At 47.2% G+C, this 144,179-nt stretch overlaps 1 protein-coding gene and 2 long non-coding RNA genes across 3 annotated transcripts; 1 reads left to right on the top strand and 2 right to left on the bottom strand.

The window, feature by feature from the left end:
• Positions 1 to 2,143: 2,143 nt before the first annotated feature.
• Positions 2,144 to 7,841, bottom strand: LOC104669885. Its single transcript, XR_749054.1, has 2 exons — positions 7,761 to 7,841; positions 2,144 to 2,756 (listed from the first exon to the last, which is right to left on the bottom strand). It is a non-coding gene; the product is annotated as an uncharacterized LOC104669885 (long non-coding RNA).
• A 20,401-nt stretch (positions 7,842 to 28,242) lies between these two features.
• On the bottom strand, positions 28,243 to 124,856 carry LOC115899281. Its single transcript, XR_004059026.1, has 5 exons — positions 124,798 to 124,856; positions 99,685 to 99,808; positions 47,156 to 47,339; positions 41,958 to 42,040; positions 28,243 to 28,397 (listed from the first exon to the last, which is right to left on the bottom strand). It is a non-coding gene; the product is annotated as an uncharacterized LOC115899281 (long non-coding RNA).
• Positions 124,857 to 125,925: 1,069 nt separating this feature from the next.
• On the top strand, positions 125,926 to 128,480 carry HES1 (hes family bHLH transcription factor 1). The gene is made up of 4 exons (XM_010373000.2): positions 125,926 to 126,353; positions 126,489 to 126,584; positions 126,832 to 126,919; positions 127,553 to 128,480. Exons 1-4 carry the CDS (start codon positions 126,246 to 126,248, stop codon positions 128,101 to 128,103), a joined length of 843 nt encoding a protein of 280 aa, XP_010371302.1. The 5' UTR covers positions 125,926 to 126,245; the 3' UTR covers positions 128,104 to 128,480.
• The last annotated feature ends 15,699 nt before the right edge of the window (positions 128,481 to 144,179 follow it).

The following is a 144,179-nucleotide window of genomic DNA, read 5'->3' as shown; positions in this document are numbered from 1 at the left end:
GCCACAGACTGAAGGTTACGCTGTCGGCTTCCCTACTTTGAGGTTTTGGGACTCAGACTGGCTTTCTTGCTCCTCAGCTGGCAGAGGGCCTATCGTGGGACTTCTTCTGACTGTACGAGCCAATTCTCCTTCCTATCGACATCCGTCCTATTAGTCCTGTCCCTTTAGAGAAGCCTAATCCACCTTCTCATCCACTGTGACCCAAGGAACTCCAGAGCTCAGCTAAGAGCCAGTAGCCCATCAGTCATGCCCCCTGTAGCAGGTTGAATGATGCCCCCCAAAAAGAGATGTCCACATCTTAACCCCCAAATCATGAATGTGACTTAATTTGGAAAGGGAACCTTGCAGATATCATTAAGATTCTCCATATGAAATCATCTTGGATTACCAGGATGTGCCCTGGATCCAAGGACAGGTGTCCTTCTCAGAGATGAAGAGAAGACAGAGGAGATGGAAGCGATGTCCTTACAAACGGAAGAACCCTAGGACCGCTGGGAGCTTATAGACTCAACGGAGGCTTCTTCCCTAGAGCCTTTGAAGACAGCCTGCTGGCCGGGCGCGGTGGCTCACGCCTGTAATCCCAGCACTTTGGAGGCCCAGGCAGGCGGATCACCTGAGGTTGGGAGTTTGAGACCAGCCTAACCAACAAGGAGAAACCCCGTCTCTTGAACAATGAGATCACTTGGACACAGGAAGGGGGAACATCACACACCGGGGCCTGTCGTGGGGTGGGGGAAGGGGGAGGGATAGCATTAGCATTAGGAGACATATCTAATGTAAATGACGAGTTAATGGGTGCAGCACACCAACATGGCACATGTATACATATGTAACAAACCTGCACGTTGTGCACATGTACCCCAGAACATAAAGTATAATACAAAATAACAGTAAAATTAAAAAAAAAGAAACCCCGTCTCTACTAAAAATACAAAAATTAGCCGGGCGTGGTGGTGCATGCCTCTAATTCCAGCTACTAGGGAGGCTGAGGCAGGAGAATCACTTGAACCTGGGAGGCCAAGGTTGTGGTGAGCCGAGATCGTGCCATTGCACTCCAGCCTGGGCAATAAGAGTGAAACTCTGTCTAAAAAAGAGAGAGAGAGAGAGAGAGGCTGCGGCCCTGCTAACACCCTGATTTTAGACTTCTGGCCTCCAGACCTCTGAGAGAATAAATTCTGCTGTTTTAAGCCACCCAATGTGTGGTGATTTGTTACAGCGACCATATAAAACTAATAATTTCACTTTTGCAAAATAACTCTTCTTCATTTGTTCCTCTCTTTGATATACTTCTTAAAGGTAAGAGCTACAAACCAGTATACTAATGGACTGGGGGAAAAGCCTACCTTTCTCTCTGTCCAGTCCCCAGGGCAGGGCCTCAATTCCGTTGAAAGGGAGGGAGAAGGCAGCTCCCAAAACCTGACTGCTGCACTTCCTCTCCAGGGCAGACACCAGCGGTGAGAGGCTGAATCCGTGATTACGGACTATGCAAAAAGTGAGTCTCAAAATAAACAGCTCCTGGAGTCAAAACTCAGGGGACGATACATAGAATTTTAGAGTCTTCAGGACAGAGAGACAGCATGTAGTTCAACTTCTTCAGGCAGTTTTTAGAGGTACAAGAGGGCAAGGAATTTTGTATATTCGCATATGCTTTTCTGTTATTGAGGACCCTGAGGGCTGGAGAGCAGAGAAATCTGTCCAGGTCACAAACTAGGGGCTGATAGCAATTTGACCACCCAGTGCAGGAGGACTCTTCCTTCACCTCTGGGGTCCCACCTCTGTGGTACTGCCCCCAGAATGGGGGCTTTTTATATGCAACAGGTCTCACTCACTTAGGTCTTTCATAAGCCCTCAGCTCTCCTGGTCTGGGGACCCCACTCCATGTCATGTTAAGCATCTTAAAATGCATGCTTATCTCATATCAGATGTAATTTTTTCTCTTTAAAAATCTCGTAGTTCTTTTATAATTTTTACTTCGGAAAGTAATTGCCTATAAACAACTTGCTCGATTTTAGATTTTCCACAGTTTTCAGTAATCATCACACAAACCCAGGGAAATCCAGCCATAGATTATTTTCAGAAGCAATGAAATTTTCATGAATGCTACATTTCGTAATTAACAAGATTGGCATTATGCTTTCTGCTGTACAGATTTAACTGACATTTTATTAATTTCGGGTTTGCCTTTTAGTGCTTTGATTGGGAAGTGTTTGGGGAAGCCTTCACATGAAGGATGTCAACAGGTGTTAGCAGGTAAGGTAGACAGAACTGGGTGGCAATGCCTGAAATGTCCAGCAAACATCTCGGCTTGTGGGGCTGAGTGTAGGTCAGGGAAATAGCAGAAGACAGGATTCTAAGCACGGAGCCAGGCACTACCATATCCATAATCTCCTCTGAGACTTGAAAACCAAGCTGGGGCCAGGTTACAAATGACTTCACATACCATTCTCCCCACTGCCTGCCACTTGTACCCTGGGCAGCCACTGGGGACATTCCTGGTTCTGGATTCCTGCCTCTGAGCAGCTCTCTAAACATGGGTAGGAGGCCTGTGCTTCCCCACACCCGTTTCCATCTGTTTGTATGGCCCAGAGCCACTTGAGATAGGGCCTTCCTAGGAATAGAAGATAACACCGGCATCATTCCAGAGCCACAGTGGATGGGCTTTCCCTGCCCAGGAAATGACTGCTGCATTGATCTCTGTGACACTCAGGACGGGGCACCCTTGTGGGGAGGATTCCAGTCTGCATTGCATCAAATACCTAGGAGAGGGAAAAGCCGTTTAAGCCAAGCATATGTTTATTTGATTGAAACGAACAACTCTCACAGGCCACAAACGAGACAGGCAGACAGATGTTTCAAGCGGCACCTCATCAACTGATTTGAGCCATCATGCAATATCAGTGCACAGAATAATTCTGGAAAGATTCTAGGAAGGGAAGTTGGCTATCTTAAAATCTCCCTCTTTAGGATGAATTTCACAGCAACTGCTTCAGATGGTAGTAGGGACTGATTATCCCCATTTTAAACCTTAGAACAGAAAAACCACTCCCCCAGTGATACCCACCTAGGAATGGAAGAAGCCAAGATGACCACAACCCAGGTCTTTAACCTCTGAGATCTCTTTTCATTGAGCTTGGCAGAACTGCCACTCCAAAGACTCACAGCCTCTCAAAGAATGGTGGGAGCATGTCAAAAAGACAGAGAAACTGGCTTGAAAGGGCACCTGCTGGTCAAACCTGGGACAATTTATTTATCGAAATAAATAATAATGATAATAGTTGTAACATTTGAGTAAAATAGAAATCTGTAAGTCCACACTGATACAAACAAATACACAGAAAGAGGAGAGAGCTTTCTTTACAGTAAAATGACAACTGGTAAAAGTAGACATAATGGAATTAGAATCACCATTTAGCAACAATCATAGTGATACTCAGTCAAGAAACATCAGTAGATGTTAGAACTAGTGGGTGAATGTTTAATAAGAAATGGGAAAATTTTATACTTTCAGAGTACCTCCAGCCAAATTCTTATTAACTACAGAGGGAAAAAGAGTAATTTTACAATGAATAGTCCTGACAAATACCACCTCAACTGAATAATCAAAGTGAATATTGGCCGGGCGCGGTGGCTCATGGCTGCAATTTCAGTGCTTTGGGAGGCCAAGACTTGTGGAGCACTTGAGCCCAGGAATTTGAGACCAGCCTGAGTGATATGGCAAAGCTCCGTCTCTACAGAAATACCAAAAGTTACGCAGGTGTGGTGGAGTGTACCTGTAGCCCCAGCTACTTGGGAGGCTGAGGTGGGAGGATCACCTGAGCCTGGGAGGTCAAGGCTGTAGGGAGCCGAGATCATGCCACTGCACTCTAGCCTAGGTGACAGAGTGAGACCCAGTCTCAAAAAAAAAAAAAAAAAAAAAAAAAAAAAAAAAAAAAGCAAAATCAAAAACCCCACAGTGAACATCACCAATATTAATAGGTCAGGTTGAAATCATGCCCCACCTGATCAGATGTAAATACCTTGTCAAAAATGCACCTCTCAATCTAATCCGGAGAAAACATTCAACAAACCCAAACTGAGAGACATTCTACAAAATAATCAGCACATCCAATCAAAAGTGGCAGTTAGGAAAGTCAAGGAAAGATCGAGGAACTCTTCTGACTGAAGGGCGCTAAAGAGACATGACGATTACATGCAACAGGTGTTCCAGGATTGGGTCCTTTTGCTACAACAAATACTATTTGAATAATTGTCAAAACTAAATGGCATCTGAGGATTAGATGGCAGAAATGTTTTGATTTGAATTTCTTTATTTTGATGATTGCACTAGAATTGTGTAGGAGAATGTCCTTGTTTGTAGGAATTGCACACTCAAGTGTTTAGGTTCAGGTTAAAAAGTTCTTTGTCTATTTCTGCAGCTCTCCTGTAAGTATGTAATTATTTCAAAATAAACAAAGAAAATTCCCAGTTGCGAGTGAAAGCGGGGGATATTAAACATATTTTTGTCACTTCTTCCAGGAAATAGGCTGCCTCCCTCAAGGATAGGGTAGTAACCAAGGACAAGCTCTCAGTTGAGACAGCTTGGTGTGCTTCTAGAAAGCCCTGTTTGCAACGAATGTCTGCAAATCAGTCCTACATCCCAGTAGCTTAAATTTATGAGGCTTCATTGTTTACAGTCAACCTTTAGTTAACAGCAGCTCTTTCATTTCACCTTTATATCTGACTCACTCAATGAAAAAAACCTTCTGAAAAACAAAACACTGAGGAGTTCTGAAATAGCTTCCATCCATAAGAACCTTTTAATAAATGTTTTTTTAAAAAAAAATACAAAATCTAAGTCTGTGATGTCAATGCTGGCTTCCTTAAAAGAGAGAACAACCAGAAATGAATGTGCTATCATCCACCCAGCATGTAAGATAAACAAAATCAGCACCAGCTTACCACCACACAGAGCAATATACCTTCCTGTTGTAGTCTCCTTGCTGTCTACTGCTTTTCTGCTAAATTATGAATTTCCAATGAAATGTTATACAGTGTATGACTCTTCTGTCTACCAATGACTGGCTCGCCCTCCCTCACTCCCTCTCTCCTTCCCTCCCTTCTTCATTGTCTTCATGCACGTGGGGAGATCAGAAAGTGTGTTTTTCTTACAAACCTTAGGAAAACTATAACACCTAGCGAACCTATAATTAAACTTAATATAACCTGGGAAAGGCAGAAGAAAAAGCAAATGAAGATTGTGAATCAGATGAGACAGGCAGTTAGCACGTCTCCATTTCCTTTGGGAAAGGCGAGTAAAGTCTGCAGACGTCAAGTTCTCTCCGTGTGCTGTGCCTAACTTGGATCTGTATTTCAACTCTCCTTTCTTAAAGAAATGCCATGTCCTGGGGATGCTTGGAGCACTTCCACAGCATTCCACAGGAAGCTGCAATGACCCTCCATCCTCTCCAGGTAGAACAGGCTGTCTCCAACTCACAATCTCACTATGTTCCAAAAGTTCTTTTTTCTTTTTTCTTTTCTTTTTTCTTTTTTTTCGAGACAGAGTCTTGCTCTGTCAACCAGGCTGGAGTGCAGTGGTGTGATATCGGCTCACTGCAACCTCCGCCTCCCGGGTTCAAGTGATTCTCCTGCCTCAGCCTCCCGAGTAACTGGGACCACAGGTGTGTGCCACCACGCCTGGCTAATTTTTTGTATTTTCAGTAGAGACAGGGTTTCACTGTGTTAACCAGGATGGTCTCGATCTCCTGACCTCATAATCTACCCACCTTGGCCTCTCAAAGTGCTGGGATTACAGGCGTGAGCCACCGGCCCCATCCCCAAAAGTTCTTTATTTTAAAGTATCATTTAGAGTTTGGCAATAATGTTACAAATTGTAATTAGATTTCCCAACTAGTCACAAAACTCCCCATAATTAGCCTATAATGTAACCAATACATACACAAGCTAATGTAACCAAGCGTGTGTGGGGGGGGGGGGGGCACACACACGCAGCCTTCCACATACACAAAACGAAAACAATAATAGAAAAAAATGCATAGTATATCCCCTACACCATGCATCAACAAGCGTCTACGGGCTAGCCTGGGAATCTAACCAACATTTTTACATTGATTCACTAGGAAAAAGAAAATCGAATCCAATTTAGAACTCAGGCCTTTGGATACATTCCTTTCCTATTCCATAGTTCCTTCTCCCATCACATCTCACCCTGCAACCCCACGCCACCTCATCCCTGAAGAGTAATGAATACTCTTCTCAGCTTCTCAGGCCAGAGCTACCTCTTGAAAAGGAAACTTCATTCCCCAGAGGCCTTCACTCTACCTCACTCACACACACACACACACACACACACACACAGACATACGCACACACACACAGACATACGCACACACACACAAACTGAGAATGACTAAGGTGGCATTTTCAGGTGGTGACTGTGAGACAAGCATCCATAGTTCAGAGGCTACATTAACATAAGTGATGCATGTTCACAAGCAGCCCCTTCGCTTAGAATTCTGATATGAACAAGAACATGGTGAGGGGGTCATGCTAAGCCAAGCTCTCTTTCACTCCCACAGATAGAGACCCCAGGCCTATACTCAGCTTTATGATACTGTGCTGTGATTATTGTCTTGCTGTAATTTTGTTTTCTCATTTCTGGCATAATCTGTTTCATTGAACACAGAAAATATGACATGTGGGCAGAAAATGAGGCTTAAAAAGAAATTTAGGAAAGCAAATATCATTTGACATTTTGCCACTAGATATGAATTTCATTTAGGACAGGTTTCTAGTGAGACTTGGTGAAATGCTCTTGTTTAAAACATCTGTAGAATAGTCTAATTATCCTGATGATGAGGAAAAGAATAAGAAGAGGGAGGAGAAGACCTAAATAGCCATTGGTACCAACTCGTTGCTGTAACCACACATAGCTATAAATTTATTAGATGTGACACGATTTAAGTTTCAAAAAATGAAAAGAGCATTGCCAGGATGATGTCACTGAAAGTAAAAATGTCCTTGAAATTCTTATTCTGTGACAAAAAATGAGGGCAAATCTGTCTGGTATTCTCTCTCCTTGTTCTTCTTCAAGACAAAGTTTCTAAAATAATCTCAGACGTGGTGTAACATTTGCCAGACAGCTGTTCTAGGGAATGCCAAGAAGATAATCCTTGGGTGTCTCACCGTCTTTTGTATTTTTTCTTCCTTCAGTACATTCTGGGTTCAGGCCAGCACATAGATGCCATGTTCAGAAAGTTTAGAAAGTCTCTCTAGGGAGACTTGATGTCTCTGGAGGCCTTTTATGCTGATTTTACTGGCCTCATTGAGAAGGCAATTTCTTGACTTCCTGGCAAAGGGATTGACCTTAACTCTGTTTCTAGATGGCAAATGTCTGTTGAGATGAAGCCGTGGCTGAGGCTCACACTCAGGGATGCATCTGATCTGAATCCTCTCTCTCCATCCCTGAGAACGCTCCCATGGACGGTGAGTGAAACTCTGAACCAGGAATTATAGATTTGTTCATCTTAGAACTAGAAAAAGACCCTAGAGGACATCTAGCTTAGCACTCTCCCTCCCAACCTATTGGTGATCCCCACTGTCCAACAGAAATGAGTTTTCTAGAAAACAAAATTCTTTCTCCCAATAAACATGTTCAAAATCTCATGCATATTTTAATACTTATGACTTCATATTTCATTTGAATGAGCCTGATGATTAAATTGGGGGCAGAGAGAAAAAGAATCTTGTGTGTTTACACAAACCTAGTGTAAAATCCTAAGGTCAACCCTTCCCTCAAATCTTCAAAACACAGTTCTCTGATGCTGCTGCTTCTTAAATCTTCATCATTTGTCAAAGAACAAAAAAGACTATTACTAGAAGAGGAGACAGAGGGGCATACAATATGGACATGGGACTGGAAAACAGACACTGATCTGAGGCAGAGGCAACGTGAGAAACATTCATAGCTGTCTTTCAGGTCCCGACAGATGGACCCAGGAAGCCAGATTTCTGACCGTGGGGAAATTGTTCTCTTGTCACCAGGCTTTCTCCAGTTCTACCACGAAATAGGCTAGTGTATTAGTTTGTTAGCATTGCCATAACAAAAAGCCACAGACTGGATGGCTTAAACAACAAAAATTAATTTTCTCTCAGTCCTGGACGCTGGAAGTCCAAGATCCAGGTGTCAGCAGGCTTGTTTCCTCTGAGGTCTCCAGACTTGTGACGGCCAGCTGCCTTTTTGCTGTGTCCTCACATGATCTTTCTCCCCTATGACATTTGTGGTATCTCCTTTTGTGCCCAATTTCCTCTTCTTATAAGTAAGGATGCATCCATAGTCCCAGCTGCTGGGGAGGCTGAGGCAGGAGAATCACGTGAACCTGGGAGGCAGAGGTGGCAGTGAGCCGAGATCATGCCACTGCCCTTCAGCGTGGTGACACAGCGAGACTCTGTCTCAAAAAAATAAATAAGGAAGGACACCAGTCAGATTGGATGAGGGCCCACTTAACATGGCCTCATTTTTCACTTATTCACTGCTTTCAAGGCTTTATCTCTGAATACAATCATATTTGGGACACTGTGGGTCAGGGTTTCCATACATTAATTTTTATTTTTCTAATAGCCGTGCTAAAAAGAAGTTTGAAAAACAAGTGGACTTAATTTTAAAATATACTTTAACTCAATATATTCAAAATACCATCATTTCAATATGCAATCAGCATTTAAGAACTGTGAATGAGCTATTCTACGTTCCCGTTGCCACACCATGTCTTCAGGCGCTGGTGACTATTTCATGCTTACGGCACATCTCAATACGTCTCAATATCTCAGGCTTATGGCCACATTCCTGGTGCTCAGCAGCCACATGTGGCTGTGCAGATGTAGGGAGTGGCCAGGTCTACGGTGGCCCAGGAAATCGACCTGTGTTCTGTTCCAGTCTGAAGTCTGAGGGTTTACTGAATGAGTAGGATGGGCCTGCAAGGAAAGAGATATCATGAGGTCCTCAAGAGCAGTCAGTGCCTTCTGGGATCTTTATGGAACTCCTAGAGTGGCCTAGAGACTTGTGAATGGGGCCCTGTCACCCCGTGCCTTTCAAAACTCCAGACCTTATGGGCTAACCAAGGATGTGGCTCAGGAGCAGAGCAGCCCAAGAAGGACATCGACCATCCTCATGCCTCTCAGCTCTGACTTGGCAAATAACCCAAAAAAGAATCCTTACCTCAGCCCTCCATTCTTCCACTGACTGGTCCAATTATTTAAGCCCATGCTTAAATGGGCGTAAATCATCTTTGGGAGAGCCAAGCGGATGCTCATCCACCCCCATCCCAGAGTTGTGCAACCCTGTTGCCTTTTGCCCATTTTACACTGGGAGAAACATCACGTATCCAACACCCTCCCTTTACTGATGGAGAAAGTGATACTCAAGAACTTACCACACAGCAAGTTATTGACAGAGCTAATTCTAGGACCTTGACCCCCCAGTTTTGAGTCTGGTGCTTGTGCAGTCTGCCATGTGCTGCATTTTGGAAGCTATGAGTGATGGGTTCCAGCATCCCTACCTTGAAAAAGCTCACAACAGACAGGGGAAGATATTGGTAACACAGATACAGAAGCACCAGGATGCCTTCCACCTTCGGGTTCTGGTTCATGGTTCCATCACCCTCTTGGTTACACTTGGTGTCCGCCTTCCTCAAGTCCCTCCTCCAGTAAGGAGGTCACTACCCTTTTCATCCTCAGCAAGTTTCTGTGCTTCAATTTCCTCATCCAGAGGATGGAGATAATAACAGAACTTATTCCTGGGGTACATATGGGAATTAAATAAGTTAATATTTCTAAAGCAACTAAAATAGTGCCTGGCACAGAGTGAGCATAATATTCAGTGTTTTGTTAAAATGCTGGATTAGTAAACAGCCTCCTAGTTTTGTTCGCCTCCTCTAATATCAAACATTCTTGCTAAGATACAAGGCTTCTACCACCTGCCAAGCTCACATTGCCTGTAGTAGTAGTTCTCAAATGTTAGTTCGCACAAGAATTTCCTGGGGTGCTTGCAAACAATGCAAATGTATGAGCCATTCCCTGAATTCCGATTTAGGAGGTCTGAGGTGGAGCTCAGAAATCTATATTTTCAACATGTATCCACAAGGGATTTGGATGTAGGTGGTCTGACACCACAGTTTGAGAAAGAGAGGCCTTCTAGGTAAAGCCCACCTTTAGCATGGCATTCACCAACGCTGACCATCTGGCCGTTGTCCACCATCCCAGCCTCACTGCTCAAAACCCATGCCCTAATCCTACAGGCCAGACCTGCATCAAGAAAAATAAAAAGCCACATTGCATTTCTCCATATGTCTGCTGTGTTACATGAGAGTAGAAAAAATAACTGAGTTACACCCAGCGAAGTCTTGATGGTCATGCCCCGGGGTTGCCATGGGAACCACATCTGTGTGACTTACCCCAGAGTGAGAGGAAAAGCTGAGAGGGACACATGTACCTTGTTTCTGAGTTTCTGTTCTTTTTCTGAATCAGAAAGACCAGACCTGTGCCTGGTCTCTAGCTGGATTCCAGGCGTGTGCCACCATACCTGGCTAATTTTTGTATTTTTAGTAGAGACGGGGTTTCACCATGTTGATCAGGCTGGTCTTGAACTCCTGACCTGAAATGCTCCACCCGCCTCAGCCTCCCAAAGGGCTGAGATTACAGGCATGAGCCACCACGCCTGGCCTCTAAGAATCTTCCAATATCCTTTTTTCCCTATTTTAAAATCCAAGCACATTTAAAATTTTTTGAGTCAAACCAAAAGAAGTCCCTGTTAATTTTCAGTGAAGAAACCTTCCTTCTTGATGGATTTCAGATCAGACCCATTTTTTTTCTTGTATCTAAACCTGACTTCCTCAACCACTAGAAGAGCAAACTCCATTCTCTGCCTGTATGAAGTTGAATAGCATCATTCAACAAGCATGTCGATCCAGAATCTTACAATGTGAACTTATTTGGAAATCGGGTATTTGTAAATGTAATTAAAATAGACTTTAAGATGAAGTCATACTGGACTGAGGCGGGCCCTAAATCTAATGTCCTTAAGAAGAAGAAAAACACACAGAGAAGGAAGTGCTGTGTGAAGTCACAGACACACAAGCAAGAAGCCGTGTTGACAACGGAGGCAGAGACTGGAAAGGTGCGGGGGCAAGTCAAGGATTGCTGGCTTCCATGAGAAGCTAGGAAGAGGGAGGGAAGGATTCTTCCCTAGAGCGTTCTGAGGGAGTATGGGCTGTGGATACCTGGGTTTCTGGCCTCCAGAACCATAAGAGTACACATGTCTGCTGTGTTTTCTTTCTTTCTTTCTTTCTTTCTTTCTTTCTTTCTTTCTTTCTTTCTTTCTTTCTTTCTTTCTTTCTTTCTTTCTTTCTTTCTTTCTTTCTTCTTTCTTTCTTTCTTCCTTCCTTCCTTCCTTCCTTCCTTCCTTCCTTCCTTCCTTCCTTCCTTCCTTCCTTCCTTCCTTCCTTTCCTTTCTTTCTTTCTCTCTCTCTCCCCCACCCTTTCTTTCTTTCTTCTTTTTTGAAGAAATAAATCCAGCCCGGATTTCTCTCTCTCTCTCTCTCTCTTTCTCTTTCTTTCTTCTTTTTTGAGACGGAGTCTCTCTCTGTCATCAGGCTGGAGTGCACTGGCACGACCTCAGCTCACTGCAACCTTTGACTCCTCGGTTCAAGGGATTCTCCTGCCTCAGCCTCCCAAGTAGCTGGGACTACAGGTGCCCGCCACCACACTCACCTAATTTTTGTATTTTTAGTAGAGATGAGGTTTCACCATGTTGGCCAGATGATCTCGATCTCTTGACCTCTTGATCCGCCCCCCTCGGCCTCCCAAAGTACTGGGATTACAGACATGAGCCACCACTCCCAGCTGCATGTCTGCTATTTTAAGCCACCTTGTTTGTGGTCATTTGTCACAGCAGGCCCAGGAACAAAGCAGCCCAATGGGCCCCTTCCCTGAGGACAAAGCGTGCATATTCTGCAGGCTCTCAGGTTGATCACTGGACAATCGTCAGGTCAGTTAAGCATGAAAATATCACTAGAATGGCTCAGATCATAGAATACTGTGAAAAGCAGCTTTACTTGTGAATCACAGAATTTCTTTAAGCAAAGCCATTTTGGGCTGGAGTTAGAGTACCCTGCTGGAACTAAGTCCTTTTGATAACAGCATTCCAGTTTGTTCTAGGGGACTTCTCTCTCCTTATTGTGTGTAGTTTCAGTGGGGTTGTCCCTTGATATCCCCTACCCAAGGAGCTGCCATATGACCTAAGCTTTGCTGCCTCGACTTCTTCTGGGATTTTGTCTTGGACAGAGTGAGACCAGAAGGAAGAGCTGCAGGCCATCCATCAGCTGCTAAGCCCTCAAGGGACTGTCCACCAGGACCTGCTGCAGGATGCTGGGTGTTAACCAACGTTAACATGGTTAAAACCATGTAGGAGAACAATGGTTCTCCTACTCCATCCTCTGAAAGGCTTCCCCTTCTGCTTGAGTTGGCCAGACACAGTTTTTATTGCCTGCAACCAAAAACTGTAATGAAGACACTTGCCTGCCTGCACCCAACCCACCCTAAACCCCCTCATCCTCAAAGGCAGAGGGAGGATAGAAGAGAATTCCTGAGAGTGAAGAAATGTCACAATTGCCCCCCCACCCACATCCTACACACACACGAACACACACACACATACACACACACACACACAGTGACATCTGTTGCAAAAGTGCTGCGAAAAATCTAGTCATTGTGTTTTTTCCGTGTGCTTTGAATTTAGGTCTTTAATATAAATTTATTTCAGAAATCAATACAGTGCTAGACAAGTTTCTCATGTCTTTCTACCAGAAAAAACGCATGATGTAACTTGGTGGGTTTTCCTTCTCTCCATACGCGTCTTTTGCTGTAGGTTTAGTGTTAAAGCTTCCGCTCCATCATAGTGGCTATATTCGTTACCACTTGAAGTCCATTTTCCCCTCTCTTTTTCTGTTGTTTCGATCTTTGGTTTTCACTGAAAACATTTGTTACAAGATCCCTAACATCTCTTGTAGAAATAGATTCGATGTAAATTATAAATAAATAAATAAATAAATAAATAGGCATTCATAGAGAGATCAAGTGATCTCCACAAACCTTACCAAGTGAGATCCATAAGTGATAGAAATTTAGCTTCCAGAAGCATTTCATTTATTCCATGGACAAAGTTGAATTGGCATCAGGAAGAACATGTATCACCAAAATACAGGTACAGGAATACACCCCACCCTGTCTTCTTGAATGTTTCTGGCATTTTCATGCTACCCCCAAACTCTGACACCATTACCTTCAAAGACCTGCCTTAGACCCCTGAAATAGGTCCTGCAAGTGTCCAGCAGCATACGCAAAATAAAACAGAAAAATTCCTAAGCTGACAGTCAGAGATCCCGGGGGCAAAAAGCCATGCCACACCCTCGCCTCTCACCAGGAACACGTGAAAAGCACAGGTCACACTGGTCTTTTTCTGTTTTGTTCTCATATCGTTGAACTGAATTGATGTGTTCACCAGGAAGAGCCGGCCCATCGGGAAGGTACTGCTTTGGGTGACTCCATTTGGCCAGAGAAAAGTGATCTTTGTTTTCCAACCCTTTCTCCTGTCCCAAGGGCCTGAAAATAACACCAACACCAACTTCTCTCAAATCTGAGGAGCTATTGTACAAACTTGAATAAGTCAGTTACTCTTTCTTTGCCTTAGGGAGGAGGAAAAAAAAGAAACAAAACAAAACACAGGCAGGACTCTTGGCATAAACCAGACCAGGGACCTGAAAAGATTAATATTTTCCAAGGTCAGATGAAAGATGGTGCATAAATGCAAAATGGCTCACTGTACATTATTACATTTCTATTACACTTGAATTATTTATAGAGTGACATTTTGACTGTTTCCTCTGTGTAATTCTCATAACTCCACCTGTCTGGCATTTCCTTCCTCTCTCAGGTACACATAGAACAGGTCCCACTTTGTAGGAGAGAGGTCACCCTGCAGAATTTCAAAACACACACCAGGGGAGGCCGTTGCTGAGGCACATGCGGGAAGTTTCAAACAGATATCAAGAGGTTAATCACCCCCAAGGCTTGATCATTGAAGAACTACCCATGGAAGAACAGAGAAAGTTCTTCATAAAAAAAGAAAAAGAATTCCAAATCCTTTCACCTCCTTATAGCCCTCGGGAACAAAAACTCATTGAATAACCAAGTAGACACGTCCCTCCTGATTTGAGTGGCCACTGGGAGAAAAAGCACAACAATTAAAAGCTTAGCACTCCTTGTCCAGAAGAAATGCAGAGAACAGAAAGTGTACTGGTAAGGGCGAGAAGGGTGCCAAGAATGGAGGCGGCTCAAGCCTGTAATCCCAGCACTTTGGGAGGCCAAGACGGGTGGATCACGAGGTCAGGAGATCGAGACCATCCTGGCTAACACCGTGAAACTCCATCTCTACTAAAAAATACAAAAAACTAGCCGGGCGAGGTGGCGGGCGCCTATAGTCCCAGCTACTCGGGAGGCTGAGGCAGGAGAATGGCGTAAACCCGGGAGGCAGAGCTTGCAGTGAGCTGAGATCCAGCCACTGCACTCCAGCCTGGGCGATAGAGCAAGACTCCGTCTCAAAAAAAAAAAAAGAAAAGAGAGACAAAGAAAAAAAAGGCAATGACCTCAAACAAACATAACCTTTACTGCACAGAAGCTAGTGACAGGCAGGATGTGGAGGAGGTGCCCAGGCCCCATCCCCACCCTTCACTCGGGTCACCGCCAAAGGTTCAGAGGGCATGTGTTTGACACTGGGCAGACTCTAGCACTTACCGCACTGTAAAAGAACTAGCTGAAGCACACCAAATGCAGATGCTTCTGTCTTGGATAGATCCAAGGGCCATTATTACCTGCCCAGAGTCCCTGAGGATCTTATTATTATGTGGTGAAAGGAGGAGGGACCTCGCCCCCTAACCTGGAGCTATGGTATTGTAGTGTCATAAAAGAGTGGTGTTAGCAGCCAGCCCTGAAGCTCAGTCATCAGCAGCTCTGCCCACGGGAGCCAGTGGTTTTTGTTTTCCCGTAAAGTACCCCAAGTGGCAGAGAAAAATGAAATCAGACCCCCAGATACATGCCAGAAAGGGTCCTGCATATTCTATACACTCATCCCAGCCTCCCTCTTGCTTACCCCCAAACTCAAATATTACCTAAAGCCTAATGTTGAGCTTAAAAATGCATGCAGAGGCCAGGCGCAGTGGCTCACGCCTGTAATCCAGGCACTTTGGGAGGTCAAGGTGGGTGGATCACCTGAGGTCAGGAGTTCGAGACCAGCCTGACCAACATGGTAAAACCCGGTCTCTACTAAAAATACAAAATATTAGCCGGGTGTGGTGGTGCACACCTGTAGTCTCAGCTACTCAAGAGGCTGAGACATGAGAGTCGCTTGTACCTGGGAGGCAGAGGTTGCAGTAAGCCAAGATTGTACCACTGCACTCCAGCCTGGGCAACAAAGTGAGACACTGTCTCAAAAAAAAAAAAAGCATGCAGAATTTACATCCTGCAACTTTATAATGTATCTTTGTATCCTCGTTTTACTATCTAAATATTTCAAATTACTTACCACTAAGTAAACATATCCCATAAAGATATGACAAGTTTATCCTGTGGTTTAATGTACTTCCCTGGGCCACGACTCCAAAAGGGAACCATGTACCCCAGTTTGAAGAGCCTGGTTTTGAACAATCACTTCTCTGGAAGAAGCAAAGATCTGGCAATCAGTCTGTAGACGCATCTGAGCAGCTGCCCTATTTGTGTGTGTGTGTGTCTGTGTGTATGTGTACGTGTGTGTATGTGTGTATGCGTGTGTGTATATGCGAATGTGTGTATGTGTGTGTACGTGTGTGTGTATGTGTGTGCATATGTGTGTATGCGTGTGTATGTGTATATGTGCATGCATGTGTGTGTATGTGTGTGTGTATGTGCATCTATGTATCTGTGTGTATGTGTTTGTGTATGTGTGTATGTGTGTGTTTGTGTGTATGTGTATGTGTGTGTGTATATGCGTGTGTTTGTGTGTGATGTGTGTTTGCGTATATGTATATGTGTGCATGTGTGTGCATGTGTGTGTATATGCGTGTGTGTGTGTGTATTTAACAATAAAGGTTGACAGATGAGCAACATTCCTATCACTCGGTGCAAAAGTTGAAGCTTCTTCAGTGCTCATGTTTAATCCTCCCCAATTTTAAAATGGCCTCCACAATTCTGCATCATCTGGCCCCTCCCCAACTCTCCAACCTCATCTCACATCGCCATCGTCCCCTAGAGAGCTGTGTTCTCACTCTGCTTCCACCCTCATCCTAAAAGTAGTGCCTGCCTTGCTGCAGATTCTTCTACTTCAGTAAGAAGTAAATGGCTCCACTCTTGGTCCAGGTGAGTCTTAGACCCTTCTCTAATAACCTGCCTAGGATCCCTGTCTAGGACTTGCTCTCTCAGGGGCCTTCATGCCACCAGTCCTTCCTCCTGCCACCCTCACTCTGCAAGATCCTATGGTTGCCCTCCCCAAGACCCACCCCCTCTTTGCCCTCCTTCAGAGCAGCTATGCCAGTCTCATACAATTGATCCCATCCTAACTCCAAGATTTAAAGTAATCATTTGGATTAATGCGTAATCCATTTCCTCTTTCTACAGTTCAAAGGTAGGCACATGACTTCAGATCATGCAGTCAGACAAAAGCCCAGGACTTTTGTTTGATGGTTAGAGGAGGGACAATCAGCTCTCCTTCTTTCTCAGCACATGGAACAGCAAAGCAGGTAACCTGGAGAGTCTTAGCAGACAACGTGTAACCGAAGTAGGAGCCTGTCTTAGGGTAAAGCTGACACACAGAAGCTGGAGCAGAGAGAGCAAAGGAAACTGGGTCATTGGTTACATCCCCAAGCCACTGAATTAAAACAATGTTAAGACTTACTCTCTAAAATATTTATTTCTAAGAGTCAGCACACATCATCCTTATTTAAGGCACTTTTATTTGGAATACAATAATAGATAGATTTCCTGCCCATATAAAGTTTACAGTTCAGTCAGGGAGAGAGAAAGTACATGATACCATGAACTGGAGGGAATATTTTGGATACTAAACGGCATACAGCTGGACCACTTAATCCAAACTCGGAATCTAAATGTGGAAGAACTGACCAAGATTTGATGGGTGGAAGGCAGGCAAGATGATGGGAGGAAGAAAAATAAGAGAAAGGGTATGGAGTTTCACAGTTTCACACAGAGAGAACACTATGTGCAAAGCCTTGAAGTAAGAGAGAACACGGTGCATTCATGTGACTAAAAATCATCTCATGATTTGGTCCTTCTTAGAAAGCAGCTTGGTTATCCTGGATCCTGCCAGTCTCCATCACTTTTAAATTAATTGCAACCTCATGGCCAGACCCTGGTGCCATCTTCAGCCAGAGATGTTCTTGCATGAGCAGTACTAGCAGAGGCAGCAGGCACTGACCCACTGGGAGCCACACACAGGTATCTATATTCCACCCCATTCTCCTAGTATTAGCCTAAGACTTGTGGCAATCCACCTGCTCCCAATCCTCCTTACCAGCCAGGATCTGCATATGAAGACATCAGGTCAGAGAATTCCAGTGGTACTCAGTGATAGTCTATCTTCATCATTCGTGGATTCCATATTTGCAAATCCACCTATTTGTAGTCCCGAAGTCCACACTCATGGTGATGCAGGACAGGCAAGCCCCAAAATAGAGGCTTATCCCAGGAGGGTTCTTGGCTTCATCCAGGAAGAATTCAAGGGTGAACCGGCAGTGTTAAACAGCAACTTTGAAGCAGCAGTGTACAGTAGCAGCAGAGATACTGCTTTTTGCAGAACAAGAATACCCTATATGCTGTGTGCCCAGAGTACCAGCTCAGAGGCAGTTCTGCACTCATATTTATACACACTTTTAACTATATGCAAATGAAGGGATGGTTTATGTAGAAAATTCTAGAATGAGAGTGGCAACTCCTGGGTTGCCATGCTAAGGGGCAGTAACTTTTGGGTGTCGTCATGGCAATGGTAAACTGACAGGGCACACTGGCCGGTATGTCTCATGGGGAGATGCTTCTGCCCCTGACCTGTTTTAGCTAGTCCTCAATTTGCTCCAGTGTCCAAGCCCCACCTCCAGAGTCAAGTTCCGTCTCCTACCTCCATGGCTCTTTCAAGGTAATTCCTGGACCTGCACAAACAGGTGAAATACTTGAGGCCCACGATGCATGCATTCCCGGCTGAGGTCAAGCAAGGTGGTGCTCCGCCTTCTTATTTTGTCTATCATACTGTAAACAAGTGTCCTTTTTGCAGTCCATTTCATGCCATGTTTTTTGCGTGTTTATGCTTTTCTTGGTGATTTAACTGTCTAAAATGGTCCCCAAGCAGATTGGTGATGTGTTATCTAGTGTTTTAAGTGCAAGAAGGCTGTGATGTGCCTTAGGGAGGAAATCATATGTGTGTTAGATAAGTTTCATTCAGGCAGAGTTATAATGCTGTTGGCTATGAGTTCATTGTTAATGAACCAACAGTGTATTTAAATATGGTGCCTTTAAGAAGAAACACCCACAAAACAAGTTTGTATATTGATCGTTCACAAAAATGTTTTGACTAGTGGCTCACAGAAACTGAAGCCTGTATTTCCTCTAGAAGCAAGGGCTCAGTTTTGCTAATTCAATGCTTATAGCCATTTTATATAATAGAATATAATTACTGCGAATAATTAGAATCGAGCAGGGTGCAGTGGCTCACGCCTGTAATCCTAGCACTTTGGGAGGCTGAGGTGGGTGGATCACTTGAGGTCAGGAGTTCAAGACTAGCCTGGCCAACATAGTGAAACCCCATCTCTACTAAAAATACAAAAATTAGTCAGATGTGGTGGCAGGTGCCTGTAATCCCAGCTACTTGGGAGGCTGAGGCAGGAGAATCACTTGAACCTGGGAGTCAGGTGTTAGTGAGCCAAGATCATGCCACTGCACTTCAGCCTGGGCAACAGTGTGAGACTCCTTCTCAAAAAAAAAAATAGAAGAGACTCTATAGACTTATACAGGACATGGATTAGGGGCTGTCTCTCTAGCTCAAAGAAAGTTGTGATCCTATATGAATTAGTATAAGTCCACTGCTATAGCAAATGGACCCCAAAATTCATAACAATCCAATGAATGTTTACTTCTTAGTCTTATATAATTTTTGAGCTGGTGAATGAGCCAGCCCAGGGGCTCTCCCCCACTCAGCTCCCCAGGAATCAAGGCTGGATGAACAGTGTCATTATAACACATGGCTTTTAAGGGTAGCCTGTGCATTATCCTTATTTGTCTAAGACAGTAAAGAACACAAAGGAGTGAACCTGAGATGTTTTAATGAACCAGGCCTGGAGGTGGTGTCCATCACTCTTACTCATGTTCCATTGGCTACAACTCAGTCACATGACCATGCCTAGCTGCAAGGGAGTATGGGAAATATATTTTGTATGGATGACAAGGAAGATGAGAACAAGATGGCCTTGGCTGCTAGTAGTCTCTGCCATAGTTTGTTTTAAGGACTCATATTGAGTTAGGTTCAGACCGAGACCTACAATTGCCCCAGGAAGATCCATAATTTGCTCCCTTCCCTTCAGTTCTTCTTGAAATCTTTGTTCAGTGCTTATTTTGAGGTGAAACTGAGATCTGTGGGGGGATTGGGAGGAAGAGAGTTGCCCCTTGACCTGTGGAAATACCGTTCAAACCCTTACTCTGATTCTCGAGCCATCTTCAAAGGTGATGAAGATGTCTAGCCCCTCCCTAAGGCTACCTCAAAGTGTAGCATTTTCCTAATCCTCACGTAAATCAACACCTACAGGTGCAACATAGCTCAAAGCCAGAGGGAGACTCCATAGACCCCTCTGAAGAGTTAGCTCTGGGACCACGTATCTCCCATGGGAAATACTCAGGTCTATAAGCCCAAGGCTTCACTGTGAGAACACTTGGCTCTGGGCAGGGCATTCTGGGACCTCGAGGCTTTGCCTGGCCAGATCTAACTTTAGATGTCTGGGCCGCTTCCCACACTATGAGGCCAGCTGTGAGGGACCTGTGTGAGAGGGAACCTTGGTAAAAATGGCCTGAGCAAGAGCAGGGAATGGCAGACCTCATCTCCAGCCCACATCCTGAGAAGGAAGAAGCCTCTGTGCTTTGGAAGCATTTATAAGACTTCGTGTAACCAAGGGTCACCCTTGAGGTGTCCTTGCCTTATTGCTCCCATGTACCCTACTGAAGAAGAAGGAACAAAGACAGGTGATGGCCCACGAAATGGAGCTGCAGAATCTGTCCTCCCCCTCTTGTGTCTCTCCTGGCTGCCAACAAAAAGACTCCTGTTCTATAAACTAGCAGCTTCGTGAGGTCTGAAAATAATCCCTGAAAGAAAAAAAAGTGAGAATAATAACAATTTTATGTTGAATGCTAGGCACTATGATTAATACGTGATATATGTTGTTGTACTGAGTTCTCACCTTGACCTGGGAGTTAGGTACTTTAATCTCCACCCAGTTAACAAGGAAACTAAGGCTCAAAGGAGTTAAATAACCTTGTCCATGTTCACACTGCCAGAAAGTGGTTGAGTCAGTACCTCCCGTCTGACTGCAAAGCCTGTATTCTTAATCTCTGAGGTCTGTGACCCTGAGCACATGGGTCACTTGCTGGGTGGGGCAGAGGAAGCCCTAGCTGCCTATACCTTCTTGTACCTGCAGCCCTTCCCCTCCACAGCTGGGACCTGTCTCATGCTGACAACCTGCCAGAGGGACCCATCACCTCTACGTATTCGCCACACTCTTTCTGAACCTTTTCTGTCCAGTCAGCTTCCAAGCCGCTCTTGGGCATGAGTGTCATCCCAGTGCACCTGATAAGTCCCAGGTGCTCTGCCTGAGCCTGCCCACCAGCTGCCTGAGCTCCATCATTGAAAAGAGGTGTCTCCAGGATGTTAAAGGGAGCCTCAGGTGGCAGAGCTCTCTCCTCCTCGTGCACTTCACTTCAGGTGACTCTTGGAGAGACTTGGAACTGTATTACATCTCGGGACTGGTGGCTTCTGCTCATCTCCCCACTGGAGCTCAAAAGGTAATATGCTCCATCAACCACAGACGTGCATTACTAGCCCAGTATCAAGCCAAGGGTCTGGCCAAGGCTTTCACCTGGCAGGCTGCCATCAGAGGCTGCTTAGGCAACACAGACATGCAGCCTTGATCTTCACCTGTGCAAACAGCCTACGTGGCACAGCTGAGCCCCAGACAGGAGGGATGAACCGGGAGTTTCTCTTTTTTTTTTTTTTTTTTTTTTTTTTTGAGACAGAGTCTCACTTTGTCACCCAAGCTGGAACGCAGTGGCGCAATCTTGGCTCACTGCAACCTCTGCCTCCCTGGCTCTAACGATTCTCCTGCCTCCTAAGTAGCCGGGATTACAGGCACCCACCACCATGCCCAGCTAATTTTGTATTTTTAGTAGAGACGGGGGTTTCGCCATGTTGGCCAGGCTGGTCTCGAACTCCTGACCTCAAGTGATCCATCTGCCTCGGCCTCTCAGAGTGCTGGGATTACAGGTGTGAGCCACCATACCCGGGCGGAGTTTCTCTTACCCCACCCACACCTCCCTGCTGCTTGGCCCAAGACAACAGCCTCCCTACTCTGAATCTACATTTTCCCACTTTTATTAAGGAAAAGAATAGTCCTTAGGGGTGTGCCATGCTAAACTTTTCTGGAGGAAATAAGGAACGTAGTAACATGTTAAACTGTGGGTTCTGTGAGTTTCTACGGGCAGCCTACTTGTTGCCATTGGCAATTGTTTCTTGGCTCATTCTCTCCTGGGTCAGTCACCATGTCTGGCCTCATAACAATCCTTTCCTACTTTTTTTTTTTCCTGAAAACCCATCCTATGAATTGCTGTGGGAAGGAACCAGGGAAAATCTTCTTGTGAAGGCTCACCATTTAGGATGTTTTCTTTTTAGAGTCCTCCTATTTGGGGGCTTTCTTGGGTAGGGGGAGTAGGGTATGCACCAGCCAAGCCTCTATCAGGGTGTTGCCAAGCCGTCTCAAACTCTCCCCAGTCAGTTCTTTCCCAGCTGTGGGGGTTTTGGCAGAGAAGGGCCAGAGGGTGCCATAGCTGGCTTCCCAGGAGCCATGCGTCCTGCCTGGCTTCCCAGCTGGGTTGGATTGAGGGACATCGTGGTTAACAGACTTGCACAGAGCTGGGGCTGGCTCTCCAGAGGTCAGGGATATTAAGAGCAAGCCAAAGGGCACAGAGTCCTGTTGCAAGACTGGAAGCAGCCAGGGACCCAAAGAAAGTGCCTGGGCCTGAGCATTGGAGAGCTCATCCCGGCCGCTCTCCACTCCCTGGAGGACGGTGAACCCATCACCACACCTCCCAGGACCTTGGTCTCTTTGTCTGTAAAGCCAGCAGGTTGGGTCATCTGAATGGAATAGACAACTAAATTAATCTAAGGTCCCTTCCAACGTTGTGATTCTCTGACTACTGTACAATTTGGGGGTTTGAAAACACCCTTCTACCTTTTCCCATCTGCACAGTGTGCTGGGGCCACATCAAACCCAACCTCAGGTGCAGCACCGGGTCCCACCTCGTTTGTGCCTGTTCTTCCTCACGTGACCCTTTGCCCCCGCCTCATCTGTGCCAGGGCAGATGGAATTCAGACTGTTCTGATTCATTGACCTCAAAGGCAACCAAACAAATGCCCTTGCAAAGGGGATCTGATGCCTCCAAAGCCGTGACAAGCCTTCCAGGTGGGTGGCTGTTGAAACTGCTCTCCCTCCATGGGACCACAAAGCTTTATTTGACCAACATTCGAGCTCAAAAACTTTATTTGCCTGGAGCAACCCCAGGAGACTTAACCTTGGAAAACTGCCTTCTCCCAGGCTTCACCAGACACCTCCCAGGGTGGGAGTGTGGGGTGAAAACACATCACACCCACGGCCGTGTGACATTCTCATCTTCCCAGCAGGGAGAACCGGTCCCTGCCAGTGTCAAGAAGCCAAAACAAAGCTCCTTTTCCATGTGCTTTTTCTTCCTCAATGGCTTAGACTGTAAAGTCATCAGGAAGCATGGTCTAGTGCTCCAAGCTCCAGACAGACGCTTGACCTCTGTCCTGGCGCCCTGGGCTGGCCTGGACCAGACACCGCACCCCCAGGACTGTTTTCCCATCTGCAAAACAACTCGGGCCTCTCTAAGCCAACATCAGCTCCCACTGCAAAACACAGCCCCCTCCCTCCTCCAGGTACAGCTGGCCTTAGAAACCAGCTCATCTTTAGGGGAAGAAATCCTTACGGGGCAGGCGGCAGAAAAGCACAGCACAGACAAGCAAAGAGTTAATTTTGCGCTGGGGGGTTGGGGGCGTTGGGAGGTTGAGGGAGGAGGATGGTTTGGGCGAGCACCTTTTCCACTCTCCTGGATCTGAGGTGGAAGGTCTCTGCTCTGGTCTCTGATTTCTAGGGAAACGGGATGGTGTGATGTGCAGATAAACAGAGAAGCCTGTTGTAGATGGCTATTGGATGTCTCCAGGGATCAGTAACACCTTCATCACAGAGAATGCTTCTGCAGACATTCTATTTCTCTTCCCCACCCCCACCCCTTAAATAAGCAACTATTTCCTCTGCCCCTATCCCTGGCCCCTCACCGCTACTGGATCATCCTGCCTACCCCGGGCTGCAGACTGACTTATGAAGTTTCAGAACTTAACTTCCCTGGATGCACCTCCGTCTTCTGCTACTTTACAAGGTCTCTTTTTACATCTGCCCTTTACATAAGACCCTGCCTGACCCAACCTTGACAGAAAACCCATCCCCTACCCGTGCTGGTGTTTGGAGCTCAGAAGTAGCCCTCCCAGTGACCCTCTGCCAGGCCTCTGGTGAGCACTTTCATCTGATCCTTAATCCGCCTCCTGCCACCCTGGCCAAACACACGCAACCAGGCTGCCTGTGATAGGCTCACAATATCCCTGGCTCTTATGCTATCAGATAAGGAAACTTCACGTGCCCCAGCATCACCGAGAACAGGTCTGAGGTTTTCTTCTTGGGAGGAGGAAAGATTAAGAGATGCTGAGGCAAAGAAGTTCAAGTATTTGAAGAGACAGACATCCTTGCTCTCCAAAGTAAACCATTGTACACAATTGCATGACCCTTAGATAAGACCTGAGAGAGTGGTTCTCACCCCTGGCTGCAAGTTACAATCCAGGCTGCTCCCCAGACAGATTACACGGGAATCCCCAGGGTTGACATCTAGGCATTGGCTCGGTTTGAGAGCCACTGAGCTAAAACAATGCCCCATTTCGCAGTTTGGGAAAGAGAGACCAAGAGGGGAGAAGTGATTTGCCCCAGATTAAATGGTCATTTGGGACAGAGCCCTAAGCAGAATCTGTCTCCTAACTTTAAATTCTTATCTCTTCCCATGGTGATTTTCCCTCTGGTTGCTTTAGAAGAGAGGGTCTTAATCTCTGAGGCACATTAAACCTGTCCAAGGGAACTTTTGAAATACAATGACAGGCCTCCTGAAATTCCGGTCTGATTGCTCCGGCGTGTAGCCTGGGTATAAGTATTCAGAGTTCCTTGAGTGATTCTCATGTGTAGTCACAGTTGAACGAAGCCCTGCTTATTAAAGGCTAAACCCCTCCAGAGAGAGAGAAAGAGTGAGTTAGAGAGAGCGAGATGCAAAACATAATACTGTGGAGGCTGGAGGGAGGAAAATTGTTCTTGTAAGATGAATCTTGGGATCCATCAAAACAAATGATGCTTGAGCTGCCACTTCGAAGTGGCAAACAGCTTTCCAGGAGAGGGAACAGTGTGAGCAGTGTCCCATAGGAAGGGACAGGGAGGTGGGACCGTTGGGAATTGGACAGAACAGGCAAATTGGGACCAGCCTGCGGGAAGCTTTCAATTCACATGGGAGTGTGGGCGGAACTGTCCAGCCCAGTGACTTCCAAGCTCTCACACACATCAGACTCACCTAAAGGGCTTGAACACAGGCTGCCGGGCCCACCCTCAGAGTCCCAGATTCCGTGGGTCTGCGTGGGACCTGGGAATGTGCATTTCTCACAAGTTCCCAAGTGATCATGATGCTTCTGGCCTTCCCAAGACACTTTAAGAACCACTGTGCTAGGCAGAAGGAAATCCCAGGAAGTTTCAGATTTGAATCACTTGGTGAAATATACAGAGAGAGAGAGAGAGTGGGGAGGAACTTCAGTAGGACAGGAAGATTGATCTGGCATAGAGAAAGAAAATCACAGTCCAGAAGCGCATGCAGGCGCTGCCACTACACTACGGAAGAAGAAAGGAAGGAGAAGAATGTAGGTAGCCCTCAAATAGCATATTTATGAAAATTCCACTGCCGGGGCAGTGGGACTGGGGAGGAAGGCGGGATTAGAGCATGTTCAGTGGACACGTGCACAGAACATGGTGACTGACTGGATTTGGAAGGAAGTAGGGCAGAGTCCAGCGGGGAGTGATTTTTGGAAGCCGAACAGCCAAGGGGGTGCAATTCACTGAGCTAAACAGGCAAGAGGAGGGGCAGGTGTGGGAGCAGTGCCAGGGGCTTGGCTGGAACATGAACCCGAACCCTGTTCTCAGGTGCCTGGCAAGAACGAGACCTCTGACTAGGGCCTAGAGTGTGCCAGAACTGAAGACGTGGCCCTGCTCCCTAACAGTTGCTGTTTCTGCCCTAAAACGATCCTCCCAGGGGTGTTGGGTGGCAGGTGGGGGGAGAGCTGAGCCAGGGTGGTGACCCATCGTGAGGTGCTTTGGGCCTGCGTCCCCTCCAGTGGATAGGCGCAGGAGCCCAGCAGAGGTCTGTCTCTTCAAGTCCAATCAGGGAGGCAAAGGAATCAAGCATTGCCATGCACTCACACTGAAACCCACGTTGCTCCAAGACCTCTATCTGCGTTCCGTTTACAGGAGGTGCTCCCTGAAGCAGTAGTTTCCAATCTTGGCTGCACGTTAGAATCGCCTGGGGAGCTTTAAAAATGCCTGCTACCTGGGCTGCACCCCACACCAATTAAAACAGCATTTCTGGGATAGGACCAAGGCATCCATATATTATAAACCTCCACAAGTGATTTCCAAGTGCAGCCAGGGTTGAGAACTGCACCTCGAAGGGTGTATATAGGTAGCCCTCAAATAGCATATTTATGAAAATTACATTTCCTCCCTAAGGAAATGGTTTGAACGTGTCTAACACCGCCCTACCCCACCCCACTGCCCTCCTCCCACACAAGTGACCTGATCAAGGGACAGGCCTGGCCTTCTGAGTCACAGGCCTGCCTTGCAGGCTGGCAGGAGCTGTTGCCCATAGTCAGAGTTTATGGAAGCAGAGGCCACATCCTGCAAGGAGGAGACTTGAAAGCCCAAAGTCCAAGGAACTTCATTCAAGGAGGCTGAACCCGAGGCAGAGAGGGTAGAGAGTGTATGGGAGGGATGGGTTGTTGTTCAGACCCAAAACCAAGAGGGAGGTTTTAAGGACCAGAGAGACCCTGTGGGAAGAACAGGGATGTGGGTGATGGGAGGTGATATGCATGAGATTTGGCAACACCAGGCAACTCCTCACAGCTGTTCTTCAGGCATCCCAGGAGTGTGGAGAAACCAGGAGAGGACAGAGTGTGCCGGGGCCTCCTCTCCTGGTCCTCCTCCCCGACTCAGGGGCAGATACGAAGGGCAAAGAGAGAAAAGGGCTGGGAAACCAACAGCACGAGGAAGCTGATGAGGGCAGGGGATGGGGGCATTCACTCCAGGGGCATATCAGGATTGAGGGGGCCCTGAAGCTTGCACAGTTGGGAGGGCTGTCTTTAAGAAAAAGAACATGACATGACAAATACAACTTGAGGTCCTGGGCCTGGGAAGGAGCCTGAAGTGAGGGGTTCTGGCGTGAACTTGCTCTGGCCAACAGGTTAATAATCTGGGCTCAGAATCTTGCTAAAACATGCCCCACTTTCGAGGGTCTTGCCTTGTCTGGGCTACCCCATCAGACTAGGAGGCCAGTTGTCCATTTTATTTCTGGGAAACGAAGGAGTAAAGGAGTCTCTGTGGTCAGTCACCCAACACACGTTGGTGGCCGTGCCACAAAGAGGTCCTCCGTGCAGCGCTGCAGGCCATTCACTCCCTCCACAGCTTCACATTAGGACCTAGGATGTGTCAGGGCGGGGCTACGTGACAAGCATCACAAGGACTCAGACAGTGCCCAGCTCTCATAAATGACAAGTTCTCTGCCTAGGAGGCATGCAGGCCTCTGTGAAGGCAGGACAGAGAGAGGGAGGTAATTGCCTCAGGCAGTTAGGGTGGGCTTCCTGGAGGCCGCAACCAGAGAAGGGAGCCTGAGAGAACCTGCCTAAGTTCACCAGATCAGGGAGAGCTGATCTTGCAGAGGGAACAGCCACAACAATATTTATTAAGCACCTACTATGTACCAGGCTTAGATCTGTTATATGAAGTCAATGAGTCTGTTCAACACCACCACAAACTGGGTCCTAGTATTATCCCCATTTTACAGATAAGAAAGCTGAGACACAGTGATGCTAAGGATCTTATTCTCAGTCTCACAGCTACTTAAGTGGTGGGTATCAATTTTAAACCCAGGTAGTCTGGCTCTAGAATCCATGTGTGCACAAAGCTATGATGAGACATCTTGGAGCACTTTGGGAACTGCAAGATACTCAGTGTCCCACTCAAAGGAAGCACTGGGAAGGCAGGCAAGGAAGGGGGCCAAGAGGGCAGGAAGGATCCTGGAGGGCCTAGAAGAACAGGTAAAGAGGTTTGGGTAAGGAACGGTACCCAAAAGAGGCAGGGCAGCTACTGAAGGTTTTTAAGCAAGAGCATGGGGTGATCAGATCTAGGCTTTAGAAAGGTTACTGTGGGCTGGGCGCAGTGACTCACGCCTATAATCCCAGCACCTTGGGAGGCCGAGGCAGGCAGATCTCTTGAGGTCATGAGTTTGAGACCAGACTGGCCAACATGGTGAAACCCCTTCTTTACTAAAAATACAAAATAGCTGGGCGTGGTGGCAGGCGCCTGTAATGCCAACTATTCGGGAGGCTGAGGCAGAGGAATCACTTGAATCCAGGAGGCGGAGGTTGTGGTGGTGAGCCGAGATCGCACGACTGCACTCCAGCCTGGGTGATAGAGCGAGACTCTGTCAAAAAAAAAAAAAAAAAAAAAAAAGTTACTCTGTGTAGAAGATGGATTAGAAAGGATGGATTAGAAGCCATCAGATGGGAGCAGGGGATCTCTAGAGATGCTATTGCAGAGTCCTGGCAATTGTGAATGGAGCATCAATTGAGGCCAAGGCACCAGCTTGAAGTTCCTCTGGTTCCAAAGACCACCTTTAACAGCCTGTGGGTGGAATAGACAGAAGAGGGTCAATCTTATCTTGGAGGTCTCTTGGAGCCCAGAGACCTGAGTGCAGTACCCTCCTTCCCCACTGGCCACCTTCATGGACTAAGTCAAACCCCTTCACCTCTCTGGGCCACAGTTTGCTCATCTGGAAAGTGAACATAATAATTCGTGCTCTGTCTGACTCATGCAATTTTTGTGAAATTCAAACAACATCATGGATGCAAAAAGTGGCCCATGACTATTATTGACAATGCAATGGAAGCTTGAAATGTCTGCACAATTAACTGATAGCCTAGAAGCCAAGAGTCTTCTGTTCTTGGGCTCAAGTGGTATCCTTTGCCTTGGCAATAAACTGACAGCTGGGGCGGGTCCCTCTTTCCCACCTCCACATGACCCACCCAAGTCCTTCCCTTTCTTCAAAGCACAGCCCAAATACCACCTCTTCTAGGAAGCCTTTCCAGAGTCATTCTTCGAGCCCCCGACTGGAAATGACCTGTCCTTCCCCTGAAGAATGCTGCTTTCTGCTCTGCTCTTTCTATGTTCCATCTAGCTGCAGTTGTTTCTGCATTCCCTTCCCATGAGCTGCCACAGCTGCTGCCTTTTTTTTTTTTTTTTTTTTTGAGACGGAGTTTCACTCTTGTCGCCCAGGCTGGAGTGCAATGGCTCGTTCTCAGCTCACTGCAACCTCCGCCTCCTGGGTTCAAGCAATTCTCCTACCTCTGTTTCCCGAAAAGCTGGGATTACAGGCACCCCCCACCACACCTGGCTGATTTTTTGTATTTTTAGTAGAGACAGGGTTTCACCATGTTGGCCAGGCTGGTCACGAACTCCTGGCCCCAGGAGATCCTCCCGCCTCGGCCAGCCAAAGTGCTGAAATTACAGTCATGAGCCACTGCACCTGGTCGGCCTACTAATAATTTTTTAACCCATCTTTCCTGGCCCTGTTTTTATGTATTTAAAAATATCTACTTGATCTCATCATGTGGATGAAGTTTTCTGTCTTGCCATTTTCACTTAATAACACAAGTATTTGTCATGTTCTAACAACTTTGAATACAGGTATTTTAATGGCTGCATAAGAGTCCTACCATATGTTATAATTTACTTAACTTTCCCCATTGTTAGATGTTTAGGTTGTTTTCGGTTTCGATTGTTATAAATAATACTATAACTTTTAAAAATAGAATGAATCAATAATTCAAAAACAAAAACCAATTTGGGTTGTTTTAGGATATGTCCTCCTGTCCCTCTGCTCAGGTGCCTGAGAGAAGATGGGACTCAAGACAGAAGAAGGTGTGAATGCACAGGAGAAAACCCACAGCCTGTGCCTGCGAGAGGAGGGGGAAGCCGATCCCGCCTGGCTGATCCCAGACTCCTCTGCTGGCCCTGCTGACATTTGATAAATGCTTCCTGTGAAGATGTTTACCCAGGAGGAAATTCATCATGCTTCCCCTTCCTACCACGAGGGTGGGGAGAGGGGCTGCACTGGCCCCATAAATTCCAGCCACCGTCTGAGCTCACCACCTCACCTCCCTGGGTGTCCCCGAAAAGGTGCAAGACAAAGGCGTCAGACACCAAAAAGCCTGTGCCCGGATGCAGAGAAGCAGCCAAGGGGGCATGTCTATAGATGTCCAAGTCTACTTGTCACTTTCATCCTCCTATTTTCTTTTTCCTCCATTTAAATTAAGTTGCTGATTGTCCTTGTTTTATCCAGGAAGTCCTAAAGGACCCACTGGGAGCTGGCCCCTTTTTGTTTTTTCCTCCCTTACTGGACAAGGAGACGGGGAGCCAATGTAGTGGCTGGATCTTCAATCATGGAAGCAGAGGTGTCTGTGGCCCTGGAAACACCATTTGTTTCTCAGCAATTGGACCTCTTGGTTCCACTTTCAGTTGAGCTGCTGTCTTATCTAGAGAGGCAGCTGGGGCCAAGCACAGTGGCTCACCTGTGTAATCCCAGCATTTTGGGAGAGCGAGGTGGGTGGATCACCTGAGGTCAGGAGCTCGAGACCAGCCTCACCAACATGGTGGAACCCCGTCTCTACTAAATACAAAAAATTAGCTGGGCATGGTGGTGCATGCCTGTAATCCCAGCTACTTGGGAGGCTGAGGCAGGAGAATCATTTGAACCCAGGAGGCTGAGGTTGCAGTGAGCCAAGATCGCGCCGTTGCACTAGCCTGGACAACAAGAGTGAAACTCTGCCTCAAAAAAAAAAAAAAAAAAAAAGAGAGAGAGAGAAAGGCAGTGGAAGTATTGAAAGCTGTGATATCAAGGGCCACCACAGCCAGTTCAGTGTCAGCTCTTGCTCAGTCTAACCTCCAGCAGGTGCCAGAATTACTCAGAGCCAAGGCTTCCTCGCCTGTGAAACAGGCAGCAGTACCAACTGCAGCAGTTTCCTGGGACGGCCACATAACAGAATGCATAGACAAATGCTTTGAAATAGCAAAATAATGTGCAGGTGTTGGTTTTATTTAAGCCAAGGAAGTTGGCCAAGTACCCCATCTATAAAATGAGTATATTATAAGAATCTCTGCCTCCCACTACTTGAATGTCAGAAAGACAGAAGACATAATATTTGCAAAAGTGTCCAAGATATTGAGTCGGTTTTCCATTTCACCAACATCCAAACAATCAGAAAATATAACACACCCTAGAACTTGTTTCAGTTCTAAACGATGACCACCTCAGCCACCAATAATACCCTGAAGCAAAGCACCGAAGACTAAATTACTTTTTTTTCTTTTTTTGAAACAGAGTTTCACCCTGTTGCCCAGGCTGGAGTGCAGTGGTGCCATCTCTGCTCACTGCAACCTCCGCCTCCTGGGGCCAGGTGATTCTCCTGCCTGAGCCTCCCAAGTAGCTGAGATTACAGGCATACGCCATGACGCCCAGCTGATTTTTGTATTTTTAGTAGAGACAGTGTTTTGCCACATTGGTTAGGCTGGTCTTGAACTCCTGACCTCAAGTAATCAGCCTGCCTCAGCCTTCCAAAGTGCTGGGATTACAGGCAGAAGCCACCACACCCAGCCACTGAATTCCTTTTTAAATATCACATTCTCATTCTCTAAAAGTTCCAGAAAATATGACTCTCAGAAATGTGTATCCGAAGCAACTCAGTGGTTTCTCTAAAAATCCAGATTCTTACACTGTACTGAATTGGAAACCCTGCGACATAGAACAAAGGACACTGCGTTTTAACAAGCTTTTTCAGGGACTGTTTTGCACACTAAAGTGAGAGTCACAAATTTAGAAGCCCCACATCATGCTGCAGAAGGCACAGTAACCATCTCTCTCTATGCCCTTTAGCAGCCAATCCCTGAACCCTCCAAAGAGAAGATTTGCATACAGAGTATCCACTGGAGCCCAAATCCTATATGATCCCAGTCTCCAAGGCCCCACAGTCCACAGCTCTGATTCTGGCAAAGGCAGATGGAAGAGGCTGGGTCCAGCCCCCTAGGCAGCCCGTGTCGATTTGAGTCCAGATCACAGCAGAAGTTAGCACAGGAAAACAGAGAACACAGAGCTGGTACATGATACTAAAGTAATACATAGGGAGACTGTGTTCCAAAGGAGGGCGGTGGACCTCAGGGGACATCAGAGTCCAGGTCACAGTAGCAACAATAAAGGGAGGCAGAGGGAGGGGACACACGAGCCATCACAGATTCCAGGAATATGAGTTCTCTAAATGACTCTGATAGCTCATTTTAATCAATATATAATTTCCCCTAAGTTTCTGGGGACAAATCTCCATCATGGAGCCCTCAGAAGCAGTGGACCATTGTCAGGGGCCAGCAGACCTGGGGTCAGTCTACCACGTGACAGCACTCTATACGTGACTGTCTCCACATGGCATGACAGCTGCGTGTGGAGATATCGAATTTCCCATGAGGGTGAGCTCCCACTTATTCTTCAGGATGAGCTGAGCTGTATCCCATGAGGATTGTTCGCTGTGGGTTCCAGTCATCCTGTAGGAACGTGGGAGCATCTGCAGATGAATGAACGTTTTAATTTCCTTATGTCTGGATGGCCACCAGAACGCTTGTGAGTGACACAAGTGGGCTCTCATCTCCATCTTTTAGGTGAACAAACTGAGGCTCAGGGAGGTTAGATTCATTTCCTAAGCCACACAGGTTTAACGTTCATAGACAGGACTGCAGTCTTCTGGTTCAAATTTCCTTCCTCCCCAACTTTCTTTTTACGTCTCAGAAACTCGGCTTTTGAGATATGTCTAGAAGCTGTTTTCTCAGCACCTTGAAAATCTATGGGAGATCTTCCTTCTTGTTTTCTAGTTAAAAACAACATTCTCATTTAATACTTTGGCATACGGTTAGGGTGACCGACCTCCTGATTTCCCCAAGATTGTCCTGATTTTAGCATGCAAGCCCTGCCTCCCAGGAAGCCCCTCCATCCCAGGCAACTAGACCGCTGGTCACCTTACTGTGTGTTCAGACTGTCTCATCCTCTCAGGGAGGCCCCAGCTGCAGGCCTCTGACTTCCCATCTGAGCTCTGACTCACTCACCTCCACTTCTGCCTCCCCGAGAGTTCAGACTCTTCAGAGCAAATACAACACTGAGAAATCATTCTCCGCTCAGCTAAGTACTTTCAGTGAGCTTCTGATCACAACGGACATCTTAGCGATGTAAGAGAATGTACACAGAAATATTAGATTTATTAGCACCGATGTCCAAATGGCTGTATATCAAAAATTTGCTTTATTGAACAGTGGTGCTGGAAATGAAAATATAATTTGGGACCCACGCACTATATTCTATAGTCAAACTAGAAAAAAAGTGAGTGTTATTTGTATTCATCATGTCCAATGCAGCAGACAATCTGGTTAAATTCTGGCTCTGCCGCTTAACAGCTGTGTGGCCTTAGGTGAGTTGCCTATGTCTCTCTGTACCTCAGTTTCCTCATATGTAAAATGGGAATGATGACAGAATCTACTTTATAGCGTTATGATGAGAATTAATACATATAAGTCACTAGAGAGTGCCTGCAGTCAATGATGTTAGCTATTGTTCATTGCCCCATAACCTACACACAGCAAGGCCAATGCCAGTATCTAAACATCATGTGCCACACAAACCAAGCAGAGGATGAGAGGGGATTCACTTGTTTCCCAATAACTGAGGAAAGGAAAAGGGAGACTGGAAAACTGTTTTAGACTGAATCTATTCTTCTTTCTTCTTCCCTTCGAGAGTCACTGTATCCTCAAGCACTGTTGCTGATTCTATCCTCACGATCTGGGATGCCCAAAACAAGCAAGGAACAGTCCATCAGTAATATCCCTCACATTAGTACAGCACTTTATATATAGCAACTCACTTGTGCGCATGTCACTCTGCCGCCACATCTGTACAAAACCACTTCCACTACAAACCAAGCTTCTCTGACCCATGTGGCCTGCCTAGCATTGACCACTGAGCTTCTATCTACCATGTGTCTCTTGCTGAGCTGGGTGCCGTGGGAGATGGAGGATGCAACAAAGTGTAAAAAGTGGGCGGAGCTGACCCTGGACCATTTACATTTATCTGGGGAAAGAGCTCTCCAGGTTTCCAGGTGTGTAAAACGGACACATCGGGTGTCAAATGACCTTGGGATTCAGAAAAGACAGGCCAAGGCACGGCGCTGTTGGCAGAAGGGGTCCACACAGGGAAGAGGAGAAGCCCCCTGTAGTCCAGCCTTTTACACCGACCTCACTCAATCTTCTAGAACAGAGGTGATGAGCGCTGCTGACCCTCCAGCCTTAGCCTCTCAGTGTGCTTCAGAGAACTTCCAACAGGAAGACTGGCTTCTCTGGGCCTGAGGGCTTTCTCCAGGGCTGGCCCTTTCCAGAGGAGCTACACAATGAACACTGGCTGGGAAACTCACATCCTCTGCAGAGCAGCCTTCAGGGACTGAGAGGAGTTGGAGTGTCCACACCCCAGCCCCGCCCCCGGGAGGATTGTTTTTGAGGTGCGCGTTTGACACTCTTCCAACAGCTTCCCCCTTGGGATGAAGCTGCAGCTGCCCATTGTGTTGACTGGCTGACCACAGCCCCTTTACCAGTTGCTTCCCCTCCCCTTATCACCACCCACCCCTCTCCCGGGTTCTCCCTGGTTTACCTCCTCCCCACTGCCCACCCCTCTCCAGGGTTCTCCCTGGTTTACCTCCTCCCCAGTAAACTTGCACTCACATCCTTGTCTCAGGGGCTGCTTCTGACAAAACTCAAACTAAGACATCCCCCTATTTCCTGTGACTGGATTAATATTGTACCCATTTGACTCATGAGAAAACTAAGACTCAGACTAATTATCTGGTCTGAGGTCACATAGCAAGCATGTGATTGTCCTCGGGCTTGACCTCACATCCCTCTGTACCACCGCACCTGTCCTTGTAGCATACTGAGAGAATTGCACACATAAGCATGTCACTGGATTCCAGGGACACTGCTCACCTTGACTCCCACCTCCGCCCCACTCAGGAAACCCGGATTTTCTCCTGTCTCAGCCTCCCGAGTAACTGGGATTACAGGCCTGCGCCTCCACGCCCGGCTAATTTTCTCTCTCTCTTTTTTTTTTTTTTTTTTGAGACGGAGTCTCGCTCTGTCACCCAGGCTGGAGTGCAGTGGCCGGATCTCAGCTCACTGCAAGCTCCGCCTCCCGGGTTTATGCCATTCTCTTGCCTCAGCCTCCCGAGTAGCTGGGACTACAGGCGCCACCTCGCCCGGCTACTTTTTTGTATTTTTTTTTAGTAGAGACGGGGTTTCACCGTGTTAGCCAGGATGGTCTCGATCTCCTGACCTCGTGATCCGCCCGTTTCGGCCTCCCAAAGTGCTGGGATTACAGGCTTGAGCCACCGCGCCCGGCCTAATTTTCTATTTTTAGTAGAGACGGGGTTTCTCCATGTTGGTCAGGCTGTACTCAAACTCCTGACCTCAGGTGATCGGCCCGCCTCGGCCTCCCAAAGTGTTGGGATTACAGACATGAGCCACAGCACCTGGCCCCAAGTAGAAATCTTATACTCCACGTGGGCCTGAAGTGCAAGCCAAGAAATAGGAAGCTACCCTTTCTGGTACGTGGAGTTGCTGAGAAAGTGTTAGCTGTACATTGTTTATCCAGATCCATAGAAAACAGCTTTTACAAGCACAGTCCCAACTTTTGGCAATTTTTGCAAATCATTTGGATTAAGGTAACATGCAGCTATTGTGTTGGGATAAGTGTGAGTGTGTGGCTGGATGTGAAATTTTACTGACAACCAAACCATAGCTGGGAAACCTGAAAGTGTTGTCAAGACTCAGAGAGCTGTCGGTAAACCCAGGTAAAGTTTCGGCTCAGTTAAGAGGTAACTCCATCCAAGTTTTGAACAAGATGGAATTATCACAAGCAGGGGCAGATGGATGGGGTAAATCACATGAAATCAGCCTAAACTTATTAAAAACTGACCGCAAAGCTTCTTCCATTTATGTCCAGTGTTCTAGTTATCTATTGCTGCATAATAAATCACCTGAACGTGTGAGTCAGGAATTCAGGCAGGGCTTGGCTGAGAGATTCTGTTCCACAAAGCATCAACCAAGGCTATTCACAAGTATTCAGCTGGCAGATGGGCTGGTCTGAGGGGTCTGTGATGGCTTCACTCACATGTCAGGCACATTGGTGGACATGGCTAGAAGGCTGGGCTTGATGGGGACTGTTGATCAGAGAACCTATCCATACATGGTCTCTCCAGCCTGGTGGCCTCAGGGCGGTTGGACCTCTTACACAGCAGCTCAGTGCTCCAAAAATAAGTGCACAGTGAACAACCTGGAAGCCACGTGGTTTTTTATGACCTGGCTTTGAGATCACACAGAGTCACTTCTGCTGTGCTGCTTGTGAAAGTGGTCACAAGCCCAACCAGACTCAAGGGGAAGGGACTTAGATCCAACCTCTCAGTGGTAGGAGTGTGTAAAAGTACAACATCCAGATTGGGTTAGAAGCAAAGAAGGGGCCAGGCATGGTGGCTCACACCTGTCATCACAGCACGTGGGAGGCTGAGGTAGCCGGGTCACCTGCGGTCAGGAGTTCAAGACCAGCCTGGCCAACGTGGCGAAACCCCGTCTCTACTAAAAATACAAAAAATTAGCCAGGCATAGTAGCAGACATCTATAATCCCAGCTACTCTGAGGCAGGAGAATCGCTTGAGTCCAGGAGGCAGAGGTTGAAGTGAGCTGAAACTGCACCACTGAACTCCAGCCTGGGCAGCAAGAGTGAAACTCCATCTCAAAAAAAAAAAAAAAAAAGGAAGCAAAGAAGGGAAGCCAGAGCTTGCAGGCTTCCTCTGAATCTGAAGTTATAGTTGCAGTTGCTTTGTCCAAGGGAAGGAATTCTAAAGGGAGGGATCTGGTTGGGCTAAAATTGTTGGAAAGCCAAACCAAGTCCACACTGGATTCGACAGAAGATCTCTTGTCCCACTGAGCTCACAGGGACACCCAGGCACCTGCTGCAGCGCCACCCTGCTCTCTGGCCTGTGCTGCCGGCTGCCCACACGGCCTGGCTTCCTGACAGCTCTGCACTCAGCACTGGCTATCATGATGAAAGCAGCTGAGCAGTGTTTCCCTTGCTCGGGGACGCTGGTCTCCTGGAACTAAGAAAGAGGGAGGAGGCCAGTGTGGGAGAGTTTGGTTGAGTGCCTGGTGTTGCTCATCCCATTGAAGGCCTGCAACTGAGGTCAGGCTCCATGGGGCCTTCTCACCGAAGCCTGCATCTCCCAAGGTGAGGCAACTCTGTGAGCCTCAATGCTGACGGTACTGTCCAATCATGGAGAAGAGGAGAATGCCACAGTCTCACACATATATGTACCATGGCCTGGCACAGGGTATGTCCTCAGAAGAGTCAACTGAATAAACTCATTGGTTCAATTGAATATGCTTTTCATGTAATGTTTGTGCACCTTTCTTTTTTTTTTTTTTTTACATTTAACACATAAGAGATCTAGAAAAGGATGATAGTGGGGCAGGGAGTTGGTAATGAAAGGAAGAGAAAGGGCCTAATGCTTGGGGAAACAAGCCTCTGGCCTTGAACTATGGCCCAATTTAGTGACTGGAAGTGATCTGACCCTACAGAGAGCCCCTTGGCTAATGAGCTCTTTACTCAGAATGAGTTTGAAATGTTTGATACGGTCCTAATCAAACTAATTATTTCCCTCCAAACTTGCAAACTTACATAAATAATAAATGGATGGATGGAATTAACACGTATTGGGAAGGTACTATGTAGCTGACATGTCCTACGTGCTTTCATATATGCTAATTCATCAGTCCTTACAAAACTCTAAGGAATAGACGCATTTATCCTTTTTTTTTTTTTTTTTTTTTTGTCAAACATGGAAAGAAACAGAATGAATCAAATAAAAGCCCGGATTTATCTCTCTCTCTCTCTCAAATCCTGTTTTGAATCGCTGCTCTGCCTCTAGCGGATTTATCTCTCTCTCTCTCTCTCTCTCTCTCTCTCTCATCCTGTTTTGAATCGCTGCTCTGCCTCTGGGGTGACTGTACAATCACCACTCACCCCATCACATGGCCTAGAAACCTAGTAAGGTGGGCTTCACCCTGACCTCCATATCGGTCAACAAACAGGTCTCATTCTTTTTTCATCCTCAGCCTTCCTCCATCACTTGCCCTGTGTCAGGGTCCTCAGACTTTCATCCTTCATCCCTTCATCCTGGGCTATTGAGCCAGCCTCCTGACAAGTCCTCTGTTCTACCCCTGTAGTCCATCCCTCACACTGTAACCAAAGAAAGCTGAAACACAGACCTCAGCATAACAAGCCTTTTGCTCATAAAGTATCACTCACTCCCTACAACCCTACAGCCTGCAGAATAAATGACTAACCCTTAAGCCTGGTGTTCAAGGCTTTCCGTGATCTCCTCCTGACTCCTCCTGATCAACATTTCTCATCTTATCTACCACTACTCCCTTTCACGACGTTTTTGTTTGTTTGTTTGTTGTTTTGTTTTGTTTTTTGCAAACCAGAGTCTACAAAGCTCTGAGCATTGTTCTGGAAGAGGAGAGGAGTTCTACGTAATGATGTTGAAATGTTATGTTTATGTTTCAGTGATAAAGGAAAAAATAGATAAATACGACACTCACTTTCTGATCCTGCCTCATTATTTTAATCTCTGTGTTATTTATACTTGCTTTCACAATCTTTGATGTTATTAACTATTCAGGTGACGGTTTTTAACTTTTAATGCAGAGTTTCTCAAACTGTGGTGGCAGAGCCTCCAAGAGTACAGGGATAGTTGCTCACGGGTTCTCAAGTTCTTCTCTCTATTCCAGCTGTAGTACACTGTACTTGTATGTGGATCAGATCACAAATTTCATTTTAGCCATATCCCTGCTTCATCGTCTTTACTTGTGTTCTTCCTTTGGTTTCGAATGCCTTTCCACATTCTACAGACTCAGCTCCTACCCAGCCCCATTTCCAAGCTTCTTCATGCATGTCACTAGGGATAGCCCTGCTGTAGATCTCCAGATGTAAAGATTCTCTGAGTTGGAATGGGCATTGTAGCTCATAGGCTATTGTCCTCATCTTACAGTTAGAAAAACCTAGGCACAGAAAATGGAAGTAACAAACCAAGTCTAGAATCCAGGCCTCCTGACATCTTATATGGTGTTCTGTTCACATCTTGCAACATGCTGCACACTCCTCTTAAAGTTTTATCATCCATTTTTGCATTGAGTGGCTGGAAGGGCTGCATGCAGAGTAAACCCTTAGCTTCCCTCTAACCATAACTGACAGGGCCATAAAACCACAGTAATTACCTGACATGTTCACGTGTCTGAAGCACTATAATAGAATATCCCAGGAGATCTGAATGCTGGAAGCACTTTGCATTTTTGCACTGGACAATGGAGGCTGCTCCAATTAATGTCAATCAGACTTACTCACTCCAGAGAAGTCCAAAATTATATGCTGATTTATTGAACTTACCATAATGTTCCAAAATTGATTTTTTAACATTTCTGCAAACTAAGATATTATAGAGAGGCAATATAGCAATTAGTTCAGTGTTCTGAACTTAATAGATACTCAATAAAGGTGAGCTGAATGAATGGATGCCCCATAGGCTGGAAGCCAAGACACCTGAGTTCCAGTCTCATTCTTCTACTAATAGGCCATGGGGGCTTGGGAAAATTACTTTCCCTCACTAAGCTTCAGTCTACTCATCTGTAAAATGAGGTATTTGGAGCAATCCAATTTTATCTTCCTGAGATAAGTCCCTTGCAGTCCTAAAATTCTACAATTTTGTGAAAACGATAAATCCGTTTATACTATTGGTGTCAAAGCAAAAGAAAAATAATACTATAATTTATTAACTATTCTAATTTTATGCTCCATTGCTTCTTTCATGCATGATTATAGGTGTTTTCAGAACTATTACATAGTTGAGTTATCATGACTAACTTTTGAGGAAAATACTATTATATTCTGCCTCTACATTTGGGAAAACAAGTTTTATTAACTTGAGAAGACTTCAACTTCCAGTCTTGACAGAATTACTACTGTTCTCAGACACTGGGAAATAGGTAGTGCAAAACTGTAATCTGTGAGAGAATGCACCAATGAGTTGAGACCTGAAATAACCCTAGCTTTATGCTTAGAGGCAATTTCCAGTCCACGAGCACAGTCCAGTAGCTTCACTAAGTTGAGGAGACAGAGATCAGTCTACAGACCTGAGGCAGCTAGGAGTTGAGGGTCACAATTTTTGAAAGGAGGGAGATACACAGAAAAATAACACCGTAAGTCTACTCTTTTCCTGAGTCTTTGCTGAGTATTCAACTATATGTGTCTAAAGTGAAACTCTACATGACCAGGGAAGATAAATGACAGAAGAGTTGTAAGCTGAACAATCCAGAGCTCTCAAAATGTAAGGTCATAACTGTGCATCAACCAGCCAAAGTGGAGAGTCCTTGGTGATCCCTTGGGACATTCAGTGAAGAGCCCAGATAAATCACACTTGAGTAAAAAGGCTGACTTATTCCTGGAGTGAAGGTTACTCTAGACTCTCCATAGCAAAATGTAAAGCCAGGATTCAAAGATGTCAAACTGATCCACGTGTAACTTAACTGTCTGCTGAAATAAAGCCCAAACAAAGCCAAAACCAAGATTTTTTCTTTTTTTAAAAAAAGAAGACAACAAAGTCCAAATACTTAATGATAGAATATTACAATGTCTACCATCTAACAAAAAATTACTAGACATATAAAGAAGCAGAAAAATGGTGACCCATAATCAAGAGAAAAATCAGTCAATAGAAACAGACCTATAAACGACAGAGATGATGTATGAGTATTTAAGCGACTTGACAAGACCATCAGTAGGGAGCGCAAATTCAAACCCAGGTCTCCTGGCACTTTCATTTAGTGCTCTTTTCATTGCCTGTGCTCACCAGTCTCTCTGCATGTGCAGACGTTTATAGGGTTTTACCATGACAATCCCAGTGCAATTTTCCTATGCTTCTGGTCTGCACTTTGGTTACAATGGCTGAGAAGCCTGCAGAGGTAGCCACAGATATGAAACTACAAAGGCCAGTCTCTGATCAGGAACAAGCACTGACCATCCTCATAGACAAAATTTTGACAATCCTGAAACAGAACTCAATTGTGTCTCTTCCCCTTCCCCCACTATAGAACTTGCATGGGAATTACCCATGGCCATTACCACATGGCCACTCCTGGTCACATCTCTGGCCAGAAGGTCTCTCCTCCCCAAGGGCTGCAGCTTAAGGGAACATGAAAATCAGTGTGTGAACAATGGGAGCATGCACCAGGAAACCAGCCCTCAGCTTCAGCCCTGACTGGCAAAAACTTAAGCAAGGGAAAACAGAAACAGAAAGCATCACAGGAGGCTGTCAGCCTGCAGAAAGGTGCAAGTCCCACTGCCATTGCTGGGAGTATATTCATGTGTGTGCTGCCTACAAGTGTTTGTGAGAGAATGGTGACACAGAGTCACCCCCCAGGCTGGGGGTACAGTTTTCCTCCCTGCAATTTACTACACAAGTTGTGACCAAAGCAAATATCAAAGCCCTGCAATTTGCTAATTATAGGCGGGATCCTGGGCTTGTGGGCCCAATTAACCACTTGTTCCTCATTTTCGGTGTGTGACCGGCGGACTGCACCCACAATTACCCACTTGTCTTTTTAACTGCCCTGTGAGCTGGCTGACTCACCTCCAATTCACTCCACTATCCACTCCAGATGGCCTTTGGTGTCTTTTGTTTCCAAGCTCCCCCTACTTGACTATTATCTCTCTCTGCATCACAGGCCACTGTCTGGTCACCCAGGCTAAGGTTCCTACAAGAAGTCCTGATCTTACTCCTTGCCTATGCTTGGAGCCTGTAAGGCAGGAAGCAGCTCCTGTTGGTCTGGGCATTTTGCCTAGCTCCCCAAGGAAGCTCAGGAGGCTGTGGCCACATTCAGCCTCTGCTCCCAGACAGACTCCACAAGAGGAGCAAGGAAAATTACAGCTTCTCTGGAGCTGGCCCACTGCCAGGGCTCCTGCCCACGGTCTCCATCAATGTCTCCCTGGTTCCCTACCTCAGTCCGGCCAGGGCTGGATACCAGGAAACTCATCACCAGTCCTGGAAGAGGACGTCCCAATAGCTGCCAGCATTAGCTCTCTGGAAAGACACAAATCAAAAAAGGAGAAAAATCCCTCAGGATCTCCTGCTTCATTAGGCAGACTTCCCAGCAAGCAAAGAATTTCCAGCAAACTTTTTGATGGGTTACTATGTCAATGGTTCCTACCCTTTTTTGTGTCACAGACACCTTGGAAAATCTAATGAAAGTTCTGGACCCTCTCCAGTGAGAAATGCTCATATCCATTCATCCATTTATTTATGTAATCATTCAGTAAATATTTACGGAGCACCTACGTGCCAGGCACTATTGCAGGGACTCAGAAACATCAGTGGACAGAGAGAATTTCCTGCTCTCGTGGAGCTTATATTGTAACAGAGAAAAACAGGCAATAAAAAATGAATGTAATAAATAAGTAAAATACATAATTTGCTAGAAAACAAGTGCTATGGGCCAGGCATGGTGGTGCACACCTGTAATCCTAGCACTTTGGGAGGCCAAGGCGGGCAGATCACTTGAACCCAGGAGTTCGAGACCAGCCTGGACAACATGGCAAAAACCCATCTCTACAAAGAAAAAAAATACAAAGAATTAGCCAGGCATGGTAGAATGTGCCTATAGTCCCAGCCACCCGGGAAGTTGAGGTAGGAGGATCACTTGAGCCCAGGAGGTTGAGGCCGCAGTAAGCCATGATCACTCCACTATACTCCAGCCTGGGCAACAGAGTGAGACCCTGTCTCGGTAAAGAGTGCTATGGAAAAGGAGAATTACAACAGGGTAAGAGAGAGACCGGTGGGAATGATGTCACATTTTTAAAAAGGATGTGTCAGGGAATCTTCACTGAGAAGTGAATGTGAGCAAAGAACCAAAGAACAGAAGAGGTTTCATCATGTGGTTAACTGGGGAAAGAGCGTAGCAACAAGAGCGTGAACAGCCTGAGGCCACGCCCAGTGTGAATGAAGACAAGCGAAGAGAGCAGAATGGCTGGACCTTGGGAAGTGGGAGGAAGTCTGCCTCAGTGAGAGAGATGAGGTCAGAGGGGCAGAGGTCGGGAGACACACACCACATAGGAATTTTACTGAGTTAAATCTAAAACCCTGAGTGGACTTTGAGCAAAGGGGAAATACGATCTAACACTTTAGAATGTCTGTCTGAGGCTGCTACGGGGAGCAAAAGATTTAAATGTCAGAAAATGGTAGCCTGGGTCAGGTGCAGTGGCTCACACCTGTAATCCCAGCACTTTGGGAGGCTGAAGCGGGTGGATCACCAGGTCAGGAGTTCAAGACCAGCATGGCTGACATGGTGAAACCCCATCTCTACTAAGAAATACAAAAATTAGCTGGGTGTGGTGGTGTGGGCCTATAATCTCAGCTACTCGGGAGGCTGAGGCAGGAGAATCGCTTGAACTCCGGAGACAGAGGTTGCAGTGAGCCTGGATCACATCACTGCACTCCAAACCTGGCGAGAGAGAAAAAAAAGAATAGAAAATGGTGGCCTGGGCCAGAGTGTTGCAGTGGAGACCGCTGGAAGGTTGAGTCAAGAGCAGCTCTGCAATGGACGTGGCATGTGTAAGAAAGATGCACACGTAGAATTTCACTCATAACTCAGCACTTTAGCAAATCCTTCTGTCCATCCATGGATGCAGGGTCCTTTATCAAATCACAAGGAAAGTGTGGACCCTAGAAGGGAGAGGGAAGGGACTTCAGTGAGTGGACACGGGGAACCCTAGCTGTATCTACAAGTTTCACTTCTTTTAAATACATAATAAAAATACATTTAAAATGAGTATGACAAAAGAGTAACAATTGGTAGTCTAAGTGGTGGATACATGATTGTTATACCGTTTCTGTGTATTTTAAGAGATTCATCATTGAAAATGGAACTGCCTATCTCAAGATTTTCCAGATTCCTCCCGTTTGCTTTTTCAATGTATTGAGGGAGAATCAATACAATTGTCTGGTCAGTCTGTCTGCAACATCAGGTCAGGTGCCTGAGGATGGGAACATTTCATTTCTCTGACTTACTTTCCTTCCCTTTCTTCCAGTGGCTCAGAGTCAAATGTGAGAGAAGACAGGACAAACACAAAAGCCACACTGTACCAAACACAGAGGCTAGAGGAGGAAGAGAGTGACGGTAACTGGGAAGACCTGGGAAGGTCTCCTGGCAGAGGCGGCCTTTAAGCAGAGTCCAGGAGAACGGGCAAACTGGGACACGCGGGGAGAGAGACAGTGGGTTCTGCTGGAGGCTACTGCTCTAACAAAGGCACAGTGGGGAGCAAGCTAGGGCCCCAGCACCTACTCCACAATGGCCCATTTTAAGGGGAATAGGCAGGGGATTTCTTTGTCTCTGCTACTGAATCAGAGACCAGACTAGATCTGAGTTGCTTTTCAGAAGCCTGAAGTCGTCCCAGTGGGTTCAATGTGGTAGAAGAGCTTGGTTCTGGGCCTGCAGCAAGCTGTAATCTGCAGATGAGAATGACTGTGAGGCCCCCAGAGATTAGGGCTACTGAGGCAGGGCAGAGTCCCTTTGCAGACCTGAGTGAAGATCTTCTTAGGAGGCTCCCCAGCCAGCTGAGCCACCTCAGGATCTGGCCCCTAGACAGCAAATTTCTCACAATCTGAGCCTGGGGGAAGGTCCCCTGCTGCCCACATTTTGCAAAACCTTGCGCCATGTCACAGTTCTGATTAAGTGCCAAGAGAACTATTTCCCAGGCCACAGCTTTAACAAGGCCATGCTTCCTAATTACTAGTTTTCTCCTAATTAAATAAAAAAGGGGGAGAGGTAACCAGTGATTACCCCACCTTCTAATACCACCTTCCATTTATATGCGTCTCTCTTCAGAGAAGCTCAAAGTGCTTTGTATATTATTGTATATTTTCCCCTCATAACATCCTTGAGATTCCTAGGGGTGCTTATTATCATACCATTTTACAGCTGGGAAAAGAGGTGCTGGCTGAGGTTAAGCAAAGTGTCCAAGTGCCCTCACTAGCAATGATTAGTATTCTGAAGCTCTTCTAAGAAACCCCTGTATATTTAGAAATAAAGTCATCTCCCGGGAGATAAACCAGGCTAAAGCAACACATAAATAATAATTATTTATTGCAAACTTTACAATAGTAATTAACACTGTTGAATTCTCACAACAATCCTGTAAAACAGATACTATTACACTCATCGTGAAGACAATGAGATTCAGAGAGGTAAAGTTAGTTGCCTAGAGTTGCATAATAATATTAGGTTAGTGCAAAAGTCATCGCGTTTTGGCATTACTTTCAATGGCAAAAACCATGATTACTTTTGCACCAACCTAATAATAGTTGTGACAATAGTAAAAGCAGAAACTAGTATTTATTGAGCACTTGCCATGGGCCAGGCATTTTAGACTTTTTTGCTAACTCATTTAAGTTCTTACAACACCTTTGGAAGTAGGTATTAGTATTATCACCATTTTGCTGATGACAAGACTGAAGCATAGAAAAGTTAAGTAACTTGCCCAAGGTCACACAGCAAGTAAGTGGCAGAGCCATACAGGAACCCACAAAGGGTCTCACCATACCAGTTTATCTGCCTGAAGAAATATTGTACTCTGAAACTTGGCCTGGGGACACTCAGACAGTTAGGGTGATGCAGGGGTACCTCCAGGACACCCTGTGGGTGTACTTCCTTTTTTTTTTTTTTTTTTTTTTTTTTTTGTGAGACAGAGTCTCGCTCTGTTGCCAGGCTGGAGTGCAGCGGCACAATCTCAGTTCACTGCAACCTCTGCCTTTCGGGTTCAAGCGATTCTCCTGCCTCAGCCTCCCAAGTAGCTGGGACTACAGGCGTGTGCCACCAGGCCCAGCTAACTTTTGTATTTTCAGTGGAGACAGGGTTTCACCATGTTGGCCAGGATGGTCTCGATCTCTTGACCTTGTGATCCGCCCACCTCGGCTTCTCGAAAGTGCTGGGATTACAGGCGTGAGCCACAGCGCCCGGCCTGGGTGCATTTTCAGTACTCCTGCTGTGTGCTGTGTGGGTGGGTACTGAGTGGGCAGCGGGAGGGGCAAAAAGCCTTTCCTGCCTGACTCAGGCAACTGTGCTGGGTACTTTTTGCTGATATAAAATTGCACTGTAGGAGCTGTTAGCTCAAAGGTAATGGAATCCAAGAGTAAGAATTAGCCAAGGGAGACATTCAGACCAGCGGGAAGCAAACCTGGTGTGGCGCGTGTTTCGGGGAGGGCACACATCTTGCTCTTCCGTATGCCAGAGAAGGGAGCTCTCAAACCATCCTAGAACTTTGGTCTTCACTGCTCTCTCCCCAGAAGCATCCTCTAAGGACTCATTCTGTGCTCTTACCTCCATACGGGAGAACAAACTGGAAAGGGACAAATTCTGACTCCTTGACAGTCCAGCCAAACTTGTTCATCAACAAATTGGCCTGCTGGATGCAGACGTCACCATTTCAGGACAGGAGTTCCCCCAAGTGCCTGGCATACTTCCTGGGGCATCGAAGGCAAGACCTCGCCCCTGCCTCGGCCTCGGCCCTCATGCCGTGGGTCCCTCTCTTTCTCACACTTCTCTCCTCGCTCTTCAGACCGACCCTGGGAGCCAACTGCCTGCCGTCGGCATCTCCTGTCCCTGCCTGCCCTGTCCCTTTCCAACAGGCAATAGATCAGATTGCCAGGGAGCCCCTCTTGAGAATGGTGGCATGAGAATTAACAAGCTGCCAGCACGTGTCCAAAACGGGCAGCAGCTACTTAATTCCTAGTGAGTGCTGGGTGTGCTGCCTCGGGGTCCCAGCACTTTCTGACCAAAACAGAGCATTTAAGAAGGTCCTGGCTGGGCGCGATGGCTCATGCCTGTATCCCAGCACTTTGGGAGGCCGAGGCAGGCAGATCACCTAAGGTTGGGAGTTTGAGAACAGCCTGACCAACATGAAGAAACCCTGTCTCTACTAAAAATACAAAAAAAATTAGCCGAGCGTGGTGGTGCATGTCTGTAATCCCAGCTGCTGGGGAGGCTGAGGCAGGAGAATCACTTGAACCGGGGAGGCAGAGGTTGTGGTGAGCCAAGATCGCGCCACTGCACTCCAGCCTGGGCAACAAGAGCAAAACTCCATCTCAAAAAAAAAAAAAAAAAAAAAAAAAGAGAGAGAGAGAAAGAAAAAAGAAAGTCCTCACCTGCCATGTCTGACTTCCAAATTTCCCCAGCGTTTCCTTCTCCACTTTGTTGAGATTTGTTGCTTGCAATGGTTAGGAGCACTGACTCTGGAGCAAGACCGCCTAAATGTAAACCCAGCCCAACCATTTGCAAGCTGTGTGATTCTGAAGAAGTTGTTAAACCTCTCCTGGCCTTCTCTGGGGCCTGTAAAGCAGAAATAATAATTCCTATGTCATACAATTGTGATGATTAAATGAGTTATTACATTTAAGTGATTAGAACCGTGCTTAGCACAGAGGAAGCACTCAAAAGTTAGCTACTATTAGTGATGGCTAAACTTTTTTCCCCAGGGAAGGATCAATTCACTTGCCGGAGTCAAGTTCAACTTTGCACTCCAGTCCTTCAGGCAGGGAGAGGCAACTGAACCACGTGAAAACTGTTACCGCTTTGGAGGAGGGACGAACATCAGGAAGGAGATTTAGCCCTTAGAGATGTAAGGGCTTAAAGAGTCTCAGTCCCTGTTGACCACATAACATCTGCAAAAAGGAAAAAAGAAGGAAAGAGCGCTGAAGGACCCATCCCGGGAGGAGGATGAGCCACGCTCCCTCTAGCCTCCCCAGAGGTGCATTCGTTAGATTCCCGCCCCGGCCCCAGCCCCAGCATCAGCTCGGGTTCCTCTGCAGACGCTCAGCCCCTTCGGAAATGTAAAACCCGGGAAGCGAAAGCCGCGGCGACCTCCCAGAGCTTCTCAGGCACGCGGCATCTCTCCCCACCGGCAGCGCCTGGAAATACCACAGGCCTAGCCAAAGATGGAACTGTTTTGTTGGGAGCTCGGGTTTCCCCCGCCGCGAGGCTGAGCCGGTGGCGCAGCTGCTCAAAGGTCACGCCCGAGACACGTCCGCACAAGCCCCCGGGGCGGGGCGGGGCGGGCAGCGGGGAGAGAAGGTGGGTAGTGGGGACGGGGGGTGGGGGGCAGGGGGAGGGGCGCCACCTTCTCCAGGGCCCTGCGGAGCCGGCTCCCATCTTCATCTCGCAAGCATCCAACGCGGGGAGGTGGCTTTCCTCTCCCTCCTAGGATTTTATTTTTGCAAAACAAAAGGGATGCCAAAAAAGAAAAAGCTCCTAAATGAAAAGAAAATGCTTCTTTAAAAATGCTAATTGTGAGCTTTTTATTATTGTTTTGGAATTTCAACTGATGGCTGAAAGAGAAAATCTAAATTTGGCCACTGGAAACCTGCAGCCAGTTAACCTTGAGAAGTTCGTCTTCATTTTCTATTAAGTAAAATATTTGGGTTTGAATACTTAGAGCCCTCTGCTTATAAAAATAGAGGCACTGAACAGTTTAACCACCTGTGTTTTCCTTGGATCGCATATTTTCCACAGTAAACAAGAAAACACAGATTGGAAATCCATTCATTCCTTCATAAGATGAGCTTCAGTTGGGGTTTATTTGTGTTTTCAATCAATGGAAACCAAAAACAGCCTTTGCAGGGTTATGGTATTTCGTGCAAAGAAGCTCCAAGAAGCTCTTTTTATCCCCTCTGCAGCTATTTCTACATAAATCCCAAGATTTTTTATAACGCAGTTAATAATTATAATTCCGTTTAGTTTTCCAAGCACATACTACATGCTTTACCTGCTGTCATCTCATTTGTGATAACACTTGGGGAGTAGTTATTCTTAATTCTTATTTGCCAGATAAGAAGACAGGCTTAGAAAAAATAAGCAGTAGCTAATAAGAGACACAGCCTTTACATCTGAGAGCTACAAAGCTGTGCTGATAACACCACCATAAACCATTTTCACTGTTTAAATATTACTAAATAAATAGATGGTTAGATACATAGACAGGAGTTTGTTCTTTCAATTCTCAAGGTTGCTCTTTAGGGGAGAGGCACACAGTGAAAGGCACTTTCTGGCCAGAATAATACTATATAGCATTACTAAGCCTCTGAGCCTCAGTTTTCCCTCCTCCAAAATGAGACATATATTTAAGGCATATATCCAGCTCTGACATCCAGAGACTTACTCTAAATGAAAAGCTTAGGCTCAGGCCGGGCGTGGTGGCTCATGCCTGTAATCCCAGCACTCTGGAAGGCCAAGGCAGGTGGATCACCTGAGGTCAGGAATTGGAGACCAGCCTGGCCAACATGGTGAAACCCCGTTTCTACTAAAAATACAAAAATTAGCTGGGCATGGTGGCGGGCGCCTATAATCCCAGCTACTCAGGAGGCTGAGGTGGGAGAATCACTTGAACCTGGGAGGCAGAGGTTGCGGTGAGGCGAGATCGCACCATTGCACTCCAGCCTAGGTGACGAGAGCAAAAGTCCATCTAACAAAAAAAAAAAATGCTTAGCCTCTTTGGTCCGTCACTGGCATGGCATAGTATTAATCACCCCTTTCCTGACTCCCTGGTTCCATTCATCTAACTCTGTGGTTCTCAACATTAAAATCTCCTGGAGGAGCTTTTAAAAATACAGACGCCCAGGCCTCACAGCCAGAGCCTGTGCTTTAATTGGCTTGAAGGATGGCCCAGGCCTCAGTATTTTTCAAAAGCTCCCCAGGTGAATGTGTAGCCAGAGTTGAATATTGATCTAACCTAGTGAACGACTCCAATTTCATCCACCCCAGTTGTGCTTTTATAAATGTAGTTACCATAACTGGAATTCCTTTTAATAAAATCCAGTAAGACTAGTGCTACCAGAGTCAATCTCAAAACAGATGTGAGCTTTCACTTATTTAATTGTATATTTTGTTTAAATAAGTTAAGGTGTCTCACCAAAGCTTCGAAATGCTGTAAGAAAGAGCGTGGTGTGTGTGTGTGTGTGTGTGTGTGTGTGTGTGTGTGTGTGTGTGTGTGTTGTTGCTGATCCTTTCCTAAGGAACAGAGACAGAATAGTACTATAATAACCAGAAGGTTCTAGGTCAATCTGATCCAATAATTGATTGGCCAAGTGAAAGAAATCACATGACATATTTATTTAACCCAGGGGTAATACCCGTTCTTTGGAACTGGCTTGTGTTAGACCTAGCCTAAGAGACTGGTCTGAGCTGGAGGTGGTAGAAGTATGAAAGTCAGGGTAAGAGGTCAGGCCGGAGCCATTTGAATCCCCAATGGCTCTAGGCTATTTTGTGTACGACTAGTCTCTCATGTTGGCATCTATGAGAGATGTCAGACTTTCCAAGGCACTCCATCTAAATGTGATTCAGTGACATCAGTACTCAGGGAAAGCCCACTCTTATCAATCAAAAGATTTAGTTTTCCTTTATAGAAAGATCTACTGATTTCTTGATATACAGAAGAAATCTACAATTTGTTTTGTAAGTAAATGCCTATAATATTTTAAATATTCATTAAACTTAAGCTTCTGCTTTGCTAGTTTGCATGAACCTACGAGACCCATCTCCCCACTACCACATCATGCACACACACGCCCCACATACACACTGCACTGAAGTCTTGGATTTTACATATGCATGTACATGTACTCATACACACACACCCACACACACAGTGTCATGTGGTGCATAACACCATTTCAGTCAACGATGAACTTCATATATGATGACAGCCCCATAAGATTGTAACACCATATTTTTAGTGTACCTTTTCTATGTTTACATATGTTAAGATACACAAATACTTACCATTGAGTTATAAGTGTCTGTAGCATTCAGTAGATGACATGCTGTACAAGTTTGTGGCCTGGGAGCAATAGGCTATACCATATAGCCTAGCTGTGTAGTAGGCCATACCATCTAGGTAGGTGTACGTGCCCTCTACGGTGTGTTCACACAACGATGAAATCACCTAGCAACGCATTTCCCCAGGATGTATCCCCATCCTTAAGTGGTGAATGACCATGTATATAAATGGAAGCGAGTATGTAGTTTCACTCAACCTCTGGTGACATGTTTAAGGTGGATGAAACACCACCTTTGGTGTTAGTTGACACTGGTCAGAACAGTGATTTCTCCAAACATCCTTGGTATGGACTGATATTCAAACAGGTCAAGCAATGCTGGGGACCTTTGGCCTTTACCTGTTACTCATAAATAATTTCAACCATACAAAACAGACAAAAGATTCTGCTTAACGACTTAATGTAAAAATGCATGAAATTGCTTGCATGTTAAACTGCTGCATTTCCCCTTGGCCATAGAAAGATTAACATTTCTGTTTGGGGAATGGTTTTGATCTTGCCTTCCAGCCACAGTGTTTACATTCCAGTAAAGTTCATCTGGATTAGTTAATATTCACATGAATGAATATGCAGCCCCAGATCATGTTCTTAAATAAAATTAACATCCAAAGAAGGCAGGGGGACTTATTCTAATAAACTAAAGATGAAAATCACAGAAAGATGCAGAAATACTCTCTAATGTAAATGTCCATGATAAACTCTGGGCCAAAAAAAAATCATCTGAGGACTAAACCAAGACAGGAACATACTGATGAAAGTGTTCCTAAAGGAAGAAACAGGGAAACCATCTTGTCAACCCAAATACATTGCCCTGCATAGATCAAAGATGGGTCTGTGCTTTAAAAAATTAAATTAAAAAAAAAATCAGCCTAGATAAGAGAAAGGACTCTGAAGTATCAGGGAAGTTGTCATTTCTTGTGTGAAATACAGGTATCAGATCACAAATGCCGGCTTGAAAAAAGGAGCTAATGGTATCGTTTCCAGAGCAGGAAGTGTTTTCTGTCCCCACCCCCTCGCCTTTCTCTTTTCTATAATGATATGTAGTCTGAGTTTGAGGGGAAAAGTAACCTAATGAAAATGTTTTTTCTAATTTCTAAGGCATTAGAAAATTTCTGTCTAAGCCAATAAACATGTACTGAGCGCTTTCTACGTACCAGGCAGTCACTGGACTAAGCATAAAGGTTCCAAGATGGGTGAGACCCAGTCACCTTCCTCAAGAAGCCCCAGCGGGGATATAGCTTATATTGAAGATTCATCTGAGGTATTAGCGCAACCAGTTTCACAGCTGATAAATTCAGTTGCTCACAACTTGAGGCTGGGGGGTGGGAGGGAATGAGCAAGAGGTTTGGCAGTACCTTGAACATGCCACCAGCTTTGAACTCTAGCCAATTTTTATGGCTAATGTCAGAAATTAACCCGATATGATCATCATTTCAAATCCAACAAAAGGTTCCTCAGAGCCAGCCCTGGGCAAGGATTCATAGGAGGTGCTACGGAGGGTGGAGAGATGAATAAATGAAGGTCCCCCGCTACTCCAGAGTTTCCAACCAAGTTTCCAGATAAGAAGGAAACCCAATAAGTAATGTCAAGGACATCCCATTGCATATGGTAGGGAAAGATGTAATTGGTTCTCTCCAAGAGAAACTACAGTGTGGAAGAATAATAGTTTTGAAACGGTGTGGAAGAATAGTGCCTTAAAAGCACAGTAGGTCAAAATGCCAGAATGACAAATTAGCTTTGCTAACCACTTGGTAAATGGCTTTTTCAGCACCTTGGGCTGATTAAGAAGTAGGTATTAACTGATGAGTTTCTCTTTTCCAACACAGACATTTAACCCTCTGCAGAGAGGTTTTAGAAGCTATCAATTTGTAACGTAGGCTTTTCAGGGAAAGGGAAATACTGATACGTTTGAATTCCAAAGAGAGATGCTGGTAAAATCCCCAACCATCACCTCAAGGCAAGAATTGGAGCAAAAAGCATCATTTGAAGGAAATATTACTTAATTCCTTGCTGTTTATTATTCTGACTGTCCATGTCCACTCCTTCAGCTATTTCCTCAAGCCTTCCCCAAACACCCAGGCCTGGATGGCTGTTTCTGCACCTACATTCTTCCAGGTCCCTAAGCTGTATGCCTGGCTCTCACATCCCAGTCAATACTGTTTCAGGCTCTTCTTTGATTGGGTCACGGTTGTAAGTGTGGGCTTCCCAAATAATCTGGGAAACCCTGACACAAAAGGTCACATCTGTCCCTCTGACCCCCACAACTGCTCCTTGTATGTCGTGGTTTGTATGATAGGGGCTGAGCATGGTCTGACAGTGGAAGCCTTGGACTTGGACCAGAAGACCTGGAGACCATGCCCCGTGTGGCCCCCGACTGACTAGTGACTGACCTTGGAAAATTAGCTTTTTTCTGTCTGAGTTTTTGTGTCCCTATCCATAGAAGGAATGAAGAGGACAGATTCTTTAAGGCCCGTCCCTAATATTCTATGATTGCACGATTCCTAACAAATGCCAAATTGTACCTCCCTTTCTCTCTCTCTCTCTCTACACACACACACACACATTGAAACATGCACACGTACCCACCTTGCACCTCACTTCTCCTTTCTTCTCCCTATGTTTGTGAAGTAGCAGGCAACTGTACCATTTCAAATGAAGCAAACACACAACCTCACATTATTGCTGTTAGGCCTCTCCTGATAAATGCTCCTAAGACTGGTAGTTATTCTAACAATATCAACATAACAGCGACACCAACTCCCACTGAATACAAAACTGAGCACCACATGTGTCCAATTCTTTACCGTTTATAGGACAGTTTTACATCCTATCCTCTCCAATTCTACAGTAACCTGTTATCGGTGGACCCATTTTACAGAAGCGGGTTCAGCGCAGTCACATAGCTCTTCAGGAAGTTGTCTCCACTGTACAGAAAGCAGCCACCCCCTCCTTGAGGTGCCTCGGACCAGCTGCAGCTCCTTCTGCTCTAAGCCAGAGTCCGGAGGGAGTAGTTAGAGTTCACAATGAGAAAAGAACAAGGAGAAGAGATGGGGAAAGAGGAAGGGAGAGGAGAAGTGGGTAGCTACGGGCCTGATACTGACGAAAAGTCCCCAGCCTTAACCTGACCTCAGCTCACAATGCCCTATACCTCCTGCGATTTAGAACCCGTGAGTTATTCTTCTGACCCTCTGCCGCTTCCTTGCCCTCTCCTGCCCTCTCCCCTGCTACGACTTCCCTAAAAAGAATGTCTCTTGCAATTTCTCTCCAGCTGTTTGATCTTTGTAAATGTCCCTCACTTGTCTGTGGCATGTGCTTAAACCAAAAAATAGACCTTGGGCATTCAAGATGGGAAAGAGTATTAAATGGCAAAAGCTTGCCTCGTGCCAGGGGTGTAGGCAGCCCCTAGATATCTATGATGACCAGATGTCCTGGATTTGCTGGGACGGGCCTAATTTAAAACCTTCTAGTCTCTTGCCCCATAAGTACCTTCACACTTGTCAGACCATGTGTCCCTATTTGGGGCTTGGAAAATATAGCTACCACATGGATACCCGATATCCAAGTGTCACACAGACCCAGTGTCAGCGTCAGGGGTGGGAAGAGTACAGACATTGAAGCCCGATGGAGCTGCAGTCAACCAGCTCTGCCACTTACCGTCTGTGTGGCTTCAGGCAGTTTTTAATTCTTTCCAAGCCTCAGTTTCTTCATCTAGACAATGGCTAGTTAACCAACAAGTCAACTCCATAGAGCTTGTCTTATCAGCAAAACCAGTGCTCCTAGACACTTAATATCTTCCAGCCATTCTGTCTGTGCTGTCATGTTGTTTGTAGTACTTCAGATTTTGGTCAAATTTGATGCATTACTATTTAAAACATTAACTTAAATGTATGGTTCAGGGAGCATCTTAAACAGCCATGATAATGGTAACCAAAATACCCGAACAGATATAAAATATTCTTATTTCTTCCTGCCCATGTATTCTAATGCCTCAGGACTCCATTCATATCCACTACTCACTGTCCCCTAACAGTTTCCTGTGGACTGATCCTGTCCCAGTGGGGTCAGGGTTCTCATCTGGATGTTGCTGTAGGCTCCAGGTGGCTTTTGCTTCTGCTCTCATGCCCTGTAGTCCACTGGCCACAGCTCCAACAAGTGAACCTTCCTTGAGCTCCTTTCCCCACCTAGTACTCAAAGGCCAAGGTGGGCAATGGAAGGTGGGGTTGGGGGGGTCCACTGTGAAGACAGAAAGTGCTCTATCTGATCCTGGTCCCCATTAACCTGCTGTGTGACTTTGGGCTGGTCACTTGATTTTCCCAACCTCAGTACCCTCATCTGAAAACTAGAGTTGAATTTCCTATATCTTGCACCCATGAGAAGCATTTTCAAAGCCTTACTATTGCCATGTCATTGTAAAGGATTTACTTATAACTGTTATCTCAGAAATTGAAAGGATCATTAGTGGCTACTATGAGCAACTGTATGCCAATAAATTGGAAAATCTAGAAGAAATGGATAAATTCCTAGACACATACAACCCACCAAGACTGAACCATGAAGAAATCCAAAACCTGAACAGACCAACCACAAACAATGAGATCGAAGCTGTATAAAAGGTCTCCCAGCAAAGAAAAGCCCAGGATCTGATGGATTCACAGCTGAATTCTACCAAACATTTAAAGAAGAACTAATACCATTCCTACTCAAACTATTCCAAAAAATAGGGGAGGGGGGAATACTTCCAAACTCATTCTGTGAGGCCAGTATAACCCTGATACCAAAAGCCAGACAAAAACACATTGAAAAAAGAAAACAGAAGACCAATATTTCTGATGAATATTGGTGTAAAAATCCTTAACAAAATACTAGAAAAGCAAATTCAACAACAAATTAAAAATATCATTCATGATGACCAAGTGGGATTTATCCCTGGGATGCAAGGATGGTTCAACATACACAAATCCATTAATGTGATACATCATGTATCACCAGAAAGAAGGACAAAAGCCATACAATCATTTCAACTGGTACTGAAAAATCATTTGATAAAGTTCAACATCTCTTCATGATAAAAACCCTCAAAAAAAAAAAAAAACTGGGTGTAGAAGGAACATACTTCAACATAATAAAAACCGTACACAACAGACCCACACTGAATGGGAAGAAACTGAGAGCCTTCCCTCTAAGATTGGGAACATGACAAGGATACCCACTTTCACTACTGTTATTCAACATAGTCCTGGAAGTGTTAGCTAGATCAATCAGACAGAAGGAAGAAATATAGAGTTTCCAATTGGAAGGGATCGTGTCAAACCATCCTTGTTTGCAGATGATATGATCTTATATTTGGAAAAACTGAAGACTCCATCAAAAAACTATTAGAACTGATCAACAAATTTAGTAAAGTTGCAGGATACAAAATCAACATGCAAAAATCAGTAATATTTCTATATGCCAACAGGAAACAATTTGAAAAAAAAAATCAAGAAAGTAATCCCATTTACAATAGCTACAAATAAAATAAAACACCTAGGAATTAACTAAAGTAGTGAAAGATCTCTATAATGAAAACCGTAAAACATTGATGCAAGAAATTGAAGAAGACACACAAAAAATGGAAAGATATTCCATGTTCGTTGATGGGAAGACTCTATATTGTTAAAATGTCCATACTATCCGAAGCAATCTACAGACTTCAGACAATCCCTATCAACATACCAATGACATTCTTTGCAGAAACAGAAAGAACAATTCTAAAATTTATATGGAACCACAAAAGACCCAGAATAGCCAAAGCTATCCTTAGCAAAAAGAACTAAACTGGAGGAGTAACTTTACCTGACTTTAAATTATACTACAGAGCTATATTAACCAAAACAGCATGGTACTGGCCTAAAAACAGAAACACATAGACCAATGGAACAGAACAGAGAACCCAGAAACAAATCCATACATACACAGTGAACTCATTTTTGACAAAGGTGCTAAGAACATACATTAGGGAAAGGATATTCTCTTCAATAAATGGTGCTGGGAAAACTGGACATCCATATGCAAAAGAAACTAGACCCTTGTCTCTTACCATATACAAAAATCAAACAAAATGGATTAAAGACTTAAATCTAAGGCCTCAAACTATGAAACTACCAAAAGGAAACATGGGGGAAACTCTCCAAGACACTGGACTGGGCAAAGATTTCTTGACTAATACCTCACAAACAAGGCAACCAAAGCAAAAATGGACAAATGGAATCACATCACATTAAAAAGCTTCTGCACAGCAAAGGAACAAATCAAGACTACAATGAGATATCATCTCACCCCAGTTAAATTGGCTTTTATCCAAAAGTCAGGCAATAACAAATGCTGGCGAGGATGTGGAGAAAAGGGAATCTTAGTATACTGTTTGTGGGAATGTAAATTAGTACAACCACTTTGGACAACAGTTTAGGTTCCTCAAAAAGCTAAAAATAGAGCTATTATATGATTCAGCAATCCCACTCTTAGGTATGTACCCAAAAGAAAGGAAATAAATCTATCAAAGAGACATCTGCACGCACGTGTTTATTGCAGCACTAGTTACAATAGCTAAGCTTTGGAGGCAACCTAAGTGTCCGTCATGGCTAAATGGATAAACAAAATATGGCACATATATGCAACCGAATACTATTCTGCTGTGAAAAAGAAAGAGATCCTGTCATTTCCAGCAACATGAATGGAACTGGAGGACATTATGTTAAGTGAAATAAGCCAGGCACAGAAAGACAAACTTCACATTCTCACTTATTTGTGGGAGCTAAAATTTAAAATAATTGAACTCATGGAGAGAGAAAATATACGGATAGTTATTAGAGGCTGAAAAGGGTAATGAGGGGGTTGATAGGAGAGTGGGGATGGTTCATGGGTACAAAAAAATAGGAAGAATGAATAATACCTAGTATCTGTGAGCATAACAGAGTGACTATATATATATATATATATATATATATATATATATTTTTTTTTTTTTTTTTGAGATGGAGTTTTGCTCTTGTTGCCCAGGCTGGAGTGCAATGGCACAATCTCAGCTCACTGCAGTCTTCGCCTCCCAGGTTCAAGAAATTCTCCTGCCTGAGCCTCCGGAGTGGCTGGGATTACAGGCATGCACCACCATGCCCGGCTAATTTTGTATTTTTAGTAGAGACAGGGTTTCTCCATGTTGGTCAGACTGGTCTTGAACTCCCAACCTCAGGTGATTCGCCCACCTCAGCCTCCCAAAGCGTTGGGATTACACGCCTCAGTCACCACCCTGGTCTCGTAAAAAATAATTTAATCATACATTTAAAAATAACTAAAAGAGTATAATTGGATTGTTTGTAACACAAAGGCTAAATGCTTGCTGTGATGAATACTCCATTTATCCTGATGTGATTATTATGCATTGCATGCCTGTATCAAAATACCTCATGTACTCCATAAATATATACCACCTACTATGTAGCCCCAAAAATTAAAAATTAAAATAAATTAAATTGTTTTTTAAAGGATGTATTCCTCCACTCCCAAACCACCTTCAGCAACTACTTCCAGGCACATCAAGTAAAAACTCAGCATTCAAAAAACCCTTCAAACACACCCAGCATTCAGAATCCTCCATAATCTGGCGATACCCACAAGCTTCTCACACCTATTTCCTACCCAGCACATGCTTTTTGTACCGGCCATACCCAGCCTCTTGCTGCTGGCTCACCCCTGCCTCTGAAGCTGTGCAATGCTGTTCCCTTCACCAGGCACGCCCTCCACGCTCCTATCTAAGCATTCCCTCCTTGAGTCTCCCTAGGCTGAGTCACATCCTTTCCCCCTACTGCTATGGACTGAACTGTGTCCCCCAAAAGCCATAGGTTGAAGCCCTAGCTCCCCGTGTGACTGTATTTGGAGACATGGCCTTTATAGAAGTAATAAAGGTTAACTGAGCTCATAAGGGTGGGGCCCTAATCTGATAGGATTCGTGTCTTCATAAGAACAGACTTGCTCTCTCTCTGTGGTCACACGGCAACACAGTGAGCAGACAGCCTTCTGCAAGCCAGGAAGAGCACCCTCACTAACAACCTAATCCACCATCATCTTGATCTTGGATTTCCCAGCCTCCAGAGTCAGGAGAAAATAAATGACTGTTGTTTAAGTCACCAGTCTATGGAACTTTAGCAATCATTCATACACACACACACACACACACACACACGCACACACACAGCATCTGCTTTGTGCCAGCCACTATACAAGTCACTTTAGACGCAATAGCAGTTGATCTCCATTTTACAGATGAGAAAACTGAAGCTTAGATTAAGTAACTTGCCCAAGGTCACACATCTGGTGAGATTCCTAGCCAGTGGTAAATTGCATAACATTCAGCCAACAAACAGAGCAGCTGCCTCAAGCAGAGCCCTCAAATTACTATTTCTGTGGAATATAAAAAGGAGAGCAACACAGTCTCTGTCCTCAGGAAACTCCGGGAGGGAGGAGAGGACAAGTAGGCCATGAGTTACAGGGGGCCACAAGTGCCATAAACAAGAACCACAGTCAAAGGCCGCCGGAGAACCGGGAAGCAATGATTGGGCCAATCTGGGAAGGCTTCCACAGAGGAGGTGGCAAGCCGGAACAAGGTGCACAAATGACAGGTGCTGGTAGGGGGCTGGATACAAAGGGGGCTTCACTAACCAGACCTCTCAGGAGGGGCACCCTCAGAAAATCAGGCTGAGGTGACGCACTGGGACCTCTCACACCATGAGGCTGAGTTTAGGCAAAGCTATCGGGGTCCCAGGACCCATGATTTGCCCCCACCCCCGTCTGCCCCATTCCCAACTTCTCTATGAGGCAGGAACTGAACGAGGGGCACCAGGCTGCAGAGAAAGGGCACCATGCCTTTGGGGCTGGGACTCGGCAGAAGGTGCGCTGAGCGTGGATTCCAACAGGAGCTCTGCCGCCACCCAGCAGGGTGACCTTGAATACATCTGCCCACATGGCTGGGCTTCAAAGACCTTGCCTGCGTGATGTATGAACACACGTGATTCCCGCTCACACCAGGCTCTAGGCAGCCGGCAGGCGGAAGCGCGTGGGGTGGTGCAGATCCCTTGCCTCGCCCCGGGGGAGACTGCTTCTGCTTTGGGGGAGCAGGCAGCGTGGGGCCTCCTGTTCAGAGCTCTCTCACCACTGGGCCTGACCTCAGGGGACCCGGCTGGGGCCAGGAAGGCGTTCGCGTCAGTCAACCCCAGTGGGGAAGCCCCCCTCCCGCGGGCCAAACCGCAGCTTCTTGCAGCCACTCGCCCCGGCCCGTTTCGGGAGGAGGGCGGCGCTCCGAAGGCGGCGGCGCGCAACGGGGCCTCGGTCTGTGAACGAGCGTCCCCTGAGAAGCAGAAACTTCTTCTTCTTCTCAGGGGTGAAGGGCAGGAAAGGGGCCGTGCCGGGCTGTCCCTCCCGCAGCCTGCTCCGCGGGTGGCGCCCGGGGCCGGGTGGCAGCGGGGTGTGGGCGGGGAGACGCGGCGGGCGCGGGGGCGGCCGGGCAGGCGGCGCGCGCTCGGAAGTGCCCCCGGGCGGCCTCCGCGGCAGGCGGCTCCTGTTTCCCGGCTCCCGCCCGGGCGGGCGCGGGGCAGCTGCTGGGAGGTGAGCGGAGCAGCGTTTTCCCACAGTCTGGGGCGGTGACACATGGCGCTCACACATTCCACAGCCGGCGGCCGCGCCAGGCCTGGCCGCGAGTCAAGGCAGCGCCGGGAGCTGCCGACGAGCAGGTTCCGACTTTGGCACCCGCCGCGCCGCCTTCCCGCCTTCCCCACGCCCGGCGGGGGCGGAGGAGGACGCAGAGGGGCCCGCGCCGACGGCTTAACCCTTGGACGTCTAGGCACAACTTTGAGCAGCAGTTTGTTGAATCTCAGCGTGTGTCTCACCCAGGTGCTGAATAAATGTCGAATGCACGAATGAATGCATGCATGCATGAATGAATGAATGAATGAACAAATGAACGGACGCGCACACACATGCTATAGGGAGCCCTTCCTGGCAGGCTCACACAATGTACCTATGCAACAACTGGCCAATACACGTTCCAAAGCTCCTGACTCCCACTCTATACATTCTTTGCTGTTGTTTTTTGAGACAGAGTCTCTCTGTCGCCCAGGCTGGAGTGCAGTGGCGCGATCACTGCAACCTCTGCCTCCTGGGTTCAAGCGATTCTCGTGCCAGGTTCCCACCACCACGCCCGGCTAATTTTTATATTCTTAGTAGAGACGGGGTTTCGCCATGTTGGCCAGGCTGGTCTCCAACTCCTGACCCTGTCAGGTCATTCGCCTACCTCAGCCTCTCAAAGTGCTGGGATTACAGGCGTGAGCCACTGTGCCTGGCCACTCTGTACATTCTTGAAAGGACCCTGAATGAGGAGGGATGTTGGCACCCCCAGTTTACAATGGAGAAAACGACTAGGAGAAGTGGCTTGCTAGGGGTGGCTTTACACTTCTAGATTCAGATAGGAGCCGTCAAAGAGATGGAGAAGGGGGGACATTCCCCATCATCTCCCCTTCCACCACTGGACGTGGGAGGCCCAGCGGGAGTCAAGACAGCACTCATGCCTGGACTCCAGCCCAGAGCCTGGTGTGAGGGAGCATCACCTGTGCTCAGAAATCACCCATTCGCCTCCAAGTCTGTGATGAGGGCGTTTGCCAGTCTCTGGCAGGACTCCTCCCCACAACTCTCCGTTCACTGACGGGCAATGGAAACCTTGATCAAAGCCCATTCTGGCAACCATTTGACAGAAACAAAAACAATTTGAAAACTGCTTTTAAAAAAAAAATAGACCTTCTGATTCTGGGGTGGAGATCTGTTCCTATGAGATGGCACCATTCCTGTATTCTGCTTCCCTTGGGTTTTTGTGTGACTCCTCAGGACCTTCCACTCCATTACTGCATCTAACTGCCCAGGGCAGAGACTACACTGAAACAGGGACCCTTCACTCCAAATCCCACAAACCGAGGAACCGGCAAATCATCCCGCAAAGAAGCTGCCCAGACCCCAGGGCACAGGAAGGGCTCTAGAAACACTGTGATGTTTCCAGAACTGCCTTACATTCATTGCCTTTCATTCTCACAACACCCTAATGAGATGGGTGGTATTATTGCCCTGGCTTATAGCTAAGAGTACTGAGATTTGAAGAGGTGAAATCACTTGCCTGAGGTCACAGAGCTATAAATGTACTTGACCTCACGTTTGCCTAACCACCAGCGAGTGCTTTGTCAACCAGGTCTCAAAGTTTAGATGTAATTCAGATTACATTCCGCATACACACCCTCTCCTCTCACCCCCTCATAGCACATGCACACACACAGACCGGCCCGACCTTTACCTTCTCCAAGTATTAAGAGAATCTCACTTGGATCCTCAATGGCTCTGACTTTGGTAGAACCTGGTAGAACTTTTCAAACTCACTTTTGGTCTGTAAAGTAAACTACCTCCACCCTCTGACTCCATAATCAATATGTTCTCCAATCATTACAACATAATCAAAAGACAAAGATGTCAGCCCTGGAGATTCGTGACCAGCTGGTCACATTCAAGGTAACTCAGTCGATTAGCATTCACTGTGAACCTACTATTACCAGACACATAACATGGGTGCTCATGGAGATGAGAAAGGGGACTAGGAAAAGAGAAGGATGTAGAGGAGATAAAAAGGATAAAACAATCCAGAAGGCCCACATGCCCCACTTGGGGCTCCCAATCACTCGGATTGGAAAGATTCATAAAGAGACAATTAGATCATAGTCTGCTAAGAGACAAATAAACTAAGTGGCAGAATAGAGATGAGAATGCACCTAGAGGAAGGGTTCTCTAAACAGGTGACATTTATGTTGGGTCTTTATCTTAGTTCATTTTGTGCTCTTATAACAGAATATCACAGACTGGGTATCTATCAATTTTATTTATTTATTTATACATAAAATCTTTCAGAAAAAATATTTACTTTTTTTTAATGACAGAGTCCCACTGTGTTGCCCAGGCTGGAGTGCAGTGACCATTCACAGGCACATTCATAGCTCACCACAGCCTCAAACTCCTGAGGCTGGAACCACAGGCATGCAACACCATGCCCTGCTTTGGATAACTTTTTTTGTTTTTTGAGATGGAGTCTCACTCTGTTGCCCAGGCTGGAGTACAGTGGTGCGATCTTGGCTCACTGCAGTATCCACCTCCTGGGTTCAAGCGATTCTTCTGCCTCAGCCTCACAAGTAGCTGGGATTACAGGCACATGCCACCACACCCAGAGTATTTGTATTTTTAGTAGAGAGGGGGTTTCACCATGTTGGCCAGGCTGGTCTGGAACTCCTGACCTCAGGTGATGCATCTGTCTCGGCCTCCAAAAGTGCTGGGATTACTGGAGTGAGCCACTACACCCCACCTGCTTTGGATAATTTAATAAGTAGGAATTTATTGACTCATAGTTCTAGAGGCTGGGAAGTCCAAGATCCAGGAGCTGACATCTGCCGAGGGCCCTCTTGCTGCATCATCCCATGTCAGAAGGGCAAAGAGAGGAGGAGGAGGGGAGGGAGAGAGAGAGAGAAAGAGAGGATAAAAGGAGGCTGAACTTCACCATTTGTGACAAACCTACTCCAGTGATAATAACATTAATCCATTCACTCCACCTTCATGGCCTAATTACCTCTCATTAGGCCCACTTCCCAACACTGTTGGCTTTGGGATTTAGTTTCCAACACATGCTTTCTGGGGAACACATTGAAACCAGGGCACCCTTGGAGAATGAATAGTTCTCCAGATGAAGGTAATGGGGAAGGTCACTGCAAGTAGAGGAAACACAATACCATACCTTAGAAAGGACACAGAAAACATGAACCATAAATTAAAAACTGAGAATTTTATGTCATCAAAATGTAAAATGTCTGCTTGCAAAAAATACACCATCAAGAAAACAAACAGATAAACCATAAACCAGGAGAAAATATTCACAAAACATGTGTCTGACAAAGGGCATACATATAGAACATATAAAGAACTTCTGTCACTCAATAGTAGAAGACAATCTAGTTTTTTTTAAGAGCCAAAGACTGAAAAGACACTTTACAAAATAAGATACACAAATAACCGCAATAAGCACATGTGAAGCACTCAACATCATCAGTCACCAGAGAATGCAAATTAAAACTACAAGACACCCCTACACACCTGCTAGAATGGCTAGAATTAAAAACTGACAACGCCAGGTATTGGAGAGAATGTGGAGCAACTGGAACTCTCATACCTCACTAATAAGAGTGTTAAATGGTACAGTCACTTTAGAAAACTGAGAGTTTCTTTAAAAGGTGAATATATACTGACCCAGTGGGATACTGGTAAATTTTTAACAACGACCTCTCCACAGGAAAGTTGAGGCTGTACTGAGCTGTGATTATGCCACTGTACTCCAGCCAGGTGACAGAGGGAAACCCTGACTAAAAAATAAAGTAAAATAAATAAAATAAAATAAAATACTAATGGACTCTCCAGAAGAAAAGCAAATGCTACAAAGCCTGATTTTGCAGCACTGGGAAGAGATGATCACAAGTGGCTCTTGCTCACTTGTCCTGGTCCACTCCAGCACACCACTATATCTGCTTCACAACCTAGCAACCTACTGATTCATAGGCATTTACCTAAGAGAAATGAAAGCACATGTCCACAAAACGTCTCCTGCAAGAATGTTTGTAGCAGCTTTACTCATAGCTCCAAACTGGAAACAACCTAGGTGACCATCACAAGAGAATAGATATATTTGCACAATGGGATACTACTTAGCAACAGGAGTGAATGATCTACGGAGACATGCAGCAACTCAGGTGAATCTCAAAAATGCCAAGCTGTGTGACGGAAGGCAAACATGAGAAGCGCGTCCCGTTTGTCTTTATAGGAAACCTGGAATAGCTGAAACTAACCAATGGTGATAGAAACCAGATCATGGTTGCCGGGTGGTGGTGGGCGTTGACTGGGAAAGAAGGACTTTCTGGGGTGATAGAAATGTTCTGGGCCTTAATATGCCTTGATCCAAATGGAATCCTTACAATTGGAGCATTTCCCTGTATATAAATTATGCGTGTAAAAGAAAAAGGCATCACACCTAAAAAGCCTGGATTTCCCTTTACTTGGATACTCAAGATAACTTAGAAGCAGAGGATCACAGACCAGCTTAGGGACTGCAAAACCACTGCTTCAGCCCATGGGCTCAGGGAGTAAGCTGTATTCCTCTTACTTTCTTTTAGCAAAACCAACAAAGCATTATTTGCTTTCTTGGCCACTGTGGTTACCAGGTCTCCAGCCACAGGACAGAGTATGGGCTGAGCAGGCAGAGGGCACTGAGGTCAGCCTGGCCTGGTCCTGCCCACAGCCCACTCTCATTCCTCCATCCCCTCCTCTATTGTTGAGGAAGCCATTTTTGAGAAACTTGCAAAGTTACTCCGTCCCCAGTTACCTTCAGTTTCTCCTGTTTTCCTCCACTCCTTCTCCCCTCATCCACAACCTTCCATCCCTCTTCTACTTAAATACCCTTAAAGAGCTATATGCTAATGATTTAATAGCCCAGGGCAGTCAGGAACCCCTGATTCCAAGAGTTTTGCTAGTCACTCAAGCACAAAAATGGGTTAGTAACTTGTCAAAGGTTACCCCGTGTGTTGACTTTCACTTACTCACTCTCCGAGCCTCACTTTTTTTAAATTTGCAAAACAAGGGAAATAATTCTCAGCAGTCTATTTTAGGGATAAAATGAGAACCTGTGAAAACATCAGCCAGTTTGAGGGATTTCAAGTTTATGGCTAGTTTCTCTTTTTATATTTTATTGTAATTAATCGTCACTATAAGCATTTTCAGGCCATTCTAAAGAAGGGGTGCCACTCTCCCAAGTCCTGCACGGAATGAGGAGCAAAGCCAGGATCCCAGCCTGGGTCTCTGCTCTTTACTCAGCTCGGTGCTTTCCCAGGTGGAAAGCCAGCTGGCCCAGGGCACTGCAGCGGACTCCACCTACTCACGTTTCCATCTCTGCAATTCTAGAAAAACAGCACAGAGGGCCAGGTGCAGGAAGGTCGAAAGGCTGTTGTCTCACACAAAAACAGTAAAATTCCTTTCACACCCTTCTACCTCCCACCCTTTAATTAGTCTCTTATGAACATAAAGTCTCCTTGACTTTTCAAAGTTTTATAAAGAATTACTTGTGGAACTCTTGGAGACCAAGTGTGAGGCACTTGTAAAACTTCACATAATACACAGAGTTTCCTTTTGCCTTTCCGTATTTTATTCACACACACTTTCCTGTAACAACATGTGCCAGTCATTCTCCAGCCGCTCCCCACTCCTCCCACCCCCGTAACTTCATTCTCCTTCACACTTTCTGCCAGAAAAATGGCTGCTTCCAAGGCCCTCCAAAACATTTCGAGCCGCTCTCCTTAATTGCCTTGCTCCTCAGAGTTAATGTGCCTTCAGTCTTCTCATTTGAGGCAGGGTCTCACTCTGCTGCCCAGGCGGGAGTGCAGTGGTGCCATCATAGCTCACTATAGCCTGGACGTCCTGGGCTCACGTGATCCCCCCACCTTAGAGCTCATGAGTAGCTAGGACTACAGGAGCATGCCACCACATCTGGCTAATCTTTTTATTTTTTTTGTAGAGACAGGGTTGTACTATGTTGCCCAGGCTGGTCTCGAACTCCTAGCTCAAAGGATCCTCCTGCCTCAGCCTCCCAAAGTGCTGGAATTACAGACATGAGCCAACACACCCGACCTGCCCTTCTTGTTTGACTCTTCGGTGTTCCCCAGGCAACAGTACCGGGGAACTGGAAACAGTACTTTCTTGTCTCTCTGCGTTGCTCCTGCTGTCTCCCCCGTATCCCCTTATCCTTCACACAGTATCTGCCCTTCAGAACTCAGCTCAAAGGCCAGCTCCTCCGTGAAGCCTTCCCCATGTCTCCCGTGAGAAGTGTGCTCTCCCCTCCTCTGAGCCCTATGCCACTTTTCTAAGCCTCTTTGTTGTGGCACCATCCCTGTCTCCCTCCCTTGTACATAGGCTGGGAAGTTGTTGAGTTGATGGGTAGCTGGATAGAGGGAGGGATGGGTGAATGGTTGGAGGAATGGAGAGGTGGAGGGATGGATGAATGGGTGGAGGGATGGAGGGATGGATGGATGGATAGACTCAGCCACACATGCATGAAATGTATATGAATTGTTGAGTGAATAGACAGATAACAGGCAGGCAACATTTTCTAGAGCTATTATATAAGACATACTCATACTTGGAGTTTCAGCATCGTGTTAATATATTTACTTGTTCAATGTTTATTCAGTAGTTTTCTTTTCTTTTCCATCCATCCCCAATCTATGTCTGATGCAGTGGACAGGCACTTGGGAATATTTAATTCAGGCTCGATCCTAAATCGTGTTCAGTCAATGTTTATGGATAACGAAGAGCTAAATACATTTTAATTTGTTCCCAAGGTGAAGCCTGATGAGTTTTTACTAGTATTCAAAAGTGGACGTCAATATATTTCTTGTTTCTGTTTTTTGGTTCCCAGCTGAGTGGAAGGTCAACTAGTCCAACTGCTCATATTTCAGAAGAGGAGAGCAAGGTCTGGAGGGGAATGTGGCTCGCCCAAGGTCAGAGGTAGAGGGAGATTAAAGCTCTGGGTTTTGACTGTCAGCTCCTTGCTCTGTCCTTGACACCTTAAAACTTAAAGTCAAAGAGCTGGGCTCACCCATTATAGATAGGTTTCAAACTTTGATGAAAAGCAGAGAAGTTTGGGGAGAAAATCCAAGACTTCTCTGGAGAGAGGTAAGATTTCTGTATTATAGATTCTTTCTTTGTTTTACATCATTACGTATAAGACCTTCACATTCCAAGGTCTCATTTGTACTATGAAGAGAAAACTGCTATGCCCCTGACTCCTTCCAAGGGCCGCTGGAACATTCTAGAATTGTGTTTCCACAGTTAGCTCTGCTCTGATTTGGGAAAAGAATTGAAGACTTTTGTGGTGTTGGCTCTGACTTCCCTTCTTAGCAAAACTTCTAAGGTCTGCTAGGACGTGGCAACAGCTTGAAGAACTCCTCTAGTACCAAACCAAGAATTAACCCTTTCTCTGCTCTGCTGATGTAACTACTTTCCACAGATTTATGGAAGAACAAAATGCCCACAAAACCTCTGTGCACGACTAATTTATCTGACACCCTAGCTCTGACTTCTCTGTCCCAAAATACAACTCAAAAACACTTTCCAGAAATTTCTAAAATGTCTTTGATCCAAGGTTTCCAGAAATATCTACAGTTCTGTTTGTGTATTATAATTTCTTGATGACCATGGTTCAAAACCTTAGCTTACTCCTTTAAAAAATACCATTATCAGCCTAGGCACAGTGGCTCCCGCCTGTAATCCCAGCACTTTGGGAGGCCGAACGGGGTGGATCACCTGAAATCAGGAGTTTGAGACCAGTCCGGCCAACATGGTGAAACCGCGTCTCTATCAAAAATGCAAAAATTAGTCGGGCATGGTGGCGGGCACCTGAAATCCGCGCTACTCGGGAGAATCGCTTGAACCCGGGAGGCAGAGGCTGCAGTAAGCCAAGATCATGCCACTGCACTCCAGCCTGGGCAACAAGAGTAAAACTCCGGCCGGGCGCAGTGGCTCAAGTCTGTAATCCCAGCACTTTGGGAGGCCGAGACGGGCGGATCACGAGGTCAGGAGATCGAGACCATCTTGGCTAACATGGTGAAACCCCGTCTCTACTAAAAATACAAAAAATTAGCCGGGCCTGGTGGCGAGCGCCTGTAGTCCCAGCTACTCGGAGGCTGAGGCGGGAGAATGGCATGAACCCGAGAGGTGGAGCTTGCGGTGAGCCGAGATCGCACCACTGCACTCCAGCCTGGGCGACACAGCCAGACTTGGTCTCAAAAAAAAAAAAAAAAAAAAAAAAGAGTAAAACTCCGTCTCGAAAAAGAAAAAGAGAAAAAAAACTAATATCTGTCTCGAAACTCTGAATAACAAAGGACACAGCTTATCTATGCATCATAAATGCAGCTAGCAACTACTCATGAGCATTAAACAGTTTTTTAGATTGTTACTTTCCCCTCACAAATTCACAGATTATAGGAAGAAAGCAGAAAAGTAGCCAGAGAATGGGGACACACGGGAGGGCATCTCTGCAAGAACTGGTTCTCTTCCCCCAGTGCCCAAGCAGCAATTAAGAGTGGTCAGCCAACCAAAAATGTGTCCGGCTTTTATGAATTTCCAATCAATACCCAAAACACCAGAAGTCTCTTTTCAAATTAAAAAGAGGGAGAGAGAGAGCGTGAGGGAGGAAGAAAGGAAGAAATCCAAACAGTGGACAAAAACAAGACAACCGTGGCTCCCACTCCAGCCTGTGAAGCAGCGACAATGGTGAGAAATCAATGCCCAGAACCACAAGGCAGCTTTCAGACACCTCTTGACCCTGTCACTTCCTGGGTAATTAAGAGGCACTACAGTTCCGTGTCACTGTCAGGGGTTGAATGTATATCGATAGATAGATATATATGTTCTTAAAAGATTCTTTTTCTACAGCCTTGGTCAGGATCCTGCCAAAGAAAAGCGGGAGAAGAAAGGCATTTTGTCCAGAGTGCAGTGAAAGGAAACATGAAAGGAGAAACCTAAATTTTTCAGCACAGTCTGCCCCTGACATGGGAAAATGGCGCAGACAAGAATAGATGGCTTGTTCGCCGTTGAGTTTTTTTCTTCCTTCCCTTGACAGATTATCTCTGTGAATGTGGCGTAGGCAGCAGGGCACCCCTCCCTCTCTGTTCTTCTTCGGATACCTTAAGAACTTGAATGCAAAGCCTGGGGTCTACATGACAGGCCGAGTCAATGCTTGGCTGCATGGGGCTCTAAAGGGGGCCGCCTTCCTTCCAAGGGCCTCAGTTTCCCTAAATGAGGGAAATTGTACTAAACCTACTCTGGAGCTGTTTCCAGGGCTGGCATTCACTGAGACCATGAGAAACGGTTGTTTCTTCTGACCCAGGAAACAGAGGAACATAGAGTACCAGGTGAGCAGAAGTGGCCTCCCCACCCATGCCTATGAAATACCAGCAATGAAGGCCACTCGGAGAAGGTCAGACCAACCCACTGGAGAGAGGAAACCTCCAGAGGCGCTTTGCCAGCTCTGCCCCTGATGGTTCTTTGGCGAGTCTGCATCCTTCCCCTGTGGTACTTGTCTGTGGGGCTCAACTCAGAGGAGCACAGTCTGCTTTGCAAATGAATGCAAGCCACTCGTCCACCATAGACTGGGAACTCCCTGGACCACGGCCCTCGCTGATGATCCCGGCATCCCTCCCAGGGCCAGCAGCAAGCCTGGGCCCCACACAAGAGGAGTTCGGTGAACGTTTATTAAGCCAACATCTGACTTTAACGATACGGCAGGGAGAAGGAAGCTTGTTCTCACTGGGTGCCTCAGTGCATCACTTTCGCATAAACCTGAGAGTTTTATTTCAGCAAACCAGTCCCTTCCCTGAGTCCTAGGTAATGAGTTTTACTCCCAGAGGACAAGAACACAGTTCTATCATCTCTCTATGCCTACTACTAGCACAGTGACAGGGTGTACACACCAATGAAGTTTGAGGGAAGGAATGGATGATGTCACACACTGAGGTCTTCCTCCTGGGTCTGTCACCTGGCCCTCAGCATAGGGGCTGGTGTATATAGTGACTGCCCCCAGAACACCTGTCAGTGTGGCACTCCGATACCCTGAGATGAGTGACATTCTCCACATGGTACAGCAGGGGTGTTGCATGCACGTGGCACGTGTGCAAAATGCCCCGTACGCTGCATTGGCTGCCACAGCAAAGAGGCCCCCATCACTCTTGGAATATCAGAAAGATAAAGATACCAGTAAATGGGAAAAGGGAGTTACACTTATCTAGAGGAAAAGTATAACACAAATTTACTGTCACAATAATATGCTTATAATTAAGGAGAAGCTTATCTTAGTGTTCTCTCTCATTGGATAGGTGCTGTGTTTTATAGCATTGGGCTGGACTCAAGAAGCTGGCTCCCAAAAACCTGGGCTTCCTTTGCAACCTCTACATGAGGAAGAAGGACCAGTTAGTGTGACCCATCCTGGGGAAGGACAGGCTTTCCCTAGGTACAAAAAGACCATTATTACCTTGGCCTCTTGGCCACTTTTTCATCTGGCCGGCTTAAAACCCTTTCATTTGCTCTCACAGTGGCTTGAGGGACAAAAGGGCAAGGATTACCAGCCCTAGGGTAGCTAGGTGGCTACAGGGCACTTGGAATATGGCTATGGCTACTGCCGCTGAAGAACTGAATTCATTTTATTACATTCTAACTAATTTAAACAAATTTAAACGGCTGCATGTGTCTTCTGGTTGCCACTGTGACAGACACCATAGCTCTAAACTCATCCTCGTCATCTAAAAAAAATGTGTAAAACTTAAGGTATTTGGGGACTTGATAAAGCCTTGAAAAATCTAAATAAGACAACAGACAAACCAACTTAAAAGAGGAAGAGGCCTCTTCACTCTCACTTGGAGACCACCCAGGACTGTATTTTCAAAGTCTATTAGCATCTGCCCAGAGCTGGTGGTAGAGCCTACCCTGAGGTAGCCACCCGTGCCCCCACAGGGATGCCTCTCCCCCTCCAGCACACCCTGGCGTGCACACCCCTGAGTAGCCCCCGCCCTGGCACTGATGACAAGGCTTGTGCACAGCAGCTCTGCTAGACTGTGAGCTCCCAGGGCACAGAGACTGGCTTTACCTATCATTGAATACCTCCCTCCCTCCAACTCCCAGCTGAATGCCAGTCACACAGCAGGTGCCCAAAAGAGGGTTGTTTTGAACCAAATCCCTAACATTTAATTCAGAGGTTGTTATGATCATAAGATGGAGTTTCCTATGGACTGAATGTTTATGTCCCCCTCGTATGTTGAAGCCTAATCCCCAGTGAGATGACATTTGCAGGCAGGGCCTTTGGGAGGTTGCCAGGTTTAAATGAGTTCTTGAGGCTAGAGCTCCCGCGATAGGGTGAGTGTTCTTATAAGAGGAGGAAGAGACCAGACCCTCCGTCTCTCTGCTATGTGAGGACACAGTAGGAACGCAGCTTTCTGCACACCAGGAAGAGACCCCTCCTCCAACACCAAATTAGCACCTTGATCTGGGACCTTCTTGCCTCCAGAACCATCAGAAATAAATGTTTGCTGTTTAAGCTAGGATATTTTGTTACAACAGCCTGAGCTAACTAAACTAGGATCTTTGAAAGCAGCAGTTTTGACATCAGCTTTTTCACACGCACTCATTAAAGATTTTTTTAAAAACCAAAAAAAGAGATTTTACCAAGTACTTCCCATGGAAACTACGGGACCAAGAAAGAGTCAGTCTCTGCTCTCAGGGGGAACCAACACAGTGTGAGAAATGACCAAGTACAGAAGTAATTATAACTCCAGACATAAAGTGATCTGTTCCATTTGAGCAATGCAGATGGAGCCCTTGGAAACTTCAGAGAAAAGGGATGGGTCACTGCTAAAATTAGTAGGGGAGGAAGCAGGAGGGGACAGCTTCCTGGAGAAAGTGGAGCATCTGAGCCAGGCCTGGAGGGATCGGGTGGATGTGCCTATGTAGAAAGGAGACTGGGATGAGAGCAAAGAGCAGAGGCTGGCAGGCAGGAAGTGGAGGGAAGGAGAGGAGGTGTCTGGGGACAGGGACAAGTCCAGCCTTTTACACAGCAGCACTGCTGTACAAGAAGCTGGGAAGAAGCTCTGCTCTGGCCGAAGCATTAATGCTAAGGGTCCCTGCTACCTTGTTCTGTGCCCTCCGCCCCCACCCTCCCGCCCCCAGCTCCGTGGAGCTCAGGTTTAAAAACTGTAAGGAACTGGAACATTTTGTATTTCTAGTCCTTTTCCCTGCCACCTGCAACGGATCCCCCAGTCCTACCCCTTTCATAAGGAGTGAGGGTGGACAGCTGGACAACCAGTGTGGCCTCCCAAGTGGCCGTGGGAAGGGCTGGGCTGTCTGCTGCCCTCACTCTCTTCCGCCTGCTGTGAAATCCACATCAGCTGGAGATGCCCAAGAGATCTGTTTCCATCTGCTCTGGGCACGGCTGGTGAGAAAGCCTCAGGATTCGAAAGGCCAGCCCAGGGAGGGGGCAGGGTAAGAGCCCACTGCAAAGGCATGTTCAGCCAGTCCTGGGAACAGCTGCCCAGCCGTGGGGCCAGGAGGCTCCCCGCTTCCCAGCAACACTCAAATCACCCATTTTGTAGCCTGGCTGCTAATGATGCAATTAAGTTCATCAGAAAGCATCTGTTCTGAATGATAGGCACACTGTTCTGAGAGAAGTATGGGTATACTCTGAGAGAAGCTCGCCAGTCGGGGACTTGGGTGACTAAGCAACCGGGACTCTTGATGTTCCCACGAGCCTCAAAACTACCCCTTGGGACCTTATCCAACCATCTTGAACTAGACCAGCAAGTCTCCTCTGAGCCCTCAGCCAAGACCTCAGGACGGAAGCTCGTTCAGGGACGTGCAGCTCTTCACAAGCCCGAGGGCTCACTGCCACCAGAACCCCTCGTGAGCTCCCCACAGCAATGTGAGAACGGACAGGGGATATCGTTTCAGGCAAATACTAGATGAGCAGCTGTTGTACTCAAGCACGGCTTCCTCCTAAAGGAGGGCTGGAGGCAAAGGTTCACTTACAGGGGGTGTTTATTCAGGTGGTGACCCCAAGGAGCAGGAGTGAGTTACAGTTTAAGAGGGAAACCAGGAAGAAGGGAGAGCCAATAAAAGGATGCATTCCTGATGTAGCTACCACAGGAGAAACAAGTGCTCAATTCCTTGGAAACTTCTAAAGAACATGTGGAACACACCTCAGAACTGCCCACCCGTCAGTTGAAAGAGGAAAGCACTTGGTCATAGGTTCCTGCCCTCTGTTGGTCAAGGGTGGCTCCATGGATGATAACACTGCACAGTTCTAGGATGCACAGTGGTAAGTGTCAATATCACAGGGGCAGAAAGGCCCAGGACAGGAAGCGAGAGGTATGCAGTATGGGCCCAGGTTAAGGTGCTGCCACTGCACATCCGTGAAGCTATTCAAAGTCTGTGACCCCCTGGGTTCTGTATTCTGGCTGGAGTAAGAGGCAGCCTGAAGAGGGGCTTTCCAGAAAGCTTTGGAGTGTTGTGTCTGCTTCTACCATGTCTCTCCCTGGAGTCCAGGGCACAGGCTAAGCCTGCTTGAGACCTGCTGCTTGCCAAATCTGTAGTTTCTGATTGCTGCTTTAAGAAATTACCAGAAAATCAGTGGCTTAAAACAACATTAATATATTATTCTACAGTACTGGGGTCAGAAGTCCAACACAGGTCTCACTGCGCTAAAATTAAGGTATTGGCCAGGCTGTATTTCCTTTCTGGAGGATCCAGGAAAGAATCTGTTTTCTTGCCTTTTCCAGCCTCTAGAAGCTGCCTGCACTTCTTGGTTTGTGGCCCCTTTCTCTGTCTTCAAAGCCAGCAATGGCCACTTGCGTCTTTCTCACATTACATCACTCTGCCTCTTCTGCCTCCCTCTTTTATTATAAGGACCCTTGTGATTACATTGGGCCACCTTAATAATCCAGGATAGTTTCCCCATCTCGAGGTCAGCTGATTAGCCAACTTAATTCTGCCTGCAATCTTAATTCCTTTTTGCCAATAACATAACATAACATATTCTTCGGTTGTAGGGATTGGGATGTGGATGTCTTTTGAGTTACCATTATTCTGCCTGCCACAGATACTGTTCTGCCCTTCTTTGAAAAGAAGAGCTCATCATATACACAGTTAATCAGGGTTGACTTTTTACACTGTCCTTGGAGCCAGGAAGGGAGAACCTGCTTGTCCCTGAAACTGTCCCTAGGATCCCACATGCTCCGGGCACAGCAGCCTGCTCTGTCAAGGACATCTAAGCCCAGTAAAGCTCCAGGTCAGCTTGGGCATCATAGGAAGAGCCTGAAGTTCACAGAAGGAGAAGCTGAGCTCCTACCCCAACTCACTAACTAGCTAGTGATGAGACCTAGAGCAGGTCACTCAACCGTTCTGAGCCTCCATACTCCCATCTGTACAGCAAGGCTAATGCCCTAGGGGGCAGTCAGGATTAGAAATCACTTTTTCTACCATTTAGAAAAAAATTGTTGAAGTCTCACCAGCTGTGACTGGCACAAGGCTAACTCCCTACCCTCATCAAGCTTGGATTTTAGTTGGGTCTAACATGTGGGAAGTCCATAGACAGTCCCGGGAACACAGGTATGCAATAAATTGAAAACATTTTTTGAGCTCTCAAGCCTGCAATTCTCAAGAAAATAATGCTACGTTTTAGTTATTTATTGATTTGTAACATACAAAGTTAAGCATAACCCTTATTCGACTTGATCCTCACAACAACAATCCAGGGATGGGGCAGAGAGCAGCCCCTCCATGGGCCTTCTTGTGCCCACAGTGAAACCCTGTGCCCAATCCAAGCACCTCAGTCATGCACAGCAGGTCACCTCCTGTTCTGTTTCCATCCTTTCGGGTTAAGAATAAGAAAACAAAAACTAAAAAAAAAAAAAAAAAAAAAAAAAAAAAAAAAAAAAAAAACACACACACACACAATTAAATGGCTCTTCTCTAGCACTGCAGATGTAGTAACGTATTTATCCCATGTTCTCACCTGGTATAAACGTTTTAACCATATTTGGGGGTGGAGGAGGGTGAGGAGCGTGTTTGCGCTTCTCTTTTTGCATTTAGCCCAGGCTGTTAGCTCCATGTTTTCCTGTCTCTCTCTCCCACAAAGCTGTGAACTCATCACCTAGGGGTAGCGGGTCTTAGGAGGCCCCCATAGCAAGACCTAGGGAGGAATTTGCAATTATTTAGCAGCCCTTGGGAAGCACTTCCTAAATCCAACTCCCTCACCTATCCCAGTCTTTTAGTGGGAGAGAACCCTACAGAGTCCTCTCCAGAAGTCTCAGGTGGCTATCCCATGAAAGACAGTCTCTGGAAGGTTCTATTGTTATACTCAAGTTGACAGGAATAAGCTTCAGCCAGCTGGTCCAAGGATCCAAGTGACACCAGCTGGTCCCCAACCTACAGAGTGATCATGAAGATGTCTGTGAACTGGCATCTGACAGTTCCCCGTTCCCCATCTCCAGTTCCTGGAAGGGCAGCTACAACCTAACGGTGCAAGGGAGGGGTGGCTTGATGTGGAAGGCAGTTGTCCCTCACTGTCCCGATTACCCAGCGCGTGCCTCTGCCTCCAGTTCCCACACTCTGCTGCTTTGCTACTGGGGCTCCTGTGCTCAGTTTGTCAGGCCTCCCAGGCTCAGCAGGCAGGATGCCATAATTCTCAAGAATAAAGAAAACATTTTAGAGTCTGACAAGCCCAACATTTGCATGTCTGTTTTCAGAGAAATACCCATGTTGGGGGATTAATCCTCTTTCTTCTGCTCCCCACCCCCATCCAGGCCAAAGTGGGAAAACATTCTTGACATAGTTGCCTGAAAAGGATTTCTAAAGAGAAAAATACTGCCCATGCCCTGTGATTTCAGGCACTCAGTGTGAAAAGCACCCAAAGGAAGGTGATAGGGTAAAGAACAGAAAAGAAAAAAATCCTCTTTAGTCAAATAGATTGTTGATCTTAAAGTGGACAGTGCATTAGCTTTGTCTCTAGTCTCCGGAAACAGACATGTTCATGCTCTGCTTAAAAAGGCATGATTTCTGCACTAAGAGCAGAGCCTGTGCTCCCCTAGGCTGTGGATTGGGGGATAGTAAATGGGGAAAGGGGCAAAAGCCCAAGGCCCAGAGAAGCATTGGGCAGAGGAGAGAAACACAGGGTTTCTCTCTTTGGAGCATTTTACACTGGGACTTAGTTTTATCCCGATGCTAAGGGACTCTGAATTTGGAAGAGAAAAAATACATTTGACCTCATATTTGGGAAGTCCTGCTTCCCAAAGATCTACCTCACTCTAGGGGAGGCCCTCTCTGATCTGCTCTGAGCATTAAAAGTAAATTTATGAAAGAATTCCTGGAGAAAAGCCAACCAGGGCGACTTGTCCTGAATCATTAAAGTTTCTGTCTTAAGAGACGATTTCCACAAAGGCCAACTCTATTCTCCTCTCTCAGGTTGGGAAGCTGATGACCTTGTAAGCAGTAAGGGCCCTCTGATGAGATGAACTTTGCTCCCATTGTTCCAAAGAAGGCGAACCTGTGCCCAGGAAAGCGATTGAGGATTGAGGGGCTGGTCCAGGCAGATGTAGCAAAAGGCAATTTTAAAGTTCTTAAGACAATGTGGGCATGCCCAAGATAACAGCCATGCACCCATCCATCCATTCAACAACTGAATGTTTATGTTGGCCAGAGCCCTGTATTAAACGGCGATTCCCTTCAACCTCGAGAGGGCGTGTAAGCCCACAAAGCCCTGGAAAGGAGATACAATGGGAAGCTCAGGAAATGCAGAGAGCCCACGGTGAGTGTGAGTGGACTGACCATGGTGGAGCCATGAAAGCATCTCAATACCAACCCCAGAGGCAAGGCCCAGCACGTGGTGGTGGAGGCAGGTGGTCCAGGACACCCTGGATGCTCAGAGAACTTCCTCTGGGCCAAGCCCAAAATGGCACAGGCTGAGGCAGCACATCCCACGTGTCCGTCAGGAGAGCAGTTTCCAAATGAAGCCATGGGGAAGGAGCCAACAGGAAAGGACCCTCTTCTCTGAGGAGCTGGGGACACAGGGAGAGCTCTTCACCTGAGCCTGGGCCAAGGGGAGGGAATGCCTGGTGGGACCCAGCGCCCAGAACAAAGGCATTTGTGTCAGGGTCTCTGGGACAGGGACCAGGTGAGGCCAGCAGCATGAGGCCCAGGTGAGACTTGCGCTGCACAGTGACCATCTGGACATGCCCTCAAGCCACCACAAAGAACTGTCGCCTAATTGCTGGAAAGCAGAGGGCCGGGCGGGGGCAGACCCGAAAGGGGAACCTTGAGAAAAGAAACAGAGGGAGGCAGGAAAACCTTCTTTGGAACAATGGTAGTAAAGTTCATCTCATCAGAGGGGCCTTGTTGCTTACAAGGTCATCAGCTTCCCAACCTAAGAGATGGGGATAGGGTCGGCCTCTGTGGAAATCATCTCTTAAGACAGAATCATTAATAATTCACTCTAGTTGGCCTTTCTCCAGGAATCCCTGCACAAATTAACTTTATATGCTCAGAGCGGGTCAGAGAGGACCTCCCCAAGAGCGAGGCAGATGTTTGGGAAGTGAAACCAGAGACTTTGCCTTAAAGGAGACACATTCCCTCCTGCTCCCCACTAATCCTAGAGTCTGCAATAAGCTGTCTGAGATAAGAGGGACAAAGAAACCAGCCAGAGAAGAGCTGCAAAATTCCTGGAAGTTCTTGATCTGTAGTTCTTATCCCAAATGTGTGGCAACGAAAGAAAGCTGCCCACCACCTTTATGCCTTTCTCCCAGTAAAAGACTAATTTCAGTCGGGCGGGGTGGCTCACGCCTGTAATCCCAGCACTTTGGGAGGCTGAGGTGGGTGGATTGCCTGAGGTCAGGAGATCGAGACCAGCCTGGCCAACATGGTGAAACCCCAACTCTACTAAAAATACAAAAATTAGCCAGGCATGGTGGCAACGCCTGTAGTCCCGGCTACTAGGGAGACTGAGGCAGGAGAATCGCTTCAACCTGGGAGGCAGAGGTTGCAGTGAGCCGAGATCATGCTACTTTTACTCCAGCCTGGGAGACAGAGTGAAACTCCGTCTCAAAATAAATAAATTAATTAATTAAAATAAAATAAAAGACTAATTTCAAAAATCCCTCTTGGGTACACAGCAGAGTATAGCATACAAAATGCATTTGGCCCTCTCACCCTGGGTTTCACTCTGGGATTTCCCTATAAGCATTTAGATTTCCTTCTGCATGACCCAACCTTAGGCTGGAAGGGAAGCTTGTCATCAGCTGACAGTGAGGAGTGGCAGGTAGACAGGCCCTAGGAGAAGCAGGAGGTCAGTGTCTGGAGGGGACATCCGGCCCCAATTCTGACTCCCAAAAGGAGAGCATCAAGGCCCGGAAGCATTCAAGCAGAGGTGAAAGCACACCACACACCGGCAGCATCTGCCTCACTGCCACCCCCAACCCCAACTTAACCACCCAATTCTGCTCAGGGCTGAACTGATTAGTCATTCATAATGCTTAAGTCATTAATTCAGGAAGGAAGCCACGCTAGCTGCCTCTTCTCACTGGGAGTTTGCTGCCGTTGCAAAACACATGAGTAATCAGACATTCCGGGAGCCCTCGTTAAGCCCATTGCCAAGAAAGGTGTCTTGCAGCTCATTTGCTGGAGGGGGAAGCCACGCTACAGGCCCTGAGTCATGCTGGGTCCAGGGGAGGGCAAGGCCAAACTTGCCTGAGTACAACATTGCATCACCGAGATCTGCGAAGGAGAGGCTTGCCCAGCCACCAAGCTCTGCTGACCTCACCCACAGCCCCAGCTGGGGCTGACCCTCTGTGGGCTGCTCTGCTGCTTCTGCGGTTTGGGGAGACTCAAGGCGTCAGAGATAGACATCCTGGGAGGGACACCAGGTACTAGATAGAGTCTTATGTCCCTATATGACAGGTGCTAAAACTGAGGCCCACAAAGGCAGTGACACTTGCCTAGAGTCAAACCTAATGCAAACAGACTTAGGATAGAATTTCATCTCAGTTTTTTGTCCCCAGCAATTTTCACTGCACCAAATTACATTAATAGGTAATGTTAAAGGCTTGACTGTGAATGGCAACATAGTGAAAACTACCCATTGTCCAGCAGCAAGCAAGTACTTTAGAAAATTGTGGTCAAATAAAATGAAATGCTAACCATCCATCTAAAAAAGATTGTTACCGCTTTACATTCCGATATGGAGCTATCTCCAGGATATGCGTTCTGTTGCTGCTGTTGTTGTTGTTATTATTATTTGCTTTCCATTGTTGAGATGGAGTTTCGGTCTTGTCACCCAGGCAGGAGTGCAGTGGTGTGATCTTGGTTCACTGCAACCTCTGCCTCCCAGGTTCAAGCGATTCTCTGCCTCAGCCTCCCAGGTAGCTGGGATTACAGGCGTGCTCCACCATACCCAACTAATTTTTGTATTTTTAGTAGAGACAGGGTTTCACCATGTTGGCCAGGCTGGTCTTGAACTCCTGATCTCAGGTGATCCACCTGCCTCAGCCTCCCAAAATGCTCTTAAATGGTTTTTAAGAGCAAGAAAGCACTTATGGAGACAGTACGTATGGTGCACTACCGTGTGGAGGGACACACACACATACTCCCTAACACTTAGTGTTCCAAAGGGGTGCAAGGACTGGCACTAGCCATGCGAGTTATTATCAGAGCGCATTTTCCAACCTGTGCCGAGTCAAGCTTCCAAGAGTGCCTCTAACTCGTGGCCACTGAGCCTGGCCAGCCCCGTTTCCCTGTAGCCCTCCTCCACCCCGGTGCATCTCCATGCCTGAATGTCCAGGTGCTCAGGAACCTCTGTGTAAGCAAAGCTCTGGGAGGGGCCCCTTGGTACCCCCTACTCCCCTTTCCCCTAGTGTCAGACAACGGAGGCCCAGCTTCGAAGCTTGCCTGAGGTCACAAAGGGACAGCCCCAGAAAGAAAATGCTTCATGCCTCTGTGTCTTAAAGCTCTCATTCTTTGTGAGTTGTCTGTTCACACATAAAGACCCCTGAGAGGAATCACACCTTGAGCTCAATCAGTCACCACCTCATTATTTACCCACCAGCCTCTCCTTGGGTATTAACTCACACCCAGGGAACAGCAAAGGTCTCAGGAGAGGGCCGGATTGCTCGCCTGCCCTCCAGACGGCTGCAGGGGACAAACTGCTCCCCAGGCCCAGGGAGGAGGAACCATCTGAGCCGTATCTGGTTGACCTGTGGTGAGAACAGCGCCCCTGGGTAGGACTGAGTCCATCCACCATCCCTCAAGTCACCTGGAAAAGTTGCTTTAGGAACTCCTAATATCATTTTTCACCTCCCAAGGAGTTCACATCTATGCACATGTTTCCATCGTACGGACCAGGAAACAGGCTCAGAGAGGAGAAAGGAATTATGTACCTCGGTTTACAGCCAAAGTGACCTGCCTGCATTCCAGCTGTTTCCATCCATGTCCGTGTCAACTGGCATCTGGAACTACTAGTAGCAGCATCCAGTCAATGTGAGTTGACTACATGGAGGAAAATCTACTATGGTGCTTGGAAAGATTGGGACCCTCATGATTTAGGATATAAAGATTTGTTGTCTGCATGGAAGAAAGAACAGGGCAGTGCTATGGGGACAGTAGGGACGTTCTAAGGAAACACACCCACTAGTTTAGGGTAATCAGGTAATACTGTTTATAGACTATTAATGATACATGAGGATCACACTCGGCCCGAGTTCTTTGCTTAGTTTCACTGTCTTACTCTGACATCCTCTCCTAAGTTTCAAGGCTTCTCCCTCCCACCTCCATCTCCCAGCCATATCACCACCACCACCATATTTTAATTCCCCATCTTTCTTTTTCTTTTTGAGACAGAGTCTTCCTGTGTCACCCAGGCTGGAGTGTAATGGCGTGATCTCGGCTCACTGCAACCTCCACCTCCTGGATTCAAGCGTTTCTCCTGCCTCAGCCCCCTAAGTAGCAGGGATTACCGGCGTGTGCCACCACGTCCAGTTTTTCTTTCTTTTTTTTTCAGTAGAGGCAGGGTTTCATTCAGCATGTTCGTCAGTCTGGTCTTGGACTCCTGACCTCAGGTGATCTGCCCACCTCGGCCTCCCAAAGTACTGGGATTACAGTCGCTGCGCTGGGCCCTCATTCCCCATTTTTCTGTCCACCCTCCTTTTGGCACCATCACAAACCTCTTCCAGTCCGGACTGGGCTTGCCTTCATATTGACCACGCATATTTATGCTGGGATACTCTTTCCTTTTTGAGGTCCTTCCCTTGCTTATTGATGTGTTTGTTAATTAATCAGATGTTTACTGAACGCTCGCACGCGAGACGCTTTACTAGTGTCACTGCATATGAATAATCATTGAAAATTACACAGAGTTTGGTATATCCTTCATAAGAACTAAAAAGGAAAAGTTACTCTAAAGAATCCTAAAATGAAATAACTTCTAAGCAACAAGATAGCAGTAAAAAGCTTAAGTTTCTATTAATGTATTATTATTATTTATTAATTATATTCCTCTGTCTGAAATCTTCCCTCAGTCACCAGGGCGGAATCGATAAATGGCAACATTTTCCTGTCTTATGTTTTTAAACTACATTAAAAGGCATGGAGTTTTAATTTCACATGCATTTGCTTCTGGGTCTTGGGTCTTTTTTTTTTTCTTCTTCTTCTTCCTCAACGCAGATAAATGAGGTTCCAAACTTAGGATAATAAGTCTTAACAGTGAGGCGCTTTTTAAAAAGTGAATCATTTCTCAGTTCTCCTTTGCTAATCTCTGTTGGTAACATTAATTATGAGTTTGTGCAGTGTGCCCCAAGGCAAGCTCGGCTTTCCCAGGACAATTAAAGTTACTTAATTATTAAAAAACTGTGTGTGCTGCTGCCCAGGGAGAAAGAGGCGGCCAGGGCCGGCTCCCGCAGCCCCCCATAGGAGTGACCGTACACTGTGGGAACCGGACCCCTTTCCCTCACCATTGTAATTCTTTCAGTATAATCTATGAAAATCCCCTCCACCGCCACGGCCTCTCCCACCTCGGCATGAGTGATTTAGAGACCACTCAGCACTAAGTCCAGCCTGCCGGCTCGTCCCCGTCCCAGGGTGGAAGAGGGGCCCTTGAGCCCGGAGGCGGAGGGAGATGAGCGGGCCTCTGCCTAGGGCTCTCGGGTGGAGCAAGGGCTGAGCCCTTGGTTTGCTGGGTTGCTGTTGGGCCCACCCTGGGCCCACCCTCCCTCAGGCTTTCTGCCCCGTGGGAGCAGGACGAGCTGGACAGAAATGTCACCATGTGCCCTTATAGGGGGTGGGAGGGAAGGAGGGCTGATGTGGCCACCCTGCGCTTGGAGTGGGCATTTCCAAGAGTGGATGCTAATCTATAACAGCATTTTTTTTCTGGGTGGCTCTTTGATCATGGGCGTGAAAAAAAACTATAGGTGGCCCTGGTTCTGCCATCCACACCCAAAGTGACCTTGGGCAAGCCATTTCTGCATTCGGAGTCTTGGCTTCGTAGTGAGAGGCAGCCTGCGATCTGTAGGAGCCTCTAAGTCCTGGTACTTAGATGGAGTCTAACACTTTCCCGGAAAGAAAACCTCTAATTTTCCATTTCATTTTCTACTTTCCTTCATTCGCCCGGCGAGCATCGACTCTGTGCACCATGCTGTAGGCACAGAGGCATGGACAGAGCAGACGCCCTGAAGGCCACAGCCTCTAATCCTATTGCTTGTCTTGCACGCAAGAGGAAATGAGGCTGAGAAGGAAGGGGGCTGGTCCTAGGATCCCCCAGCGTGGCAGTGTGAGGCAGGCGGGGTCCTAGTCCTCCCGACAGCCAGCCTGCTGAGCATGGCCAGGCCACCGCTGCTGCCTCCTTCCCGCTTTTCTGTCTTCTCCCTTCCTGCTCTGTTTAACCCCTCCCACCGTCAACTCCATCCCTGGGCTCCAAGTCTCTAGGGAAACATGCTCCAATTGAAATACACTGGCCACAGGCCGGGCGCGGTGGCTCACGCCTGTAATCTCAGCACTTTGGGAGGCCGAGGCAGGTGGATCACAAGGTCAGGAGTTCAAGATCAGCCTGGCCAAGATGGTGAAACCCCGTCTCTACTAAAAATACAAAAATTAGCTGGGCGTGGTAGCATGCGCCTGTAATCTCGGGAGGCTGAGGCAGGAAAATTGCTTGAACCGGGGAGGCAAATGTTGCAGTGAGCCGAGATCGCGGCCACTGCACTCCAGCCTGGGTGACAGAGTGAGACTCCGTCTCAAAAAAGAAATATACTGGGCACAAATGCAAGTCACATGAGCATTTCACATTTCCTACTGGCCACATTTTTTAAAAATGAAATAGAAACATGTGAAATTCATTTCAATGATATATTTTATTTAACCCACATATTCCAAATATTATCATTCCAACTTGTAATAACATAACGATTATTAATTAATAATATATTTTATATGTTTGAACTAAATCTTCAAATCCCAGTGCCTATTTTGCCTTTAGAGCATGACTCCATTCAGTTAGTCACTTTTTTTTTTTTTTGAGACAGAGTTTTGCTGTGTCCCCCAGGCCAGAGTGCAATGGTGCGATCTCTGATCATTGCAAACTCCGTCTCCCGGGTTCAAGCAATTCCTGCCTCAGTCTCCCAAGTAGCTGGGACTACAGGTGCATGTCACCATACCCAGCTTATTTTTGTATTTTTAGTAGAGACAGGGTTTCACCATGTTGCCCAGGATGGTCTTTAACTCCTGACCTCGGGTGATCCACCCTCCTTGACCTCCCAAAGTACTGGGCATACAGGCGTGAGCCACTGCACCCAGCCTGGTTAGCCGCATTTCAAGTGCTCAGTAGCCATTTGGAGGCAGGGGTTACTGTACTGGGTAGTGCAGGCCTCAGGTTTTTGGCATCTCTATCACTCCTCAATACTCTTCCCTTCCTACAGGAACAAAAGGTTCCCACAAAATGCTCCTTAGACATATGAAACATTGACACCATGGAATACCATGTAGCTAAACACCAAAACGCCAAGGACACTCTTTTATGGACCCATAGAAAGAGCACCGAGACATATCACAAAGTGAAAAAGGCAAGATACAAACAGTGTATACGGAATTCTACCACTACAGGAAATATACATATTTGGCAATATAGGCACAGACTATCTGTAGGATTCTTAAGAAACTGAGAATATTGGCGGGGGAAACTGGATGGATGGAGGGCGGGTTGGGAGGAAGACTTTTCATAGCATGTATGTTTACACTTTTTGAATTGTGAGTATGTGGATGTATCACTTATTCAAAAATTAAAATCAGAAGTTCAGTTAATGGGCACACCTTGGCACATGTAGCCTGCCCAGGCACCTCTGTCCCTGCTCAGCACTTGCCCTGGCTCCCCATGGCAGTGCCCCAGGAGGAGCAGGAACAGGTCAGTTCGCTGTTGTTCCTGCTGTTCCACAGTAGGAAGAGGGAGGCTTGGCAGAGGCCCAGGCAGGAAGACATGATATCAAGTGACTCTAAAGGGCCCTTTTGTCTCTGGAAAGACAGCAGTTTCCACTCAGCATCCCTGCCCCCACTGACAGCCCACTGGCTCTGGGATCCCTTCGCCACCTGCTGCAAGAGCATCATTTCTCCCCCGGAAGAGTCTCTGGGCCTGAGGTGGGGAGGGGAGGGGAGCACTGGCTGGGAAGGGGCATCATTCTAGCTTCCCAAAGGATGTCATTTGTTCCCAGAATGTCATTTCCAGAGGCATGATGCCACCCCGCCAGCTGTCCTCCAAATTTTGGCATCCCCAGCCTGCCTGTGGCAGAGCAATCTCACTAAGAAAACAGAGCACGAGCACGTGTGCATGTGTGTGTCCCCTGTGAGCATCTGTGGCCCGTGCACTGGCATGCATCCACTCCATTCATTAACTCCTTCAGAAGACATTCACTGAGCACCTACTACGTTCCAGTCACTGTGCTACGCCCTTGGGATACATCCAGGAGCAAGACAGTAGAGGTCCTGCCCTCATAGAGCTTACAGTCCAGCAGGAGAAACTGACGTTAAATTTTAAATAATTCAGTCCCACCTGTAGGGATAAGTGGAAGGAAAAGTACATGCGATCAGGGCACACGATCTAGTGTAAGAGGCCAGGGAAGGTGGAGCAAAGAAACTGGCATTTAAACTGAGACTAAGAAATATATCAATCGGCCGAGCGTGGTGGCTCACACCTGATCCAGCACTTTGGGAGGCCAAGGCGGGCGGATCACCTGAGGTCAGGAGTTCGAGGCCAGCCTGGCCTACATGGTGAAACGCCGTCCCTACTAAAAATACAAAAATCAGCCAGGCATAGTGACATGCACCTGTAATCCCAGCTACTCAGGAGGCTGAGGCAGAAGAACTGCTGGAGCCCAGGAGGTGGAGGTTGCAGTGAGCCGAGATCACACTACTGTACTGGGCAATAAGAGCAAAACTTTGTCAAGAAAGAAAGAGAGAAAGAGAGAAAGGGAAGAAAGAAAGAGAGAAACAGAGAGGGAGGGAGGGAGAGAGGGAGGGAGGGAGGGAGGGAGGAAGGAAGGAAGGAAGGAAGGAAGGAAGGAAGGAAGGAAGGAAGGAAGGAAGGAAGGAAGGAAGGAAGGGAAGGAAGGAAGGAAGGAAGGAGAAAGAAAGAAGTCTAGAGATGGTAAGAAGTGAAAAGTCGGCCTTCCACAGACAAGGAACCTGCTCCATGTCCTCGAATAAACCATACCCCCTTAACATTGTTTTATTTGGAAATATATTTTAAATTTCAAAAAATTACAAAAATAAAAATAGTACAAAGAACACCTGTATATGTTTTACCCAGATGATTCACTATTGCTCCCATTTTACCCCATGTGATTTATCCGTTGTGTGTGCATCATGCACTCTCTGACTACACACATACAGAATTATTTCCTGAACAATTTGAGGATACATTTCACACAGCATAGCCCTCTAGTGCTAAATACTCAGAATCAGATGTCCTTTCCAAGCTCAGTTTGCTCAGTTAGAGCACAAGAAGGATAAGCCCTGTCCTCTCCACCTCCCAGGGCAGCTGCAAGGAGCACGTGAGATCCTGCAAAGTCTTGGACACACAGCAAAACTATTATCTTTTTTGGAAGCACTTCGTGGAATTTGGAAATGAAAGGTGCTTTCCCAGAGAAATGCCCAGGTTTTCAGTCCCTCCAGGCGACAGTGTGCTCTTCAGCCAGGTCTGGTGTGTGTGTGTGTGTGTGTGTGTGTGTGTGTGTGTGTGTGTGTGTGTGTATAGGTCAGCAGTGTTCCCCTGCAGCCCCTCCTCTCCATCAGGCAGCCAAAGCAGACCTGAGCCCTAGTGAGCGCCTTCCTGGCTGATCAGTTCCCCTGGCTCCGGGGAAGCCTTGGGAGGGCAACCGTGGCTTGAAAACAATGCTCACCCGCCCCTGGGAAGGGCTCCTTCTCCTTGATGAAATGGAACAGAGCCAGCACAGAAACCCAGACCTGCATTCAGGGAGCCCACAGACACTCACAGAGCACAATACACAAGTGTGGGTCCTCTCAGCAAGTTTGGGGACCCATCTCCTTAATGAGAATAATAAATTCACACGAGGAAAGGTGGTCGCCAAGCAAAAGCAACTGACGCACTCCCCCGGCTTCCTTGGCCCGGGGGGCCTACCCCCTCTGAGCGTGGGACCTGCAGAATCAATAACTGGAAGGGACAAGGGCCAGACCTACGGAGTCAGAACTTCTGGGCTCAGAGCCTAGGAATGTGTATTTTTAAAAGCTTCCTGGAGGACAATCAGGTTTAGCAACCACTGGCCTAAATACACTGGGAGATCACTTCTAGCACTGAAATACTCTGGTCCTGTGAATAGGAACAGAGATCTAAAGGTAGAAGATACACAGACCTGGTTAAATGGGGGTGCATTGATCCCGGGACCCCAAAAAGGCACTTCATAATAGTTTCCACAGAGCTGAAACCTTAAACTCTTTGCTGGCAGCCTGTGAATTCTGGAAGGGAAACGTGTACAGGCAGGCCTCAGCATGGGTGCAAGGATGTCTTCCAGCTCCTCTCCCTCCTCAGCTTGTCAAAACCATCCCTGATGTACAGATTCTGTCACCAGACTGCAAGTTCTCCCTGGGTTGGGGAGAAGAGGTGGAGGAGAATCAGGCAGGCAGCCACGGTCTGCTCTAGCTGCACTGATAAGAACTGGTTGCTGGCTGGTGTGGACCAGCTCAGTGGAGCACAGCTGTAAGCAAGGCCAGGTGCAGTCGGCCTGAGTGAGCCCAGAGGGTCCAGCTGCCCAGCCCAAGCTAGGGAGCAGTGCTCACTGACCACAGGGCAGTGGGGACTCTGTACTCCGTGTGGCTGGCTTTTTTTTTTTTTTTTTTTTTTTTTTTTGCGCCAGTGACCCACACACCTCAATGGGGTCACTCTGCCTCTCATTTGAGGTTTCTTCCTGAGTTTCTAGGCAAACACTGGGGCTCTGGAGCCCTGCAACCTTATCCCTCCCATCATTAAACTGTGTGAGAGTCCCAGGGAGCCAAAAGCTTGGTCTCCCTCCTCCCCTGCCCCAGCACTCAGCATTGCCCCAGGCAGACAGCAGGCACTAAGGAAATGACGGAGAGAGGGAGGCAGGAATGGAAGGGAAAGGAGAAGGAAGAGGGGAGGAAGGGAGGGAGAAAGGAAGGAAGGCTGCAATAAATCTGCAATAAAACTCCATTCTTATTCGACCCACTGCCTCAGATTTCTCCCCAGGGCCTCTTCCAGGAAAGCTCCTTGGTGAAACCCAGTTCATAACTACTTCCCTTCCCTCTCACCATCACGCTAGGACTTCTCTAGTGAGGGAAGAGTGTGAACTAAACTAAAAGCCTGAACTAAATGGACTTTACAAATGATTTTCCAGACGTCAGAAGCCACCCACCTTGCACACAGAAGGAATAACTGACAAATCGAAAGAATCAGCATCTCTGAATGTCCAAATCTGTCCTATTCTTCAAGATCCAGAGGCAATAGCTACTCCTCAATGAAGTCTTCCTGGATGTCTCTAACTGGGGGTGATCTCTCCTCCTCTAAAACTACACAACACATTATCCATCCTTCTTCGACTGATAGGCTGCAGTTTTTCTGCCTTATGATACAGCCATTTTGTGAGCATGGCAAGGGTGATACCAGGGAAATAGCAAAAGCTTGGCAGTCAGACTTTCCCAAGGTTAAATCCCACCTCTCCCTCTTACCAGCTGTGTGAGTGTGAAGGAGCTGCTTATCCTCAGTTTCTTCGTGTATCAAATCAGGATCATAACCACATGGCAAGTTTGTTGTAGGGATTACAATGTGATAGAGATTAGTGGGGTTCACATCATTCCCGTATGTCCTTTCCCGTCCCAAGGAAATATTACACTTCTCTGTCCCGCTTGAAGTTAGGTGTGCCCATGTGACATCCTCTGGCCATGTGAGCAGAAGTCACGAGTGTCACCTCCGGCAGAAGCATTTCAGAGTTGGTGCACAGTTCCTGTGCTCTCTTTCCTGGCCGCAGCAACAGCCAGGAAAGAAAACAGCTCCCGTATTGAGAGGGTGGCATCGTCAGATGGTACAGCACCCTTTGGATTGGCAGCCATCAGCACATCCCTCTCCTGAAGAGCTGTTCAGAGGATGTAACATCAGTGAGAGACAAATGCCTGTTACCTCCAGCCACTGAGATTCTGAGATCGTTTGTTACCACAGCATTACCTAACCTATTCTAATACAAGACATGATGTATGCAAGAGCCTTTGCATGGCTCCGATACATAGTAAGTACTTGATAAATATGCCATGACTAAAGAAATAGCCAAACAAATCTGTGAACAAATGAATGGACTAGTAAATACATCCGAACTGGAGCTGCACTCCCTCGGGAAAGCCTAGACAAGTCTCCTGGTACCTTTAAGGTGAATGTAAATGCTTTATACAGATGCCACTGGTGGCCCCGTTACACCTGAACAGTAGGGATGGCTGTCCTTTATGACTTTTCTCCCTGCCTATCCAGGAATGCAATGTCACCCATGCAAGCCCCACACCTCTCCCTGGACACCACCACTCCCTGGACACCACCTCTCCCTGGACACCACCTCTCCCTGCCACCTGTAACTGAAGATTCTGGGAGTTGGGGCTCTTGGATCGGGTATGTCTGCCATCAGGAGAGTCACACTCCCAGCAAAGTGACGCTGGAGGATCCCTTGAGCCTCTCCACCACCCACAAGGCACAGTCCAGAGAGAAGGGCCTGGGGAGAGGGAATCCGAGGCAACTAGTTGCTCTTCTTCTCTAGTCCTGGAAACTGAGGGGCCTTCACAGGAAGCTATTTCACACAACTCTGACCCATCCAGTTGAAGATAGACAGGCCTCAGCCCAGAAGGGAGCTGAAAATGGCCATGAGTTTACCACGTATTATTTTCATATCCAGTGTCTGCTGTGGTCCCAAAGCAACTCGATGAGGTTGCCTGGATTGGAATCATTATTACCCCCATTTTACAAAAAAGGAAACTAAGGCTGGGATAGGGAGATGAATTCTTCAAGACACTCCACAGTGTCTAGAGGAGCCGGACTCAGTCGGCGCTATCAGGGGCTGGCCTGAGCCTTCCCTCTGCCTACTGAAGGAGGGGCTGAGAGCTCTTTTTTTTTATTTTTTACATCAAGGACATCATTTTCTTCTGGCAGATACCTACTGCTTGATGAAGCAGGCGTATGGTGTGTTCACCAACAATGTTTAAAGACTGCTCCCCATAACTATAAAAGCAATAAAAAGGAGAGAGAGAGGGAGGAGAGAAACCAACACATCACCCAGGAAAAGAGGGGAGAGAGGAAAGCCTTCTTCTTTTTTTTTTTTGAGACGGAGTCTCGCTCTGTCGCCCAGGCTGGAGTGCAGTGGTCGGATCTCGGCTCACTGCAAGCTCCGCCTCCCGGGTTTATGCCATTCTCTCGCCTCAGCCTCCCGAGTAGCTGGGACTACAGGCGCCTGCCACCACGGCTGGCTAGTTTTTTGTATTTTTTTAGTAGAGACGGGGTTTCACCATGTTAGCCAGGATGGTCTCGATCTCCTGACCTCGTGATCCGCCCGTCTCGGCCTCCCAAAGTGCTGGGATTACAGGCTTGAGCCACCGCGCCCGGCCGGAAAGCCTTCTTCTGAAGCACTAAGCTCCTGACCCCACTGCAATGCGAGGTGTGTGCACCTGAGGTAGCCAGCAGCAAGGCACCATGCATGTGATCAGAGTCACTGCTGAGTGGACCTGAGGCCAGAGCTGGGAACTAGCAAGGGCCAAGTCCGAAAGGAAAGGCGAAATGTAGCCAGGAGAGTAAGTGCCAGGTCAGGTGGTGGGGAGGAGGACGCTGAGGACAGGTCCGGAAAGCCTGGGGGCACTGGGAGTCCCCATTCTGTGGTGTTCGTGCAAGTTTGAGACAGGTGTGGTGGCCACAGGGCCCTGCAGGGCAGCGTGTAGTTTCCTCTTCTGGCCAATGAAGGGGTTGACCCTGGCTTCCTCTGCTTGCCCCCAGCTCTGACGTTGAGATGGTTTTTCATGAACCAAAAGCTTTTCAATTCTCAATCTCTAGACCACTGAGAGCTGTGTCACATCCAAACTCAGAGCCAACCAGCAATCACAGGAGCCGTCACTGCACTGTCCCCTTCATACCTCATGACCCAGCAACGAGAACAGTTCATGCCTGCCATACTGATGGGGAAACTGAAGCTTTAAGAGGCGAAGGTACTTCCTGAAGTACCACAACTAGGAAGTGGAGAAATTCGAATGCACTCCTAGCTGACTGCAAATCTCAGGTTATTTCTACTGCATCAAGCTGCTTCCTAAGTTCAGAGTAAAGATCCACCCAGGGCCACAGTCCCCTGGGATCATTTTGCAGAAAGTTAGCCACCTACATGAACGAACTAAAAAAGAGCGGTGATAAGGCTCCATCTCTTCCCTTTCCTTTGCCCAAAGAGACTGAGCACTCATACCAAGAGCGGCGGTGCAGAAAGCCATTTGCCCCCGTGCCCTTGCCAGAGACAAACAGATAACCCTTATTTGCAAGCTGGGTAAAATATTAACTCAGCACCCAAGGGCGCTGTCCAATACAAGCAAGACAAAGTCCTTGGCTTTAGTTTGGGAGCTCAGAACTAAGCATCTACCCTACTACAGTCCTCCCATACCCCCGGGTGCAGAGTCCCTTTCCCTCACCATTACAGCATTGCAATAAGGCAGCACAATGCCTCCGCAGCCTGGAGAAGCAAGGGAGAGCACAGTCCTCACATCAAACTAAAGATTCCCTAAGGTGCAGGGCTGTGTTCGCACCCTCTGCCTGCTCAGACAGCCATTCCAGGAAGTGATTTTGCTACTGCACGTACTCCTATGGGTGCCACCCACCCCCACTTTTGGTCTCACCCACTGTGACCAGGCAGAGATGCCACATCATGATGGCTTTCAAGAGGAGCAGCTCCCACTCTCCTGGCTGGCTCAGGAGGGGAGTGGCCTCTCCCAGATGTACCAAAGTGTCTGTTCTCTGGGCCCTCAGTGGCATCTTCACTGCTGTTGTCTGCCCATTGGCTGAGCACCACATGCCCCAAGCCTGTGTCCACCACTGCTGTGGACATGCTCAGGCAACCAGAGGGGAGCAGGCAGTGACAGATCTCAGATGGTGCTGGACAAGGGCTCTAGCCATCTTTTAAATATGCAGACATGTCAATTTTCAGTCACTATAGGGGCCAACTCGCCTTTCCAACTGGTTGATAAAACAAACGACCTACCTGGAAATTGACTTCCCCTCCTTAACTCGACTGATGTTAAAATCTTAGGAAGTAAGACATTAGTGGTGGCAATAAACCTTACCCACCAGAGCACATGAAGAACAAAAACAAACAAACCAAACTCTTAGGTGGTTGGCAGTGTAAGCACAGCAATGACTTTTGGACTGATGGCTCCAACCACAGGACTGGAACCAAAATAACCCGGGCAATGAGCCCCAAATAAACGAAACAGGCAGAAGACCTCTCTGGTCTGTACTTACTAGTCATGTTATGAGGCCACCTGGGAATATACTGTCACTCTGTTTGTTCTTGTTAGACCCTGGACTAGCAGCCACCCCAATCCCTCCATCCCATGCCTCAGAGCCTTTGTTTATGTTGTTCTCTGTCTAGAAGGACCTTCTCTACCTCATTCATTCCTGCATAAGCTCAATGCCACCACCTCAGTGAAGCCTCCCATAACCTACACAGCCCTGAACTTCACAATCACAGTTGTTTTTTCTCTAATCATCTCCTATTTTAAGTGTGGCTATTGGACAGCACTTGCCATGTTTTACTATACTTAGCTCTTTTCAACATCAGATTTCTAGAATACTTCAAATTATTTCTAAGGAGAGAATATATTTTGCAAACCCCAAACCTGTCTTGTTGTAGCTGTTGGGCAAAGTTTATTGCATAAATTAGTGAGTGTCTGGATAAAATACCTTTATAATTATAAACTACTTGATCCTCAAAGCATCCCTCCAACAGGAAAAGACAACTATTACTACTCCCATTTAACAAATGAGATCCACATCACAGGCTGACACTCATTCACTCAACTTAGGTTAAGATCCACATCACAGGCTGACACTCATTCACTCAACTTAGGTTAAGATCCACATCACAGGCTGACACTCATTCACTCAACTTAGGTTAAGATCCACATCACAGGCTGACACTCATTCACTCAACTTAGGTTAAGATCCACATCACAGGCTGACACTCATTCACTCAACTTAGGTTAAATGTGTGCAAATTTCCAGTCTAGAAAAGTGCTTCTCAATGTGCACACGAATTTCCTGGGGAGCTTGGAAAGATGCAGACTCCGATTCAGCAGCTCTGGTATGGGGCCTGAGAGTCTGCGTTTCAAACATATCCCCAGGTGACATTACGCTGCTGGCGCGGGGGCCACATTGCCAGTCTCACCTCCGTAACAGGGTGGCTGAGAGGAAGAAAAAACCCACTTAGTGTGAGTACGTAGCTGGAACTGGTGTCTCTGAAACCTTAGGAAGGAGGATGGATACACATCATTATATCCACTTCACAGAGGTGAAAACTGAGGGTCTGAGAGACAAAGTGACTCCTCCAAGATCTAATGCACCCTCTGATACTAGTTCAGTACCGTCCAGACTGCCGTCTACTGCTCTGCATGTCAGGGGATTCCGAGATGAAGGTACCACATCCTGTCCTCAGCAAAGTGACGAGGGTGACACACCTGCACCTGCAGGGACTATCATACAAAATTGAGCGAGAGAAAAACCAAAAGTCCAGAGGCGGGTGAGCACGTGCCAGCCAGATCTTATGCAAATATGTGCCGCATCTTTTTTTTCCTACCCATGGCTCAATTAGACTGGAGATGGGGGTCTTCTTCTATCAACCCAATCCCTTTAAAAAAAAAAAAAAGAAAGAAAAAAAAATAGTGGCTTTAGGATTTTTCTTTTAAGCACTGAACCTCTTCAGTGGAAAGTGCTGCCCTTCCGACCTGTTGATGTAATTGCCATAATTGAAGATTCCAGGCTCCCATGTGAGTGGACAGGGCCCCATTCATCCATCGGGTCAGCGAAGTGTAAACCTGCTGAGTCCTTCAGATGCCCTGGCCGCAACCGCCCCCCACAGCCCCCTCCAGCCCTGCAGCCTGGGCTCCCCGCAACGCCAGGGCAGCCAGGCCCAGGCTGGTCCCTCCTGCAATCTGGGAATGGTGCCTAATTAAGGGGTCTGTTCTCATCTCCATGGGGCCGACTTAACGCCTTCTGACAGTAATGAGAGCCACACGTGTGGGGGTGGGGGGTGGGAAGGACGGCCCACCTGCTGTCTTAGCACCCTATTAAACAGCAAGTCTAACACACACACACTCACACACTCACACACACAGACACACATTGCAGTCCTGCAGTAACCACCATCAGACCTTTAAAGCTACAAGGAGCTGCTCCAATTCTGAAAGAGGAAGAAACCAAAGAGAAGACATAAACTGCCCAAGGGCACACAGTGAGTCACTGTCATTGGGACCCAGGTGTCCTGTTGCACCTCACAGCACAGACTTCCCCTGTGGAGGGTGGGGCCCTCCACTGCAGCCCCAGGGGAGCACATATGCGTGTTGGGGCCGAGGAGGAGGCAGTCTCGACTACTCTGGAGCAGCCAGTTGCAGAGGGCCGGCCACAGCGGAGCAGAAAGGAGCTCTGAGAGCGGATTCCACCAGGGGCTTCTGTCTCCAGGACACCCTTTGACACAAGACAAAGCCAGCCTCAGAGGCAGACACTCCCTGCTGCTGGTGGATCCTTCCAGCATCCAAAAGGAGTTGGTCTTGGTTTCCTTCTTGTGCATGCTTTGTGTCCCTGTCTAACTTCCTACCAGTTTCCCATCCTCACAGTCCTCAGTCCCAGCCCCCTCTCCTGTCCGCTTCCCATGAGCAGCTTAAGTAGCTGCTCTGTGCCAATTCTCTTCTGTTTTCCCAACAGAGCAACTTTGCACAGTGTTGGGCACATGGTGAACACTCAGCAAATATTTAGCAAATATAATAAAAGTCAAGTTGATGTTAGCTCCAGCTCTAAGACATGTTAGTTCATTGTGTTAGTCATAATTTTGTTTATAGGCAGGGCCAGAGAAGCCTCCTGAGATGCAGGTATAGTAAAAATGCTGAAAATAACATGGACCAAATCTCTGCAATACTGGCCCATTAATAAAGATGGTGAATGAAAGGAATGGAATATTTCAGTTATGTTCAATTCCAATTCTAATTCCAATGGCACGGTGATGAATCCCAAAAAAGAAGCCAACATATCCTGGTTACTAACGATATAATCTGGATATGCAGAGTCCTTCCAGAAGCTCTGTCACTGGTATCTCTGCTACCATCTTCCCTCTTTGGACCTCCCAATCCTCTCTGCACACTAGCGCTCAGTATGGTGGATCTCTCTACTTGTATTATGTCACACCCTTGCTCAAAAGCCTTCAGTGGTTCCCTGTTTCCCCCTGCATAAAATCTGCACCACCCGGCTCTCAGGGACCCTGTCGGTCTGGTTTGGCGTCAGCTCAGTACCAGTTTCCCACTTCTCTCCAGAGCACTGCTTCCCTCTGCTTTGGTCAAATTGGTTTCCTTACCCAACTCAGACAGTATACAATAGGGAGTGGGAGTAACGATAAAATTTGCAACCAACAAAGCCAGGTGCGAGTCTCCCATTCACCATCAGATCTCTCTGAGTCTAGTTCCCCAAGGGTAAAATGGAAATGATAATTATATTCACTTTGTAGAGTCATCATGAGGATTTTGTGATATAATGGATGTTAAAGGACTTTACAAACCGTTAAGGGGCAAAGGACTGTTGTTCATATCTAGCCATGGATTATTCCCAACTCCAGCACTGTCTTTGATCTCATGACTTACTTTACCTTGCCCTTCTCCATATCTTACACCCACTTAAACCCAACTCCAGCCCTGCCACCCATAGAAAACCATACCTGATCACTACAGTTCTCACTGATCCTGGCTTTTAAAGCCATCCCCATAAAGCATCTTGATTTGCTCACTGTATCTTATGCATGTTCACCTTAGAACTCCAAGTTTATGATTATTTACCTACAGATGATATAAAAATTCGGGTTGCTTACAATTAAAAAATAAGTACATTTATAATAGCAATAGCAAAGGTCAAGATAAAAATAAAGCAAAGGTCAAGCAAAAATAAAGTGCTTAGCAAAGGTCAAGATAAAAATAAAGTGAAAAATCAGAAATGTCCATTTTTTTGCTAAGGCATATTAGTTTGCTAGGGCTGCCATTCCAAAACACCGTAGACTAGGTGGCTTAAACCACAGAAATGGATTTCCTCGCAGTTCTGGAGGCTGGAAGTCCAAGATCAGGGTGCCAGCATGGTGGGTTTCTGGTAAGGGCTTTCTCCCTGGCTTGTAGACAGCTGACTTGACTTCTAGTTATGGCCTCACATGGCAGAGAGAGAGAGTGTGTGTGGGCAAGCTGTCTAATTTCTCTTCTTTCTTCTTACAAAGGTGCTAATCCCATCATGAAGGCACCACCCTTAGGAATTCATCTAAACCTGATTACCTCCCAAAGGCCTCATCTCTAAATACCATCACATTCGGGGTTCGGGTTTCAACACATGAATTTATGGAGGGGCACAATCCAGTCCATTGCAGGGGAAAAAAAGTACAATTATGCCCCTTTTTAAGAGACAGGTTAAGTGACTACTGCAGCTAAGTATCCTTGGAGGATAATCTTCATTTCCTCTTCCTCACATTTCTACACAGGGGAGACTTGCTCTCCCCAGAATAGGAAGTAGGAGGGTTGGAGTGAGCCTTTCCCATCTCTCTCCCCTTGGGAAGGAAGAATAACTAACAATGGGTGACCCGTAGGTGTTCATGGAGTAAGGGACACCGGGAGACAGTCACTGCCTTTTGCTCCTTTGGGCTCCTCAGAGCAGAGCAGGCGCCTGCTTTCCAGCCTCTCTTAGACTTCTGTGATAAGCTGCCTGCTCGGTGAATCACCCCTCTCGGCCACCCACCACCACTACCAAACAGGATGGTCACTATTCTCCTGCTGCTTCTAGTCCACTGGTTTTCTAGAAGCAGGCCCATAATCTTTCCCCTGTAGTAACTTGAAAAAGTGGACTCACGGTCTGCATGGCAGAACACGCAGATCCCAAAGTCTAGCTCAGGGAGGAAGTGTGAGGTCCCACCCCCACCCCCAACACAGTGGTTAGAAGAGAGCCCTGCCATTTTGGAAGCTTACTTGCCATCTGACATGGTTTGGCTGTGTCCCCACCCAAATCTCGTCTTGAGTTGTAGTTTCCATAATCCCCATATGTCATGGGAGGACCTGGTGGGAGGTAATTGAGTCACGGGGGCCATTTCCACCATGCTGTTCTCATGACAGGGACTAAGTCCTCATGAGAGCTGATGACTTTACAAGGGGCTTCCCCCTTCACCTGGCACTCATTCTCTCTCCTGCTGCCCCAGGAGCGCTGCCTTCCACCGTGATTTTAAGTTTCCTGAGGTCTGTCAGCCATGCAGAACTGTGAATAAACTAAACCTCTTCTCTTTATTTTTATTTTTAATTTTTTGAGACGGAATCTTGCTCTGTCGCCCAGGCTGGAGTGCAGTGGAGAGATCTCGGCTCACTGAAGCCTCCGCCTCCGGGATTCAAGTGATTCTTCTACCTCAGCCTCCCAAGTAGCTGTGATTACAGGTGCCCACCACCATGCTCGGCTAATTTTTGTATTTTTAGTAGAGACAGGTGTCACCATGTTGGCCAGAGTGGTCTCAAACTCCTGACCTCAGGTGATCGACCCGACTTGACCTCCCAAAGTGCTGGGATTACAGGCATAAGCCACCATGCCTGGCCCCTCTTTTCTTTATAAATGACCCAGTCTCAGGTATCTCTTCATAGCAGTGTGAGAACGGACTAATACACCATCAATCCAGCTGATGCTCTGAAGTGCATTCAGCCAATGGTCTTGAGCCTATTCTCAATCACCCCTAAAGGGAAGGAGAGATGGCTTTAGACAATCCAGCAAGCACCAGTGTGAACTACAAGCTTCTTGATAGCCAAACATCACTGACAAAAAGTAGAAATATGACTAACGTGAAAGAGAAAGACTATGGCCTGATAGAAGGGACATTGAGTAACATCGTGAATGAGGTGCTCAATGATGGCTTAGCAGAAGACGCCAAGATGGCCAGCTTTTGTAACAGAGTGGAATAAAAACTAAGGGCAAGGTATTTGTTATTCAGTGTAAGGGATCTGGACTAATACCATTCAAACCTCTTGCTTTCTGTTGACCCAATCAGATATAAGGAAAGGACTTAATTTATTGTCTCAATCATGTTTGGGGCAGGAAAGAAATACCAGACAATTTAAAATTAACCTTGTACACTACCATAACCATGAGAATAAAACTCTTATGACTCTTTGGAAAGTAATTTTACAATATTTATTGAGAGTCTTAATAATGCCCTTCTCTTTAACTAGAAATTCCACTTCTATAAATTTATCCTGAGAAAAATAAATTGTTAAAAGGTTAGATTCTTAAACATATTAGGAAAATCATGGTACATAAGTGATGAAAAATTATGCAGTCATTTGAAATGAAACATGAGGAATTTATGTTGCTGTAATGTTATATGACAAAAGCATGTAATAAGTTATATACAAGGTATGTATTGTACATACAGTGATCATAATCATGTAAAATCATAAAGAAAAGCAAGAAAAAGGGCAAATAATGAGTAGTTATCTTCTTTCACCTTATCTGTATTTTTCTATTTTTTTTCCCATAAGCATACATTATTTAGAACTGAAAACAAAATAAACTATAATTTTATATATATATCTCATATATATTATCTTCATACTTTAGATACCAGCCTGGAAGACAATGGAGCTGTCATTCTGTTATAAAAATTAAGAGAAGTCCGCAGAACCTGCCTTTTTCTAAATAAGAAGCTTTGGAAGTGACTGGACACTTTTGGCCATTGCAGTTCACAGGTAGCCTCTCTGGGGTCAATAGACAGACTTTTTCACTTCTTCTATTGACTCCCCAAATGCTTGATTATATAGCTTGTCACCTGTCAGTGGGGCCAGCTAGCTAGTTGCTGGGTTGAGTGGTTAATCCAATGATTTGTATAGCTGGCTCACTAAGGAAATCATAGGTACTCAATATATGGCTACTGAATGATTCAGTGAATGATTGAATTAGTTATCATTTAACCTATTGGCTGGGAAGTACTAAAAGAATTAAAACACTCCTAATATGCTTCAAGTCTAGCCTGCACTCTCTCCCTTCAGGGATCCCTGCTGGACGACTTGGCCCTTGCTCCTTTCTCCAGCAGAAATAATCTCTCCTGTACCCCTTTCTCCACCCCTACATTCCCTTATGGCCCGGTACAGACCATTATTTGAGTCATTATCATAGCCTTGATGAAATTTGTTTATTTGTCTGACTTCCTCACTTGACTCTGAGCTCTTTGCGACAAGGTTTTACATATTGTTCATTTTTAAAAATCTGCCTCTAAGGTTATAAGCAGAGCCCAGGACATATTTATTCAACATGACATGTCATAGGAGTTCAGCAAATGTTTGCAAACAAACAAACAAACAAAATGAATGTAGGACGAGGATATTTTGCGTACCGATGAGCCATCCAGCCGTGAGCGAGGTTTCAGTCTCTGAGGGCATGAAGAAGGAACCACGGGAGAATTAGCGTGACTCTCACCAACCTTCATTGCCATCCATCGTTTTCTTGTTTCTTTTCACCTGTAGATTATAAATGCCATGAAGATAGGGGCTGTGTCTGTCTTAGTCACCTAACGAACCCCAGCAACTCACACCATGCCATGGAAGGCATTCAAACATTTCATGCTGAAGCAGTAAGTGGATGGCAAAGGCACCCCAATTTTCAGTATTGATTTCCTCCGATTGTAATTACTCACTGGGCAAAACAGCCCAGGCTGGAGTGCAGTGGTGAGATTATGGCTCACTGCAGCCTTGACATCCTGGACTTAAGTGATCCTCTCATCACAACCTCTGGAATAGCTGCAACTACAGGTGTGTGCCACCACGACTTGTTAATATTTATTTATTTATTTATTTATTTATTTATCTATTTTTGAGAGAGAGAGAGATCTCATTTTGTTGCCCAGATTGGTCTCAAACTCCTAGCTTCAAGCAATCCTCCTGCCTCGGCCTCCCAAAGAGCTAGGTGTGAGCCACTGGTGTGCCTGGCCCTCTTGCTTTCTTATTGAGAGCCAAGTATAGTTGGAGACTGGTGGAGGTTTTCTCTCCCCAGCGGAAGGTTGCCTGGAGACTCTGGCAAGAGCCACAGCAGCTCCAAAAAGGAAAAGAAACCTCAAAGGAGAATGTTAATCTCCCCAGTCAGGTGAATAAGCAACGACAGGTAACAAATAATTCACCCCAATGATCCCTCAGAATTGCATGCCTGTCTTTAAATCTCCTTATACAAGCTGACTTCCTTAGAAAAAGCAGGTAAAATCAGAAAGCAAGAAAGCAAGGAAGGGAAGGGAAGGGAAGGGAAAAAGAGAGAGTGTCCTTAAATTCTTGAGACAAATTCAGTTACAGGACATAGGGTTGTATCCTGACATTTTGCAAAACTACATCCTAGCCTATCCTTTGCTCTGCTCTACGTCAGCCAAAGCCTCAGTTATAAATAAATTCACAAATATATGAAACTCTGGGCCTTGCCCCAAGGCCAACGTTCCTCGTTCATGTGTGCATTCACTGGCTCCAGCTCTCCCTGGAAACATCCTTTTCTATGTAGCAGCCCAAATCATCCTAAAGAGGACATTCTCCAACTTTAGTGCACCTAAGAATCAACAGGCAGATTTCCGAGACCTGTTCCAGAAACACGGATTCAGGAGGTTTAGGGTGGAAGTTTGGAATCTGCATTTTAACCAGTTCCCTGCTATGGACTGAATTGTTTCACCCCCAAATTCACATACTGAAGCCCTCACCCGTAATGTGATGGCATTTGGAGATGGGGCCTTTTGGAGGTCATTAGGTTTAGATGAGGTTATGAGGGAGGGGACTCCATGATGAATGGGATTAGTGCCCTCATAAGAAGACACGTCAGACAGCTCTCTCTGCCCTCAAGTACCCAGGAAAGGCCATGACAAGACACAGCCAGATGAGAGTTGTCTGTAAGCCAGGAAGCGCCCTCACCAAACAGACAGACCCTGCTAGCACCTTACTCTTGGGCATTCAGCCTCCAGAACTGGGAGACGATCGATTCCTGCTGTGAAGGTATTTTGTTAAGGCAGCCAAAGCTGACTGAGATACTCCCCCGATCATTCTAATGTCCAGTGCCAAGGGCCTATGCTTTGAAAATCTGTATTCTAGGCCGGGCGCGGTGGCTCAAGCCTGTAATCCCAGCACTTTGGGAGGCCGAGGCGGGCGGATCACAAGGTCAGGAGGTCGAGACCATCCTGGCTAACACGGTGAAACCCCGTCTCCACTTAAAGGATACAAAAAATTAGCCGGGCGAGATGGCGGCGCCTGTAGTCCCAGCTACCCGGGAGGCTGAGGCAGGAGAATGGCGTGGACCCGGGAGGCGGAGCTTGCAGTGAGCTGAGATCCGGCCACTGCACTCCAGCCTGGGTGACAGAGCGAGACTCCGTCTCAAAAAAAAAAAAGAAAATCTGTATTCTAGTCTTAAGCCAAAACGCTCCTCCCTGCTTCCCCAACCACTACTTGAGCTTTCTTCTTCCTAATGGCTCTCAGCCGTCTGGACAGGCTTCTTCTTGGGTCCAAGTCACGTTCATGTCACTGACCTGTGACTTTGTCTTTTTTTCCCGAATGCATCACACAGTGCATGGACTAGGGCAGGCATTCAGAAAGTGTTCATTTCGTGATTGAATAGGTGAATGAATGACTAAGCAAATGAATGAATTTATATCACATAGAATAAGTAACTTCCCTTTTAGTATCTCCCTAATCCTTCCAACTCTGACTTGAGGAAGCTATGACTTGCTTTCAAGATCATTTTCCAGGCCTGGCATGGTGGCTCATGCCTGTAATCCCAGCACTTTGGGAGGCTGAGGCAGGTGGATCACCTGAGGTCAGGAGTTCAAGACCAGCCTTGCCAACATGGTGAAACCCTGTCTCTACTAAATATACAAAAATTAGGCAGGCTTGGCGGCAGGCGCCTGTAATCCCAGCTACTCGGGAGGCTGGTGCAGGAGAATTGCTTGGACCCAGGAGGCAGAGGTTGCAGTGAGCCAAGATCGCACCACTGCACTCCAGCCTGGGCAACAAGAGCAAAACTCTGTCTGAAAAAATAAAATAAATAAATAAATAATAAGGTTATTTTGCATTCATTCTATTATTTTGTGGGAATGTTTCAGAGTCATTGCTTGGGAATCCAGCGGTGAAAAGTGGCCCATAAATACAATCTAATGGAGGCCCTCCAGTTGTTCACTAAAACTCAGAGAAGATCATTTTCCAATCAGAGACATGCACAGGTGGAATGGTGCGGGGATCTTCCCTTCCCTGCAGGAAAGCCCTGGTCAGCCAGGTCAAATGTGGGTAGATGGTATGCTCTTCTCCGCCGAGTGCTGAGCGAAGCCTTGGGCTGGAAATCCAGGTAGGGAGGTTGAGGACACATTTGGAATTAAAACACAATAAGCCCCTTCATTCCTTCCCCATTCACATCTTCCATTCTTAAGGCTGGAAAAAAAAAGACCCCTTACTCCCTCATGCAAGATGGCCCCCAGGCTTAATCAGAGCCTTAACTGCTGTCTCTGGCTGTGTTGTAAGCACCGTGACAATCTTCGGGTTAGGTGTTTAGAACAGTACGATGTCAGTTGGGCTCGTGATGAAAGAGTCGCTGACAGACAGTGCAAGCCAACACCATGAGAACAGCTCAGGCTATGAGGTCATTCAGTCCAACAGGTAGGCAGGCCTGTTTTCTTAGCCCTGACATTCGATGCCCCGCCAGTTATTCAGTAACCAGAAATGAGGCGACTCCCACAAATTCCTGGATCTCCATGGGGATGGCGAAGGAGGGGCTGCACTTCGTCTGCCAGACTGTGGGTTTGATCAAGGGCACCAGAGGAGAAGCCAGAACTGGAAACCTGCCCTCAGGAAGATGGGTAGATGGAAGAAAACGCAAGGAAGATCATCAGAGGCAAGTGGGATCGTTTCTGCAGAGGTGAAAAATGATTCTGCATCCCATTTAATCCAATCATGCCCTGCTCCGAGCGAGGAAAGTGAAACACCCTCAGTCTGAACTCAGATAAACGAAGCAGCCAGTTCATAGCAAATTTGCTTTTCAAAAGACTGGGAGAGAGGGGAATTGGTGGAGCTTTTTTTCTGTTTGTTGAGGAGGGAGATTATTTATTAACTTGTTTATTTTACTACCCAATATATACCACACATAGGACCCTACATGCAAAGATTTCATAGCTTTAAGAACATGAAATATTTTAATGAGACTGTAATTAACATTTCAAAATGTAAGTTCAAGCCAAACCTACTTTCGTTTGAACATTTCTTAGAAGTTAAAGGAAACGGAGGTTGTAAGGTTTTTTTTTATTTTACGTGTTTATTTATTTAGAGACACAGTCTCACTTTGTCACCCAGGCTGGAGTGCAGTGGCACCATCTCAGCTCACTGCAGCCTTGACATCCCAGGCTCAAGTGATCCTCCTGCTTCAGCCCCAAGTAGCTGGGACTACAAATGTGCACTGCTATACCTGGATAATTTTGTGTATTTTTCATAGAGACAGGGTTTCGCCATGTTGTTCAGGGTGATCTCCAACTCCTGAGTTCAAGCAATCAGCCCACCTCGGCCTCCCGAAGTGCTGCGATTACAAGTGTGAGGCACTGCATCCAGCCTTTAGATTTTGTTTTTAAGCATAATATTGGAGGTGGAGTGATCTTTTAGCTTCTCAGGGGGCTGCCATAACAAAAAACCATAAATTGAGTGGCTTAAAAGACCAAAAATGGGCCAGGCTCGGTGGCTCATGCCTGTAGTCCCAGCACTTTGGGAGGCTGAGGAGGGTGGATCATCTGAGGTCGGGAGGTCAAGATCAACCTGGCCAACATAGAGAAAACCCATCTCTACTAAATATACAAAAATTAGCCAGGTGTAGTGGCAGGCGCCAGTAATCCCAGCCACTCAGGGAGCTGAGGCAGGAGAATCACTTGAAGCCGGGAGGCAGAGGTTGCAGGGAGCTGAGATTGCACCGTTGCACTCCAGCCTGGGCAACAGAGCGAGGCTCTTGTCTCAAAAAAAAAAAAAAAAAGACCAAAAATGTATTATGTCATGGTCTGGAGGCCAGCAACCTAGAACCAAGGAGTCAGCAGTACCATGCTTCCTCCGAACCCCGTAAGGGAAACTCCTTCCTTGCCTCTTCCTAGTCTCTGGTGGTTGCCAGCAATTCACAGCATTCTTCAGCCAGCAGCTACATCACTCCAGCTTCTGCCTCCATCTCGCCTCGTGTGTCTCTGTCTCTGTGTCTCATCTACTTTTATGACACCACTCATACTGGATTAAGGGCCCACCCTATTCCATTATGACCTCATCTTTATTAATTACATCTGCAATGGCCCTATTTCCAAATAAGGTCAATGCTGAGGATCTGGAGGTGAAGACTGAATATCTTTTTAGGGGACACAATGCAACCCCCAACAGCTATAATCAGACCAGCTCATAAAAGAAAACCACAGAGCTCACAGCTTCCAACTGGCTCCTGTCAGCACTGGGAAGGTCCTTTTGCATCAGCAAAGCTACTGCTACATCAGCGATTCTTTCCAAAGAGGGGAACAAACCATTCATTCATCACTTATTTTTATTAATAGTAGTAGAACTAATATACTAATACTAATAGTACTACTAATAGTAAAAATAATTGAGGACATGCAGTATATGAACAGGTAAAAGCCAAACTGTTGTGGTAGAAGGCCGAGAGGGCTTATAAGAGCCCCTCCTGCTCAGCACCACCGCAGGCCCTAATCCCACATTCCCTGGGGATGAAAGGCCTTGAGGCATGGTTTAAAAGTCGTTAGACTACCCATGGAGAAACTGAGGCCCAGAGGGGCAGCAGTGAAAACCTTCTCCAGGGACACACACAGTAAGTCTATGGCAGGCGGGACTGGAACCTGGGTCCTTCTCTGATTTCTAGTTCAAAGCCTTCTGTACACGCTCGTGTTCTTGGGGTAAAGAGAACAAGAAGATGGAGTTTCATGCTCTCTGGTCTTCCTTTTCAACCAGACTGACTCTCTGTTCCTGCAGCCTCCTCTGTGTCCCCACACTGCATTTCCTGGCAAGGAACATCATTCATATCCAGCCCTAGGCCCCGGGTATGTGCTGTGATTCTCATCCCAGGGGCAGGGGAAGGGACTCGATGACTTTCTGGGTCTTTTCCAGTCCAGGGCTACTGCAGCCGCAATTAGGCTTCCAAATTCTGGTTCTAGTCTGCCATTTCCTTGCTCTGTAACCCTGATGAGGTCCAAACTCCCTGGGAGTTACCCCACTGTCACAGTGTCCCTTCCATCCCTCTCTGGAGGAGAAAAGTTAAGGTTCACAAAACACAAACGGGGGGTTGTTTTTTCACAAGTTTGCTCTGAACCCATCTTTTCCTGATCCACATGATTGACAGAGATAGAATGAGTTGGGGTGTGTTGGGGGGCGATGCATAGACTTCACAAAGGAAACAAGCCCCCAAGGACATTTCCAACTCAATCTGGGACAGTTTAGAAATCCAGACGCAAAGAACCACCCCTGAAACCCAGTTTTTTAGTCCAACCAACTAAACCCTGGGAGGACCTTCCAAGGAGGCAGAGGTGCCGTCATGAAATGCCCTGTTCACATCAGAGGTCAGGCTGACTTCTGTCCATTAAAATTACTCTCTACTCATTGCAACCTTCAAGGGGGGTGACTCTGGAGTCACTCTCCTACCAATCAATGGAAGGACAGTAGTTTGGAGAAATCTCCAGAGAGTAGTGCCTCTAGGAGTCACGATCGGCCTCGATGTGTGGATTCAGGACATCTGCATTCCAGCCTGGGCTCTGCTACTTACCAGCAGATAACTTGGGACTAATCTCTTAAGTACTCTTGAGCCTGTCTCAGAGCTGTAAGTTGCAGCAGCATTCATTCAACACTCATTGGGCACCTACAACGTGCCCAGTGCAGTGCAGAGGGATGGCATATTTTGCCCCTCTCTACTTCACAGGCTGCTGTGACTATCAGGCTATTCGGAGTCTGGAAGTGGCTGCTAAATGGTCGTGATGTGTAAATACTGTTTCTACTATAGGACTCCCATGGAGTGGGAGACCCCTCCTCAGCATGTCCCCTACCCCTCGGATGTTCGTGCTCTGATTTCCTATCAAAGCGATGTGATTAGCTCTGAGGTTTTCCATGATTTTCCTTCATAAGACCCATGTTGAGGGCTCAAGTGACACCTGAAAAAGTAGGATTCATGCAAATAGGCATTCTCCAATTTATCTTTTTAAATGGTGAATGGTATGGACTTTGCCTTATTCATCCTACAGGGTCATGCACACGGTTCGTGCTCAATGAATATGTTGAATGAATAAATTAGCGAATGAATGCATAAAGGCAAACCTTGCCTCCAAGAAGGAGAATTAGTAAAATGGAATCAGAAGGAAGGAAAACTTTTCCATGAGTTTATTTTACCCATCTCCCAGGAAACCAGCATCCTCTCTAACCCTCTCCAGCTCCTGTGAATGACTCAAGATTGTGCATTCCCTCTCCAGCTACGACATGAAAACCCTGCGTCAAGTGATCTTCATGCACTGTCAGGAGGCCAGGTGCGACTCCAGGAGCTCAGGCTCCCGACATCTTATTATAGCAGTCATACGAAGGAAGTGGGCGACGCGGGTGTCCCCCACCACCCTCGCACTAACTGCTAGGGCCAAGAGGAATATTTTCATCCAGTCTTTCTCCCCCTTTCTTTCTTCTTTTAAGCTTCTTCCAGTGACAAAAGCTGGAGCAAATTGAAATTGGCAGCTCTGTGGTCTTCAAGCAATAGGAAAAGTACTAGAGATCATGTGAACGACACTTTTGAAAACCTTTAAAAAAAATCTAATCTTGCCTCAATAAAAACGACATCATGTCACTGTAATCGGCAGGGGAAAGGCTTGGAAGTTGCTGGCAGTGGCCCAGCAGAGTTCAGGGGTTATGCTGGCGGTGGTGATTTCCCACGGGAAAGGTAGACAAAGAGTACTGCCTCTCAGGTGAGCCTCTAGGCCTGTCAGGTACAAAGCGGAGTGGGGAGGAATAAGGCCCCCCCGCCCCCCACCATGCCGAAGTCTCCCCGTCATCTCCGGCACTGCTGTAACAGCACTCAGAGGCAGGCTCCTCCACCCTCCTCTCCCACCCGCCCTTCTACCTGATGGAGCTTTTGGCTGTGCTCCTCCCTCTGGTTGGATGACTTTAAGGGAGAGATGAGACAACAGCTAACCTGGGAAGTCTCGATGACAATAATCTCCTGGTGAGGGCACAGATCTACAGCCAAGGAGGGTGGCACTAAATGCCCCAATTGCACTCAAGTGTGGAGTCCTTGCAAATTCACCCCTATGTGGTGTGAGCCAAGGACAACAATCAAATGGCAGGTTGACCACGCTGTAGCTGGCCATTCAGCACGGAGGCTGCTTTAGCCTGGGAAGTGCAGTGCTCAGAGCTGGTTTTCACAGCACTGCAGCTTACTTTCCGTGGGTAGTTACCGTCTACTACTAGCCAGGAATCCATTAGCATGGATGGGTATATAAGGGACAGGCAAGAATGGCCGCTGCAAGGTTTGAGGGACACGGGCCACAGACGGAAGGGTTACTTTTCATGATCTACCCTTTTGTACTGGTTGACATTTTTAAACATGTTTTTAAGTTCAATCATTCAATAGATAAGGAAACAAATCCATTCGCAGCAAATGAGTCTTCAGATGCTGCCTGCCTCTCCTGCATCCCCCCTCATCTCCCTTCTCAGACTGGGGGATACTGGGGGATACAGAGTGGCCCAATGGGGAGAAATCTGGAATTTCACTTTCACTTGAAGGGCAGAGGGAGAGGCAGAGACATCTTTTTTTTTTTTTTCTTTTTCTTTTTTTTGAGATGGAGTCTCACTCTGTTGCCCAGGCTGGAGTACAACGGTGCGATCTTGGCTCACTGCAACCTCCTCCTGGGTGCAAGTGATTCTCCTGCCTCAGCCTCCTGAGTAGCTGGGATTACAGGCATGTGCCACCATGCCCGGCTAATTTTTGTATTTTTAGTAGAGACGGGGTTTCGCCATGTTGGCCAGACTGGTCTCACACCCCTAACCTCGGGATCTGCCCATCTCGGCCTCCCAAAGTGCTGGGATTACAGGCGTGAGCCATTGTGCCCGGCCAAGACATCATTTTTATATAAAAAGAAATATGGGTGCAATAGCTCACGCCTATAATCCCCGCACTTTGGGAGGTGGAGACGGGCGGATCACTTGAGGTCAGGCGTTCAAGACCAGCCTGGCCAACGTGGTGAAACCCCATCTGTACTAAAAATACAAAAATTAGCCAGCGAGGTGGCATACACCTATAGTCCCAGCTGCTCAGGTGGCTAAGGCAGGAGAATCACTTGAATCCGGGAGGTGGAGGTTGCAGTGAGCCAAAATGGCACCACCGCACTCCAGCATGGATGACAGAGTGAGACCCTGTCTCAAAAAAAAAACAAAAAAACAAAAAACAAAACAAGAATCCATGTGGAGTACGATGCAACATGTACTTGCATGAGTAAGAGGAAACATAATACAGTGTCTCATTCTTACCATATGCCATATACCAACAAGCCAACCACCGAGCCTGGGATGCACTCAGTGCTGGCTCTTGTGTTTAAGGGCCTCTGAGGCTGCAGGGGAGTTTGAGGTTGTACCTCCCTCCAGGGGCTGCACACGTGAAGCAGAGCCTAGTTGCCATCCATGACCTAGACGGCTGGTGTTCAGAGAGCTGGTGGGGGCTGGGGTGGTGGTTGCCTGGAAGGGCAGGAAGGATCTTGATTGGCTGAGGCCACTGAGGGCTAGGAGACTGTATGAGCAAATGTCGGTGGTGGCTTGGCCTTAGAAGGTTGGTCCTGGGACAGAGACAAGTATGAGGTGCAGCATAGAGACAATAAAAGTGGACCCAGATTATAGAAGGCTCCCACGGGGGAGTCACAGAGTTTACACTCCATGTGGCCAGCGAGTGCCACCCAAACTTGCCTCTGCACCTCCCGTGTTCAACCCTCACAGTACGTCCAAAATCCAACTACCTCTTTCCTACCATTCTATTCCAAGCCACCTTCACTTCTTACCTGGATTAAGGTTGCAGTTTACCTCTATCCTTGCCTACGCAGAGCAGCCAAAGTGATCCTTTACAAAGATGAAGCATGTCAGCCCGGCGCAGTGGCTCACACCTGTAATCCCAGCACTTTGGGAGACTGAGATGGGCAGATCACGAGGTCAGGAAATTAAGACCATTCTGGCTAACACGATGAAACTCCATCTCTACTAAAATACAAAACAGTAATCAGGCATGGTGGCACGCACCTGTAGTTCCAGCTACTCAGGAGGCTGAGGCAGGAGAATCGCTTGAACCAGGGAAGTGGAGGTTGCAGTGAGGTTGAGTGGAGGTTGCGCCACTGCACTCCAGCCTGGGCAACAGAGCAAGACTCCGTCTCATAAATAAAAGAATAAATAAATAAATAAGGAGCATGTCATGTAACCGCTTTGCTCAAAACTTTGCAATGGCTCCTGCCTCCCCGAGAGCAATAGCTAGATCTTTAGAATGCTCCTTCCCACCAGCCTGCACCATCAGGCCCCAATCGCTCTCACTCTCAGCTCCATCTCCCTCCTCTTCCCCTTGCTCACTTTGCTCCAGTCACTCTGGCCTTTTGGCTGTTCCTAGAGCAGGTGGTCCTGCCTCAGAGCCTCTGTGCCTGCTGTTCCCTCACTCTAGGAAGCTTCCCCCAACAAGCTCAACGTCAAAGTCATCTCTCTAAGGCCTTTCCTGAGCATGCAATTTAAACCTGCACCCTCCCGGCACTCCTTTTCCCCTTTCCCCATTTAATCTCCCTCTATAGTCCCAATCACCTTGTAAAATAGCATCCAACCCATTTATTTATTGTGCTTATCTATCTCATCTAAAATGTAGGCTCCAAAAGCATACGAGTTTTTTTTTTATTTCTGCTTTGTCAGAGTGTAATGTCAGGCAAACTCTTCCTTCGGAAGAGTTCCCATTAATAAATGTTGAAGGAATGAGGGAAATTTGAAAAAATCCCCATTAGATCACCACAATAACAGTTGCTACAGGCAAGATCCTTTGATGGATTCTAAATTTAGTGGACAGAAGTGTAAGCAGAAATAGACCATTTGCATAGTATTGAAGTACTCCCCTCCACCCCTACAAAAAATATTTAGGAAACACAAACGGAAAATTGTCACTTTACAGAGAATCACCCTTGCAGAAACCACTTTAACCGAGTGATCATGGTTAACATTGGCCGTGAGATAAAGTGGCATCATGGAACCCCTGACATGCCTGGGAAGGGCACGTTCTCTCTGTGATGTCTTTCCAATAAAGCAGCTCCTCGACACAATCCTGAGAAGACACCACACACGCACACAAAAGGAGGAGCAGGCTACAAAATCACTAACGAGTCCCCTAAACCATCACCAAGTGCAGGAGAGTAAGGTCATGTGACCTCTACATGCACTGTGGAATCCCAGATGGAATCCTGTAACAGAAAAAAGGACTTGAGTAGGAAAAAATGGTAAAATCCAAATCGAGCCTGTCATTTTTAGTATTGTAGCAAGATTATTTTCTTAATTTTGATGACTATTCCATGGTTGTGTAAGACTAACATAAGGGGAAGTGGGTTAGAGGGTAAAAGAGAGTTCACTGTACTATTTTTGCAACTTCTCTGTAGATCTAAAATTATCTCAAAGTAAAACATTTTGAAAAAGAACCATCAGAGGTAACTGCAAATTTGTCAGTCTTCTTTCACAGAACTTTATACTTCTCAGCAGTGAGGAGGGAAAATCAGTCTAGAGATATCATTATTAAACGTGGAATTTGGAAGAAGGGTCTGCCAGTTAGTTGCTCAAGTAACAAACCTGATGTCTTTTTTTTTTTTTTAAAGGTCTCACTCTGTTGCCCAGGCTGGAGTGCAGTGGCACAATCACAGCTCACTGCAGCCTTGACCTCCTACGAACAAGTGATCCTCCCACCTCAGCCTCCCGAGTAGCTGAGACCACGGCTGGGCACCACCATACTCTGCTAATTCTTTTTTTTTTTTTTTTTTTTTTTTTTTGCAGAGATGGAGTCTCCCTATGTTGTCCAGGCTGCTCTCAAACTCCTAGGCTCAAGCTATCCTCCCACCTTGGCCTCCCAAAGTGCTGGGACCACAAGCACGAGCCACCACAACCCACTCACTCAGTGGCGTCATTGGACCCCTCTTTCTCCATCATGGTCCAATCCAGTCACCAAGACTTATCGGGTCTCTTAATCTCTTGAATCCCTCCTGCTCTCCAGCCCCACCAGCCCCTCAGAGGCCAGCCTTTCTCCTCTCATCCGGGTTACTGCTGGAGCCTCCTCTGGAGTAAGGGGAAAATAGTGAAACTCTAGGGAAGGGTGCCCTTTGCAGACCTGGAAAGGCTCTTCCTTACAAATGAATGTCAAAACCAGGGAGACGGAAAACCAATGTACATGATACGGAAACCGGGATGAAAAACTGCCTCAAATCTACCAACAAGTGAAAGGAAAAATCTGCAAAACGGAAAAGTCCGTCTTGGTCATTCTACACAGTCTTTATTCTGTGAGAGAAAGCAGTGGTCCCCACTCAGGATATCAAAGACTGAGGTCCCACGTTATCTCCAGGTTTTACTCAAAGAACTCTGCATATTTGGGTATTATTTTTATCTCTCCCTTTCGTTTATTGTCTCAGGGTAAACACTTGTGATTCATAAATGCCTTAAGAGTGAATCAGTATTCTTCTGTTCAAACCAATAGAGACCACGTCAAACAATAACCTACAAGGTATTATTAATCATTAAATAGCACATATATGAGCACTCAGGAAAGGGAGCCATTTTTCTTTTCTTGTTTGTTTGTTTGAAGGAAATTAACAAAGTACAAACCTTGACTTTGAACTATTCAGAAAAAAAGTATTTTTTTAACTATTAAAAACTTAGTTAAATTCAAGGCTAAAAAGGGCAAATATTTCACGTGGGAAAGTGCTCCTTCGTTTGGGAGACTTCCTTCAGCCATTAAACTATGGCCTGGACTTCAAACTGTAGCAGTTACTTTTTCCATAAGCTCACACTCTCGAAAAATGAACATTCTCAACCATGTTCGGTAGAAGCAAGAGTCCATTGTAGAATTTCTACGCCGTAGCCACACCTGGGTGCAAACTGACAGGTAGGCAAGTCCAGAGCACACCTGCTCTATTGAAGAAGAAGAAACCAAGTCATGCTAAATACACTGTAAGCACAGCCGTCACAGGACCTCCCTCTCCTTCTCCCCTATACACACTAAAAGAGGTCCTCTAGGCTCAAAAATGGGGTTCCTCCCTCTATGGATGGTAGATCAATGGTATCACCCCTCACAGATATGGAGGCACTAAAACATGAATGATTTTTTAATAATCTTTCTTCTCCCTGTCCCTCAGGAAGCATCTCTGCTGATACCACGACTGCACGGACACGTGAATCTAGCACGTGCAGTCGGAGGCCCACAGAACTGGGATGGTCATGTATCCCAGCTCATGCCAGTTGTCCCAACATCAGTGTTACCAGCATTGTCTTCCACTCTCAAAAGTGTTCCAGTTTGAACCCTAAATGATACGGTCACCTCCACAGAGCTGGAGCAGGGAGGGTCTTGGGTGTTCGTCTTTCCCATCAATCTTATCTCCTACAAGTGAGATGGGGGTCCAAGGAGGGTGTGCCCACATTTATGCTTTTGATTTGCCCCTCCCTCTGCAGCCCTTCCCACGCCCTCCTGTCCCTGTGAGGGAGGGAGGACCACCCGCACATCCTGCCCGCCAGGCCCACATTGACGCCTGATGTTTTTGCCTCCATTCAGATCTCTTCCTTCTGTGAACCTGAGGCTCGTTTCAATTATTCAAGGCAGGACCACAACAAGCGCTGCATCTGCCTGCACACAAAGCCAAAATCACAGTGCTTGGGTGGTGGGGACCCTTTTCCCTGAAAAAGAAGAAGTCAGATCATTTTTAAGGTCTCTCCCAGCCCTAGAACCTGTGATTCCTAAGAAATGGGCTGAAGCTTTTGGTTCGCCAGTATACTCATGAACCAGTTTACCAGGGTGCTTGCCATCCATCTCTTTGAAAACATTAGCATCTTGTGAATTTTCATGAGATGAACAAGGGTACCTATCTTACATATCAGAGATGTTTACTATACAGTAATAATAAAGGTAGCTGAGAACTTATATTGTATTTACAAAATGCCAGGCACTGTAGTAAGCACATTACATATATGGGTCCTCATAACACTCTGATAAGGTAGATACAATGAATATCTCCCCATTGAACAGATAGGTAAATCAAGGTACAGAATTGTTATGTCACGCAGCTAGAACGCAAGTAAGTGGAACACGAACCCAGGCAGTCTGGCTCCAGAGCTGGCCTTTTCGCCACCCTGCTATCCAGTTTCTCCTGAATATCTATGTAGATATATGTTCAGCATTCCTAACCGAAATAATCAGCAGGCCAGTCAAATCTCAGCTGTAAAACACTTGAAGTTCACAGAGCAAGTCACTATTTAAATCTTGAAGGGCATTTCGCCTCCGCTTTATAGCCCCCTTTACCGATATCACTCAGCATCGTAAAACAACAGGTGTGTTGGGGTGCTCTGTCAAAACAGGTGTTTCTGTGTGCTGTGTTTACACTTATTTAACCCAGGCTGTCTGGGCACAATTGCTATTTATTTCTTAGTTATACAGAATCTTCCACGGGGAGCTCATATGAAAAGAGGTGTGAGGTGGGAAAAGAGGTGAGTAATGGCCCTGCCTCAGGACCTTTGGCTGGGCTTGTGTACTACACTGGCAACTGCCCACTGGGCTCACCTGTCCCAGCTGCCCTCCACACTTTCTTTTCCAGTCTTCCAGAAGGACCAGTGATCTGCCTACTGGCCTTTTTCCCTTTCCATCTGCTTCCCAGCAGTGGAACCTGCCTGCTTAAATCTTACTTATTAACTATACATAGATATGGCAGACTGCGATTACAGTAGAATTGTTTGGGAGCTCAGTATCTTGCCTCTTCCCACGTACCTTACCCTGGGAATTGCTTTGTACTTGCATATTGCCATGTGGTGGTGTGTCTTTAATAACCATCAATAAAGATAGGCCTGGGAAAACATGGACAGCCACAGACTCCTCTAAATTCACCTGACTGCACAGAATGGAGCTGTCTGCAGAGGTATCCCGGCTACCCAGAGGTGGTCACCAGGAGTAGTCAAAGTAAACCCACCCCCTTTGATTCTGCAGCCAAAAAGAATTTAGAAGAATATGCTCACCATCTGAGGGTTCCCTGAATCCAATAAAACCTGTTCTTAAGTCTAAGTTCATTTACGAATTTATTCTCCAAATATTTGAGAGTGACTGTTCTGTGAAAAGTATTCTACCTAATACCATGAGGTGTTTCGTAGCTTCTTTATCAGAAAGGCAAAGGATGTGGGAGGTAATGAGAATCTTATTTTTTTTAGACAAGGTCTAGCTCTGTCGTCTAGGCTGGAGTGCAGTGGCACAATCTCAGCTTACTGCAGCTTTCGCCTCCCGGGTTGAAGTGATCCTCCCACCTCAGCCTCTCAAGTAGCTGAGACTACAGGCACATACCATCATGCCCAGCTAATTTTTGTATTTTTCTGTGGAGATAGGATTTCACCACGTTGCCTGGGCTGCTCTTGAAATCCTTGGCTCAAGTGATCCAGCCACCTAGGCCTTCCAAAGTGCTGGGATTACAGGCATGAGCCACTGTGCCTAGCTGGGAAATTTTTATAAGCCTGGGGTGTCACACTCTGCACAGATTAATAGTGCTTGAATAGCAGGCGGGGATGGAAGTAACTGTGAAAAGAGGTATGTAATTTTGCCTTGCATGTAGTAGGTGCTCAAGAATATTTGGGTGGAATTAAGTTAAACAGACAATTAGAAATTAGATGGTCTTAGTCCCTGATATACTGTCTGTCATCAGTGCAGGTTCACTCAATACAAAGAAAATGAGCTGAGACTCTACCCCTCCATCCAGGTGACAGGTGGTTCTAGATGCCGAGTCTAGGTCTGCCCCAGGTGCCAGGGCTTTGAGGGCAGGGGAGGAGATGAATAGCCACCCATAACAAGGAAATCGAATTCTTGAACTTGAGTACTGGGGTGCCTCCGTGACGGTGAGAGCCTATGGAGATAAAGGTCACAGCTGGATACACGTATGATACATGCACAGCGTGGCAACCTCCTCCAGGAGCCAGCAACGTGCTTGGAATTTATCAGGAGACCTCCCGTCAGGTCAGGTGAGCCTGGCACACACCAGCATGCTGCAAGAGAACCCACTGTCCCTGAGTCCTCTCAGATTTCAACCAACGCTGGTCTGTGGAGGTCCAAGCCCGCAAAAGGACAGACTCCTTTTCCCTACTAAACATAACGTCAGTACACCGAATGGGGCTGAGGGAATCCAAAAATGAGCTCTGTCACGTAGACAGTTGCCCACAGTGGTTGAGGAACTATGGAGATTCATGCTCGGTCCTTTCTCGGAAGCTCCAAGGATTCAGCATACTGCCTCACCCTTTGTTCTGAGCCACTGTCCCCTGACCTCCTGCCCCAAACCATCACCCCTAAACTGAGTAGCAGGGTATGGTCCCCGTAAGTCCCCAGTCCTGGTCTTCATTTCCAAACAACCCCACAACCTTTTCCAGCCTATGAGATTATATATGCATATATATACACACATATACACAAACGTGCATATATGTGTATATATATAAAATGTGCATATATACACATACACATAAAAGTGTATATATATACACATACATATAGCTAGATATATAAAAACATGTATTTTTTTACTTTAAGTTCTGGGATACATGTGCAGAACGTGCAGGTTTGTTACATAGGTATACATGTACCACGGTGGTTTGCTGCACCCATCAACCCATCATCTAGGTTTTAAGCCTTGCATGTATTAGGTATTTGTTCTGTTGCTCTCCCTCCCCTTGCCCCCACCCTCTGACAGGCCCCAGTGTGTGTGGTTCCCCTCCCTGTGTCCATATGTTCTCATTGTTCAACTCTCATTTATGAGTGAGAACACGCAGTGTTTGGTTTTCTGTTCCTGTGTTAGTTTGCTGAGAATGATGACTTCCAGCTTCACCCATGTCTCTGCAAAGGACATGATCTCAGCATACGTATGTTTATTGCAGCACTATTCACAATAGCAAAGAATTGGAACCAACCCAATGCCCATCAGTGATAGACTGAAAAAGAAAATGTGGCACATCTACACACCACGGAAGCCTACGGGATTTTATGTTACACCTCTGGCAGCACAAACAGCATGGAACGAACAACTAACCAGTACAAAGTGATGCAGCTTCCAGAATTCCACAAGGGCCCTCATTCTCAAACCTGGTCTTCTTTTCTGAGATCTTCCCAGAAAGGCTTTCTGCACTAAATGCTGAACCAGGCAGCTCTACCCTCAGTTCAGGGAGGCCTAGGACCCTACCTCTGTGTGTCATTTCAAGAATCTGCTCAGTCATCTTTTTGCTAAGTGAGATCCTTCCCCTCATGTCTCTCCCTTCTGATTTTCCCCCACAAGAACAGGACCTTCCCTCACTTCCTCTTCCCACAAAGATGTGCCTGTCCTCTGGATTACTGACATTCTTTACCAGCTTGACAGACATCTCTTTTGTCCTCTGTTCCAGTTTCTGGAAATCTGATTCTTATCCATGGCTTTCCCTAAGAAAGAGAAGTCAGCACTCTCCTGGCCTGTAAGCTCCTTTCTCTACCCTTTCTCTCTAGAGGTACTATTTTCCAGAACGCCTGTCTATCCCATATCCGGAGTCCCCAACAGCCCGCAGTCCAGCCAAACGTCTCCTGCATTGACCACAGAAGTCCAGTCTCTCCCCGCCTGGGATGCCCAACAAAGCCCTTCCAGCCTAGACAGTCTAGAACAAATGGCTATGTATGAGGACAGAATGCTATAGTGGACTTGAAAGTGCCTCGTCAACTGTCAAGTAATACCTTGCGATGACATGTACCTTAGGTACCTCCCACTCTGTGGAAGAGACCAGAAGGTCCCAGTCATGCTAGACCCCATCAGTCTTTCTTTCTTTTTTTTTTTGAGACACAGTCTCAGTATGTTGTCCAGGCTGGAGTGCAGTGGTGCAATCTCAGCTCACTGCAATCTCTGCCTCCTGGGTTCAAGTGATTCTCATGCCTCAGCCTCTGAGTAGTGAGGACTACAGGCACGCGTCACCACGCCCAGCTAATTTTTTGCATTTTTGGTAGAGACGGGGTTTTGCCATGTTGGCCAGGCTGGTCTCAAACTCCTGGCCTTAAGTGATCCATCCGCCTCAGCCTCCCAAAGTGCCGGGATTACAGGTGTGATCAACCATGCCCAGCCCTATCATCTTGAGCTTAGCTGTGGCAGCTGCCCGGACCATCTTCTCTTCTTCTCTATGCCTGACATCTAAAAGGAAAATACATATTTCATTTGCAAAACATCATCTCTCAACCACTTGGAAGATCCATTATTTTTCTCACTTCTCCCTCTCCTAAATGTGAAGCCGGCCAGCAGCAGTGTCTTAGTGTTCCAGGCCCTTCACTGTATTCCTACCATCATATCTTCTCTGGTCCTGAGATAAAAGCTTAGCACCACTGGAGCATTGATTCCAGAGCTAGAATTATTGCCTCTTCTAATCTTCCTTTCAGAGCGCAAATCAGGGGAACACACTGGCAATTATAAGAAGAGAGGACATGTGGCTTGGCTTGGTTTGGTTGACTGAGAGGCAGCCTGCCTATCCTGGACAGACCCTGCAAAAGGCTTCCTATGTCCTGGAGCTGAGAAATTAAGATCCCTTCTTTTTCAGAGAATATAGGGTGATGAGCAAATCTGAGAAAGGAGAATCACAGCACAGCAAACCTGGGACTATGCTCTGTGACCCTACCAAAATCACTCACCAGCAGATAGCTCAGGGTCTTAGCTGTAAAATTCATGTTTGGTGGTAATGTTAGTCACTTGCTGTAGATGATATTTGAAAATGTTTTTCTCCTATAGAGGGATATAGTAAAGAGAGTTTCTAGACTGGCAGGCAGTTCTGGTTTTTGCTATTTCCCCTCTGGGAGGCTGCTTGACCCTGTGCAAGTCGCTTCTTCCTGGGCTGTGTCCTTATCCATTAAAGGAGTGGGCTGACTCGGTGACCTCTTACGTCCCTTCTGCCGTCTCTTCCAGCTTCCATCTTTCTATAATCTATGAGATAATGCAAGAATGCTGATGATTATTGTAACTAAAAATATGTTGTGGCCGGGCACGGTGGCTCACGCCTGTAATCCCAGCACTTTGGGAGGTCAAGGCGGGCAGATCACCTGAAGTTGGGAGTTCCAGACCAACCTGACCAACATGGAGAAACCCCATCTCTACTAAAAATACAAAATTAGCCAGGCGTGGTGGCACATGCCTGCAATCCCAGCTACTTGGGAGGCTGAGGCAGGAGAATCACTTGAAACCAGGAGGCAGAGGTTGTGGTGAGCCGAGATTGCGCCATTGTACTCCAGCCTGGGCAACAAGAGCGAAACTCCATCTAAAAAAAAAAAATTGTGTGTGTATGTGTGTGTATATATATATGTGTGTGTGTATATATATACACACACACATATGTATGTTGTATGGCCAGGTGTAGTGGCTCAGGCCAGGTGCAGTGGCTCATGCCTGTAATTCCAGCACTTTGGGAGGCCAAGGTGGGCGAATCACTTCAGGTCAGGAGTTCAAGACAAGCCTGGCCAACATGATGAAACCCCATTTCTACTAAAATCACAAAAATTAGCTAGGTGTGGTGGCGCGTGCCTGTAGTCCCAGCTACTTGGGAGACAGAGGTGAGAGAATCGCTTGAATCCAGGAAGTAGAGGTTGCAGTGAGCCGAGATTGCGCCATCGCATTCCAGCCTGGGCGACAGAGTGAGACTCCGTTTCAACAAAAGAAAAAAGAAAATACGTTGATTCATCCCAAATCACTTTCAGGTCCTGAGTTTTACCAAATGGTTTTTCTGGATAGCTAAGTTTTTCTGTTTTTGATTTTTGGAGAAATTTGGTCTGACATTACCATTTGAACAGCTTATCAGCAAGGCAAACAAATGCATGCCCTGAGTTTAAAGGGGATGGGTTTCACCCCACATTCCAGAGGCTTCTTGAGGTCGCTGGGCCTGCCCCCACATGCCCTAGCCCCAGCATGGCTCTGACCCTTTCAGGCACAAGGGTGCAAGTTAGCATCCCTGTGATCCCTCAGGGATACCCTCCTTCACCCCTGGTCTTGCAGGTTCGCCTCACAGAAGCTCTGCTCAGAGGTTAGGAGGTTAGCAGGGACATTTAGAGCCTTCCCACCACCGCTGCTGTGGCTGGGCCAAACGTGTGAGTTAAGCCATTCCAGGATGCCCCACCCCCACCCTACTGGGAAAGGCTTTCTTGGCAACCATCCTCTTTCAGAGCCCATTAGAAAAGTGCACATTCCCTTGGTTTCACTGGCTCCAAGTGAGTGTTGGAGGGTGGGGGGAGTAGTACAGGCTGCCATTAGCCCATGTTGAAAGCTTCTGCTTTCCACCCCCATCTCCAGTTTGCAGTGCAAGGTCCTAGCTTGGCCAGGAATCAACCAGGCGTTTTGTTCAGAAGTAGCAACTTATTTTTATCAAAGATGGAATGCAGTTGCAGTTGTTTCTAATGCCTCTGCATGGAAACCAGGGCTCCTGCTGCAAGCACTCCCGACTCCTCTTTTCTCAGCAGACACTTTGCTTTCTCACCTATCCCTTTCTCCATCCAAAAATTGGATGCAGAGCTGCTCAAGTGTCTCAGAATTCGGGAGTAAAAAGTTGTAGAAATTCGAAGTGTCTTTATTGTCTATTTTAAATGCAGGCTTTGGTGATCACAACTCTATAAACCCAATCTAAAATTACCCAAGGATCACAGCAGTGTGGTGTGGCAAAAAGAGCTCCCAGCTGCTTTCTGCCCACCCTACACCCCCACACACCCCCAGCCTTATGTTGCTGTGGGCAGCTGAGCAAGTCCCTTCTCTCCCTGGGGCTTAGAGTACCCACTAGTAAGCAGAGATTCCCTGATCAGCTTTCCTTATCCTTTTTTGATTGCAAAGAGCCTTGCAATTCTGCTGAAAGCTGTGGACCCTCTTCTCAGGGAAAAAAAAGTGACCCATCAGTTTATGCATTTGAAAAGTATCTGTTAAGCTCCTGTTAAATATGCACATATAGACACACGTTGAAATTCCATTTCAGGGGCTTTACAGGTAAAAAAAAAAAAAAAAAAAAAAAAAATCCTGGTTATGAATTCTGTGAACAGCATATACAGACTGCTAGCTAGAAAGACTATGATACTGATTCTAGCAGAGGGTTCTCCAGCTACCAGCCAGCACATGCTAGAGAACCGGGGCAGCAAGGTGGTCATTACAAAGGTGACCTCTACTTGCCCCCCCTTCCCAGCACCCCCATCTGGCACGCGCCCCAGCAAACATGCGTGCACAACCAGCCTGGAATGTGCTGTTTCTGGGCACTCGGACTGCTGGAAGCTGGCTGCAGCCCTGGAGAGACAACAAACATGTCTTTCTACCCTGGGCTTTATTTTTCTCACGGTCCCTGAAAGGGCTGTGATCAGGTGATATGTGTGGGACTGCTCCCTGTACAGGTGCGGAGCAGGTACCGAGGGGAGGAGAAAATCCGCCCTGTGTGTACTTACTCAAAGCTCTTTCAATAGCCCTCCCAGGATAGCTCTTGGCAAGGCAGCTACCACGTCTCTGGCAGGCTGGAGTGAATCTGAGTGTGAGAAAGTCAGTCATGCGGAGGAAAAGGGGAAAAAAAGCTTCAAATCCTCAGGCAAAATACCTTTTTTCTTCTTCTCTTGCTCTCTCCTTTCTGTAGCTTTAAACCAAACCCACAAACCACTCTGATACCAGGGGACAAAGGGGAGTTTCACTAGAGATGCAGTTATTTGTTTTATGGTTTGAAAGCAAACAGGTGATGCAGTAAGACAGAGAAAGCACCCTTCCAGGGTCAGGGCTGGGGAGACAGTGTGGGTGGAGACAAGCACGGGAGCCCCTGGTTGTATTTATTGCACGACACGGTCAGAACGATTCAGAACGATGCTGGTATCACAGTGGGATCAAAGAAGTGATCTCCTCTGACCAACTGGGCTCCAGTTTCTCTTTGCTTTGGGAGTCGGAGGAAAAGGATGACTGAAAAATAAAGGCTGTTTCTCTCTATCTAAGAGCATTCTTCCAAATCCAGATGCTTCTTCCTGAGTTGAGGAGCTTACTGTCCCATTTGAGAAGGGGTGGGGAGAGGACAAAGTTGGGTCCTATTTTCACTGCCTAGGATAACTTTTCAGTTCCCTAGAAACTGAAAAGTCATCTATGAGCCCACATGCAAGAAACTCTTCTTGAATGGTTAAGAGTGGAAAGCCAGAGAGTTCCTGGAATTTATTTTTATTTACTTATTTATTTTTGGTCCAGACATAAATACATAGTTAATTTTTTTTGTTACTTGAGCCTCTGTCCCCCTATCGAAAAATGTGTGTGTGAGTTACTTGCGCATTCTACCAGTCCAAGCACTCCCAAAGTGGCAATAAATGAGTTGATTAACTATTTGACCCACGAGGCTGCTTTAGGTACTGCAGTGAGACCCTAACTTGACCATATTCCATTCCCCATGTACTTTCAGGGCGCCAAATAGAGTGGGGAACAGAATCAGATGAAAAAGGCTCTTAGAATGCGCAGGGGGTGGCACACCCCAATAGTTAATGAAGGCCAACCAGCAGACGGCAGTCAATGTCATGGCAGAGCTTAGCAGAGCAGGCACTGGTTCTGAAAGATTTGGGGGGAACCTGGGAAGGGTTAACATGCTTCCCTGGGAAGGGTTTAGTTCCCCGGAAGAATCTGGGTCAGTGCATTTGGGAAGTTTTTAAAAAGTCAGACACTCAGTAGAAGCATTTTAAGAAGCTTGCAAAGCTTATTGGGGCCGTGGCAGAAAGGAGGGTAACTTCACAGGCTCACCACCTTTCACCGAGAGGATTTTAACCACACAGGAAAACCCTACGTCTTCCAAAAGCAACAGACAATTTTCTGTCATCACCACTTTTCCATCTGTTTAAAATAAGAAAGAAAATTCCTTCCCCATTGGCCCCAGGTTGCAGGTCAACAAAGGAGGCATTGTTCACCATTTCTGCAGAACATGACAGGGCACAGCTCACTCTGCAACGTAAGAAAACATTAAAAAAAAAAAAAATCTCAGAGTAGCCCAAGGGGCAGCAGTGAGTAAACCAAGCCTGCAATGAGGTAAATGTTTGGTTGCAGACTGGAGGACTGTCCTGGAAGGTGGAAATGAGGCTTAGGTTAATACGGTCAGAGCCACGATTCCTTAGTTAAGACTCAGGAACTAAATCTGAGTTCCTGAGTTCCTGGTCGGGAGTTGGGAACACTGCATTAAAGGGTAGGCAGGTTTGAGTTGAACTCAGGTCCTAAGAGTGTGCAGTCAATGTCCAGAGGAGCTGATGTAGACAGATGCCTCTGGGAGTCAGTCTGCACCTGCCTCCTAGGGACCTTCTTCACTAGCTTGAACCGCATAACTGCCCTTTCTGCCTCCAAACCCTGCAATCTGCTCTCCCACTTTTGCCAGAGCCAGCTTTCTAAAGGGAAACCCTGATGCCTCTTCTTTGCTCAAGAATGTTTCATGGCTCTCCATTGTCTAAAGATAAGGTCCAAAGTCCTTTAGCAAGATGTTTAAGGAGCTTGTGACATGGCCTCAAGCTGCCTCTTCTAGTCCTTCACATTTCCTAGGCTCCAGACCATGTTCTCTGAATAAAGTCTTCAAGTTCCAGGGTCTTGGCCTTTAATGCCATGGGTACCTGCATCCTCTCCAGCCCACGACTCAGCACATTCCCAATGCCCCAGTCCTACTTATTTTTCAAGGTACACAGGCCAATCTCTCCAGGAAATTTTCCAAAGTACCTCAACTTAAAAGTAATTTAATTCTCCTGAAACTCCATAGCATTTTACCTCTATCCAGACATATGTCTTTCTTGAACCTAGGACCCCCCAGAGGAATTTACTGGGACATCCGTAGATGTCAGCTGTACACGTTCATATGTATCTCTAGAGTGCTGGCTTCCAGAGGGCAACAACGGTCTTACTGCTGTAAACCCAAGTAGACCAGCAATACTGTTATCCATACAAGTGTGGTTTCCTATTTTGTTTCCGTCCTCCTGATCTCTCAGGCCACCACCTAACTCAGAAAATAAAGGAAAGATAAAGGAATGCTCAGTCATCAATCAGAAAATCAGCATCTGTCTGCCCCTGCAGTTTACTGTCACATTCTTGCAGGCTGCCACTGTATCTCTCATCGTGGAAATCCCAGGGTTTAACACACTGTCTGACACTGCGCGTGTGTTCCACAATGAAAGAAAGAAGGCGGCTTGCCCAAGGGTCACCCAGAGTCAGGAACCACTGAATCTCATCCGGGACGAAATCTGGCGAAACCATTGACAACATTATCTCAGTAGGGAGCTGGGAGGCAGGAAGGAATGAAGTGTCTGAGAACCGTGCTTCAGGCCTCCGGGAAGCGGGAAGGGCTGAGGGGGCGGGAGGCCACATCAAACAAGACGCTGGGCTCCCGGGCTGCCCGGAGCCGCAAGCCGAGCTCCCAGGCGGCGAGAAGGGCGGAGGGGGGGGCTGGGGCACGGGGGCCGGCGACCCGGGCAGGCGGGAGGGAGGCGGAGGAGGCGGCCGGCCGGCCCAGGCAGTGCGCGCCGCCCGCCCGGCTCGGCAAATCCCCCAGGGAGGCCGCCGCCAGAGCCCTGGCGCTCCCGGCCCGGCGCCCGCCACGTGGCACCCGGCGGCGGCGGCGGCGACTCCTCCCGGCGCGCGGCCCGGCCAGCAGGCAGCACGCAGCCGCCCGCGCCGCCCGCCTCCTCCCGGCCGCCCGCCGGCGGCCTCCCGGGCGCAGTGAGGGGGAGCGGCCGGGCCGCCGGGACCCGGGGAAGGGGCGGGCGGCGCGAAGCCGCTTTAACCACAGTCGCCGAGCGGAGGCAGGAGGCTGACCTGGCCGCTTCCTAAGTGCGGTCAGGCATCCCGTGACCGCGGCGGGCGCCCAGGGCCCCGCGTGGGGGAGGGCCGGGGCGAGGAGCAAACTCGGAGGCCCCCACCTCGCCCCCGGGCTGTTGCAAATGCGGCTTTCAGCCGAGTGAAAACCCCAAGCCCGAAAGTGAGGGTGGGGCGGCGGGGGGTGGAAGAATTCCCCACTCTCCAACCCGGGTGTGCGCTCCCCGCCCAGAAGAGCTGACCTTGGCCTGGGGAGGCGGGGGTGGGGAGAGAGGGTGAGCGCCGGGGCTCGGCTTTCAGCCCGCCGCCCCTTCGGATTCCTGGCCCGGCGGGGCCGGAGGAGGGGGCTCCCGGACACACACACACACCCCACACGCAGCGCGCGCCAATGAGCCCGGGCCAGGCGCAGGGGGCGGAGTTTTCCCAGGCTCGAGCACAGCAGCTGCTATTTACCTTCTTGGCTTCTCCCGGGGACCAGGAACCGGCCCCCGCTCTCCGCCGCCCGCCGCCGCCCCCCGCCTCCCTGCCCCCGGGGCGCGCGCACACACACTCACTCACACACGCACGCACACACACATCCTCCCGGCCCGGCCGCAGCCGCGGCGGCAATAAAACATCCTGGCACGTGCTTCGGCTCCAGGCGCGCCCACGCCGGCCGGCTGATGTCAAACTGCAGCTCGGCTGGTGTAGCTCTTAAAGGGCCCGCGCGCGCCGGGGGCCGAGGCCGCCCGCGGGGCGAGGAGGGAGAGGCTGCTTTCTTGCCCGCCACCTCAACGCGCCGCAGAAACTAAAGCCTACGGATGAAAAGGGAAAGGGTGGTGAAGGAGGGCGCGAGTCCCTGAGGCATTGCACTCAGAGCCCCCCTTGTTCATTTTTTCATTTGAAATACCATTTTCTTCCACCCAGTTGGAAATTATTCTGATTGTTTCCTGGGGAAGCGCGGGGTCTAAGGCCCCAAATCCAGAAGAGAAATTTCTGAAAGACGGGGTGGGGGTGGGGTGGGGAAGGGATTCAAGAACTACCTTACTCCGAAAAGCCTGCGTTTGTAAGGTAGAGGCCAGTTTTTCCTTTTTCTGCATGGAAAAAGGAAAAAAAATGGCCCTTTTCCTGCATGATATACTTTCACACTCCTGAATGTGTAAAGTCTGAGCGGGAACTTTAGATATGTCGGTAACTCACACCTTTACACGAGTCCCGTCCCCCCCCCCCCGCCCCCTTTTAACCACTGCTAATGTTTTTCTCTGCCCCTTTATACCTTTAAAAAATGTGTTTCAAATGAACTTATTACAGTCAAAGCAGCTCTGTTACATATGAGAGAGGGCATAAAGGGTAAAGACCCTTGCTCCAAAAGAAAGACAAGACCAAAACCAAAGCGGAAAGGAAAAAAAGATCACCTCTAAACCAAAGCCCAGAGGGAGAGTAGCAAAGGGTTAAAATCCTTTTGATTGACGTTGTAGCCTCCGGTGCCCTGGGCTCAGGCGCGCGCCATTGGCCGCCAGACCTTGTGCCTGGCGGCCAATGGGGGGGCGCGGTCCACGAGCGGTGCCGCGTGTCTCCTCCTCCCATTGGCTGAAAGTTACTGTGGGAAAGAAAGTTTGGGAAGTTTCACACGAGCCGTTCGCGTGCAGTCCCAGATATATATAGAGGCCGCCAGGGCCTGGGGATCACACAGGATCCGGAGCTGGTGCTGATAACAGTGGAATCCCCCGTCTACCTCTCTCCTTGGTCCTGGAACAGCGCTACTGATCGCCAAGTAGCCACAAAATATTATTATAAACCCTCAGCACTTGCTCAGTAGGTTTGTGAAAGTCTCAAGTAAAAGAGACACAAAGAATTCTTTTTCGTGAAGAACTCCAAAAATAAAATTCTCTAGAGATTAAAAAAAAAAAAAAAAAAGGAAAATGCCAGCTGATATAATGGAGAAAAATTCCTCGTCCCCGGTGGCTGCTACCCCAGCCAGTGTCAACACGACACCGGATAAACCAAAGACAGCATCTGAGCACAGAAAGGTAAGGGCGGTACCTGTATCTCTCTGCAGCCCCTCAAGATTAAGTAGGGGTTGGGGGGGCTTCTTTCTGTGTTGAAACCCCGGGATGAAATGGCAGATCCCATGGGAACACAGAACTTTTTTTATTTATTTGCAGTCATCAAAGCCTATCATGGAGAAAAGACGAAGAGCAAGAATAAATGAAAGTCTGAGCCAGCTGAAAACACTGATTTTGGATGCTCTTAAGAAAGATGTAAGTGGGAAAATGTTGCTCTTTCCTTTACTGAGAAAGCAAACACTTTCTCAGCTACTAAGACTGAAACCCCCCGCCTGCGGGGTCTAGCACTCGCCGGTACTGCGTTCTCCTAGGCGGGAGGGCCCGGCCTTATTCGCTGGGGTCCAGAGATACGCTTGCGCTCCGTGGCCGGGAGGAGAGACCCGCAGCACTCTGAAGCAACTGACACGGGGTTCACTTTCTTTTCTTGCCTCCTCCTATGCAGAGCTCGCGGCATTCCAAGCTGGAGAAGGCGGACATTCTGGAAATGACAGTGAAGCACCTCCGGAACCTGCAGCGGGCGCAGATGACGGGTGAGGGCGGCTCGCCGCGTCCCCCTGTGCGGGCGTCCCGCTCGCCTCGCGGTGATTTCTTCCAGACTTCCGCCCGTGGTTGTGAGAGGCATTCAGCTACATTTTACTGCCTTGGCTCACTCTCGCGTTCCCACGGTCTGGGGCTTATTTATAGCCACAACTCCAAGTTGTTACTGTTCCGGAAAGGGAGGGAAAGAGGTTGCAGCCGCTAGGGTGGCGGGCGGCGGGTAGGGTCGAAAGGACTTAGGACTGTGGCGGTTTGGAACTGCGTGGAGCCTGGGGGTCACTGGTTTAGCACTCCCTCCCGTTGCAGAAGGGGAAATGAGGCTTGGATGATGAATTGGGAGGCATTGTCCAAAGTCACATCGCGCGCGGGGGTGGGGGTGACAGATCTGTGGCTGAGATAGGTTTAAATATAGCGACAGGGAATCGGGAAGGAGTGGCTCGGCTTTGGCAGCCACGCTAGTGTGTAGAGGTGGCTGGGGTTTTTTAAACCCATCCCACCCTCCCTGCCGGAGGCAGTTTTACGGGCCTATGGTCAGGGAGGCGCGCCACTGGGACCTCCCAGGGCGGAGGCAGTGGCCACGGGGCCAGCGCCGTTCGGTGACCCGTCTGTCTCCTTCTGGCCCGCAGCTGCGCTGAGCACAGACCCAAGCGTGCTGGGGAAGTACCGCGCTGGCTTCAGCGAGTGCATGAACGAGGTGACCCGCTTCCTGTCCACGTGCGAGGGCGTTAATACCGAGGTGCGCACTCGGCTGCTCGGCCACCTGGCCAACTGCATGACCCAGATCAATGCCATGACCTACCCCGGGCAGCCGCACCCCGCCTTGCAGGCGCCGCCGCCGCCCCCACCAGGACCCGGCGGCCCCCAGCACGCGCCGTTCGCGCCGCCGCCGCCGCTCGTGCCCATCCCCGGGGGCGCGGCGCCCCCTCCCGGCGGCGCGCCCTGCAAGCTGGGCAGCCAGGCTGGAGAGGCAGCTAAGGTGTTTGGAGGCTTCCAGGTGGTACCGGCTCCCGATGGCCAGTTTGCTTTCCTCATTCCCAACGGGGCCTTCGCGCACAGCGGCCCTGTCATCCCGGTCTACACCAGCAACAGCGGCACCTCCGTGGGTCCCAACGCAGTGTCACCTTCCAGCGGCCCCTCGCTTACGGCAGACTCCATGTGGAGGCCGTGGCGGAACTGAGGGGGCTCGAGGCCACCCCTCCTCCTAAACTCCCCAACCGACCTCTCTTCCCTCTGGACTGTAAACAGGAACTTGAATACTGGGAGAGAAAAGGACTTTTTTGATTAAGTGGTTACTTTGTGTTTTTTTAATTTCTAAAAAGTTACCTTTTGTAGAGAGAGCTGTATTAAGTGACTGACCATGCACTATATTTGTATATATTTTATATGTTCATATTGGATTGCGCCTTTGTATAAAAGCTCAGATGACATTTCGTTTTTTACACGAGATTTCTTTTTTATGTGATGCCAAAGATGTTTGAAAATGCTCTTAAAATATCTTCCTTTGGGGAAGTTTATTTGAGAAAATATAATAAAAGGAAAAAGTAAAGGCTTTTATGTCTTTCTTAGAACTGATTCTTCCAGGATATGTAAAAAGGCTCTTGGTAGAATTTGAATTACATGTAATTGGTCAATTCAAGAATTGACTCTTTTGTTATTAAAAGAACATTTTTAAAAATCCATCAAACCTTTCACCAATCCTCCGTGAACTAAAAAGACTAAATTCCATTTACTTTACAAGCAGCCATCTGGTAAGGTTTCCCTGATAAACTTGTGGTCAGTCTCTTAAAGGATTTCCAAAAAAATTGTTTTTAAGTTGCAGTCGGGTAAGTCTGTAGCCCTCGTTCTTCTACCTCCTCCTGAGGAAGACTGCACAGGACTAAATTCACCAAGTCAGTGGATCCAAACCTATTGCCCATTGCACGTTAAGGGTGGTTCCTGCAGCTCTCCTCTCCTAGGGTAGCTCACCGACATCCAAAGCAAAAACACTTCCAACTGCTGCGCCTCCTTCAAGAGTTGGGGTCTTCATTAATTAGCCAATCCTTTGGTTCAAATAAGACGTTCCCTAGCACCCAAAAGTTTGAAATGCCTCTCTGCACCCTCTTCAAGCAAGCTGAAAAGGTCAACAGATTCCTTCTGCCAAGGGACAGTTAGTTAGACTCCCAAGTGGAGGCTGAGCCCAGATGATTAACACCAGACATGTGTTTTTGATAAGTTTCTGTGCTTGGCTCTAATAGAGAAAGCATGTGGGAGCTGTGCTGGCAGGCACACAGGCCATCTTCCCCTTTTAATACAAACAGCAAGCGACCCCTTCGCTTGGTCATGCCCCATTTCCAGGCGAGATGTGGGCTCCAGATAGAAGCGAAAGGGTTGTCTCGGGTTTCAGCTCACATAACCCTCCTTAACAAGTCCTAACTCAAAGCGGACAGCTTTAAACTGTGCCAGGATCTGCAGGGAATTTCTTCCAAATCCCATCACAAAGGCTTGTCAGATTTTGTCAGATTTGGCCAGGTGTTTGACTGCATCCAGGTGTTGGGGAAATGAAAACCACGAGCCCTGCGAGACCAGACACATCAGCCGCGCTGTGGGTCTGGCGGGCGCGCCCTCCTCCCCCACCGCCGGCCAGTCCTCCTCCCCGCCCTGGCCCCTCCCGCCAGCCTCCTCTCACCCCCCTTTTCTTAGACCGGCTTCTGGGAGGAGAAGGATGAGGCGGGAGAGATCAATCTTTGAAGCTTTACTAACAAAGATAAAGCCAACGATTTTCTGTCTTGTTTCAAAAGCTTTACCTCTCCCCCGCCCTGCTCTGGCCTTTCCCACAGGCCAGTGTGGAGAGCGGCTCTATCACGGGAATGATCCAGGAGACAGTTTTCCACTCAAGCTACCTTCGGACCCAGCTGCCACCCCAGAGGGAGAGATTTAAAAGAGACCTTTTTGAATTTGTCTCCTTTTTGCCTTATTTTGTGTACAGGAAAGGTGTCCAACACACCTTCCGTCAAAGAAACACACACACACCCTTATTTTTCCACGTTTTCCCTCCTGTTGAAACAAACAAAATAACAATTGTTCCATTAAGACACCCAACTCAAGCACCAGTGTTTCATTTGGTAAACCTGTCCTCTGGCCCCACCAGCAGCCCTTAACTGTCCTGCTAGAAATAATCAGACCTCAATGTCTTATTTTTATACAAGGAATTCCTTCTACATTGATGTCTTTAAAATTCACAGGAAAAAAAAATCTCAACACGTTGAAAATTAAATGTCCCCATGTTGAAGGGGAACAATTTTAAAAGTGCATTTTTATTAATATCACCGAGAGTACATAGATATCTTCCTAGGGAGGGGGACTAAATCAAAGGAAAAATACACATTTGTGTTTTGTTTGGTTTTTATAATTGGTGATTTGAAAACAGCATGTTTTCCCCCCTGAAAGCTGGGTTTAGACTATTCGATGAGGATTTTTTCTGTTACAATAAGGGGAGAGGGTGGAAACCCCACTAGTCTCCAAACCGGAAAGGGCACTTTCCAGTTCTTGCTCCAGCTATGCCACCAAAGTCACTGTGTCACCTTGGATAAGTCATTTCCCTTCTCCGGGTCATTTCCAAGTCTGGAAGATGAATGGACTTATTTCTAAGACGCTGTACCCTCCTGCACTTCGGCTGTTTCTGGAGTAAGTAGCTGAGGGAGAGGCGAAACTTCAAAAACGACTTCAATGATGTTGCCTCCCTGGGGGTCCCTCAGGCCTGGCCTAATTATACGGCCTCGGGCACACCAGCAGCCCCTCTCGCCGGCCCCCGGCAGAGCTGATCGCTCCGGGAGATAAGGCACAGCTCCAACTGCGTCCGGATGCGGGCCGCGGGCCTCGGCTGCCGCGCGCATTAGCCTCTCAATGGAGCCCTTCCGGGGCCCCGGCCCCCCGCCGTCTCCAGCAGCATCCGGAGCGGGAAAGGCGCCGAACTGGAAGCGGGTGGGAGTGCTCCTGGGTCAACACGAGAGCCCTCTCCAAGCGCTGAAGCGCGACTCCGGAGGCTCGCCCCTCCTCGCGCCCCATCCCACCCCACGCGTTTCTGGAATGGGGACCCAGAGGTTTAGCTGGACCCCCTGGTCGTCACCACCGTCCCGGGAAACTGTCATTAAAGTCAATTAACTTTTCCCACACCCCTTGGCCGGTAACAACCCGCTCCTAGCTTCCTCCCCGGCTCCTAAGTGCAACCAGATGGGCGGACAGGCTGCCCCCGCCGCGCGCCCGCCGGGGCGGCCCGGGGGTTCCAGGGAGGCCGCCCGAGGCCCGCCGCCCGGGCGGGAGCGGGCCAGGGCGGCCACGTCGGGCAGCCCCGGCGGCCCTGCGGCCAAGGTGGTTTGCTTAGCAGGCCCGGCTGCTTTCTGGCAGGAAATGAATAGCTCCCAGATGAGCTCAGGCAACCTGAGAGGTCGTGAGAACGGCGCGAACCCCCGCCTGTGCAGCCGGCAGCCTGCCAGGCCGCGGGGGGAGCGGGCGGCGGCGGCGGCGGCGGGAGGCCGGGAGGCCCGGCGGGCGGGCGGGCGGCGGCGGGGAGAGGGGCGGGAGCCGCTGACACACGAGCCCGCGCCCGCTCCCGCTGACAGGCAGGCCGCCGCCCCCGCTTCCCCCGCCCCGGGCCCCAGCGCCTCCCAAGCAGCAGGCCCAAGCCGCAGAAAGGCGGCCGCGCGGCCCCGCCGGGCCTGGGGGTGGGGCCGCCTGCCAGTGTTTTTCCAGTTCCCCCGGTAGCTCCGGGCCGCATTTAGTAGCTGGGGAAACTGGGCCGAGGCCAGGGCCGGGGCACTAGAGGCCCTCGCGGCCCGCAGAGCCCTGCCAGGCGGCAGGCCACGCCGGGGCAGGAGTGGGCAGAGGGGCGGGGTGAGGCCATCGCAGCCCACAGAGCCTTCCCAAAAAAGACCTTGCCACCAGACAGCAACCCTGAACGCCTTTAAAAAAAAAAAATCTCATTTCTGAAAACCCGGAGCACCTACTGAGTGCTCAGCAGGCCCAAGAAGATAATACTAATTCCCACCAGCCTCCGCCCCACCGAGCTCTCTGTGTAGCTGGGGAGATCCACAAGCACCCTCGTGACTCATCCCAGGCTTGATGTGCTGAGTGCCAAAAGTGAAGTTTAAACAAAGGGCACCTAGAACAGAGAGATTAATTCTGCTGAGAGGAAACCAGGCCAGGGAGGTTTTTCAGAGTTGGCACTTGAAGCCAAGAGGTGAAAGATGAGTTCAGCAGGAAGGGTTAGGAGCAGAAGGGTGAGGGAAAACGCAGAGATGAACATATATACGTCCAGTTTGGGGAAATGTCAGTATGTTTACCATGGTGTGGTATCTAAGTTTTCAAATATACAAATTGGCTTAGAGGTCAAAAAAAAAAAAAAAAAAAAACAGGGATAAGCTCTGCCGCAGTGGTTGGCTCAAATGCAAAATAGCCCAGGGGTTAGAAGCACATGATCTGGCTCCTGGCGGCTTGGCTTAGGTTTTGAGCCCAAGGGAAATTACTGAACTCCCTGCCTCAATTTTGTAACTCTGTATCTCATTTGTAACTTAGGGCTTGTCAGGGTAGTGCTTCACAGGGTTGAGAGGATGAAATGAGTACATGCGCTTAAAGTATTCAGAACAGTGCTGTCAGCTCTTCGGATTCTTAAACAACCACAGTGAGGGACGTTCACCAGACAAGAAAGCCAATCCTGGTCTTTGCCCAGCGATGGCAGGATCTGCTTGTAATTGCACCAGGCCCTAGGTGAAAGGACCACTGCTTCGTCCTTAGTTCCTGAATTTCATGCATTCATTTGATAATTATTGAACCAGGCACTATGGGAATAAAGGGAGAAGAAAGGCATGGTCTCTGTAACTATAGAGCTATCTGGTAGGCAAGACAGTCAGCTTAAAAACAAGAACAACAACAAATTGCTGTGTTGAGTGCCATAAGGGAAGAGTCATGCACGGTAATGGTACAAAAGAATATTGTACGTCACAACAGGTAACTTTCTTGGTTCTCCCAATAATGATTAATCCTTGTGATCATTCATAGAAATTACTGGCATAGTAAATAACTAGTCAAATTCCACCTAAGAAAGGTGATTCCCAAATGGTTCATTTCAAGGGTAATCATTTTACAATACTAATATCTTCTGAATGAGCATAATTACCCAGATGTGTTCAAGAAACTGAACTGAGAATCAGGAAATCTGAGGCCTGATCCAGTTGGACTGCTACCTGTGAGATGCTGGCCAAGTCCCCTTACGTCTCTGGGCTTCGATCTCTGTGCCAGCACAATGAGAAAGTTAGACCAGGGAGCCTCTGAAGTGCTTTCAACTCCAGTCTGTGATTCCCTGTCCTCAGCGTGCTTCTGTGCACCTTTACAGTTAGACACATGCTCTGTGGCTCTAACAACCTATATCAGGCATATTTCAGACCTTACAGCCAAGGCCCTGGCAGGATTGTTACAGACAAGTATTTTCTTTTTTCTTTTCTTTTTTTTTTTTTTTTTTTTGAGATGGAGTCTCGCTCTGTCGCCCAGGCTGGAGTGCAGTGGTGCTATCTCAGCTCACTGCGAGCTCCGCCTCCTGGGTTCAAGCGATTCTCCTGCCTCAGCCTCCTGAGTAGCTGGGACTACAGGCGCCCACCACCACGCCCGGCTATTTTTTTTTTTTTTTTTTTGTATTTTCAGTAGTGACGGAGTTTCACCGTGTTAGCCAGGATGGTCTCGACCTCCTGACCTCATGATCTGCCCGCCTCGGCCTCCCCTCCCAAAGTGCTTCGATTACAGGCGTGAGCCACTGCACCCAGCGACAGACAAGTATTTTCATCTGCAGTTAAAGATGTGGGGATCGAGATCTGAAGGATGGGCATTGTAGTTCACTGTTACCAGAAAATAGCCCACATATTAGATTCCTGGAGACCTGCCATGTTAGTGAGAATCATAGCCACTGCAAAGCACATCGAAGGCAGACTGCATGTGCCAGGATTTGCTCACATATCTGCTACCGAGACCTTATCCTTTGCTGTGATATCAGAGCAGCAAGAGTTAGAAATACCACTTTCTCTCTTCATCCTAAAAAAATTCCCCCCCACCCCACCCTTTTCACTTGCTCACTTCTTTTCTGAAAAGAGAATGTGATCTGTTGGTTCTTGGGACTCTCTCCATTTAAGAAATATACTTCCCCAACTGGGCCAGGTGCAGTGGCTCACACCTGTAATCCCAGCACTTTCAGAGGCAAAGGCAGGAGACTGCTTGGAGCCTGGAGTTCAACATCAGTCTGGGCAACATAGTGAGACCCTCATCTCTATGGGGGGGAAAAAAAATATATATATATATATATATATTTCCCCATATATATATTTCCCCATACATATATATATATATATATATTTTTTTTTTTTCTCCAACTAGCTAAAGTTTTTCCAAAATAGTACATTTGCTGAATTAAATAAGCTAACTGGACTAGTCTGGTTAAAGAAGAATGTCAATCTGAATTACTGGAAAATCTGAGTTTTAAATATCTGTTAGGAAAATAGTAACTTCGTAAATACTTATACTGGGTCTGAATTCATAGCTTTCATAAAACTAATGCATTAAAGTCATTTAAAGAATGTGTTCTCTTATTAAGCAGGTTAAACGTGGCTCTGGCAATATTATTTATACTATAAATCTTCCTTAAAATAATCAAAGGAGCCAGAGTGCAGCCCAAGTAAATAATTGCAATCTAAATTAATAATAAGCCTTTACTGTAGCTATTCTTTCTATGTTCAGACATGTTCCCAATCCTAATTTGTCTTTAGTCAAGCAGGGATCAATATATTTTTTTCTTAGAAGTTCAAATATAACTTAATGATAGCCATGTTACTTAAGGAACCCTATTTGTTTCTTAAATATTTTGTTTTTCACAAATTTGATAGTTTTCATGTTCAACTAACTTTACTAGTTTTGTCATCAATGTGAGACATGAAATGTATAATTAGTTTACAAAAAATTCCAGCCTACAGAAAAACTATTGCAATTGACAAACACTACCCCAAACTTCATGTTTTCTGCACCATCGTCTTTTCCTCCTAGCTTTATGGTTATAACATTTGTCTCTGGTCGGGCGCAGTGGCTCACACCTGTAATCGCAGTGCTTTGGGAAGCCGAGGCGGGCAGATCACTTGAGGTCAGGAGCTGGAGATCAGCTTGGCCAAATACGGTGAAATCCCGTCTGTACCAAAAATACAAAAAATTAGCCAGGCATGGTGGCGTGCGCTTGTAATCCCAGCTACTCAGGAGGCTGAGGCAAGAGAATCTCTTGAACCCGGGAGATGAAGGTTGCAGTGAGCCGAGATCGTGCCACTGCACTCTAGCCTAGACGACAGCGAGACTCCATCTCAATAAATAAATAAATAAATAAAAATAAAATTTGTCCCTAAAACATCAAAATTTAAAACAAGAATATGATTGCTTAACAGGACCAGGAGAGAGCAAATGCAATGTGTCACCAGGTGAGGTGGCACACACTTGTAGTCCCAGCTACTGAAGAGACCGAGGGAGAGCATGACTTGAGCCCAGGAGTTCTGGGCTATGGGATGCTATGCCCATCACATGTTCGCACTAAGCTCAACATCTAAGTTCGCACTAAGCTCAATACTAAGTGACTTTCTGGGAGCAGGGTACCACCAAGTTGCCTAAGGAGGGGCAAACTGGCCCAGATTGGAAGCAGAACAGGTCAAAACTCCTGTGCTGATCAGTTGTGGGATTGCACCTGTGGACAGCCACTGCACTCCAGCCTGGGCAACATAGCAAGACCCTTTCTCTTAAAAAACAAAAATCTGCAGTGTGTCAAATCTGTTTCAGAGCAACTCCCATAAGGGACATTTAAGATGCATTAATAGCCACCAGAATTGTTTCCTGAGATAATACAAGGAAACATCTGGTATAAGTTTTTCACTTAACTTTTTCCCCGTTTTCACAGGTAAGTGTAAAAGTGCACTTCTTCATTTTAGTGAATATCCAATAAACATCTGGGGTAGGGATGGGATAGAAAACTTGAATGAGGCTTCTCACACCTCAGATTTGTAAAGAACAAATGCTCTCGAGGCACAAGTTATTCTTTCCTGTGTTCTGTTTCATAATTAAGACCATTTGACTATATTCATACAAATAGAATGTTGAAGGATCAGATAGGTATTTATCCTAAGACTCATTATTATTATTATTATTATTTTGAGATGGAGTTTCACTCTTGTTGCCCAGGCTTGAGTGCAGTGGCGCGATCTCAGCTCACTGCAACCTCTGCCTCCTGGGTTCAAGCAATTCTCCTGCCTCAGCCTCCCGAGTAGCTGGGATTACAAGCATGCGCCACCATGCCCGGTTATTTTGTATTTTTAGTAGAGATGAAGTTTTGCCATGTTGGTCAGGCTGGTCTTGAACTTTCGACCTCAGGTGATCTGCCCGCCTCAGCTTCCCAAAGTGCTGGGATTATAGGTGTGAGGCACCATGCCTGGCCTTACATTATTAATCATTATTATTATTACTTTATTAAGTAACTGTGGAATTGGCCATTCATACCTTTCAGGTGAGAACAAGTCTTCAAAAAAAATGATGAAAATAAAGACTTTTTTGTGGTATTTTTGGTTTTGTTTCCTTATTTTGGAGGCGGGGATGCCCAGGTTGAAGGCAGAGCACAATCACATAATTGTCTCAAGAGCTCTGGAGTTGCTTCAGTGTGTTTTGTAGTCTCTTTCCGGTTTCATTTTGAGTTCAGAACAGGGAGATTCCATCCAAAGAAGAGACATTTTGAGACAGTTTAAGGCCAGGAGCAATTCAAAACGGATAACTTCAAATGTTCTTGCCTCAAATATTCACACCGTTCCTGTATCAAAGACCTAAGCTATCATCACATTTACACATCTATACTGGTTTAGAAGTGTAAACTTCTAAAACTAGAAGTTTCATCTCAAGCAATCAATTGTCTTAGGATACAGCCATCAATTTCCAGCCGGAAGATGGGCTGAATTCAACTTAATTTTTTAAAAGCCCACTTTCCATGCTTGGCATACAACCTCCAGGCAGGGTCCGGGTCTCAGCTCAGTACTTACTTTCCTCTGAGGGGAGCCCCTCAGCATGTCCCTGCTCTCTGTGGCTACATGTTCCATTTTAAATAAACACCCCTTTACACGCAGCCCCTCTGTGAACCACTCACTTCCTGGTTTGCTTTTCCTTTGAGCCTAGCGGGTGGATGATGACGCTGAGTGCGGGTGACCAGGGAGCATGCGTGCCACGGGCTAGGGAGTGTGCCTCTGGACTGGGCATTCTCTGCCTCCGTATACCCTTGCCAAGCCATTGCTCCTCCTTCCTGAGATAACATCTGCCCTTGGTGCCATCCAGCACTCCCACTCTTTCGATTCCTAGTCTTCTTCTGACTTCTCCACTTAAGCTTGCCTCCCCCCACCCGGTTCCATCCCTTCCTCCTTTCTCAGGGTCTGTGCTCCGGATGCTATCCTTACTCTCTTCATCAAGGATGTGGCCCACAAAGCATCTGCTATTCCTAAATCTTCAACCTCCCTTACCATTTTGAGTTTTCCCCCTCAGCATATGAGCACATTTATTTCTTTACAGTCCTTAAGAGCCACGCTGCGACCTCTCTCCTCCCTTCTCACAGAGAATGCCTGGATTGTGCCCGTGGCCCACACCGCCCCACGACTCTCTCCTCCCCACCCTTGCAGCCATCCTCGCTCTGGGCCCTGCACTCTGCTACAGGCTCTGGCCTGGATGACTCAGGAAACAAACCAGACGGTCATTTTTCTGTCCTTTCCTTTGTCGGCATTACAACATTTGTAAAGTGTTGACCATGTTCAAACTCCATCCTTGAAATTCCCTCCTTCCTAAACCCCTGCAGCATCTCTTTCAGTACCCACTATGGGACTGTCTTCTTTTACCTTCTATCAGTATCTTTGTCCTCTTGTCACTCAGCCACCCATAGTAGTGGTGAGCATCTACATGCCCAAAGAAGACTACCCAATCTGGCATTTTCAACCCGTAGTTCTTTCCTGAGCTCTCAAGTCGCGGACTCAGCTGCACACGGGACATCTGCACATACATGGAAGTCGGCATGTCTTAAACTTGATTCCATGACCCCAGCCCTCATCCCTACAGAATGCCCCACCCCTATTTTCCTCGGCTCACCCTGTATCTCATCCCTGTATCTGTCTTATGAATCTCAACCCCATTCACTGCCTCGGTACAGAAGTTTAAAGCTTTTTACTTTCATCTTCCCCAGACTGATCTCCTCAACTCCGGTCTTGCCTCCCTGCTATCCGTTGGCCATGATCCAGTCCAAACAACCCTGTCTCTGTTAGAAGATGTCTCGGGGCTTCCTGCTGCCTTCATGACTGCAGAAACTAGCTTGCTTTGCTCCCGGCCAACTCGCCAGCCTCATTCCCTGCAAGCAGGCCTCATCCCCGCTCCTTCTCCCAACATGCAAAGCTGCCTCAGTGCCCAAGCCCTCCACGCTCTCTGTTTTCTGTCGCTTTGCAGTCTTTGTGCCAGTGCTGGAAGTTTCCCTCCCCCGCATCTCTACCCAGAGACCTCCTACCTCACGCGTCCTTCAAGACTTGGCTCAGTCTGCTTCGGGAAGCCCACCCTGTACAGTCCCGTGTTCTGACCCTTCCGCACCCCTCTCGCCCTCTCCCTGGGACATTGTTTGTTTGTTTGTTTGTTTTTTGAGAAACCCAGGCTTTCCTGCCTCAGCCTCCTGAGTAGCTGGGATTACAGGCATGCACCACCATGCCTGGCCAATTTTTTTTTTTTTTCTTTTTTTAGTAGAGACGGGGTTTCAACATGCTGGCCAGGTTGGTCTCAAATTCATGGCCTCAGGTGATCTGTCCTCCTCGGCCTCCTAAAATGCTGGGATTACAAGCATGAGCCACCACGCCCGGCCTCCCTGGGACATTTAACACAGCACTGCTGACATTGGACTGTAGTATAGGTTTGTCTGTCTCCCCAGCTCAGGCTATGCATGTTTTGGAGGCAAAAATGATGTATTTTTCTGTACCCCCGGCACCTGGCACAGTGGCTGGCATACAGAAGTCGTTCAGGAAGCTGTATGCTACCAGTGTAGTAAGAACGGTTGATACTTGAAGGTTCACAAAATGCTTCCACAAACACCATTTCTTTTGATCCCGAAAGCAATCCAGACAGGTAAGTATGGCTGGTGTTGTTACCCTTATATCAAATGTGGATATTTACGCTCGGAAAGTGTAGGTGAACTGGCCAAGGTGACAGCTAGGAGGTGACAGATGTGGAATCTCTGGAACCCACATCTTCTGGCCGTGAGCACCATACTTAAGCTAGTCTCTATGGTTGCACGAGCATCCCTTCCCTGCCACCTGCCAGGGGAAATACACCTACTTTTGATCTCTGTGATTCATGCATTTTTGCTGCATATGTAACCAGAACCAATTTGCTGGAAATCTGTTCTCATCCCTGATTTGCTGGTGTAAAACATGTGGGGACTGTGGATACCTTTCTTCTGTCTCTCAGATGGCACAGAATTAATGTAATCAAATTCTTTTTTTTTTTTTTCTGAGATGGAGTTTCGCTCTTGTCGCCCAGGCTGGAGTGCAATGGCGCAATCTCAGCTCACTGCAACCTCCGCCTCCCAGGTTTCAGCGATTCTCCTGCCTCAGCCTCCTGAGTAGCTGGGCTAACAAGCATGCGCCACCACGCCTGGCTAATTTTGTATTTTCAGTAGAGACAGGATTTCGCCATATTGGTCAGGCTGGTCTCGAACTCCCAACCTCTGGTGATCTGCCTGCCTCGGCCTCCCACAGTGCTAGGATTACAAGCGTGAGCCACCACACCCTGCCAATCAAATTCTTTTTAAACATAAAGATTAATACTCTTCAGCAAAAATGAATTTCCAGTTATTTTTCAGAATCAAAAATTCTGTACAGAGAATGGGAAAATAAATCATAAACTTTCAGGAGGAAGAAAAGCATCCAATTTTGAAAATCCTATTTGTGAGGCTGGTTTGAAAAAGGCTTGTCTGTTATAGGTGAGTGAGTCATAACGTGACCCAGGGAAACCAGTAACTAAAAGTATGTAAGGGTGTAAGAAGCGAATTCCAAAGCACTAGGACTGAAGGCACACCAGAAAAGCCACAAACACAATGTGGCTGTTTGTCACAAGATCAATACAATCTCTGTAAGCAAAGTGTTCTCCACCCACAAAGCAGCTGGTGACTTTCCAGATAAAATGTTTTTGGCTTTTTCTGCCTATCTGTGACTCCTGGTATTTTGCATTCCAGTTTTGCGATACAGCAAAATAAATATTACCTGAGGGGTTTACAGCTTCTTCAGGTCACCTGCAGCCAGGATGCAGTGCCTGACAAGAAGTGGGCCCTGCACCAGCATGGATCACTGGCCCACAAAACACCTCCCAGCGGGGCTGACTAGTCATTCATGCACCAGGGATTAGTGCAACTTCTGCTCTGCACCATTGCAGGTGCCCGAGTTTCTACAATAAACAAGACAGGCAAAGCGCTGGCTCTCGAGAGGCTTTTATTCCACCATGAGGAAGAAAACAAATAAAGGAGAGAATGGGCCAGGTGCAGTGGTTCACGCCTGTAATCCCAGCACTTTGGGAGGCTGAGGCAGAAGGATTGCTTAAGGCTAGGAGTTCAAGATCAGCCTGGGCAACAGACTGAGACATTATCTCTCCAAAAAAAAAAAATTAGCTGGGCACAGTAGCACACACCTGTAGTCCCAGCCACTCAGAAGGCTGAGGTGGGGGGATCACTTGAGCCCAGGAATAAGGCTGCGGTGAGCTATGATTGCACCACTGCATGACAACCTAGGCAACAGAGTGAGACCTGGTCTCAAAAGAAAAAAAAAAGAAAAAAAAAGAGGGAATGTAAACTCATGGGAAATAATACTGTGAAGAAATGAAATAGGATGTCATGATGGAAGGGGTCAGAAGTAGGGTGGGGTCTAATTTAGAATGGACAGAGAAGGAGAGGCTTACTGAGTAGGTAACTCCTGAAGCCAGGAAAGCCAGTAAAACAAAGCAAGTCTAACAAAATGCCCAACCTGATTTTGAAGAACTAGTCAATGATGATGGAAAATGTCATCTCTGGCCAGCCTGGGCAATGTTCATAAATGGCTGGTGCTCGGGGCCACAACTTGGAGCAGGGTCATTTGCTGCTGTTTTGATGATCACATAAAAACGGTTATGGCCCTGGTTGGCTTTGCATCCACATGTTCATTCCATAGGCATCCTCTGAGTTCTTGCCTTGCACGCAGTGGTGGCAGGGAACCACGGGGGATACAGAAATAAACAAAATTTGAAAGGCCTTCAAAGAGATCACAGTCTAGCAGGGAACACATTATCTAAGCCACATAGGAAGAAAACAGTGCTGAAAGCAGAGTCATCCCCAGACCCCACCCAGAACTAGCAAGGGGCAAGCCAGAACTAGAACCCTGGACTCCAGACTTCTTGTCTGGGATTTTTTTTCTGTTTCTTTCTTTCTTTCCTTTTTTTTTTTTTTTCCTGAAATTTCTCAGCTTTGTATTTTCTGTTACTTCCACCTGGAAAATCTCCCTATGTCCCCAGGCCATCCTCACCACCAGTCCATTTGGTTAATAATTAGCTTTCAGGTCTCAAATTAGATGGCCCCTCTGAAGCCTTGTGTGAGCCTCTTCTCCCTGAATTTCCTTCTGCTGTGCCCTCACTATGTGCTGTGCTGCCATCAACATTGCCCCATCAGACCTCTCATCACATGGGCCTATGAGCTGCCCTTCAGGGTCACACTGCAACCTTGGGACCTGACACAGCACCTGCCACACAGTAGGGGGCTCAATAAAGTTCTATTAACCAAGTAGGCAGATAGACAACTATACGGAGCACGCTGCCACCACTCTCACCCTAATGCAATCTTTTCTCTCCTTTTTTAAGATGGAGTCTCACTCTGTCACCAGGATGGAGTGCAGTGACGTGATCTCAGTTCATTGCAACCTCCGCCTCCAGGCTCGGCTCACTGCAACATCCGCCTCCGGAGTTCAAGCAATTCTCCTGCCTCAGCCTCCTGAGTAGCTGGGATTACAGGTGTGTGCCACCACACCCAGCTAATTTTTGTACTTTTACTAGAGACGGGGTTTCACCATGTTGGTCAGGCTGGTCTCGATCTCCTGACCTCATGATCTGCCCACCTCGGCCTCCCAAAGCGCTGGGATTGCAGGAGTGAGCCATGGCACCCTGCCTCTCCTTTTCTTCTTTCTCATGTCTCTGCCTCCTTTTCCCACATCCTGGCACCTCCTCAGACCCCAGTGTACCTACTTGCCTCACCAGGGCTCCACCCCGGCCTCCCTCCCAGGAAGTACTGGGAGTCCATTCACACTGCACTTATATACCTCCGAGTGCGAGGCATCCTGGCTGAGGAGCAACAGGACACCCAAGAAATGCCCTGAACCAGCCTGTTTCTTTCTGGCTGGATCCTTTTGCAGGGGACTGGGAAGTCTTCTCTTCTACCCTCAGCACAGATAGCTCCACAAAGCCATGGTTTCTTAGCGGTTTACCAAGTCCCCTCACAGGACCCACTCACAGATAAGACCTGGAGGGAATAAATACCCGGCTGTGTCAGGGAAAGAGGATATGGGTGATTTTTTTCCCTTTTCTTCATTTTCCAAACAACTCCGTAAAGTACTTATGCTACTTTTATATCCAAAATGTTTACATTTTTTAGAATGAGTCTTTGACAACAGCTTGGAGAACATGTTTTCCTCTTCTGAATGCCGGTTATACTGACAGTCATTACGGTTCAGCTTAGCATGTAATCACCCTCTTCTCTAAGTCCTGAGTATCGTTGGATCTCTCATGGCTAGACTGTCACATGGAGACAATTCATGCTGCTTTACTCTACATCTCTCTACTAAGATCATCCCAGGGTCTGCCTGGCATATTATGGCTGCTCATAACTTATTATTTGGCTTTTTTGCTCAGGCTGCAGGTTTTGAGACAGCCCAGGGCTTCCACTCCAAGACTGAGGAAAAGGCTCTCCTCCTTCTCCACCCTGCCTGAGCGCTGGTTCCACTCTCTTCCCTGAACTTGATGACTAACAAGTGTTTCAGTCTCTGCATTCAGCTCTCTAGTGGATTAAGGTGGGAGGCAAATTTGTTGTCACACTCCCAGTCAAGAGGTGGAGTTTTTCTCCTCCCCGCGATTCTGGTCTGGCCCTGTGACTGCTTTAATGAATAGAAGGTGCAGAAGTCATACTGGGCCATTTCCAGGTACAAGCTTTAGGAAGGCCTGGGAGATTTTGCTTTGGCACATTGGAAAGCCCTGAGCCACCATCTAAGAAGTCAGCTACACTTATGGATAGACTACATGGAGCAGCCACATGAAGAGAGGCCTGGCCATCCCAGTATCATGGCTGAGCCCAGCCTGCCAGCCATCACTGCCAAGGCACCAGACATGAGGAAGCCATCTTCGGTGTTGCAGCTGGTAGAGTCCCAGGACGACTGCAGCACAACCAATGCCATGTGGAGCAGAAGAGTCGCCCAGCTGAGCCCACTCAACCCTCAGCATGATGAGAGATAATACAATGTTGTTGTTTTAAGCCTACCAAAAGTTGGCTCCCAGCTATCACCAACACAACCTATTGGTGAGACAAAGCTGAGCTCATTGCTTATTGCGGTAAGGGAGAACGCCACCTGGCAAAGCTTTGGCAGTGTTCCCAATGGGGAAAGGAAGGTCAGAATGCACTAATAATTGGGAACTTGGTTTAAGGCAGTCTTTCATTACGGGGACTTGATCAGGACTTGGCAAGAATCACTATGCAACACTCCAAAATTGGTGGAAACAGCAAAGTAAGGATTTTGAGACGAAAGATTCACAGAATCTGAGGGCACAAATTGTCTGTGGATGTTTTCCATGGAATAGTTGATGGAAAGTTTCTTTAATGAACAATCAAACCACTTACCTGGGCAGGAGACATCTGGAAAATTCGGTCATGCTAATGAAGACAGAGAAACAGCACAAAGTCATGTTACTAAAGGCAATAGGATATGGTTTAGGTTTCCCAGGTCCAGGCAGAGCATGGAGCTAGCTGGTTTTGGTTCTCAAGCCACTAAGTTTTGGAATGCTTTGTCACACAGCAATTCATAATTAAGACATTTCTCTAACCTTTCGTTCTCAATATTTCTGTATTTCTCATTCCATTCATTCATCAAATACTTGCTGTATACCTATTATATGGCAGGCACTGTGCTAGGCTGGTGATAC

This window comes from Rhinopithecus roxellana, chromosome 1 (genome assembly GCF_007565055.1).
Source record: "Rhinopithecus roxellana isolate Shanxi Qingling chromosome 1, ASM756505v1, whole genome shotgun sequence".
Taxonomy (NCBI): domain Eukaryota; kingdom Metazoa; phylum Chordata; class Mammalia; order Primates; family Cercopithecidae; genus Rhinopithecus; species Rhinopithecus roxellana.
The sequence above is the reverse complement of the archived record's forward strand: the minus strand, read 5'-3'. Positions and strand labels throughout refer to the sequence as shown.

Coding starts and splice junctions, on each gene's coding strand:
- HES1 (XM_010373000.2), top strand. CDS start 126,246: ATGCCAGCTGATATAATGGAGAAAAATTCCTCGTCCCCGGTGGCTGCT. Junction 126,354..126,488: donor CAGCATCTGAGCACAGAAAG/GTAAGGGCGGTA, acceptor ATTTATTTGCAG/TCATCAAAGCCTATCATGGA. Junction 126,920..127,552: donor GCAGCGGGCGCAGATGACGG/GTGAGGGCGGCT, acceptor TCTGGCCCGCAG/CTGCGCTGAGCACAGACCCA.